Source organism: Salmo salar, chromosome ssa09 (genome assembly GCF_905237065.1).
Source record: "Salmo salar chromosome ssa09, Ssal_v3.1, whole genome shotgun sequence".
NCBI lineage: Eukaryota > Metazoa > Chordata > Actinopteri > Salmoniformes > Salmonidae > Salmo > Salmo salar.
In genome coordinates, this window is record NC_059450.1 from 93,906,745 (window position 1) to 94,050,923 (window position 144,179).

At 41.7% G+C, this 144,179-nt stretch overlaps 2 protein-coding genes and 1 long non-coding RNA gene across 6 annotated transcripts; 1 reads left to right on the plus strand and 2 right to left on the minus strand.

The window, feature by feature from the left end:
• Positions 1-5,081: 5,081 nt before the first annotated feature.
• LOC106612298 (E3 ubiquitin-protein ligase TRIM39) lies at positions 5,082-14,444 on the minus strand. Its single transcript, XM_014213340.2, has 6 exons — positions 13,229-14,444; positions 12,917-13,093; positions 12,236-12,331; positions 11,866-12,125; positions 11,368-11,486; positions 5,082-8,122 (listed from the first exon to the last, which is right to left on the minus strand). The coding sequence occupies exons 1-6, from the start codon at positions 13,457-13,459 to the stop codon at positions 7,536-7,538; spliced, it is 1,470 nt and encodes a 489-aa protein (XP_014068815.1). The 5' UTR covers positions 13,460-14,444; the 3' UTR covers positions 5,082-7,535.
• Positions 14,445-16,092: 1,648 nt separating this feature from the next.
• LOC123744681 (phosphoethanolamine N-methyltransferase 3) lies at positions 16,093-62,168 on the minus strand. Of its 4 annotated transcripts, none has more exons than XR_006771087.1 (9): positions 61,901-62,168; positions 53,637-53,794; positions 53,254-53,442; positions 52,274-52,363; positions 52,047-52,136; positions 25,531-25,653; positions 25,297-25,376; positions 25,003-25,119; positions 16,093-16,612 (listed from the first exon to the last, which is right to left on the minus strand). XR_006771087.1 is itself a non-coding variant. In XM_045724238.1 (9 exons), exons 1-9 carry the CDS (start codon positions 62,004-62,006, stop codon positions 16,502-16,504), a joined length of 1,116 nt encoding a protein of 371 aa, XP_045580194.1. In that variant the 5' UTR covers positions 62,007-62,168; the 3' UTR covers positions 16,093-16,501. The 4 variants fall into 4 exon arrangements, 2 of the variants coding, with proteins under 2 accessions (XP_045580194.1, XP_045580195.1); XM_045724238.1 differs by having other exon boundaries at positions 25,245-25,376; XR_006771088.1 differs by lacking the exon at positions 16,093-16,612 and adding an exon at positions 23,526-24,793.
• On the plus strand, positions 23,032-23,583 carry LOC123744682 (uncharacterized). Its single transcript, XR_006771089.1, has 2 exons — positions 23,032-23,155; positions 23,303-23,583. It is a non-coding gene; the product is annotated as an uncharacterized lncRNA (long non-coding RNA).
• Positions 62,169-144,179: the final 82,011 nt, after the last annotated feature.

Consider the following 144,179-nt stretch of genomic DNA (forward strand, 5'->3'; position numbering starts at 1 on the left):
GCCTGACAGCTTGAAAGACGTTTTGGACACTACAGTGAAAATGGTTAACTTTGTTAAAGCCAGGCCCCTGAACTCTCCTGTATTTTCTGCACCATGCAATGATATGGGCAGCGACCATGTAACGCTTTTACAACATACAGAAGCGCGCTGGTTATCAAGGGGCAAAGTGTTGACACATTTTTTTTAATTGAGAGACGAGTTTCAAGTTTTCTTTACTGACCATAAGTTTCACTTGTCTGACTGCTTGCATGATTTGTTTTGTGCAAATGAACTCAAGATTACAGACAATGTCAAATGTGATATAGCGAAGCTCCTGGATGAGTTGGGTGCGCAATTACGCAGGTACTTTCCCAAAACGGATGACACAATTCATTATCCCTTTCATGCCCTGCCTCCAGTCCACTTACCGATATCTGAACAAGAGAGGCTCATCGAAAATGCAACAAGCGGTTCTGTGAAAATGTAATTTAATCAGAAGCCACTGCCAGATTTCTGGATTGGGCTGCGCTCAGAGTATCCTACCTTGGCAAATCGCGCTGTTAAGACACTGATGCCCTTTGCAACCACGTACCTATGTGAGAGTGGATTCTCGGCCCTCACTAGCATGGAAACTAAATACAGACACAGACTGTCACACCCTGATCTGTTTCACCTGTCTTTGTGATTGTCTCCACCCCCCTCCAGGTGTCGCTCATCTTCCCCATCATCCCCTGTGTATTTATACCTGTGTTCTCTGTTTGCCAGTGTGTCTTGTTTGTTCAAGACAACCAGCCTTTTTTTGTGTCAGCTCCTGCTTTTCTCGTCCTCCTGGTTTTTGACCTTTGCCTGTCCTGATCCTGTACCCACCCACCTGACCACACTGCCTGCCTACCATCCTGTACCTTTGCCCCGTCTCTGGATTGCCGACCTCTGCCTGACCCTGACCCTGAGCTTGCCGTCCTGTACCTTTGCTTCTGTTGCTGTAATAAACATTGTTACTTCAACACAGTCTGCATCTGGGTCTTACCTTGATTCCTGATACAGACTGTGTGTGGAAAATGATTTAAGACTGAGACTCTCTCCAATACAACCCAACATTGCAGAGTTATGTGCATCCTTTCAAGCACACCCTTCTCATTAACCTGTGGTGAGTTATTATATGTAAGATGGCTAAATAAAGAGCAAAATTATTGATTATTATTATATTATTATTTGTGCCCTGGTCCTATAAGAGCTCTTTGTCACTTCCCACGAGCCGGGTTGTGACAAAAATTCACACTCATTCTTATGTTTAATAAATGTATTGTATAGTGTGTGTGTGGCTGGCTTACAATGGTGGCAAAAAAACAACATTTAAGAGTGTGCTGACCCTGGTGCTATAGGGGGTACACAGCTTGAGGTTGAATGTTTGAAGGGGTACGGGACTATGAAAAGTTTGGGAACCACTGAAGTAGATAATAAACAAAGTGAAATAAACAATAAAAAAAATAATAGTAAACATTACACTCACAAAAGTTCCAAAAGAATAAAGAATATTATGTGCAAACAGTTAAAGTACAGAAGGAAAAATAAATCAACATAAATATGGGTTGTATTTACAATGGTGTTTGTTCTTCACTGGTTGCCCTTTTCTTGTGGCAACAGGTCACATATCTTGCTGCTGTGGTATTTCACCCAATAGATATGGGATTTGTTTTATAATTCTTTGTGGGTCTGTGTGTCTCTCTCCCTATATATATTTCTCTCTAGCTCTACCTCTATCTTTCTCTTTCTATCTCTCTCTCCCTCTCTCCCTCGCTTCCTCCCTCTATCTGCCTTTCTGTCTTCCTCTCTCTCTGCCTCTCTCTCTCCCTCTCTACTTCTCCCTCTCTCTCTGCCTCTCTACTTCTCCCTCCCTCTCTCTCCCTCTCCCTCTACTTCTCCCTCTCTCTCCCTGCTTCTCTCTCTATCCCCCTCTCCCTCTCTCTTTCTCTTTCTCTCTTCCATTCTCTTTTGCTCACAGTAGAGGAATGTGTGTGATTTGCCTGAACAGCTGACCACTCACTTCGCAGTCACGCACCCAACCTCCTTCTCCTTCCTTCCCTCTCCCTCTCTCCTTCTCTCTCCCTCCCTCCCTCTCCCAACCTCTACCTCCCTCTCCCTCTCTCCTGCTCTCTCTACCCCCTTCTTTCACTCCTTGTTGCGTTCCCTGTGGTACTGCGGTTGTGAACCTTGTTGAACTGTTAATCCTGCGGTCAGTCAGTCGGTGGGTTCATTGATCTGTACACCACAGGAGCCATGGGCTCAGGGGAGAAGTGGAGGCTGGTGTTATTGGGGGCTCTCCTCATCTGTGGGTTAAACCTGGAGTTTGGTAAGTGACTTTATATCCTCTGTGTGTGGCTGTGGATAATGTGCATTCCTGAATGTACAGTGGACTAGTGAGGTGCAGGAGTAGATTAGTAGATGGTTGTGTTACTCTGACTTGAACTTTGATGGCATTTCTTGTGTTAGTTACATTACATTTCATTTGGTTTCACCTCATGCTGTCTGTCTGTATAGTTAATTCCTTGCAAGGTATTCTTATTATTGCCAAAGTATGATTACCATTAGCAAATCAACATTAGACTCTTCATGCTTTTATTTGTTGCATTAACCTGAAGCATAATGTGCTTGTGACTATGGTTATGTGTATTTGAAAGAATAGCCCACCAGGCCGTAAGCCTAAACCCAGTAACGATAAGCCAGTGAGGGGAACAGGAGGGACGGACCAGCCCACCAGGCCGTAAGCCCAAACCCAGTAACGGTAAGCCAGTGAGGGGAACAGGAGGGACGGACCAGCCCACCAGGCCGTAAGCCCAAACCCAGTGAGGGGAACAGGAGGGACGGACCAGCCCACCAGGCCGTAAGCCCAAACCCAGTAACGGTAAGCCAGTGAGGGGAACAGGAGGGACGGACCAGCCCACCAGGCCGTAAGCCCAAACCCAGTAAGGGTAAGCCAGTGAGGGGAACAGGAGGGACGGACCAGCCCACCAGGCCGTATGCCCAAACCCAGTAACGGTAAGCCAGTGAGGGGAACAGGTAAACCCAAAGCAACCCCGGCTCCCCAGCAGCAGCCAACCAGGGACCTGTTCACCTGACACAGGTAGGGTTGAAAACATTTCAAGTTATTCACATGAAAGAAATCCTTGTTTTGCATTTTCATAATCGTAAAACTGCCATGACAGATTGGGATCTTCGTCAAATCTGTACATATACGTAGTATACGTAGTATACAACAGGTAGACCTTACAGTGAAATGCTATGATGCTAAATGTTCTGTATTTTGAAAGTTGAAAAAGTCTTGAAAACTTGATTGCTGACATGCAAAACATTTTGGGACTAACAAAAGGCTCCTTAACAGCTTCTTCCCCCAAGCCATCAGACTGCTGAACAATTAATCAAATGGCCCCCCAGACTATTTACATTGACCCCCCACCCCTTTGTTTTTACACTGCTGCTACTACAATATCTATTATCTATTCATAGTCACTTTACCCCTACCTACATGCACAAATGACCTCGACTAACCTGTACCCCCAGCACATTGACTTGATACCAGTACCCCCTGCACATTGACTTGATACCAGTACCCCTACGGCACCCTGACCCTGTCCAACTCTACAGGAGAAAAAACCTTCCCCATGTACTGTGAAGACAGGGGCTGCAGGAAGGAGTAAAACAAGGCTGTCAAAGTCTTTGTCTTTTTCCCTGGTACTAAATCCCACCTCCTGACATACATTTACATTCCATTTTAGTCATTTAGCAGACACTCTTACAGATCAACTTACAGTAGTGAATGCATACATTTCATTTCATGCATTTGTTTTTGTACTGGCCCCCCGTGGGAATCGAACCCAGAACCCTGACGTTGCAAACACCAAGCTCTACCAACTGAGCCACAGGGAAGGCCGTTTTTTTTTTACTTTATAATGAATTATACACTGAGTGTACAAAACATTAAGAACACCTTCCTAATATTGAGTTGAATCCCTTTATGCCCTCAGAACAGCCTCAATTCGTCTGGACATGGACTCTACAAGGTGCTGAAAGCATTACACAGGGATGCTGGCCCATGTTGACTCTAATGCTTCCCATAGTTGTGGCAAGTTGGCTGGATGTCCTTTGGTATACTCAGTGTAGACTACACACAAACACAGCCTTCACCTTGATGGGAACTAACATTCTTACATTTAAAAAAAAAAAGTATTTATCCCTTAAACTATTTTCACCAGGATGAGCGACAATTTTTTTTGTAATGTGTCTGAGATATGTTGTATTGTAAATAAATTATTCTAATTCAAAAAATAAAAATACGAAAATGCTAAGATTGCTTACAAACAATGGAGTAAAACAATGTAATTGCGAACACACTTTATGCTAGGAGTTGTTACCATGGCTATGTCCCAAAAGTCACCCTAGTTTCTACGTAGTGCACTACATTTGACCAGGGCCCATAGGCCCCTTCTTTGATCAAAGAAGTGCATTACATAGGGGTTTGGGAATAGGATGAATTTTGAGACACAAGCCCACCTACAGCTCCTGGGTCCCAAATAGCACCCTTTTCCCTATTCCCATAGGGCTCTGTTCAAAAGTAGTATATTATGTAGGGAATAGGGCACCATATAAGCTGCACAGGATAACAGTTGTCTGCCCCCCCCCAGCAGCTGTTTGTACCCTCCTACTATGAGGTACCCTCCTCCCCTGTCTGTTGACATCACCTGATGTCAAGGTGAGTTCAGAACACATCTGGAGGGATTAGATTAGATAATACAGAATTACCCATTTTGAATCAGACATTTTTGCTTAGAAAAACTTTACTTAACAGCTATAGAGGTCTATAATGCATTGGGACACAGTTATAATGCATTATAAGACTTGTCATAAGCACATTTGACCGTGCTTTATAATAATTTCATAATATGCTACAATACAGTACAATTTATTTAACGTGGGGGGGAAATACACCAAACCCTATTCCTGTAGCCATTCTACATCACCTTGTATATATGCCAGGTGAGGCCCTCGGGACTAAGCTAAACATAACACAGGTTCTTTACAACATGGACTGGAGTCAGACAACAATAGCAGGATGCAGCAGTTATTTATTTACATTTTTCAGCGTCATAAATCTCCATATATCTCTAGCTCCAAGGAGATGTGTACAACTCTCCTACAAGACAGACTCCAACTGGTAGAAATAGCAGATTTCTCACAGACAAATATCACTAGGTTGATACGTTTAGTTCACATACTCAAATAGACTAAATATCACTAGGTTGATACGTTTCATTCACATACTCAAACAGACTAAATATCATTAGGTTGATACGTTTAGTTCACATACTCAAACAGACTAAATATCACTAGGTTGATACGTTTAGTTCACAAACTCAAACAGACTAAATATCACTAGGTTGATACGTTTAGTTCACATACTCAAACAGACTAAATATCACTAGGTTGATACGTTTAGTTCACATACTCAAACAGACTAAATATCATTAGGTTGATACGTTTAGTTCACATACTCAAACAGACTAAATATCACTAGGTTGATACGTTTAGTTCACATACTCAAACAGACTAAATATCACTAGGTTGATACGTTTCATTCACATACTCAAACAGACTAAATATCACTAGGTTGATACGTTTAGTTCACATACTCAAACAGACTAAATATCACTAGGTTGATACGTTTAGTTCACATACTCAAACAGACTAAATATCATTAGGTTGATACGTTTAGTTCACATACTCAAACAGACTAAATATCACTAGGTTGATACGTTTCATTCACATACTCAAACAGACTAAATATCACTAGGTTGATACGTTTCATTCACATACTCAAACAGACTAAATATCACTAGGTTGATACGTTTAGTTCACATACTCAAACAGACTAAATATCACTAGGTTGATACGTTTAGTTCACATACTCAAACAGACTAAATATCACTAGGTTGATACGTTTAGTTCACATACTCAAACAGACTAAATATCACTAGGTTGATACGTTTAGTTCACATACTCAAACAGACTAAATATCACTAGGTTGATACGTTTCATTTACATACTCAAACAGACTAAATATCACTAGGTTGATACGTTTAGTTCACATACTCAAACAGACTAAATATCACTACGTTGATACGTTTAGTTCACATACTCAAACAGACTAAATATCACTAGGTTGATACGTTTAGTTCACATACTCAAACAGACTAAATATCACTAGGTTGATACGTTTAGTTCACATACTCAAACAGACTAAATATCACTAGGTTGATACGTTTAGTTCACATACTCAAACAGACTAAATATCACTAGGTTGATACGTTTAGTTCACATACTCAAACAGACTAAATATCACTAGGTTGATACGTTTAGTTCACATACTCAAACAGACTAAATATCGCTAGGTTGATACGTTTAGTTCACATACTCAAACAGACCATAATAATGTGTTGCAACACTCACGGAGGGCTTGCCCAGGGAGAAGGTGAGCTGGTCTAGGTAGAATATGGGCGCCTAAAAACACTACATTTACAATCATTCCTATTTCTCATACTTTGTTAAAAAACAGCATCACTGCTCCTGTTCTCCCAGGGCACGACGACCAGCACATAGTAACGGGATCCCCTTAATGACACAAACAGGAAGGCTTCACAAACACATGGGCTCCCGAGTGGCGCAGTGGTCCCTCAGTGCTAGAGGTGTCACTGCAGTACCCGGTTCAAATCCAGGCTGCCTCACATCCGGCTGTGATTGGGAGTCCCATAGGGCGGTGCACAATTGGCCAAGCGTTGTGTGGGTTTGGCTGGACAGGCTGTTATTGTAAGTAAGAATTTGTTCTTAACTGACTTGCCTAGTTAAATTATACAAAAGGCCACACCCCCAGCCATTTCCTGCAGTCAAATTACCTCGTGGCCTCATGAGTGAGATGTTTTTCATAATTAATCAACATTATTTTTAAAAACCTGCAGAAAATGTGATGTTTCTATGTCAACGGTTTTGTTAAATTTCTGTCTTCTGTGATGTATATAAAGTGTACTATTGAGATGAAAACTCAAAATGTAAAAATTTTGAACTCCATATCTGACATGGTCCAGGTGTCTTATTTTTTAAGCCCATAACCACGTGTGTGAGGTGTGTACTTTTGTTTAAAAGTAGATTTATTTAAGACTACCGGAGGGGGGAGAAACAGAGAGGGGGGAGAAATAGAGAGGGGAGAGATATAGAGAGGGGGGAGAAATAGAGAGGGGAGAGAGAAATAGAGAGGGGGGAGATATAGAGAGGGGGGAGAAATAGAGAGGGGAGAGAGAAATAGAGAGGGTCTTACCATAGTGTATTTTTGTTTGGTTCAGGTGTATCAGGATCAAATAAAAAGTCCAGGAATCTTTAACAATCAATAGTTTTGTTCACTTAAATTCTGTGGTAAAAGTGGGTTTGCATGAAACTCTCCAAAATGAAATTTAAAAAAAAATGTTTCATGATATTTTAATCTGTTAAAGTGGAATACAGAGGTGGCCGCTCTAACTGGGCTGTTCAGCTGCTGCATGGACCTTCACTGGTAAAATCCTCAAAGTAAAGGTTTTACACCCATTGCTCAGATACGGAAAGACTTTCTCTGTGAAGGTGTGTGTGAACGTGTGGAGATGTTCCTTGTAATGCGGATCAGAGAAGGTCAGCATTCCTCCGTCCCAGTCCAATGTCACTCTGATCCTCGAGGGCTCCTGTCTCAGCTTTAATGAGAGGGTGATGGGAGATTCGGGGCCAGAGCGTACGGTGTAAACTCCTCCATGTTGTTCTAATCTCCAGCCTCCCTTCTCTATCACGCCCTTCCTGGACACAGACTCCTCTACCACCCCCAGGGCCCAGTCACTGCTGTAGCCGTATCTCTGGAGATATTCATTCCTGACTTCTACGTCCCAGGTGTGTGTCCCCGAATCGAAGCCCTCAGAGCCCAGGATTCCTTCATAGAGGTTGAACCTCTCTGGGGTGTCAGGAACCGGCGTCTCCATCTCTTCTCTCTCCCTGGAGTTTCTGGCTCTGAATGTGACCATATCGGGGTACACCAGCACGTCTGGATGGGCCGTGTTGGGGTCCAGAGTCACCGGATCTGAACACAGAGAAACAGACAGTGTGTTATTGTACTGTCTAATAATGACAGTGTGTTATTGTAATGTATAATAATGACAGTGTGTTATTGTAATGTATAATAATGACAGTGTGTTATTGTACTGTCTAATAATGACAATGTATATGTTTTTGCACATAAATACGGTAACTCTACCACATGAATACAGTAACTACCACATACACAGTACCTCTACCACATAAATACAGTAACTCCACCACATACACAGTACCTCTACCACATAAATACAGTAACACTACCACATACACAGTAACTCTACCACATAAATACAGTAACTCCACCACATACACAGTACCTCTACCACATAAATACAGTAACACTACCACATACACAGTAACTCTACCACATAAATACAGTACCTCTACCACATAAATACAGTAACTCTACCATATACACAGTAACTCTACCACATACACAGTAACTCTACCACATAAATACAGTAACTCTACCACATACACAGTAACTCTACCACCTACACAGTACCTCTACCACATAAATACAGTAACTCTACCACATACATACAGTAACTCTACCACATACACAGTAACTCTACTACCTACACAGTAACTCTGCTATATAAATACAGTAACTCTACTACATGCACAGTACCTCTACCACATAAATACAGTACCTCTACCACATAAATACAGTAACTATACCACATACACAGTAAATCTACTACCTACATACAGTACCTCTACCACATGCATACAATAATTCTACTACATAAAAAAAATAACTCTACCACATAAATAGTAGCTCTACCACATACATACAGTAACTCTACCACATAAATACAGTACCTCTACCACATGCATACAGTAATTCTACTACATACATACAGTACCTCTACCACATAAATACAGTAACTCTACCACATAGACAGTAAATCCACTACAGACATACAGTACCTCTACCACATGCATACAGTAATTAAGAGCTGCATTACATTTTAATTGCTTATTTTACCACGTAAGTTGACTCATTTACAGCAACAACCTGGGGAATAGTTACAGGGGAGAGGAGGGAGGGATGAATGAGCCAATAGGAAGCTGGGGATGATTAGGTGACCGTGATGGTATGATTGGGTATTTAGCCAGGACACCAGGGTTAACACCCCTACTCTTACAATAAGTGCCAAATGATATTTAGTGACCACAGAGAGTCAGGACACCCAATTAACGTCCCATCCATTAGACGGCACCCTACACAGGGCAATGACCCCAAACAATGTCCTGGGGCCATGGGATATATATATATTTATTTTTTTATACCAGAGGAAAGAGTGCCTCCTACTTCCAGCAGCATCTGGTCTCCCATTCAGGGATCGGCCAGGCCCAACTCTGCTTAGCTTCAGAGGCAAGCCATTCAGGGTGGTGATATCAATCTGTAGGCCTATCTATCTATCTATCTATCTATCTATCTATCTATCTATCTATCTATCTATCTATCTATCTATCTATCTATCTATCTATCTATCTATCTATCTATCTATCTATCTATCTATCTATCTATCTATCTATCTATCTATCTATCTATCTATCTATCTATCTATCTATCTATCTATCTATCTATCTATCTATCTATCTATCTATCTATCTATCTATCTATCTATCTATCTATCTATCTATCTATCTATCTATCTATCTATCTATCTATCTATCTATCTCTGAAGCGTTACAGATTGACCAACAGAAATGCAAAGGTAACAGTGACTTTAAATTAGGTCATCTCTGTGATGTCAGCTTGTGATTAGGTCATCTCTGTGATGTCACTTTGTGATTATGTCATCTCTGTGATGTCAGTTTGTGATTATGTAATCTCTGTGACGTCAGTTTGTGGTTATGTGATCTCTGTGATGTCAGTTTTGTGATTATGTAATCTCTGTGATGTCAGTTTGTGGTTATGTCATCTCTGTGATTCTTCTTTACAGATAACAAACTAGATTGATCCAGGACCACTAAAACTTGACTTTTTCCTTCCTTACTAACTTTGACGTTGCTAATGCTGGAGGGGCAGTGCATCCACCAACAAAGTGCTCGGAGCAGCTTCAATTTGCAGTTCAAGAACAAGCAAATGTATAACACCTGGCTTGTCATGCAAAATTCAAAGCTGGGCTGTACAACATGCAGAAAGGTAAAGAGCTTGGGTCTAGAAACGACTGGAGGGATTAAACTAGCTAGTAAAAGTGTGGATGGAATGTACTGTAACATCCTCTGCCTCAGACGTTAAAAAAACCAAAGAGCCATCATAAAAAGGGTTTTTCTACACGCCGAACCAAGGTGCATTTGGTGGCAGCAAGCCTTGTAGACGAGGCTAGAGAGGACACCCAGGTTATAGCTAACACTCAAAATGAAAAGAAATCAGCCTCAGAAGGAGACTAAACATCACTGCCACCGGTCCGTTCATGGCTTTGAGCCAGAAGTTGACCGTCAGGAGTTAAATGGACTTGACATGGGGAGAGTCATTACGGGATGTTTGAAAACTAAGGTAGATAGAAAATGTTTTCCTTGACAAACTTGTTCTGTACTGTGAAGTTAATGTGAATATGTGCTTCATATTATGACATAGGCAGGGGGCCTATATATTGTCATGTGTGTTCTGCTGTAGCCTACATTGATTTATTTTATTTTAAGTTATGTTTCGATATTGTGATATTTGTTCTACTGCTACATTGATGGCGGTAGGTAGCCTAGTGGTTAGAGCGTTGGGCCAGTAACTGAAAGGTTGCTGGATCAAATTCCTGAGCTGACAAGGTAAAAATCTGTTGTTCTACCACTGAACAAGGCAGTTAACCCACTGTTCCCCAGTAGGCTGTCATTGTAAATAAGAACTGACTTGCCTAGTTAAAATAAAAAATGTCATGAAATGTGTCTTGTTAGCCCTACAGCTGAGTATGTGGGCATATGCATATGGTGGGTGTTCTGAAGTGACATCTGAAATTGTTGCTGTACACTGATGTCTGGAAATGCTTTGATTTAATCACCACCTTGGAGAGTGCTGTCCATTTCACCACCATAGACAGTGATAGTAGTTGTGTTTGACACTTTTTTTCTCAATGTGTTCTGGTACCTCAGATCTCCCCCTCTCACGCTCACTATGTGTTCCTGGACCTCCCGATTTACAAATTAACCACTGAATGTAGACTTATGGACATGGTTACGAATGGTTGAGTGCTCCATGTCATTCAACAGAACAATACTCACAGTATTTCATATCTTCCTGCATCTTCTCCCAGACTCTGAACTGCAGGTTTCCCAGGTGTTTGGCCACCACTATCAGCGCTCCTGAGACCAGCTGTGTATCAGGCACCGTGTCCTGGTCCCTGGAAGACATTTCAGGAGTCAATGCTGCTGTGAGGTTGGGAGTACAGAACCACAGAGAAGAAGTAAGAAGATAAGAGGAGAGAAGAAGAGGAGAGAAGAAGAGAAGATAAGAGAAGAGAGGAGACGAGAGAAGAAGAGAAGGCAAGAGGAGAGAAGACGAGAGAAGAAGAGAGGAGACGAGAGGAGAAGACAAGAGGAGAGAAGAAGAGAGGAGACGAGAGAAGAGAGACGAGAGAAGAAGAGAAAACATGAAGAGAGGAGACGAAACAAGAGGAGACAAGAGGAGAGAAGAAGAGAGGAGACGAGAGAAGAGAGGAGACGAGAGAAGAAGAGAGGAGACGAGAGAAGAAGAGAGGAGACAGGAGGCAGCTCATTTACCTGGCCTTGTGTAGAATGGCCTTGTATCTTTGCAGAAAGGTAACATGGTCACCCTCTAGATTCTCCTCTACAGCTTGGATCTTGTCTGAAAGAGTTGAAATTATGGTGCTTATCTCTTTAGTCTTCTCCTTTACCATCCTAGTCTTCTCCTTCTCTTCCTCCATCAGAGCGTTTATCCTGGCCTCCTCTTCCTTTACGAGAAGCTGATGAAGATGTTGAAACTCTTTCTTGATTTCCCTGTGTGTCTCTGCGGCCTGTGTCTGGAAACCCACCCACCAAATATCTATGAGTATTAAGTATTAACCTCCAAATGAACAGAAAGACTGTTTAAAGAGTAACACTGCATCCCGATGTCATCCTGTATAATTACCATGATATATTTTTCTGTTTGACCACAGGTTAGTTTGGATTCAGTGTAAAGTCTCAGCTTCTCCTTCAGGGGCTCCAGTTCAGCCTTTACTCTCTCCTGGAATCAGACAAACACATGAATGGCTCTTCCTACACAGTAAAACATAACTGTCTAACTCACTAAATTAATTGAGTAATGTCAACTCAAACAATTGCAAAGTTATACTATATTAATGTTATAAGCAATATAGATTTTAATAAGTCAAAGCAACTCAATCTCATGTATTTTTAAGGTAGACTCAGTAATATGACATCATTGTACATAAAGAGGCGACTTCCTGGTTACAGACATTAAGACACGCCCATATTTGGAAGAGCCATTAGGGGCATACTTTGGCTGATTTGAATGATGTTGTTGTTGGTTTCTGTAGCCAGGAAGTAACTCACCCCTCTGTGTATAATGATGGCATATTACCGATTCTACCTTCAAATATCTCAGATAGGCTCTGGGCTGATTCTATCCGTATCGCCGAAGTATCACGTAAGATCTGCGTTAAAATGTGAAAATAATTTCAAATTGCTCCGTCATATTATATGCTGCGTTTACCGTGACTGTGGGAACATTGGCTTTAATTGTCAATCTCACTATAGAGTGGATCATCAGAGCTACGGATTGAATAGAGCCCTGTATGTTTTGTCATACCTGCTGGTTTTGGATAACTTCATCTATGGGACAGAACTTGTGTCCTGTGTGTCGTCTTGAGTCGCGACACACCAAACAGACAGGCTGTTCATCCTCCAGACAGAAGAGCTTGAGTTTCTCTTTATGTTGACCACAGAGCCTCTCAGACCCAGGCTCGGTATCTCTGGAGCTTCTCTCCTGTAGGATTGATTGATTTGACAATTTAAAAAAACATACCTACACAGCCCTATGGGCTCTGGTCAAATGTAGTGCACTAAATAGGGAATAAGGTCCCATTTGGGGCACATTAATTGTCATAGGTAGAGCTTCCACCTGTAGGAATCCCTCACACAGCCTCTTCAGAGTGAGGCTGACCGCTGGGAAAGGCATGGAGGATCTCTTCCTGCAGACTGGACACTCCTGATAGTCTTTATGCTTCCAGTATTCCTCCATGCAGGTCTTACAGGCACTGTGGCTGCAAGGGACAACCACAGGATCCCTGAAGATATCAAAACACACAGGACAGAGGAAATCCTCTTCTTGGAAGAAGGAACCGGAGGTCATTTTGTCAGTTTCTCTGTAATGGCCTCTGGAACAAGAGAGACACAAGTTCAAAGGTCAAAAAGTGAGGTACACTTTTACAGTTGTTGAGTTACACTTTTTTTTATTTACAGTGTCTCCATTCTGTGAACAACACGTTTTGAATCATTATTTGTGGCTGTATCCCAGACCCACATTAAACATATAGAGATTCTCCATTGAGGATGTGTTTTAGTTTAGGACTAACATGTTTACATCAGCCATTGATCATGTACAGTTTTTTAAAATATGTTTTATTTATTTCACCTTTATTTAACCAGGTAGGCCAGTTGAGAACAAGTTCTCATTTACAACTGCGACCTGGCCAAGATAAAGCAAAGCAGTTCGACACAAACAACAACACAGAGTTACACATGGAATAAACAAGCGTACAGTCGATAACACAATAGATAAAAGATACACAGTAAGATACATGTTTTACTAGCTTCAACACAGATCTAGGGAGAAGAACAACAACCAAACAAATGACAAAAGCACTTACCATCAAACAGAAGCAATAAGAAGAATCCTCCTCACTGGAAAGTCCAGCAGCAGGACCCACAAGTCTATTGGTTTCAGTGTCTGGAGTGGCTTAAATACTACAATGTAAAAGTCTCAAGTTCTGCTATGTCATTTATCATAGATGTCTGTATAGGTGGGGGGTCTTGGTTGACTGAGGATAGAGTGGGGTTGGGGAGGTGTTTCCCCAGCCAGTGATTGGGGGTTACATTGGGGGTTACATGGCCAATGAGACCTCAGGAGTTACCAGGGGTGGGAGAAGGTGAGAATGGCCCTGTGAAGGAGATAGGGTAGGAAGGGGGTGTATGAATGAACCTAATCAAGACATATTAGCAAACTGATTATCTGACCATTACCTGTTCCCTATAGGACTCTGGTCAGAGGGACCCTATTCCCTATAGGACTCTGGTCAGAGGGACCATATTCCCTATAGGGTTCTGGTCAGAGGGACCCTATTCCCTATAGGGTTATGGTCAGAGGGACCCTATTCCCTATAGGACTCTGGTCAGAGGGACCCTATTCCCTATAGGACTCTGGTCAGAGGGAGCCTATTCCCTATAGGACTCTGGTCAGAGGGACCCTATTCCCTATAGGACTCTGGTCAGAGGGACCCTATTCCCTATAGGACTCTGGTCAGAGGAACCCTATTCCCTATAGGACTCTGGTCAGAGGGACCCTATTCCCTATAGGACTCTGGTCAGAGGGACCCTATTCCCTATAGGACTCTGGTCAGAGGGAGCCTATTCCCTATAGGACTCTGGTCAGAGGGACCCTATTCCCTATAGGACTCTGGTCAGAGGGACCCTATTCCCTATAGGACTCTGGTCAGAGGGACCCTATTCCCTATAGGACTCTGGTCAGAGGGACCCTATTCCCTATAGGACTCTGGTCAGAGGGAGCGTACTTCATAGTCAGGGTTGGGTAGGTTATTTTTCCCAGTTAAAGGAGAACTCCACCCAAAAACGGTATTTTGGTATTTGTTTCATTCGTCCATTGTTCATCCAAATCAAATCACATTTTTATTTGTCACATGAGCCGGTGTAGACCTTACCATGAAATGCTTAGTTACAAGCCCTTAACCAACAAAACTGTTCAAGAAATAGAGTTTAGAAAATATTTACTAAATAAACAAAAAAAATTATAAAAAGTAACACAATAAAATAACAATAACGAGGCTACATACAGGGGGTACACGTTAGTCGAGGTCATTTGTGCATGTAGGTAGGGGTAAAGTGACTATGAATAGATAATAGATACTGTAGTAGCAGCAGTGTAAAAACAAAGGGGTGGGGGGGTCAATGTAAATAGTCTGGGGGGCCATTTGATTAATTGTTCAGTCTGATGGCTTGGGGGAAGAAGCTGTTAAGGAGCCTTTTGTTAGTCCCAAAATGTTTTGCATATCAGCAATCAAGTTTACAAGACTTTTTCAACTTTCAAAATACAGAACATTTAGCATCATAGCATTTCACTGTAAGGTCTACACCTGTTGTATTCAGCATTTCACTGTAAGGTCTACACCTGTTGTATTCAGCATTTCACTGTGAGGTCTACACCTGTTGTATTCAGCATTTCACTGTGAGGTCTACACCTGTTGTATTCAGCATTTCACTGTAAGTTCTACACCTGTTGTATTCAGCATTTCACTGTAAGTTCTACAGCTGTTGTATTCAGCATTTCACTGTGAGGTCTACACCTGTTGTATTCAGCATTTCACTGTAAGGTCTACACCTGCACCTATTTGGTGCATGTGACAAATAAACATTTGATTTGATATGATACAAAATGCAGCATCATATTATGGATGGTGATAATGGTGACATGTGACAATGGTGACCATGGTGATAATGGTGACCATGGTGATACCTTTAGAAGTTGGGAACACAATGTAACGTAGCAGGCTTAATAATTCACAATAGAATCCTGCTATTAAATAAACTGCATATTACATTTGAATCTTAGCCTACCTCTTTTACTACTGCCTAGTGGCAGACCTAGTAAATACAAGTAAATACAGAGGTATTTTTGCCATGTAGGCAGAACAATAAGGCAGAGACAGCAACAAGGACAGACAGAAACTAATTCAAGCCAGGGCAACAGAGTGTTTTCAACATTTTATTTGTAAAACTTATCAAACTATGGTATGTTGATAGTACAGACTGGGAAATGATGCACATTCACATTTGATAATAAAACAATAGTTTGGTCAAATTTACACAAAGTTAAAACGTCTAGTAATATTTAGTTTGGTAAATAGATCATTTTCACCTTTCAAACCAAAGACACCAGTTAAGACTGCTCCCTGGATAACAACCATTTATCAAATACTTCACAATCTGTACGTGCCACAAGGTATGTCATCTCAGATTAGAGGGTACTGATGTCTAGTAAGGTCCTCTAGTTGATCTGTTAGCAGTGGAGCTGGGACCAGGCACTAAACCCTCCCCCCTGAAGGGATACTTCTCTCTCTGTTCTCCTCTCTTTCTCTCCTCTCCTCTCTCTCCATCTCTCTCAGTTCCTTGTTGCATGGAATAGGCCCCAGCGTTGGTCCCCAGTATTGCAGCGTTTTAGTTTGTCGCTCCAGCCATTGACTATTGCCAGGTAGTCTTCCTCTGAGAACTCCTAGGAATGATCCAAGATACAGGATAACATGGGTTTAACAGTCTAACAAAGTATCAACATTAATCAAAATCAAATCAAATTGTATTTGTCACTTGCGCCGAATACAAACAGGTGTAGACCTTACAGTGAAATGCAGAATACAACCTTATAGTGAAAAGCTGACTTACAAGCCCTTAACCAACAATGCAGTTTTTAGAAAAATTAGTTTGAAGAAAGTATTTACTGGGGCCTCCTGTGTGGGGCAGCGGTCTAAGGCACTGCATCGCAGTGCTAGAGGCGTCACTACAGACCCTGGTTAGATCCCAGGCTGTGGCACAGCCGGACGCGACCGAGAGACCCATGAGGCGGTACACAATTGGCCCAGCGTCGTCTGGGTTAGGGGAGGGTTTGGCCGGCTGGGATGTTCTTGTCCCGTCGCGCTCTAGCGACTCCTTGTGGCGGGCCGGGTGCATGCACGCTGACTACGGTCGCCAGCTGTACGGTGTTTCCTCAGACACATTGGTGGGGCTGGACTCCGGGTTAAGCGAGCAGTGTGTCAAGAAGCAGTGCGGCTTGACGGGGTCGTGTTTCAGAGGAAGCATGGCTCTCGACATTCACCTCTCCCGTGTCCATACTGGAGTTGCAGCAATGGGAGAAGACTGTAACTGCCAATTGGATATCACGAAATTGGGAAGAGAAAAGGGCTAACAAGTCAACAATAGCGAGGCTATATACAGGGGGTACCGGTACAGAGTCAATTTGGAGGCTATATACAGGGGGTACCGGTACAGAGTCAATGTGGAGGCTATATACAGGGGGTACCGGTACAGAGTCAATGTGGAGGCTATATACAGGGGGTACCGGTACAGAGTCAATGTGGAGGCTATATACAGGGGGTACCGGTACAGAGTCAATGTGGAGGCTATATACAGGGGGATACCGGTACAGAGTCAATGTGGAGGCTATATACAGGGGGTACCGGTACAGAGTCAATGTGGAGGCTATATACAGGGGATACCGGTACAGAGTCAATGTGGAGGCTATATACAGGGGGTACCGGTACAGAGTCAATGTGGAGGCTATATACAGGGGATACCGGTACAGAGTCAATGTGGAGGCTATATACAGGGGGTACCGGTACAGAGTCAATGTGGAGGCTATATACAGGGGGTACCGGTACAGAGTCAATGTGGAGGCTATATACAGGGGGTACCGGTACAGAGTCAATGTGGAGGCTATATACAGGGGGTACCGGTACAGAGTCAATGTGGAGGCTATATACAGGGGGTACCGGTACAGAGTCAATGTGGAGGCTATATACAGGGGATACCGGTACAGAGTCAATGTGGAGGCTATATACAGGGGGTACCGGTACAGAGTCAATGTGGAGGCTATATACAGGGGGTACCGGTACAGAGTCAATGTGGAGGCTATATACAGGGGGTACCGGTACAGAATCAATGTGGAGGCTATATACAGGGGGTACCGGTACAGAGTCAATGTGGAGGCTATATACAGGGGGTACCGATACAGAGTCAATGTGGAGGCTATATACAGGGGGGACCGGTACAGAGTCAATGTGGAGGCTATATACAGGGGGTACCGGTACAGAGTCAATGTGGAGGCTATATACAGGGGGTACCGGTACAGAGTCAATGTGGAGGCTATATACAGGGGGTACCGGTACCGAATCAATGTGGAGGCTATATACAGGGGGTACCGGTACAGAGTCAATGTGGAGGCTATATACAGGGGGTACCGGTACAGAATCAATGTGGAGGCTATATACAGGGGGGTACCGGTACAGAGTCAATGTGGAGGCTATATACAGGGGGTACCGATACAGAGTCAATGTGGAGGCTATATACAGGGGGGACCGGTACAGAGTCAATGTGGAGGCTATATACAGGGGGTACCGGTACAGAGTCAATGTGGAGGCTATATACAGGGGGTACCGGTACAGAGTCAATGTGGAGGCTATATACAGGGGGTACCGGTACAGAGTCAATGTGGAGGCTATATACAGGGGGGTACCGGTACAGAGTCAATGTGGAGGCTGTATACAGGGGGTACCGGTACAGAGTCAATGTGGAGGCTATATACAGGGGTACCGGTACAGAGTCAATGTGGAGGCTATATACAGGGGGTACCGGTACAGAATCAATGTGGAGGCTATATACAGGGGGTACCGGTACAGAGTCAATGTGGAGGCTATATACAGGGGGTACCGGTACAGAGTCAATGTGGAGGCTATATACAGGGGGTACCGGTACAGAGTCAATGTGGAGGCTATATACAGGGGATACCGGTACAGAGTCAATGTGGAGGCTATATACAGGGGGTACCGGTACAGAGTCAATGTGGAGGCTATATACAGGGGGTACCGGTACAGAGTCAATGTGGAGGCTATATACAGGGGGTACCGGTACAGAATCAATGTGGAGGCTATATACAGGGGGTACCGGTACAGAGTCAATGTGGAGGCTATATACAGGGGGTACCGATACAGAGTCAATGTGGAGGCTATATACAGGGGGGACCGGTACAGAGTCAATGTGGAGGCTATATACAGGGGGTACCGGTACAGAGTCAATGTGGAGGCTATATACAGGGGGTACCGGTACAGAGTCAATGTGGAGGCTATATACAGGGGGTACCGGTACCGAATCAATGTGGAGGCTATATACAGGGGGTACCGGTACAGAGTCAATGTGGAGGCTATATACAGGGGGTACCGGTACAGAATCAATGTGGAGGCTATATACAGGGGGTACCGGTACAGAGTCAATGTGGAGGCTATATACAGGGGGTACCGATACAGAGTCAATGTGGAGGCTATATACAGGGGGGACCGGTACAGAGTCAATGTGGAGGCTATATACAGGGGGTACCGGTACAGAGTCAATGTGGAGGCTATATACAGGGGGTACCGGTACAGAGTCAATGTGGAGGCTATATACAGGGGGTACCGGTACAGAGTCAATGTGGAGGCTATATACAGGGGGTACCGGTACAGAGTCAATGTGGAGGCTGTATACAGGGGGTACCGGTACAGAGTCAATGTGGAGGCTATATACAGGGGTACCGGTACAGAGTCAATGTGGAGGCTATATACAGGGGGTACCGGTACAGAATCAATGTGGAGGCTATATACAGGGGGTACCGGTACAGAGTCAATGTGCAGGGACACCAGTTAGTCGAGGTAATTAACCTCTATGGGCTAGGTGGGACGCTTGCGTAACAGCCACTTGCAGCCTGTGGCGCGATTTTCAAAACCTTAAAAATCCTATTACTTCAATTTCTCAAACATATGACTATTTTACAGCTATTTAAAGACAAGACTCTCGTTAATCTAACCACACTGTCCGATTTCAAAAAGGCTTTACAACGAAAGCAAAACATTAGATTATGTCAGCAGAGTACCAAGCCAGAAATAATCAGACACCCATTTTTCAAGCCAGCATATAATGTCACCAAAACCCAGAAGACAGCTAAATGCAGCACTCACCTTTGATGATCTTCATCAGATGACAACCCTAGGACATTATATTATACAATACATGCATGTTTTGTTCAATCAAGTTCATATTTATATCAAAAACCAGCTTTTTACATTAGCATGTGACGTTCAGAACTAGCATACTTCCGGGGAATTCGCTAACATTTGACTAAATTACTCACGATAAACGTTCACAAAAAGCATAACAATTATTTTAAGAATTATAGATACAGACCTCCTCTATGCACTCGATATGTCCGATTTTAAAAGAGCTTTTTGGTGAAAGCACATTTTGCAATATTCTAAGTACATAGCCCAGGCATCACGGGCTCGCTATTTAGACACCCGGCAAGTTTAGCTCTCACCATAATCATATTTACTATTATAAAAGTTTGATTACCTTTTGTTGTCTTCGTCAGAATGCACACCCAGGACTGCTACTTCAATAACAAATGTTGGTTTGGTCCAAAATAATCCATCGTTATATCCGAATAGCGGCGTTTTGTTTGTGCGTTCCAGACACTATCCGAAATGGTAAAGAAGTGTCGCGCGCATGGTGCAATTCGTGACAATAAAATTCTAAATATTCCATTACCGTACTTCGAAGCATGTCAACCGCTGTTTAAAATCATTTTTTACGCCATTTTTCTCGTAGAAAAGCGATAATATTCCGACAGGGAATCTCCTTTTCGGCAAACAGAGGAAAAAATCACAAAGGCGGGGGCGGTCGGGTCACGCGCATAAGCCCAGAGTCCCTTGATTGGCCACTTGAGAAAGGCGATAATGTGTTTCAGCCTGGGGCTGGAATGACGACATTCTGTTTTTTCCCGGGCTCTGAGCGCCTATGGAAGACGTGGGAAGTGTCACGTTAGAGCAGAGATCCTTAGTAAAAGATAGAGATGGAAAAGAAGTTCAAGAAATGGTCAGACAGGCCACTTCCTGTAAAGGAATCTCTCAGGTTTTCTCCTGCCATTTGAGTTCTGTTATACTCACAGACACCATTCAAACAGTTTTAGAAACTTTAGGGTGTTTTCTATCCATATGTAATAAGTATATGCATATTCTAGTTACTGGGTAGGAGTGGTAACCAGATTAAATCGGGTATGTTTTTTATCCAGCCGTGTCAATACTGCCCCCTAGCCCTAACAGGTTTTAAGGTAATATGTACATGTAGTAGAGGTAAAGTGACTATGCATACGGTGGTTCTTCCTTTAAAAGTTGCGGTGTACTGCAGCACAGCTTGCTGGGTGCCACAGAATTCTATGGCACATTATTTAAGTGTTAGCCATTGTTGCTATGGTAGTTAGTGCTAGTTAGCCCACCAGAGCGCATCTTTGATAAGCCAAGTTATTAAATCTCTCATTAATTTGTGCTTGTCATCATACAGCATACAAGTCATTCATGTCTTTAAATACAGTCAAGCTTTTTAGTTCTAAAACTAAATAGCAAAGGGAGCCTTGATTCATTTTACAATCACGGCTAAGGCGATTTAATTCATGAATTCATTTGACTGTTTTTTAATATTGGCTGTACTAGAGACTTTAAAACCTTTTTTGTAGTTAGAACAGACTGTATGTGATAGATTGTTAGAAATGGAGCTTCATTAATACTGTTTACATTTAAAGTCCCTAAACTCGGCAAGAGTCTATTGTCCTGCTGATAGCCGATCAAGGGTGAATGGCAACTGTGTTACGGGTGGAGTTTGTGGCGGGGTGAGGAGTACTGGAAAGGCGTGACTCCAGGTTTCAACAGACCATAAGTACACAGCAGATCGCCGATTGTCCTCACTTTGATTATGCTGTAACAACATACTATAGGACCAGGATCTCAGTGAACAGATTAGGACTTTCAGGAGGAATGGAAAATCTACTGGAGACATTTTAAAAATACTGGTATACTTGAGGATTTTGGTCACGGACAGTGCTATTCGCAAACACTATCATCTGATGTCTGTGCTACGCCGAACACGAAAGCCCAGGAAAATGAACAGGTACAGTAGGCTACAAATCTGTAAAGTAGGCATAATAATGCTTCAATAAATCTACTGCTGGTCTTTACTATCGGCTGCACATTTTTTACATTGTATTCCATTTCCAGCAAGACTATTCAAGCAATCGATCCACTGATGGACGAAGATGATAAGCAATCGACAACGGCCCTCTGGAATCTGCTGGAAACACAGTACGGCAAAAACAACGCTCTAAACGTAGTCAGGAGACAGTTGAAGAAACTTGAGTGGGCTTATGGAACGGATCGGTAAGACATGTTATATATATATATATTATAATAGATTTTTTTCATAACATTAACCGCGTGTTCTCTTGTTTTGTACTGTTCTGTAGTTTCAACACAAGGATTCATCTGACAAACAAAGAACTTCGCATGGTGCAGGCCTATGCATGGATCACTGCTGGCGAGACATTCAATGACGCCATCTTCACAGACGAATCAACTGTGACCCTTGAGCAATTTGCTCAAAATTGCTCCAGAAAAAAAGGAAGAAGATCAAGCAAGCCGAGTCCCAAGAATCCTCTCAAACTCCATGTGTGGGGAGCAATTTCTCGCCAGGGACCAGTCCCATATTTGATTTATGATGATAAGTTGAACTATTCACAAAGCAAAGGGTAAATCAAATATTGTAGCCTACACCTCACGGACTGCTACGTGTTCCACAATAAATCACTGTTGCCTCCTTTTTCAGGTATCGTTGCTCCAGATTTCTTTGAGGAAGAAATCATCAAGAGATATGCTGGACCCCATGTCAGAGAGGTGTTTCTGGGAGATATTCTGGACCCTATGTCAGAGAGGTGTTTCTGGGAGATATGCTGGACCCTATGTCAGAGAGGTGTTTCTGGGACCACATCGTTTCTTTCAAGGTAGGATTATAGCAATATTTTGTTATGTTTAAGCCTATTTACATGTATATTTCTAGTGTTGTACCTAATGTTGGCTGTTCTGCTAAATGTATTTTTTTCTTCTCCAAATGCAAACAATGGCCCAACACACACTGCCGCACGGGTTTGCATTGCAAATGAGGGAATAAACTGGTTCGAGACACCAGCAGAGTAAGTAGACCTTTATGTAGTTAAATAAAGGTTAAATAAAAATAAATAAAAGACCTACAACACTTTTAACAGCACATTACTCAACACTACTGAGACTCATGTCGCCTACAGTATATCAATTTTTTATTTTTAAATCTCTATATGCAGGTCTCCTGATTTAAACCCAATCAAACTTGTTTGGCATCAAATGAAAACATTCATCCGTAACTCTGCCAAGCCTACAAGCAAAGATGAACTGGTGAAGGCTATCAAGACGTTTTGGATTGAGAAACTGACGATACAACAATGCAACAAAAACATTGATCATCTCAGCAAGGTTTTACCTGTGGTCGTGGAGCTGCGGGGAAGTGCAACTAAAATGTAGCTGAGATGTACACTAATAGAAATAAACATCTGCATTTTAAAAGTCTTCTTTTATCTTTATTTTATTAACGAAAGCATTAAGATGTTGACAAAAACTGTACCGTATATCCTTTATCCGACATTTTGCGGTTGCGTGAGGTTTTGAGTTAGAAATGTAAGACTTTAGAGTAATTAAACATCGAATACATAGCAAGTTGGGGGGATTTTCACACCTACAGTAGCCGGGCTATTAAACGACCATTTTCTAAATAAATGGAGGTATGAAGAGTCTATTGTCCTGCTAATAGTCCATCATGGAAACATTGTCTGCAGAGTTCACAACCTGCTACACTTGTGAAAAAACAAGTGTTTTGAAAACATGTTTTCTAAATGCCTCCAGCTGTCAATCAACATCAGCATTACATCATCACCACTGTAAATAAAACACAGCATCTAAAGTGGTACAAATATATTATTGAATTCGCTCAAAATCAAACAATGCACATAATACCTGATGCATTTTTCTTTTGGGGCAAATCTGGTCTGTGATATTGAGTTAGCAATGTTGTTCATTGTTACCACAATGTAAAAAATAATTGAACACACACAACATGAGCAGATTAACTTGGTCAAAACAGTAAAAGCATTAGGTTATAATAATCCATGCTATGGGTGGAGTTACAAATTTGTCCGTAGTATTAAAATCAACAAAATGTCAGCCTTTAAATGCTTTATTATTGTCAGCATCGGTTTGTGGTGGTAAACAGACAACTACGAAAAATATAGATGAAAACTCTGTTGGTAAATAGTGTGGTCTACAGCTTATCATGAGGTACTCTACCTCAGGTCGTGCAAAACCTCAAGACTTCCTTAATATTCGATTTTGTGCACCAGCTGTTATTGACAAATAGACACAGACCGCCACCCCTTGTCTTACCAGACGTAGCTGTTCTGTCCAGCCGATGCACGGAGAAGCCAGCCAGCTGTAATTTATCAATTTCGTCATTCAGCCATGACTCAGTGAAACATAAGATATTACTGTTTTTAATGTCCTGTTGGTAGGATAGTCTTGATCGGAGCTCATCCCGTTTATTATCCAATGATTGCACGTTGGCTAATAGTACGGAAGGTAGAGGCGGGTTACTCACTCGCCGTCGGATTCTTACAATGTATCCCGACCTACATCCCCGATATCTCCGTCTCCTCTTCATGAGAATAACAGGGATTTGGGCCTTGTCCGGTATCTGAAGTAAATCCTTCGTGTCCGACTCGTTAAAGAAAACACCACTATTACAACTGTTTGTGTGTGTGAGAGAGAGAGGGAGGGAGGGAGAGAGAGAGAGTTAGACAGAGAGAGAGAGCGAGAGAGAGAGTTAGACAGAGAGAGAGGGAGAGAGAGAGAGTTAGACAGAGAGAGAGAGTTAGACAGAGAGAGAGAGAGAGAGAGAGAGAGAGAGAGAGAGAGAGAGAGAGAGAGAGAGAATGAAAGCGAGTACATGATTTACCTTAATGAACTCGTCTTTCATGGCTGCTGCTCTCTCCAGCTCTGTCTGGATCACCTGCATGAACTGAGCTGTCCTGTCCTCGGCACGTACGTTAGAGAAACCTGCCTGCTGTAGGAACTGCAGACAGACAGTTACAGTATATGGAGTTACATAGGCGAATTCTAAGATATTATAACGTATGTGGTAAAAGTCAGGTCAGGGTGACATTATCAGGGTATTATAAGGTTTATGATTGGACCTACCTTGCCGTACTGTGGTGGGGTGTAGAGAATGTAACCTCTCTGTTTGACATACCCGTGGAACTGAGGAGTCCAGGGCTTCTCTCCACAGCAGTAGTCAGTGATCAGGACCTGGCCACCGGGCTTCAGCCACGACTGAAGATGAAGATACATAGTGTTTTGGATGGTAAAAACCAACAGCAAAATATAATACAGTCTGGAATTGATGTTAAGGTGTGTGCGGTTGTGCGGTTGTGCAGTTGTGCAGTTGTGTAGTTGTGTGTGTGTGTGTGTGTGTACACACACTCACATGGAAGCGTTTGAACAGTGCCAATTTGTCGTCGATGTGCAGGATGGTGTCTCGACTGTAGACAACATCAAACGACCCTTCTGGGAACTCTCTCTTAGTGGCGTCAGCCACCTCGAAATGGACCTGCAGGAATAGGCATGCAAAACCTGTCACTAAAACACCTTGAACTCAGACTGTTAACGCATTTCAATATAATTCAATTAACATGACCATTATCTATGTAGCATTAAAAGACATGTAGAACGTAACATTTCCATGACAACAGAACTATTGATATAAATAAAATAGACAGCTTGAACTTCATGCCCTTTCTCATTGTAAACCTAGTAACCCTAACCTAGTATGTTTCTCACTGTAGACCTAGTAACTCTAACGTAGTATGTTTCTCATTGTAGACCTAGTAACTCTAACCTAGTATGTTTCTCATTGTAGACCTAGTAACTCTAACCTAGTATGTTTCTCATTGTAGACCTAGTAACTCTAACCTAGTATGTTTCTCATTGATTACCTAGTAACCCTAACCTAGTATGTTTCTCATTGTAGACCTAGTAACTCTAACCTAGTATGTTTCTCATTGTAGACCTAGTAACTCTAACCTAGTATGTTTCTCATTGTAGACCTAGTAACTCTAACCTAGTATGTTTCTCATTGTAGACCTAGTAACTCTAACCTAGTATGTTTCTCATTGTAGACCTAGTAACTCTAACCTAGTATGTTTCTCATTGTAGACCTAGTAACTCTAACCTAGTGTGTTTCTCATTGTAAACCTAGTAACCCTAACCTAGTATGTTTCTCATTGTAGACCTAGTAACTGTAACCTAGTATGTTTCTCATTGTAAACCTAGTAACTCTAGCCTAGTGTGTTTCTCATTGTAAACCTAGTAACTCTAACCTAGTATGTTTCTCATTGTAAATCTAGTAACCCTAACCTAGTATGTTTCTCATTGTATACCTAGTAACCCTAACTCTAACCTAGTATGTTTCTCATTGTAGACCTAGTAACTCTAACCTAGTATGTTTCTCATTGTAGACCTAGTAACTCTAACCTAGTATGTTTCTCATTGTAGACCTAGTAACTCTAACCTAGTGTGTTTCTCATTGTAAACCTAGTAACTCTAACCTAGTATGTTTCTCATTGTAGACCTAGTAACTCTAACCTAGTATGTTTCTCATTGTAAACCTAGTAACCCTAACCCTAACCTAGTATGTTTCTCATTGTAGACCTAGTAACTGTAACCTAGTATGTTTCTCATTGTAGACCTAGTAACTATAACCTAGTGTGTTTCTCATTGTAAACCTAGTAACTCTAACCTAGTATGTTTCTCATTGTAGACCTAGTAACTCTAACCTAGTATGTTTCTCATTGTAGACCTAGTAACTCTAACCTAGTGTGTTTCTCATTGTAAACCTAGTAACTCTAACCTTGTATGTTTCTCATTGTAGACCTAGTAACCCTAACCTAGTATGTTTCTCATTGTAGACCTAGTAACTGTAACCTAGTATGTTTCTCATTGTAAACCTAGTAACTCTAGCATAGTGTGTTTATCATTGTAAACCTAGTAACTCTAACCTAGTATGTTTCTCATTGTAAACCTAGTAACCCTAACCTAGTATGTTTCTCATTGTATACCTAGTAACCCTAACTCTAACCTAGTATGTTTCTCATTGTAGACCTAGTAACTCTAACCTAGTATGTTTCTCATTGTAGACCTAGTAACTCTAACCTAGTATGTTTCTCATTGTAGACCTAGTAACTCTAACCTAGTATGTTTCTCATTGTAGACCTAGTAATTCTAACCAAGTATATTTCTCATTGTAGACCCACTAACCCTAACCCTAACCTAGTATGTTTCTCATTGTAGACCTAGTAACCCTAACCTAGTATGTTTCTCATTGTAAACCTAGTAAATCTAACCTAGTATGTTTCTCATTGTAAACCCACTAACCCTAACCCTAACCTAGTATGTTTCTCATTGTAGACCTAGTAACTGTAACCTAGTATGTTTCTCATTGTAAACCTAGTAAGTCTAACCTAGTATGTTTCTCATTGTAGACCTAGTAACTCTAACCTAGTATGTTTCTCATTGTAGACCTAGTAACTGTAACCTAGTATGTTTCTCATTGTAGACCTAGTAACTCTAACCTAGTATATTTCTCATTGTAGACCCACTAACCCTAACCCTAACCTAGTATGTTTCTCATTGTAGACCTAGTAACTCTAACCTAGTATGTTTCTCATTGTAGACCTAGTAACTCTAACCTAGTATGTTTCTCATTGTAGACCTAGTAACTCTAACCTAGTATGTTTCTCATTGCAGACCTAGTAACTCTAACCTAGTATGTTTCTCATTGCAGACCTAGTAACTCTAACCTAGTATGTTTCTCATTGTAGACCTAGTAACCCTAACCTAGTATGTTTCTCATTGTAAACCTAGTAACTCTAACCTAGTATGTTTCTCATTGTAGACCTAGTAACTCTAACCTAGTATGTTTCTCATTGTAGACCAAGTAACCCTAACCTAGTATGTTTCTCATTGTAGACCCACTAACCCTAACCCTAACCTAGTGTGTTTCTCATTGTAAACCTAGTAACTCTAACCTTGTATGTTTCTCATTGTAGACCTAGTAACCCTAACCTAGTATGTTTCTCATTGTAGACCTAGTAACTGTAACCTAGTATGTTTCTCATTGTAAACCTAGTAACCCTAACCTAGTATGTTTCTCATTGTAAACCTAGTAACCCTAACCTAGTATGTTTCTCATTGTATACCTAGTAACCCTAACTCTAACCTAGTATGTTTCTCATTGTAGACCTAGTAACTCTAACCTAGTATGTTTCTCATTGTAGACCTAGTAACTCTAACCTAGTATGTTTCTCATTGTAGACCTAGTAAATCTAACCTAGTATGTTTCTCATTGTAGACCTAGTAATGCTAACCAAGTATATTTCTCATTGTAGACCCACTAACCCTAACCCTAACCTAGTATGTTTCTCATTGTAGACCTAGTAACCCTAACCTAGTATGTTTCTCATTGTAAACCTAGTAAATCTAACCTAGTATGTTTCTCATTGTAAACCCACTAACCCTAACCCTAACCTAGTATGTTTCTCATTGTAGACCTAGTAACTGTAACCTAGTATGTTTCTCATTGTAAACCTAGTAAGTCTAACCTAGTATGTTTCTCATTGTAGACCTAGTAACTCTAACCTAGTATGTTTCTCATTGTAGACCTAGTAACTGTAACCTAGTATGTTTCTCATTGTAGACCTAGTAACTCTAACCTAGTATATTTCTCATTGTAGACCTAGTAACTCTAACCTAGTATGTTTCTCATTGTAAACCTAGTAACTCTAACCTAGTATGTTTCTCATTGTAGACCTAGTAACTCTAACCTAGTATGTTTCTCATTGCAGACCTAGTAACTCTAACCTAGTATGTTTCTCATTGCAGACCTAGTAACTCTAACCTAGTATGTTTCTCATTGTAGACCTAGTAACCCTAACCTAGTATGTTTCTCATTGTAAACCTAGTAACTCTAACCTAGTATGTTTCTCATTGTAGACTTAGTAACTCTAACCTAGTATGTTTCTCATTGTAGACCAAGTAACCCTAACCTAGTATGTTTCTCATTGTAGACCCACTAACCTAACCCTAACCTAGTATGTCTCTCATTGTAGACCTAGTAACCCTAACCTAGTGTGTTTCTCATTGTAGACCTAGTAACTCTAACCTAGTATGTTTCTCATTGTAGACCTAGTAACTCTAACCTAGTATGTTTCTCATTGTAGACCTAGTAACTCTAACCTAGTATGTTTCTCATTGTAGACCTAGTAATTCTAACCAAGTATATTTCTCATTGTAAACCCACTAACCCTAACCCTAACCTAGTATGTTTCTCATTGTAGACCTAGTAACCGTAACCTAGTATGTTTCTCATTGTAAACCTAGTAAGTCTAACCTAGTATGTTTCTCATTGTAAACCCACTAACCCTAACCCTAACCTAGTATGTTTCTCATTGTAGACCTAGTAACTGTAACCTAGTATGTTTCTCATTGTAAACCTAGTAAGTCTAACCTAGTATGTTTCTCATTGTAGACCTAGTAACTCTAACCTAGTATGTTTCTCATTGTAGACCTAGTAACTGTAACCTAGTATGTTTCTCATTGTAGACCTAGTAACTCTAACCTAGTATATTTCTCATTGTAGACCCACTAACCCTAACCCTAACCTAGTATGTTTCTCATTGTAGACCTAGTAACTCTAACCTAGTATGTTTCTCATTGTAGACCTAGTAACTCTAACCTAGTATGTTTCTCATTGTAGACCTAGTAACTCTAACCTAGTATGTTTCTCATTGCAGACCTAGTAACTCTAACCTAGTATGTTTCTCATTGCAGACCTAGTAACTCTAACCTAGTATGTTTCTCATTGTAGACCTAGTAACCCTAACCTAGTATGTTTCTCATTGTAAACCTAGTAACTCTAACCTAGTATGTTTCTCATTGTAGACCTAGTAACTCTAACCTAGTATGTTTCTCATTGTAGACCAAGTAACCCTAACCTAGTATGTTTCTCATTGTAGACCCACTAACCCTAACCCTAACCTAGTGTGTTTCTCATTGTAAACCTAGTAACTCTAACCTTGTATGTTTCTCATTGTAGACCTAGTAACCCTAACCTAGTATGTTTCTCATTGTAGACCTAGTAACTGTAACCTAGTATGTTTCTCATTGTAAACCTAGTAACCCTAACCTAGTATGTTTCTCATTGTAAACCTAGTAACCCTAACCTAGTATGTTTCTCATTGTATACCTAGTAACCCTAACTCTAACCTAGTATGTTTCTCATTGTAGACCTAGTAACTCTAACCTAGTATGTTTCTCATTGTAGACCTAGTAACTCTAACCTAGTATGTTTCTCATTGTAGACCTAGTAAATCTAACCTAGTATGTTTCTCATTGTAGACCTAGTAATGCTAACCAAGTATATTTCTCATTGTAGACCCACTAACCCTAACCCTAACCTAGTATGTTTCTCATTGTAGACCTAGTAACCCTAACCTAGTATGTTTCTCATTGTAAACCTAGTAAATCTAACCTAGTATGTTTCTCATTGTAAACCCACTAACCCTAACCCTAACCTAGTATGTTTCTCATTGTAGACCTAGTAACTGTAACCTAGTATGTTTCTCATTGTAAACCTAGTAAGTCTAACCTAGTATGTTTCTCATTGTAGACCTAGTAACTCTAACCTAGTATGTTTCTCATTGTAGACCTAGTAACTGTAACCTAGTATGTTTCTCATTGTAGACCTAGTAACTCTAACCTAGTATATTTCTCATTGTAGACCTAGTAACTCTAACCTAGTATGTTTCTCATTGTAAACCTAGTAACTCTAACCTAGTATGTTTCTCATTGTAGACCTAGTAACTCTAACCTAGTATGTTTCTCATTGCAGACCTAGTAACTCTAACCTAGTATGTTTCTCATTGCAGACCTAGTAACTCTAACCTAGTATGTTTCTCATTGTAGACCTAGTAACCCTAACCTAGTATGTTTCTCATTGTAAACCTAGTAACTCTAACCTAGTATGTTTCTCATTGTAGACTTAGTAACTCTAACCTAGTATGTTTCTCATTGTAGACCAAGTAACCCTAACCTAGTATGTTTCTCATTGTAGACCCACTAACCCTAACCCTAACCTAGTATGTCTCTCATTGTAGACCTAGTAACCCTAACCTAGTGTGTTTCTCATTGTAGACCTAGTAACTCTAACCTAGTATGTTTCTCATTGTAGACCTAATAACACTAACCTAGTATGTTTCTCATTGTAAACCCACTAACCCTAACCCTAACCTAGTAGGTTTCTCATTGTAAACCCACTAACCCTAACCCTAACCTAGTATGTTTCTCATTGTAGACCTAGTAACTCTAACCTAGTATGTTTCTCATTGTAGACCTAGTAACTGTAACCTAGTATGTTTCTCATTGTAGACCTAGTAACTCTAACCTAGTATATTTCTCATTGTAGACCTAGTAACTCTAACCTAGTATGTTTCTCATTGTAAACCTAGTAACTCTAACCTAGTATGTTTCTCATTGTAGACCTAGTAACTCTAACCTAGTATGTTTCTCATTGCAGACCTAGTAACTCTAACCTAGTATGTTTCTCATTGCAGACCTAGTAACTCTAACCTAGTATGTTTCTCATTGTAGACCTAGTAACCCTAACCTAGTATGTTTCTCATTGTAAACCTAGTAACTCTAACCTAGTATGTTTCTCATTGTAGACCTAGTAACTCTAACCTAGTATGTTTCTCATTGTAGACCAAGTAACCCTAACCTAGTATGTTTCTCATTGTAGACCCACTAACCCTAACCCTAACCTAGTGTGTTTCTCATTGTAAACCTAGTAACTCTAACCTTGTATGTTTCTCATTGTAGACCTAGTAACCCTAACCTAGTATGTTTCTCATTGTAGACCTAGTAACTGTAACCTAGTATGTTTCTCATTGTAAACCTAGTAACCCTAACCTAGTATGTTTCTCATTGTAAACCTAGTAACCCTAACCTAGTATGTTTCTCATTGTATACCTAGTAACCCTAACTCTAACCTAGTATGTTTCTCATTGTAGACCTAGTAACTCTAACCTAGTATGTTTCTCATTGTAGACCTAGTAACTCTAACCTAGTATGTTTCTCATTGTAGACCTAGTAACTCTAACCTAGTATGTTTCTCATTGTAGACCTAGTAATTCTAACCAAGTATATTTCTCATTGTAGACCCACTAACCCTAACCCTAACCTAGTATGTTTCTCATTGTAGACCTAGTAACCCTAACCTAGTATGTTTCTCATTGTAAACCTAGTAAATCTAACCTAGTATGTTTCTCATTGTAAACCCACTAACCCTAACCCTAACCTAGTATGTTTCTCATTGTAGACCTAGTAACTGTAACCTAGTATGTTTCTCATTGTAAACCTAGTAAGTCTAACCTAGTATGTTTCTCATTGTAGACCTAGTAACTCTAACCTAGTATGTTTCTCATTGTAGACCTAGTAACTGTAACCTAGTATGTTTCTCATTGTAGACCTAGTAACTCTAACCTAGTATATTTCTCATTGTAGACCTAGTAACTCTAACCTAGTATGTTTCTCATTGTAAACCTAGTAACTCTAACCTAGTATGTTTCTCATTGTAGACCTAGTAACTCTAACCTAGTATGTTTCTCATTGCAGACCTAGTAACTCTAACCTAGTATGTTTCTCATTGCAGACCTAGTAACTCTAACCTAGTATGTTTCTCATTGTAGACCTAGTAACCCCTAACCTAGTATGTTTCTCATTGTAAACCTAGTAACTCTAACCTAGTGTAGACCTAGTAACTCTAACCTAGTATGTTTCTCATTGTAGACCAAGTAACCCTAACCTAGTATGTTTCTCATTGTAGACCCACTAACCCTAACCCTAACCTAGTATGTCTCTCATTGTAGACCTAGTAACCCTAACCTAGTGTGTTTCTCATTGTAGACCTAGTAACTCTAACCTAGTATGTTTCTCATTGTAGACCTAATAACACTAACCTAGTATGTTTCTCATTGTAAACCCACTAACCCTAACCCTAACCTAGTAGGTTTCTCATTGTAAACCCACTAACCCTAACCCTAACCTAGTATGTTTCTCATTGTAAACCCACCAATTCTAAACCTAACCTAGTATGTTTCTCATTGTAAACCCACCAACCCTAACCCTAACCTAGTATGTTTCTCATTGTAGACCTAGTAACTCTAACCTAGTATGTTTCTCATTGTAAACCCACCAACCCTAACCCTAACCTAGTATGTTTCTCATTGTAGACCTAGTAACTCTAACCTAGTATGTTTCTCAATGTAAACCTCGTAACCCTAACCTAGTATGTTTCTCATTGTAGACCTAGTAACTCTAACCTAGTATGTTTCTCATTGTAAACCTAGTAACCCTAACCCTAACCTAGTATGTTTCTCATTGTAGACCTAGTAACTCTAACCTAGTATGTTTCTCATTGTCAAGTTGTGTATGGTTCACACTGCAGCTCTTTGCCCAAACTTGAAAAAGGCCTCTAAGGACTGAAGGACGCAAGGGACAACTCAATTTTCTTCTGACTTCTTTTATTTCTTTAGTCAGTTAGTTAGTTAGTTAATTAGTGAATTAGTTAGTTAGTTAGGTTGATAACCTTTAAAGGCAAAACACAAAAAGAAATATACATTACTTCAAGTAAGGTCATTTCAAATTAAATATATAATCTTAATGTAGTCATATTATCTAAATTATACTATATACTAAATTAGACAATTGGTCTCAATTCTCAACACAAATAAACACCTAACTGGCAACAATTTTACACAACAATGTCCATGTGCCTACCGGTTGAGTCTCCAGAATCCTAAATGAGCTGAATGTGTATGGATGAGAGTCTCCTCTTCCGTGAAGGACTTCCAGTGAAATGCTTTTCCACCAAACATTTCACCACCTGCTATCACAAAGGTGCACCAGTATATATGTTCCCCAGGGAAACACAAGCTAATGATGGGTTCCACAATGCATACACTCTTTCGCCCCCTGCTGGTGTTTTATCTTTGAAATCAGTTGAAAATCTGAACGCCTTGAATATGAATACCTGTCTTTTGACGCAACACCTCCCACTTGATCTCCTGGTTCTTGAACCCAAGGAGGTCACATCGGCTCCATCTTCGATGGCTTTACTTCTGCTCTTCTACAGGTAATAACACAACCAAACGCCTGACGTCCCTGTGAAGAATTGTAGCAGGGATTTTGGTTGAACGTTTCTTTGCTTTGTCTCCACAAACATGCTTCAAAGTTGAGATGGGATAACTTGGGAAGGTTCGTATATTTGCATCTCTCACAATGCCCTCCTTGTCAGCGTTGACATTGACGACCCTACCAAGCTTATACTGACTCCTCAAAGCGTTCTGGTCTGCAAGCCAGACGACGTCTCCAACGGCCACGTTTCGCTGCTTTGTGTGCCACTTACTCCTCACAAACAGGTTAGGTCCAGCCAACTGACTCCACTTCCTCCAGAACCAGTTAACTTCTGCTTGAATGACTCTTAACCTTTTGTAGGAGTAGTCTTCAAACTCAAAGCTTCCTAAGTCTCCCCTAGGTCCAGTCCTTCCAAGCAGAAGAGAATTAGGGCTGATGTATTCTATGCAGTCCTCCCGGCTCTGAGTCCTGGCATCTATGGGCCTTTCATTGGCAAGGTTAGCAGCCATGAACATAAATGTTTGAAACTCACTCCATGTGAAGAGTCCTTCGCCTCTCATATTGTGCAAGGCCCGCTTCACAGTGCGAACAGCTGCTTCTGCAGCACCATTCCTGTGAGGGGAGTCTGCTGGGTGGATCTTCCAGCTCCACTCTGTTCCATGCTTTGAAGCTTCATTTTCAAGCTCAGATGTAATTTGTTGATCCAGGAAGTGGTAGAGCTCTTTGAGGGCAGGTCTGGCACCCACAAAGTTCTTTCCAGGATCTGACCACGGTTTCTTTGGATGCCCTCTCAGTGCCGTGAATCTTTGGTAGGCCAGTAAGAAGCCTTCAGTTGACTGGTCACTGACAACATCTGTGTGTATAGCTCTGGATGCCATACAGCAGAAGACAATTCCCCACACCTTGAGCTTGACTTTCTTTCTCACCTCGTCCTTGACTTCATATGGTCCAAATAAGTCCACTGTTGTGTACTCAAATGGTCTGGCTGGTGTTATACGCTCGGGTGGAAGGTCACTCATGATTTGTTGGCACTTTCTGGCCCTAGCCTTTCTGCACACCACACAGTTGTCAACTCTCTTTTTAGCCAGCTTCCGGCCTTTTATCACCCAGGCCTTCTTCCTCATCCGGAGGAGTGTACCTGCTATTTCTTCATGGTTTGCATCATGGGCCTCTTGGGCTAGGAGAGTGGATATCCATGCCTCATATGGTAGAATTGGTACAGCAGTCTCGTCCTCATCAAAGATCTTGAACCTCCCTCCACAAACCAAGAGCCCAGTCTCTTCATCTCTGTAAACAGCGAGTCTGTTGAGAGTGGTGCCTTGAAAGGTTATACCTTCTTGTGCTGCAAGGAACAGGTCTCTTAGTGCATCTTCACACTCCCCAACAGTGAGTACAGCTTGTTTGCCTCTGGACTTCCAGTTTGTTGAAAGAATTTCCTCCCACTTTGGTTTATCTGAGGCTGAATTCCTGGTCAACACTTCTTTCCATTTCGTTGCAGCTCTCCAAACCCAGGCAATGACTCGGATCAGCCTGGTCAGGCTGCTGAATTTCCTGATGTCAATCAGTTTTGTTACCGCAGAGCCAGCTGGTGGTCTTCGGATCTTAGTCTTAGGTTCATCTGGGTTATTTTGCCTGCTTTGCTGTGCATCACTCTGACTTTCCTTCTGAACTCCCACTTCAGGAAGTACATCATTCTTGTTTCTCTTGGCCTGCGCTCTGGTCAGTGCTGCAGAGAAATATTTCCTTTGAAGTTTGTTTATGCCTTCCTTGGCATAAGCTGCAATTTCTTTGGCTGACTTCTGTGGCCACTCTTCCATGGGTTGCCGCAGGAACGCTGGTCCATTTTGCCACATGGAATCTTCTTGGAGGTCTTCCGGGGCTGCCCCTCTTGTTATGATGTCAGCACTGTTCAGGCCTCCCGGGACCCACCACCAGTCTTCGACGGATGTGGATTTCTGGATCTCTCCGACTCTGTTCGCGAAGAAAGATTGATACCCATAACTGTCTCTCTGGATAGCTCCCACCACAGTTTGACTGTCCAGCAGATGGAGCCATCGTTCAATTTCTATATGACTGTGTTTTTCAATGTACTTTCGAAGTCGTGCTGCGCAGACAGCACCGCAGATTTCAGCTTTCACTGCCTCCCCCTTTTGGTCCAAAGGTGTGAGTTTTGCTTTGGACTCAACCAACCTGACTTGGATGCCTTGCTCGGTTTCCCATCTGAAGTACACTACAGCTCCATAGCTCTTCTCACTTCCGTCAGAGAATGTTATTCCCCAAAGTTTACCAAGCCAGTTGACTGGTGTGAGGCTTCTGTGGAAGGTGATTTGGCTAAGACGTGTGTACTCCTCAAACAGTTTGATGGCTTCTTCTCTCAATTGTTCAGATAGAGGTTTGTCCCACGTGTTTCGGGTCAGAGTTTTGCCTCCAGCTTCTTGAAACGCCTTTCTGACAAGAATGGCGCCCTTTTGTTTGGCAGGTGTGACAAGGCCTATTGGGTCATACAGGCTAGCTACTTGGCTTAGCAGTTCTCTTCTCGTCAGTGGGTTTGGAGTTTTCCCTCTCACCTCTTCTTCAAGGAGATTTTGTCCGACTCTCATCTTCTTTTTCCTCTTTGAGAAATTGATTGAAGTCATAAGGTACAGTTCGTCCTCTTCAACAAGGTATCCAACTCCAAGGGCTTTATTGTCTCCTTTCCTCATCTGGTTTGGGAGAATAAGTACTGTGCCTGACACCGCTCCTTGTTCTCCTGGTACGACCTCCTGCCTCCCACTTTGGCCTGACCGGACCCAGGGTTTGACGAAAAATCCGCCTGTCCTCAGGATCTCTTCAACTCCTTTGGTGTCCTTGTCCAGCTTTTGTAAGTCATTATGGGAAGTCAGGATGTCATCGACATAGGCATCCTCTTCAAGGATCCTACGTTCCTCCTCCAGGTGAGCGAACATGGGCAGTTTTGCTGTCTCTCTCATGGCCAGTTGTGCAATGCACCCTGCTGGTCGATCGCCAATGTTGACTCTGGTGATGGCATACTCTTCAATCTCTTCCTCCTCAGTGTTTCTCCAGAGAAATCTGTGGAGATGCATCTCCAGGTTTTCTAACCACACCGAATTGTACATCTTCCTGATGTCGCCAAGAGCAGCATGGACACCTCTTCTGAACCTGAGTAGTACTGCTCGGATGGGATTGAGGACATCAGGCCCTTTCAGCAGCAGGTCATTCATGCTGACCCCTTTAAACTTCTGGCTGCTGTTCCATACCAGTAGCACAGGTGTTGTGACAGAGTGTGGGTTTGGCGCCACCAAGTGGCTGACATACCATACTGGTCCTTTCCAGCTGGCGATCATCTCTTTGGTGAGTTTCTTTGCTGCTCTTCTCTCCACCATTTCATGCACTTGAGCTGTGTATGCCTTTTTCCACTCTGGCTCTTTCTTGAGTTGTTTTTCTGTTCTTAAGAAGGTGGCTTCAACCCCACTCCTGTTGTAGGGAAGGGAACTTGGATCTTGAATCCAGGGGTATTTTGTGTCCCAGTGCGGTTCATCGCTGTGAGCATCTGCTTTGATGTACGTGAGGCCTTTCCTTATGATCTCCAGCTCCCTTTCCTCACTCAGAGTAATTTCCTTGCCTCCTGGTTGACAATTGCCGCACCGGCATCCTCCACACTTCGGTTCGCAAGCTGCTCCAATGCTATCCCATTTCCACCAATCCAAGAACTCTCTGCGAGCAACTGTGCTTTTGGTTTCAGCTGTGAACTCTTGTGTTTTAATTATCTCTTGATACTTGACAGCGGTTGCTCTCATGGATCGAGAAAAGTGCGTTCCAGACCTGTGCGCGGCCATATCGACTTCTTCAAACAGATCTGGATGTGCTCCACCAACAATCTTTCCTAGCGGGCTCTCCCATAAGACAAGGTCTCCAATCACCTTCACTCTTTGCGGAGCAAGTCTTCCTTCGCGGTGGCTTATCAGTAGCTCAATGCTCTCCGGTCTCCTCAGATCTCCTAGACTGACTTCTGGGAAGAACTTCTTGAGTTGCTCAGGTTTGATGACTCTGTGGATGTTGGCAATTTCATTCAAACCATAGCAGACAAGCTCATGGGCTCTTTCTGTGCCTCTAGGCATTTTGACCCTCACTCTGAGGAGATATCTTCTGGTTTTAACCTTCATGGCCATCCCCCCAACTCCATGGACGACTAAAGTGATGTTTTCACTTCGAAGATTTAATCTCCTGGCAGCTCTGTGGGTGATATCATTTGTGTCTGATGCCAAGTCGATCAGGGTTCCAATTTTTTGTCCTGCATTGGCAGTTACCTCGAGCAGCATTAGGATAACTGGCAATTCTTCTACTGCACCTGACACAATCTCTCCAAGCTGGATCTTTTCACCACAGTTTGTCTTTGCGGTGATGGTGAACGCTCTCTTGAATTTGTTCGCCATCTCTGGGGAGAGTTTAGATACAAATTCTTCCTGCTCCTCAGTCCGCGTATGCCTTCTCACATTGAATTGTCTTCTTTCTGAGTCACTCATCCTGAAGTCTCCCTTCAGGCATAGAAAGAAATGGTGGTCTTTTTTACAGTTTCTGTTCCTGCACAGGTATGTCTCTTTGCATTCATCATCTTCTCCATGACAGACCAAGCACCTCTTGCAGGCCCCCAGCTTTTCTACAGCAGCCAACTTTTCCACCGGCTTCAGTTCCTTGAAACGCTTGCAAAAGAATATATTTTCTCTGTGCTTTTCATCACCACACACAACACAGCCTCCTTTCGTTGTGGACCGCGTGGACGCATATTTCCTCTCCATGCAAGCATTTCTCTTTTCTGGCCTTTCACTCACTCCCAGCTGCTCCAGTTTTTCAAGAATTTCCTCTTGTGTTTTCAGGAATTTAAGAAGGTTCTCAAAGTGATTATCTGGTGTGACATTATTCCTCGGATTAACTATGAAGACAAGCCACTCTCTCTTGATGTCGTGAGGTAACTTGCTTTCTATGGATCTGATCACTAGAGGGTTGTTGATGGCTCCTGTGTTTCCAATCTCCGTGAGGTCATCCAGGGCCTTCTCTATAGTTTGGATCATGTCGATAACTTTTCTAGGCTGATTTGCCCTTAACCTGTTAGGGCTAGGGGGCAGTATTGACACGGCTGGATAAAAAACATACCCGATTTAATCTGGTTACCACTCCTACCCAGTAACTAGAATATGCATATACTTATTACATATGGATAGAAAACACCCTAAATTTTCTAAAACTGTTTGAATGGTGTCTGTGAGTATAACAGAACTCAAATGGCAGGTCAAAACCTGAGAGATTCCTTTACAGGAAGTGGCCTGTCTGACCATTTCTTGAACTTCTTTTCCATCTCTATCATTTACTAAGGATCTCTGCTCTAACGTGACACTTCCCACGTCGTCCATAGGCGCTCAGAGCCCGGGAAAAAACAGATTGTCGTCATTCCAGCCCCAGGCTGAAACACATTATCGCCTTTCTCAAGTGGCCGATCAAGGGACACTGGGCTTAGGCGCGTGACCCGACCGCCCCCGCCTTTGGGATTTTTTCCTCTGTTTGCCGAAAAGGAGATTCCCTGTCGGAATATTATCGCTTTTCTACGAGAAAAATGTCGTAAAAATTGATTTTAAACAGCGGTTGACATGCTTCGAAGTACGGTAATGGAATATTTAGAATTTTATTGTCACGAATTGCGCCATGCGCACGACACTTCTTTACTATTTCGGATAGTGTCTGGAACGCATACGAACAAAACGCCGCTATTCGGATATAACGATGGATTATTTTGGACCAAACCAACATTTGTTATTGAAGTAGCAGTCCTGGGTGTGCATTCTGACGAAGACAACAAAAGGTAATCAAACTTTTATAATAGTAAATATGATTATGGTGAGTGCTAAACTTGCCGGGTGTCTAAATAGCGAGCCCGTGATGCCTGGGCTATGTACTTAGAATATTGCAAAATGTGCTTTCACCAAAAAGCTATTTTAAAATCGGACATATCGAGTGTATAGAGGAGGTCTGTATCTATAATTCTTAAAATAATTGTTATGCTTTTTGTGAACGTTTATCGTGAGTAATTTAGTAAAATGTTAGCGAATTCCCCGGAAGTTTGCGGGGGTATGCTAGTTCTGAACGTCACATGCTAATGTAAAAAGCTGTTTTTTGATATAAATATGAACTTGATTGAACAAAACATGCATGTATTGTATAACATAATGTCCTAGGGTTGTCATCTGATGAAGATCATCAAAGGTGAGTGCTGCATTTAGCTGTCTTCTGGGTTTTGGTGACATTATATGCTGGCTTGAAAAATGGGTGTCTGATTATTTCTGGCTTGGTACTCTGCTGACATAATCTAATGTTTTGCTTTCGTTGTAAAGCCTTTTTGAAATCGGACAGTGTGGTTAGATTAACGAGAGTCTTGTCTTTAAATAGCTGTAAAATAGTCATATGTTTGAGAAATTGAAGTAATAGGATTTTTAACGTTTTGAAAATCGCGCCACAGGCTGCCAGTGGCTGTTACGTAGGTGGGACGCAAGCGTCCGGACGCAACCTCTAGCCCATAGAGGTTAAAGCAGGAATTTTCTCCAGATCCTCCATTATCTCCAAGGCAATTGTAGACTTGTTTCCATATCTGTTCTCCAGCAGCCTGAACATGTCCTCAGCAGTGTTGTAAGAAGACAAATGGAGGCCTCTGCATATCCTCTCATCTGTACTGTCAATGAGTTGGATCCTCTTTACCTCGACTGAGCCTGTTGGTTCCCCCTGCTTTTGCAGACTCTCCCAGTCTCTTCTCCATCGATGGAAGTTCCTTTTATACCCACTGAACTTGGGAAGACAGATTGGCTTTATCCTCAGTGTCGGTTGTGGAGCTGGCATGGGCACCTGCGGCACTCTCCCTCTGTCTCTCTCGTCTCCTGCAATTCTTTGTGCTGTGAGAAATCCTGCCCTCCTTGCTTCAAGGTTGTTGCCGAATGCCTTCAGATCCTTCACTCTCCCTCCGAGCCTTTCCTTTTCTGCCACCGGAATCCACATCTCTCACTCTGCTAAGCTTGCGATTGCATTTTGGACTTGTGTTTTCACACTATCCCACCGTAGCTCAAAGCCATCTCTGTTTACAGCGGTAACAGGTATCTGAGCAACTCCATCACAGGCTGTCTCGGCTTCATGGATTGCAGACTTCACCTAATTTTCGCCATATCTAGGCCATAGATTGGACTGGACCATCTCCTTGACCTCATCCAATTGTGCCTCGCATTCTTGGAACGTCTTCTCAAGTTCAGCCTGCTTCTCCTTGCTCAGTTCAGCTTCTTCACCCTCATCGGTTCCAGCTTCAATGTCTGCCAGAAGGCCAGCCCTGTACTCGTCATTTGTCTCACTGACCGTCCTCGCCTCCGACTTGAGCTTCTTGAACTCCTCTTGTAGTTCTCTTTTAGTCATGTGCTCTGCTGAGGAAGTTTGCCTGCTTGGTAAAAGTGCTTTTAGCTAAAGTTCTTTTTTGCTTCAGCTCCTTCACTGTTATTCCAAGAGCTTCCTCCGCCATGTTGAGATGTCAGTCAATATTCCTCTCTGCGACGACAGCTTTCCTGACTTCAGGCCGTTAATCCTTTTGTCTTCACTGCCACGCGGTTATCAACTGTCAAGTTGTGTATGGTTCACACTGCAGCTCTTTGCCCAAACTTGAAAAAGGCCTCTAAGGACTGAAGGACGCAAGGGACAACTCAATTTTCTTCTGACTTCTTTTATTTCTTTAGTCAGTTAGTTAGTTAGTTAATTAGTTAATTAGTTAGTTAGTTAGGTTGATAACCTTTAAAGGCAAAACACAAAAAGAAATATACATTACTTCAAGTAAGGTCATTTCAAATTAAATATATAATCTTAATGTAGTCATATTATCTAAATTATACTATATACTAAATTAGACAATTGGTCTCAATTCTCAACACAAATAAACACCTAACTGGCAACAATTTTACACAACAATGTCCATGTGCCTACCGGTTGAGTCTCCAGAACCCTAAATGAGCTGAATGTGTATGGATGAGAGTCTCCTCTTCCGTGAAGGACTTCCAGTGAAATGCTTTTCCACCAAACATTTCACCACCTGCTATCACAAAGGTGCACCAGTATATATGTTCCCCAGGGAAACACAAGCTAATGATGGGTTCCACAATGCATACACTCTTTCGCCCCCTGCTGGTGTTTTATCTTTGAAATCAGTTGAAAATCTGAACGCCTTGAATATGAATACCTGTCTTTTGACGCAACACTCATTGTAGACCTAGTAACCCTAACCTAGTATGTTTCTCATTGTAGACCTAGTAACCCTAACCTAGTATGTTTCTCATTGTAGACGTAGCAACTCTAACCTAGTATGTTTCTCATTGTAGACCTAGTAACCCTAACCTAGTATGTTTCTCATTGTAAACCCACCAACCCTAACTCTAACCTAGTATGTTTCTCATTGTAGACCTAGTAACTCTAACCTAGTATGTTTCTCATTGTAAACCCACCAACCCTAACCCTAACCTAGTATGTTTCTCATTGTAGACCTAGTAACTCTAACCTAGTATGTTTCTCATTGTAGACCTAGTAACTCTAACCTTGTATGTTTCTCATTGTAGACCTAGTAACTCTAACCTAGTATGTTTCTCATTGTAAACCCACTAACCCTAACCTAGTATGTTTCTCATTGTAAACCCACCAACCCTAACCCTAACCTAGTATGTTTCTCATTGTAAACCCACCAACCCTAACCCTAACCTAGTATGTTTCTCATTGTAGACCTAGTAACTCTAACCTAGTATGTTTCTCATTGTAAACCTAGTAACCCTAACCTAGTATGTTTCTCATTGTAGACGTAGTAACTCTAACCTAGTATGTTTCTCATTGTAAACCTAGTAACCCTAACCCTAACCTAGTATGTTTCTCATTGTAGACCTAGTAACTCTAACCTAGTATGTTTCTCATTGTAAACCCACCAACCCTAACCCTAACCTAGTATGTTTCTCATTGTAGACCTAGTAACTCTAACCTAGTATGTTTCTCATTGTAGACCTAGTAACCCTAACCTAGTATGTTTCTCATTGTAGACCTAGTAACTCTAACCTAGTATGTTTCTCATTGTAGACCTAGTAACTCTAACCTAGTATGTTTCTCATTGTAAACCCACCAACCCTAACCCTAACCTAGTATGTTTCTCATTGTGGACCTAGTAACTCTAACCTAGTATGTTTCTCATTGTAAACCTAGTAACCCTAACCTAGTATGTTTCTCATTGTAGACCTAGTAACTCTAACCTAGTATGTTTCTCATTGTAAACCTAGTAACCCTAACCCTAACCTAGTATGTTTCTCATTGTAGACCTAGTAACTCTAACCTAGTATGTTTCTCATTGTAGACCTAGTAACCCTAACCTAGTATGTTTGTCATTGTAGACCTAGTAACCCTAACCTAGTATGTTTCTCATTGTAGACGTAGCAACTCTAACCTAGTATGTTTCTCATTGTAGACCTAGTAACCCTAACCTAGTATGTTTCTCATTGTAAACCCACCAACCCTAACCCTAACCTAGTATGTTTCTCATTGTAAACCCACCAACCCTAATCCTAACCTAGTATGTTTCTCATTGTAGACCTAGTAACCCTAACCTAGTATGTTTCTCATTGTAAACCCACCAACCCTAACTCTAACCTAGTATGTTTCTCATTGTAGACCTAGTAACTCTAACCTAGTATGTTTCTCATTGTAAACCCACCAACCCTAACCCTAACCTAGTATGTTTCTCATTGTAGACCTAGTAACTCTAACCTAGTATGTTTCTCATTGTAGACCTAGTAACTCTAACCTTGTATGTTTCTCATTGTAGACCTAGTAACTCTAACCTAGTATGTTTCTCATTGTAAACCCACTAACCCTAACCTAGTATGTTTCTCATTGTAAACCCACCAACCCTAACCCTAACCTTGTATGTTTCTCATTGTAAACCCACCAACCCTAACCCTAACCTAGTATGTTTCTCATTGTAGACCTAGTAACTCTAACCTAGTATGTTTCTCATTGTAAACCTAGTAACCCTAACCTAGTATGTTTCTCATTGTAGACGTAGTAACTCTAACCTAGTATGTTTCTCATTGTAAACCTAGTAACCCTAACCCTAACCTAGTATGTTTCTCATTGTAGACCTAGTAACTCTAACCTAGTATGTTTCTCATTGTAAACCCACCAACCCTAACCCTAACCTAGTATGTTTCTCATTGTAGACCTAGTAACTCTAACCTAGTATGTTTCTCATTGTAGACCTAGTAACCCTAACCTAGTATGTTTCTCATTGTAGACCTAGTAACTCTAACCTAGTATGTTTCTCATTGTAGACCTAGTAACTCTAACCTAGTATGTTTCTCATTGTAAACCCACCAACCCTAACCCTAACCTAGTATGTTTCTCATTGTAGACCTAGTAACTCTAACCTAGTATGTTTCTCATTGTAAACCTAGTAACCCTAACCTAGTATGTTTCTCATTGTAGACCTAGTAACTCTAACCTAGTATGTTTCTCATTGTAAACCTAGTAACACTAACCCTAACCTAGTATGTTTCTCATTGTAGACCTAGTAACTCTAACCTAGTATGTTTCTCATTGTAGACCTAGTAACCCTAACCTAGTATGTTTGTCATTGTAGACCTAGTAACCCTAACCTAGTATGTTTCTCATTGTAGACGTAGCAACTCTAACCTAGTATGTTTCTCATTGTAGACCTAGTAACCCTAACCTAGTATGTTTCTCATTGTAAACCCACCAACCCTAACCCTAACCTAGTATGTTTCTCATTGTAAACCCACCAACCCTAATCCTAACCTAGTATGTTTCTCATTGTAGACCTAGTAACTCTAACCTAGTATGTTTCTCATTGTAGACCAAGTAACTCTAACCTTGTATGTTTCTCATTGTAGACCTAGTAACTCTAACCTAGTATGTTTCTCATTGTAAACCCACTAACCCTAACCTAGTATGTTTCTCATTGTAAACCCACCAACCCTAACCCTAACCTAGTATGTTTCTCATTGTAAACCCACCAACCCTAACCCTAACCTAGTATGTTTCTCATTGTAGACCTAGTAACTCTAACCTAGTGTCATGACGTTGGCCTCTTTTGGTACAGGGAGGACAGTTGACCCCCTCCCCTTTTGCACCATCCCCAACCTACCTTCCCCCACCCAGTGCCTGTGTGAAGGAGTGGTAAAATTCCAGGAGAGTCTCTGGCCACATGGCCCATAGAGAGACACAGGAAATTCTTCCAACTCACAGAATTGGGGAACCGAATGACATTTGTGTTCTGGAGAAGGTATGGAAGATTGTTGAAGAATCCAGCTACGAACTGGTCCGCTTGGTACCATTTTGTGATACTCAGAAGAGACAATATAGCCATATTACCATAAAACTGTTTATATAATAGCCTCAGCTTGAGACTTGCATCATAATGGTTGTATAAAATGTATTAATAAGGATAAAGCTATTTGTAATACATTGAGATGCTATGTACTGATGTTAATGTGATAGAATTGGATTTCTGTACCAAGCTTCACTCAGCCATCGGCACGCCCCCAAGGGACACAGACAGGACCAGGCGTCATTTGACAAGCCTGTTCAAGGGTCACTATAAAACTATACCCTGAGCTACATTTCTCGAGACCAGGCCTCCACTCCATGGCCAATAGGTTTTACCATCCAATTCCTCTACTGAAAGTGAACCATACCACGTGGTTAACTTTTAGACTATTGATACCGACAGAATAAGAACAAGTCTTTGATATTAATTATTAGTCTGCAGCTAAGTAAATTATATCATTGAACGCGAAGACCAACGAAACATCCATTCTATAACGACATTAATGAATGTCGCTTTGAAAGATCCATCCTAACCGAGAGAGAGAGAGAGAGAGAGAGAGAACTCTCCATCAGAACGACGCTCGAACAAGGATCCCGACGACACACTGAGCGTAAATATATATTGATTGCAATTGTTCCCGAATGAGTGAGCGTTCAATTGTCAATTGTTAATATTAATGAACTCTGTGTACCTTCTCAGCTGACCGTTTATGACCCATTGTCTAACAGACCAGCCATGCCTGTTAGCCATTAGGGCACATTACTATACCAATCCTTTGTGACGATAATTACTGTTTGTATGTTTTCTGTTAATGACTTAGTGTAGTAAATAAATGATTTTAAGACAATTGATGTATGGATGATTTTAGTAAAGACTGGGTTCGTGCAGATGCAACAATTTACGACGTTTGGAATGAGACTGGACTCGAGGTAAAATACACCATTTAAACCAGAAGATAATCGGCCTATACTATAATAGAATATAATATTATAATATAGGAAAGTTATATTAGGAAAATTATAGCTTTGCAATCTGAATATTCTCCTTGGTGCCCCGATCTCCTAGTTAATTACAATTAAACGATTAATCAGTTTAATCGCGTGATAATAATTACAGGGAGTTAATTGATAAACATGTCTTCAGTTTAATGGTACCCCAAAGACACGACACTAGTATGTTTCTCATTGTAAACCCACTAACCCTAACCTAGTATGTTTCTCATTGTAAACCCACTAACCCTAACCTTAACCTAGTATGTTTCTCATTGTAAACCCACCAACCCTAACCCTAACCTAGTATGTTTCTCATTGTAAACCCACCAACCCTAACCCTAACCTAGTATGTTTCTCATTGTAGACCTAGTAACTCTAACCTAGTATGTTTCTCATTGCAGACCTAGTAACTCTAACCTGGTATGTTTCTCATTGTAAACCCACCAACCCTAACCCTAACCTAGTATGTTTCTCATTGTAAACCCACCAATCCTAACCCTAACCTAGTATGTTTCTCATTGTAAACCCACCAACCCTAACCCTAACCTAGTATGTTTCTCATTGTAGACCTAGTAACTCTAACCTAGTATGTTTCTCATTGTAGACCTAGTAACCCTAACCTAGTATGTTTCTCATTGTAGACCTAGTAACTCTAACCTAGTATGTTTCTCATTGTAGACCTAGTAACTCTAACCTAGTATGTTTCTCATTGTAAACCCACCAACCCTAACCCTAACCTAGTATGTTTCTCATTGTAGACCTAGTAACTCTAACCTAGTATGTTTCTCATTGTAAACCTAGTAACCCTAACCTAGTATGTTTCTCATTGTAGACCTAGTAACTCTAACCTAGTATGTTTCTCATTGTAAACCTAGTAACCCTAACCCTAACCTAGTATGTTTCTCATTGTAGACCTAGTAACTCTAACCTAGTATGTTTGTCATTGTAGACCTAGTAACCCTAACCTAGTATGTTTGTCATTGTAGACCTAGTAACCCTAACCTAGTATGTTTCTCATTGTAGACGTAGCAACTCTAACCTAGTATGTTTCTCATTGTAGACCTAGTAACCCTAACCTAGTATGTTTCTCATTGTAAACCCACCAACCCTAACCCTAACCTAGTATGTTTCTCATTGTAAACCCACCAACCCTAATCCTAACCTAGTATGTTTCTCATTGTAGACCTAGTAACTCTAACCTAGTATGTTTCTCATTGTAGACCTAGTAACTCTAACCTTGTATGCTTCTCATTGTAGACCTAGTAACTCTAACCTAGTATGTTTCTCATTGTAAACCCACTAACCCTAACCTAGTATGTTTCTCATTGTAAACCCACCAACCCTAACCCTAACCTAGTATGTTTCTCATTGTAAACCCACCAACCCTAACCCTAACCTAGTATGTTTCTCATTGTAGACCTAGTAACTCTAACCTAGTGTCATGACGTTGGCCTCTTTTGGTACAGGGAGGACAGTTGACCCCCTCCCCTTTTGCACCATCCCCAACCTACCTTCCCCCACCCAGTGCCTGTGTGAAGGAGTGGTAAAATTCCAGGAGAGTCTCTGGCCACATGGCCCATAGAGAGACACAGGAAATTCTTCCAACTCACAGAATTGGGGAACCGAATGACATTTGTGTTCTGGAGAAGGTATGGAAGATTGGTGAAGAATCCAGCTACGAACTGGTCCGCTTGGTACCATTTTGTGATACTCAGAAGAGACAATATAGCCATATTACCATAAAACTGTTTATATAATAGCCTCAGCTTGAGACTTGCATCATAATGGTTGTATAAAATGTATTAATAAGGATAAAGCTATTTGTAATACATTGAGATGCTATGTACTGATGTTAATGTGATAGAATTGGATTTCTGTACCAAGCTTCACTCAGCCATCGGCACGCCCCCAAGGGACACAGACAGGACCAGGCGTCATTTGACAAGCCTGTTCAAGGGTCACTATAAAACTATACCCTGAGCTACATTTCTCGAGACCAGGCCTCCACTCCATGGCCAATAGGTTTTACCATCCAATTCCTCTACTGAAAATGAACCATACCACGTGGTTAACTTTTAGACTATTGATACCGACAGAATAAGAACAAGTCTTTGATATTAATTATTAGTCTGCAGCTAAGGAAATTATATCATTGAACGCGAAGACCAACGAAACATCCATTCTATAACGACATTAATGAATGTCGCTTTGAAAGATCCATCCTAACCGAGAGAGAGAGAGAGAGAGAACTCTCCATCAGAACGACGCTCGAACAAGGATCCCGACGACACACTGAGCGTAAATATATATTGATTGCAATTGTTCCCGAATGAGTGAGCGTTCAATTGTCAATTGTTAATATTAATGAACTCTGTGTACCTTCTCAGCTGACCGTTTATGACCCATTGTCTAACAGACCAGCCATGCCTGTTAGCCATTAGGGCACATTACTATACCAATCCTTTGTGACGATAATTACTGTTTGTATGTTTTCTGTTAATGACTTAGTGTAGTAAATAAATGATTTTAAGACAATTGATGTATGGATGATTTTAGTAAAGACTGGGTTCGTGCAGATGCAACAATTTACGACGTTTGGAATGAGACTGGACTCGAGGTAAAATACACCATTTAAACCAGAAGATAATCGGCCTATACTATAATAGAATATAATATTATAATATAGGAAAGTTATATTAGGAAAATTATAGCTTTGTAATCTGAATATTCTCCTTGGTGCCCCGATCTCCTAGTTAATTACAATTAAACGATTAATCAGTTTAATCGCGTGATAATAATTACAGGGAGTTAATTGATAAACATGTCTTCAGTTTAATGGTACCCCAAAGACACGACACTAGTATGTTTCTCATTGTAGACCTAGTAACTCTAACCTAGTATGTTTCTCATTGTAGACCTAGTAACCCTAACCTAGTATGTTTCTCATTGTAAACCCACTAACACTAACCTAGTATGTTTCTCATTGTAAACCCACTAACCCTAACCTTAACCTAGTATGTTTCTCATTGTAAACCCACCAACCCTAACCCTAACCTAGTATGTTTCTCATTGTAGACCTAGTAACCCTAACCTAGTATGTTTCTCATTGTAAACCCACTAACCCTAACCTAGTATGTTTCTCATTGTAAACCCACTAACCCTAACCTTAACCTAGTATGTTTCTCATTGTAAACCCACCAACCCTAACCCTAACCTAGTATGTTTCTCATTGTAAACCCACCAACCCTAACCCTAACCTAGTATGTTTCTCATTGTAGACCTAGTAACTCTAACCTAGTATGTTTCTCATTGCAGACCTAGTAACTCTAACCTGGTATGTTTCTCATTGTAAACCCACCAACCCTAACCCTAACCTGGTATGTTTCTCATTGTAGACCTAGTAACTCTAACCTAGTATATTTCTTATTGTAAACCTAGTAACCCTAACCTAGTATGTTTCTCATTGTAGACCTAGTAACTCTAACCTAGTATGTTTCTCATTGTAAACCTAGTAACCCTAACCTAGTATGTTTCTCATTGTAAACCCACTAACCCTAACCCTAACCTAATATGTTTCTCATTGTAAACCCAACAACCCTAACCCTAACCTAGAATGTTTCTCATTGTAAACCCACCAACCCTAACCCTAACCTAGTATGTTTCCAATTGTAGACCTAGTAACTCTAACCTAGTATGTTTCTCATTGTAGACCTAGTAACTCTAACCTTGTATGTTTCTCATTATAGACCTAGTAACTCTAACCTGGTATGTTTCTCATTGTAAACCCACCATCCCTAACCCTAACCTAGTATGTTTCTCATTGTAGACCTAGTAACTCTAACCTAGTTTGTTTCTCATTGTAAACCTAGTAACCCTAACCTAGTATGTTTCTCATTGTAGACCTAGTAACTCTAACCTAGTATGTTTCCCATTGTAAACCTAGTAACCCTAACCTAGTATGTTTCTCATTGTAAACCCACCAACCCTAACCCTAACCTAGTATGTTTCTCATTGTAAACCCACCAACCCTAACTCTAACCTAGTATGTTTCTCATTTTAGACCTAGTAACTCTAACCTAGTATGTTTCTCATTGTAAACCTAGTAACCCTAACCTAGTATGTTTCTCATTGTAGACCTAGTAACTCTAACCTAGTATGTTTCTCATTGTAAACCTAGTAACCCTAACCCTAACCTAGTATGTTTCTCATTGTAGACCTAGTAACTCTAACCTAGTATGTTTCTCATTGTAGACCTAGTAACCCTAACCTAGTATGTTTCTCATTGTAGACCTAGTAACCCTTACCTAGTATGTTTCTCATTGTAGACCTAGCAACTCTAACCTAGTATGTTTCTCATTGTAAACCCACTAACCCTAACCCTAACCTAGTATGTTTCTCATTGTAGACCTAGTAACCCTAACCTAGTATGTTTCTCATTGTAAACCCACTAACCCTAACCCTAACCTAGTATGTTTCTCATTGTAGACCCACTAACTCTAACCCTAACCTAGTATGTTTCTCATTGTAGACCTAGTAACCCTAACCTTAACCTAGTATGTTTCTCATTGTAAACATAGTAACCCTAACCTAGTATGTTTCTCATTGTAGACCTAGTAACTCTAACCTTGTATGTTTCTCATTGTAGACCTAGTAACCCTAACCTAGTATGTTTCTCATTGTAGACCTAGTAACTCTAACCTAGTATGTTTCTCATTGCAGACCTAGTAACCCTAACCTAGTATGTTTCTCACTGTAGACCTAGTAACCCTAACCTAGTATGTTTCTCATTGTAAACCCACCAACCCTAACCCTAACGTAGTATGTTTCTCATTGTAGACCCACCAACCCTAACCCTAACCTAGTATGTTTCTCATTGTAGACCTAGTAACCCTAACCTAGTATGTTTTTCATTGTAGACCTAGTAACCCTAACCTAGTATGTTTCTCATTGTAGACCCACCAACCCTAACCCTAACCTAGTATGTTTCTCATTGTAGACCTAGTAACCCTAACCTAGTATGTTTCTCATTGTAGACCTAGTAACTCTAACCTAGTATGTTTCTCATTGTAGACCCACTAACCCTAACCTAGTATGTTTCTCATTGTAGACCCACCAACCCTAACCTAGTATTTTTCTCATTGTAGACCTAGTAACCCTAACCTAGTATGTTTCTCATTGTAGACCCACCAACCCTAACCCTAACCTGGTATGTTTCTCATTGTAGACCCACCAACCCTAACCTAGTATGTGAAACACACAGAAATAACTTGAAGGAATGGGACAACTGTTTCATCATCAAACACTTCAAGGTCCAGATGAGAGCAGCAACATGATCTTATTCAACTGATGACGGGGACCAATCAGACTCACCGATGGAAGCTTCTCCTCCATGGCCCTCTCTATGGCGATATCCACCATGTTGGCTGACAGGTCCAGGCCCAACACCTCCACGCCGAAGGCCTGCAGAACATCATTGTCATCACGATCATAATCATCATTGGGATATATGACCTAACCCGATCCTATTGTTTATAATGTGAATGTGCATATAGTGGACTGGACCATTTCTCCTATATACTAATGTCACTTGGGCTGACCTTTGCCATGTAGAAGTTTCCGCCACCGATGCCACACCCCACATCCAGCACCTTCATCCCAGGCTTCAAGTTCAGCAGGTCCACAAACTCCTTTTTTACCACAAAGTTAAAAAACAGAAAGTGTCAAGCCCATTCCAATAATAACTACACACACATGTCTGGTATTTGTATATAGAGAAGGCCAAAAGAGCACAGTACCGTGGCAGTCTGTGTAACCCAGTCTAAACAGTAACTACACAGCCTCTACAGTGTGTTGTCCTTCCATATTTCAGCAGTCTGTGTAACCCAGTCTAAACAATAACTACACAGCCTCTCCAGTGTGTTGTCCTTCCATGTTTCAGCAGTCTGTGTAACCCTGTCTAAACAGTAACTACAGCCTCTCCAGTGTGTTGTCCTTCCATGTTTCAGCAGTCTGTGTAACCCAGTCTAAACAGTAACTACACAGCCTCTCCAGTGTGTTGTCCTTCCATGTTTCAGCAGTCTGTGTAACCCTGTCTAAACAGTAACTACAGCCTCTCCAGTGTGTTGTCCTTCCATGTTTCAGCAGTCTGTGTAACCCTGTCTAAACAGTAACTACGGCCTCTCCAGTGTGTTGTCCTTCCATGTTTCAGCAGTCTGTGTAACCCAGTCTAAACAGTAACTACAGCCTCTCCAGTGTGTTGTCCTTCCATGTTTCAGCAGTCTGTGTAACCCAGTCTAAACAGTAACTACACAGCCTCTCCAGTGTGTTGTCCTTCCATGTTTCAGCAGTCTGTGTAACCCTGTCTAAACAGTAACTACACAGCCTCTCCAGTGTGTTGTCCTTCCATGTTTCAGTGATTTTTATTCAACTTTGTCATGGTTCACATATCCATCTGTCCATAGGAAAAAAACAACCTTTCTACTATGGGTCTTGATGTCCCAAACCTATGTTGGCTATGTGTGTGTGCATGCGTGACTGTGTGTATGCCCGTGTGAGTGTGTGCAGGACTCCCCCCTACCTTGGTAGTGCTGGGTCCGCCAGTGCTGACGTATCCTGCCCCAAACATCTTCTCGTAACGCAGGATGCCGTTGCGTGTGTACTGCTGGTTGTCGAGGAACTGCTGGAAGGTTCTGAAGCCCTCTTGACAGGAGGTGTCCCGACCCACCTTCTCCAACAACCAACACACCTGGTTCTGGTTGTTCTTCATCTGAAGAGGGGAAGAAACAGGAAGATATGGGGAGAGTAATATGCCACACACACACGCACGCACGCACGCACGCACGCACACACACACACACACACACACACACACACACACACACACACACACACACACACACACACACACACACACACACACACACACACACACACACACACACACACAGTAAAGCAACCTACCTTGATGTATGTCTGCACGATTTTATTGAGCACGATGTCAAAGCCAAACACCTGCTTCTCCGCCCCCTCTGACTCCTCCCACAGTGTTGTTGTCATCAGGTGACTGTAGTTGGCCGACGATCTGTAGTGGGTGGGGTTAAATGTCCTCTTACAGTCACCTTGAGAGAGAGACAGAGAGAGAGAGAGAGAGAGAGAGAGAGAGAGAGAGAGAGAGAGAGAGAGAGAGAGAGAGAGAGAGAGAGAGAGAGAGAGAGAGAGAGAGAGAGAGAGAGACAGAGAGAGAGAGAGATAGAGAGAGACAGACAGACAGAGAGACAGAGACAGAGAGACAGAGAGAGACAGGTATAAAGGAGATGGACCCACTGGTTGCCCTCTAGGTTACAGAGAGCTGGTAGTCCCATCCACTAAACTACCAGGTGTGAAACAGGGAAGAGACTCAGGGGGTATGCTAATTTGGTATAGAGCAGACCTAACCCACTCTATTAATGTTTTGGCACTTCCTATTGCTTCCACTAGATGTCACCAGCCTTTACAAAGTGTTTTGAGTCTTTTACTGTGAGATCTGACCGAACAAGAGCCATGGAACGGTGATGGCCGATTAGACTCTGGCGCGCGAGTTCATGTTGGGTACCCTCGTTCCAATACGTTATAAAAGAGAATGCATTCGTCCACCTTGAATATTATTCATGTTCTGGTTAAAAAAGGCACTAATGATTTATGCTATACAACGTTTGACATGTTTGAACGAACGTAAATATATTTTTTCCCCTCGTTCATGACGAGAAGTCCGGCTGGCTTAGATCATGTGCTAACAACACAGATCTTTTTGGATATAAATGATGAGCTTTTTTGAACAAAACTACATTCGTTATGGACCTGGGATATCGGGAAGTGACATCTGATGAAGAGAATCAAAGGTAATGGATTATTTACATAGTATTTTCGATTTTAGATCTCTCCAACATGGCCGTTTGTCTGTATAGCAAAGCATATTTTTCTGGGCGCAGTGCTCAGATTATTGAAAAGTGTGATTTCCCAGTAAGGTTATTTTTAAATCTGGCAAGTTGATTGCGTTCAAGAGATGTAAATCTATAATTCTTTAAATGACAATATAATATTTTACCAATGTTTTCTAATTTTAATTATTTAATTTGTGGTGCTGACTTGACTGCCGGTTATTGGAGGGAAACGATTTCCTCAACATCAATGCCATAGTAAAACGCTGTTTTTGGATATAAATATGAACTTGATAGAACTAAAAATGCATGCATTGTCTAACATAATGTCCTAGGAGTGTCATCTGATGGAGATTGTAAAAGGTTAGTGCATCATTTTAGCTGGTTTTATGGTTTTGGTGACCCTGTCTTTGAATTGACAAAACATTACACACAGCTATTGTCAATGTACTCTCCTAACATAATCTAACTTTATGCTTTCGCCGTAAAACCTTTTTGAAATCGGACAACGTGGTTAGATTAAGGAGATGTTTATCTTTCAAAGGGTGTAAGATAGTTGTATGTTTGAAAAATTTGAATTTTGACATTTATTTGGTTTCAAATTTGCCGCTCTTGAAATGCACCTGCTGTTGATGGAGTGCACCACGGGGGGGACGCTAGCGTCCCACCTAGCCCATAGAGGTTAAATTAGTCAAAACAGGAACATTTTACATCTGGCTAGAAATGAATAAGGAAATGATCTCAACAGAGAAACATGTCCTCATGTGTGCTACCTATATCCCCCCAGTAGAATTCCCATACTTTAACGATGACAGCTTCTACATCCTAGAGGGGGAGATCAACAATTTCCAGGCCCAGGGACATGTACTAGTCCGTGGCGACCTAAATGCCAGAACTGGACAAGAACCTGACAGCCTCAGCACACAGGAGGACAAACACCTACCTGGAGGTGACAGCATTCCCTCCCCCATATTCCCCTCCAGACACAACTATGAAAACATAACCAACAAAAACGGGTCACAAGTCGTGCAGCTCTGTTGGACGCTGGTTATGTATATAGCCAATGGTAGGCGTCGAGGGGACTCCTATGGTATTCCTGGACAAAATGTTTCACTGTAATAGTGAAGGTGTAAACATGGCAGTAGAAAACCTAAACACTATATCTGACCTCAGCTTCCATATCAAATCAAAAAATGTCAAGCAGACAACCTAAGAAAATTAACAACAATGACAAATGGTTTGATGAAGAATGCAAAAACCTAAGAAAGAAATAGAGAAACCTGTCCAACCAAAAACATAGAGACCCAGAAAACCTGAGTCTACGTCTTCACTATGGTGAATCACTAAAACAATACAGAAATACACAACGGAAAGAGAAGGAACAGCACATCAGAAATCAGCTCAATGTAATTGAAGAATCCATAGAATCAAACCACTTCTGAGAAAATTGGAAAACACTAAACAAACAACACGGGAAGTTATCTATCCAAAACTGAGATGTTTGGATGAACCACCTTTCCAATCGTTTTGTCTCAATAACAAACAACAAACAACAAACAGCAAAAACATATAAATGATCAAATACACATCTTAGAATCAACTATTAAAGACTACCAGAACCCACTGGATTCTCCAATTACATTGAAGAACTACAGGACAAAATACAAACCCAACAACCCAAAAAGGTCTGTGGGGTTGATGTTATCCTAAATGAAATTATAACATATACAGACCACAAATTCCAATATTTGGCTATATTTAAACTCTTTAACATCATCCTCAGCTCTGGCATCAACAAATTGGCGAGGGCACTAGAACAGTCTGCAGCACCTGGCCTCACCCTACTAGAATCTGAAGTCAAATGTCTACTGTTTGCTGATGATCTGGTGCTTCTGTCCCCAACCAAGTAGAGCCTACAGCAGCACCTAGATATTCTGCACAGATTCTGCCAGACCTGGGCCCTGACAGTAAATCTCAGTAAGACAAAAATAATGGTGTTCCAAATAAGGTCCAGTTGCCAGGACCACGAATACAAATTCAATCTAGACACCGTTGCCCTAGAGCACACAAAAAACTATACATACCTCGTCCTAAACATCAGCGCCACAGGTAACTTCCACAAAGCTATGAACGATCTGAGAGAGGAAGAAGGGCCTTCTGTGCCATCAAAAGGGACATAAAATTCAACATACCAATTAGGATCTGTCTGAAAATACTTGAATCAGTTATAGAACCCATTGCATCAGTTACAGAACCCAGTTATAGAACCCATTGCATCAGTTACAGAACCCAGTTATAGAACCCATTGCCCTTCATGGCCTGGGGTCTGCTCACCAACTAAGAATTCACAAAATGGGACAAACACAAAATTGAGAATTCTGCAAAAATATCCTCTGTGTACAATGTAAAACACCAAATAATGCATGCAGAGCAGAATTAGGCTGATACCCGCTAATTATCAAAATCCAGAAAAGAGATGTTAAATTCTACAACCACCTAAAAAGAAGTGATTCCCAAACCTTCCATAACAAAGCCATCAACTACAGAAAAATAAACCTGGAGAAGAGTCCCCTAAGCAAGCTGGTCCTGGGGCTCTGTTCACAAACACAAACAGAACCCACAGAGCCCCAAGACATCAACACAATTAGACCCAACCAAATTATGAGAAAACAAAAACATAATTACTTGACACATTGGAAATAATTTTCAAAAAAACAGAACAAACTAGAATGATATTTGGCCCGAAACAGGGAGTACACAGTGGCAGAATACCTGACCACTGTGACTAACCCAAAATTAAGGAAGTCTTTGACTATGTATAGACTCAGTGAGCATAGCCTTGTAATTAAGAAAGGTCGCCGTAGGCAGACCTGGCTCTCAAGAGAAGACAGGCTATGTGCACACTGCCCACAAAACCTCATGCCAAATGTATGACCATATTAGAGACACATATTTCCCTCAGATTACACAGACCTACAAATACTTCGAAAAACAAATCCAATTTTGATAAACTCCAATATCTATTGAGTGAAATAACCAGTAGGTGGAAAACTACCCAATTGTCATACTTGAGTAAAAGTATAGATACCTTAATAGAAAGTGACTCAAGTAAAAGTAAAAATCACCCAGTAAAATCCTACTTGAGTAAAAGTCTAAAAGTATTTGGTTTTAAATATACTTAATTATCAAAATTAAAGTATAAATAATTAAGAATTCCTTATATTAAGCAAAGCAGACAGCACCATTTTTTTGCTTTTAAAATGTACAGATAGCCAGAGGTACACTACAACACTCAGACATTATTTATGCAACATGCATTTGTGTTTAGTGAATCCGCCAGGCCAGAGGCAGTAGGGATGACTACTTGTTCTTTTGATAGGTGCTTGAATTTGAACCATTTTCCTGTTCTGCTAAGCATTCAAAATGTAACAAGTATTTTTGGTTGTCAGGGAAAATGTAAGTAAAAAGTACAGATACCCCACCTATGTATGGAGGTATGGCAATACCTCCACCTCTACCCACTCTGTCTGCTCTGTAGACATTATACCCAGCTAACAGAACATCTGAGTCTGAAACAGAGATACAGAGCCAGGATTCAGATATAATCAATATGTCAGCATGTGATTGTGAGACAAGTATTTCAATAAAATCTAACTTCTGGATCAAGCTTCTAGCATTCAAATGAATAAATCCAAGGCCACTATTTCGTGTAGCCACTGACAGGCCTGAGTTGGATGGAGACGAGATTACTTCTAACAATATCCCTCTGCCTGTACGAGGAAGTGGCAACACGGTACCTTGACAGTAGTGTAACAATAACATAAAGTCCATCCACAGTTTCATCCATGTTCGCAGCACCTGTAGAACTATTTAAAGCTATGGGGGGAGCAGTGAGTATAGCCTGATGGGGAATCGACCAATTCCGAGTATCAACCCCCATGGCTATATATTGTCAATTCTCACATGCCCTGTTTGAGGCTATAGTGAGAGCCAGGTTTGAGGAGAGAATGCTTGTACCATACCTATTCAGATGTAATCCATCCCGGAGAAATACATTTGGTCGATGTAGAAAAGCTGTAAAATTGTCCACATATTGTATGCTTATTGAACCACAATAACCTTTAAGCCAGATGTGTAGCTGGCGTATACAACTGAAATGATTATCCGTAGAGCGTGGAGACGGGAATGGACCTGAAAAAATGCGTTGTTTACCTGATTTAAGTAGAGTATGAATCAGTGACTTAAAGTCCTTTTTAAGTTGCTCAGATTCCTGTAGTTTAATAACATTTGACCCTACATGGACAGTGATAGCTGAAGCAGTTGGGTGTTCACTAATGAGTAGCGGGATCATACAGTCCATGTCCTGGATCCAGGAACCCGGGTAACAGATGATCTCTGCTTTCCTAATAGAAACATTTTGGATCATAGATGAGCCCACAATAAGGACAGTGGGACTACTGCTTGGTCAATTTTTTAAGTTGCGTCTCTCTTGAGTTAGTAGAGCTGTTGTAGAGCTGTTTCGTTGTAAATTGTTTAGATGGCAGGGGTATCACTTGCTTTCGGGCAAAGTTGTTTGTTCTTTTGGGGCCAGAGGCAGAAATCTCAGACTCTTCCAATACCCGGTATCTGTTTCCCAGTTCCAAGGCATCACTTTGCCTTGGCGATTTTCCGTACAGTAATCCATGGCGTTTTTCCATACAGTAATCCATGGCAATTTTCCGTACAGTAATCCATGGCGATTTTCCGTACAGTAATCCATGGCGATTTTCCGTACAGTAATCCATGGCGTTTTTCCGTACAGTAATCCATGGCTCCTGAGGTGGAGCAGAGGGATTGGAGCAGACCGGGTGCTTGAGTATAGGTCCCGGTAATGGCCAAGGCTCTTCTAGCGGGATCAAAGCATTTCTTACAGCTGCAGGCTCTTCTGAGGCCGTGGCGACAAGCCATGGGCAAGCGGCTTCGTTCACCACATTTTTGGCAGACTCAAGCAAAGAGTCAATCAGCTGTTCATCTTCTTTAATCTGATGAAGAATAGACACTCTACCCTCCAATTCAGCGATTTTCTGGGTTAGTTGTTGGCAATTGACACATCCAGGGGTGAGTTTGGTCATTATTCTGATTAGTTAGCTAGCAACGCTAACTAGCTTTGGTGTGGGGGTAGGCCCAAATTGAGCTAATACGCTAGCTAGCATTACGCCGCTACCGCGAGTCCAATACGATTTTCATTGCAGATAGTCTGTTTGTAACCCCACTCACTGCTTATATAGTCTGTTTGTAATCATAAAAGTGACCATGTAGGAAGCTACCACGAGTCCAATACCATTTTCTTTGCGATTTTCTATGAATGTGTGGGATGTGAATGACTTTAGCTTCCCTCCAGGCCTGAGTGCACATGCTCTCTAGTAGGCTTAAATTCACGTCAGATAGTAGACTATCTGATGTGAATTTATGTAACTCATGAAGGTGAAAGTGGACTGAATAGTGATCTGTTAACTTCTTTGGGATAGGGGGCAGTATTTTTACGGCCGGATAAAAAAACGTACCCGATTTAATCTGGTCACGACTCCTGCCCAGAAACTAGAATATGCATAATTAGTAGATTTGGATAGAAAACACTCTAAAGTTTCTAAAACTGTTTGAATGGTGTCTGTGAGTATAACAGAACTCATATGGCAGGCCAAAACCTGAGAAGATTCCATACAGGAAGTGCCCTGTTTGACAATTAGTGCTGTAACGTGACACTTTCTAAGGCTTCCATTGGCTCTCTAAAGCCGCCAGAAAGTGGAATGGGGTGTCTGCTGGGCAAAGTACAGCAGCTCTGTTTGTGAGTGGTCAGCCTGGGGACAGTGAGACTGTAGATGCGCGGTCACGAGACTTCTCCATTTTTTTCTTTCAGCCTTTGAATGAACACAACGTTGCCCGGTTGGAATATTATCGCTATTTTAACGAGAAAAATAGCATAAAAATTGATTTTAAACAGCGTTTGACATGCTTCTAAGTACGGTAATGGAATATTTTGAATTTTTTTGTCATGAAATGCGCTCGCGCGTCACCCTTCGGATAGTGACCTGAACGCACGAACAAAACGGAGGTATATGGATATAACTATGGATTATTTGGAACCAAAACATCATTTGTTGTTGAAGTAGAAGTCCTGGGAGTGCATTCTGACGAAGAACGGCAAAGGTAATCCAATTTTTCTAATAGTAATTCTGAGTTTAGGTTGTCCCAAACTTGGTGGGTGTCAAATTAGCTAGCCGTGATGGCCGAGCTATGTACTCAGAATATTGCAAAATATGCTTTCGCCGAAAAGCTATTTTATAATCGGACATAGCGATTGCATAAAGGAGTCCTGTATCTATAATTCTTAAAATAATTGTTATGTATTTTGTCAACGTTTATCATGAGTAATTTAGTAAATTCACCGGAAGTTTTCGGTGGGTATTCTAGTTCTGAACATCACATGCTAATGTAAAAAGCTGGTTTTTGATATAAATATGAACTTGATTGAACAAAACATGCATGTATTGTATAACATAATGTCCTAGGAGTGTCATCTGATGAAGATTATCAAAGGTTAGTGCTGCATTTAGCTGTGGTTTGGGTTTATGTGACATATATGCTTGCTTGGAAAATTGCTTGCTGTTGAGGACAGGCGGAACGTCTGTCCTCAACAGGTTAAGTAAGGTATTAAATTATGAGAGGACGACAGGATGAGAAGAGTATCTGGGTAGATATATCACCATGTTGCTTCCACCTATCCAAACCTCTCATCTCTACAGGAGGGTCTAGGGATTCATCAGACTGGAACCTCTCAGCTTTACAGGAGGGTCTAGGGATTCATCAGACTGGAACCTCTCAGCTCTACAGGAGGGTCTAGGGATTCATCAGACTGGAACCTCTCAGCTTTACAGGAGGGTCTAGGGATTCATCAGACTGGAACCTCTCAGCTCTACAGGAGGGTCTAGGGATTCATCAAACTGGAACCTCTCGGCTCTACAGGAGCCTCTAGGGATTCATCAGACTGGAACCTCTCAGCTCTACAGCAGGGTCTAGGGATTCATCAGACTCAAACCTCTCAGCTCTACAGTACGGTCTAGGGATTCATCAGACTGGAACCTCTCAGCTCTACAGGAGGGCTCTAGGGATTCATCAGAAAGAACCTCTCAGCTCTACAGGAGGCTTTAGGGATTCATCAGACTCAAACCTCTCAGCTCTACAGAAGGCTTTAGGGATTCATCAGACTCGAACCTCTCAGCTCGACTGTAAGACTCACAATAGATATTCAGGTGATATTAAAGCTCGTACCTGATTGGTGGTTGCAGGACTCCCTGAAAAACAGGTATCCTCCGGGGCGGAGCCATCCCAGCATCTTCTCTGTTAGTGACCTCAGCTCCTCGTCACTCAGATACATCAGCAGCCAGTTGGAGAAGATGATGTCATAACTGATGGGGGGGGGTTACAAATCAGAATAGCTTCACAACTGATGGGGGGGTACACATCAGAATAACATCACAACTGATGGGGGGTACACATCAGAATAAATTCACAACTGATGGGGGGGTACACATCAGAATAACATCACAACTGATGGGGGGTACACATCAGAATAACATCATAACTGATGGGGGGGTACACATCAGAATAACATCATAACTGATGGGGGGTACACATCAGAATAACACCACAACTGATGGGGGGTACACATCAGAATAACATCATAACTGATGGGGGGGTGTACACATCAGAATAACATCATAACTGATGGGGGGTTACACATCAGAATAACATCATAACTGATGGGGGTACACATCAGAATAAAATCACAACTGATGGGGGTACACATCAGAATAACACCACAACTGATGGGGGGGTACACATCAGAATAACATCATAACTGATGGGGGGTACACATCAGAATAACATCATAACTGATGGGGGGTACACATCAGAATAACACCACAACTGATGGGGGGTACACATCAGAATAACATCATAACTGATGGGGGGGGGGTACACATCAGAATAACATCATAACTGATGGGGGGTACACATCAGAATAACATCATAACTGATGGGGGTACACATCAGAATAACATCATAACTGATGGGGGTACACATCAGAATAACATCATAACTGATGGGGGGTACACATTAGAATAACACCATAACTGATGGGGGTACACATCAGAATAACATCATAACTGATGGGGGTACACATCAGAATAACACCACAACTGATGGGGGGGTAAACATCAGAATAACATCATAACTGATGGGGGGGGTACACATCAGAATAACATCATAACTGATGGGGGTACACATTAGAATAACACCATAACTAATGGGGGTACACGTCAGAATAACATAATAACTGATGGGGGGTACACATCAGAATAACATCATAACTGATGGGGGTACACATCAGAATAACATCATAACTGATGGGGGGGTACACATCAGAATAACATCATAACTGATGGGGGTACCCATCAGAATAGGTCTGGATGTTATAGAGGCTCACAAAGTTTATAACAAGTACCAATGCATTATACCCATCGGCTTTATGCAACGCGTTTATAGTGCACTACTTTAGAGCCATATTGGCCCTGGTAAACAGTAGTACACATTAGAATAACATCACAACTGATGGGGGGGTACACATCAGAATAACATCATAACTGATGGGGGGGTACACATCAGAATAACATCATAACTGATGGGGGGTACACATCAGAATAACATCATAACTGATGGGGGGTACACATCAGAATAACATCATAACTGATGGGGGGGTACACATTAGAATAACACCATAACTGATGGGGGGGTACACATCAGAATAACATCATAACTGATGGGGGTACACATCAGAATAACATCACAACTGATGGGGGGTAAACATCAGAATAACATCATAACTGATGGGGGGGTACACATCAGAATAACATCATAACTGATGGGGGTACACATTAGAATAACATCATAACTAATGGGGGTACACATCAGAATAACATCATAACTGATGGGGGGTACACATCAGAATAACATCATAACTGATGGGGGGTACCCATCAGAATAGGTCTGGATGTTATAGAGGCTCACAAAGTTTATAACAAGTACCAATGCATTATACCCATCGGCTTTATGCAACGCGTTTATAGTGCACTACTTTAGAGCCATATTGGCCCTGGTAAACAGTAGTACACATTAGAATAACACCATAACTGATGGGGGTTTACAAATCAGAATAGCTTCACAACTGATGGGGGGTACACATCAGAATAACATCACAACTGATGGGGGGTACAAATCAGAATAGCTTCACAACTGATGGGGGGTACACATCAGAATAACATCACAACTGATGGGGGGTACACATCAGAATAAAATCACAACTGATGGGGGGTACACATCAGAATAACACCACAACTGATGGGGGGTACACATCAGAATAACATCATAACTGATGGGGGGTACACATCAGAATAACATCATAACTGATGGGGGGTACACATCAGAATAACACCACAAATGATGGGGGTACACATCAGAATAACATCATAACTGATGGGGGGGGTACACATCAGAATAACATCATAACTGATGGGGGGTACACATCAGAATAACATCATAACTGATGGGGGTACACATCAGAATAACATCATAACTGATGGGGGGTACACATCAGAATAACATCATAACTGATGGGGGTACACATTAGAATAACACCATAACTGATGGGGGGTACACATCAGAATAACATCATAACTGATGGGGGGTACACATCAGAATAACATCATAACTGATGGGGGTACACATCAGAATAACACCACAACTGATGGGGGGTACACATCAGAATAACATCATAACTGATGGGGGGGGTACACATCAGAATAACATCATAACTGATGGGGGGTACACATCAGAATAACATAATAACTGATGGGGGTACACATCATAATAACATCATAACTGATGGGGGGTACACATCAGAATAACATCATAACTGATGGGGGGTACACATCAGAATAACATCATAACTGATGGGGGGTACACATCAGAATAACATCATAACTGATGGGGGGGTACACATCAGAATAACATCATAACTGATGGGGGGGTACACATCAGAATAACATCATAACTGATGGGGGGGTACCCATCAGAATAACATCATAACTGATGGGGGGGGGGTACACATCAGAATAACATCATAACTGATGGGGGGGTACACATCAGAATAACATCATAACTGATGGGGGGTACCCATCAGAATAGGTCTGGATGTTATAGAGGCTCACAAAGTTTATAACAAGTACCAATGCATTATACCCATCGGCTTTATGCAACGCCTTTATAGTGCACTACTTTAGAGCCATATTGGCCCTGGTAAACAGTAGTACACATTAGAATAACACCATAACTGATGGGGGGTTTACAAATCAGAATAGCTTCACAACTGATGGGGGGTACACATCAGAATAACATCACAACTGATGGGGGGGTACACATCAGAATAAAATCACAACTGATGGGGGGTACACATCAGAATAACACCACAACTGATGGGGGGGTACACATCAGAATAACATCATAACTGATGGGGGGTACACATCAGAATAACATCATAACTGATGGGGGGTACACATCAGAATAACATCATAACTGATGGGGGTACACATCAGAATAACATCATAACTGATGGGGGTACACATCAGAATAACATCATAACTGATGGGGGGGTACACATTAGAATAACACCATAACTGATGGGGGGGTACACATCAGAATAACATCATAACTGATGGGGGGGGTACACATCAGAATAACATCATAACTGATGGGGGTACACATCAGAATAGCATCATAACTGATGGGGGTACACATCAGAATAACATCATAACTGATGGGGGGTACACATCAGAATAACATCATAACTGATGGGGGGTACACATTGGAATAACATCATAACTGATGGGGGGTACACATCAGAATAACATCACAACTGATGGGGGGGTACACATCAGAATAACATCATAACTGATGGGGGGGTACACATCAGAATAACATCATAACTGATGGGGGGTACCCATCAGAATAACATCATAACTGATGGGGGGGTACACATCAGAATAACATCATAACTGATGGGTGGTACACATCAGAATAACATCATAACTGATGGGGGAGTACACATCAGAATAACATCATAACTGATGGGGGGTACACATCAGAATAACATCACAACTGATGGGGGTACACATCAGAATAACATCACAACTGATGGGGGGTACACATCAGAATAACATCATAACTGATGGGGGTACACATCAGAATAACATCATAACTGATGGGGGTACCCATCAGAATAACATCATAACTGATGGGGGGTACACATCAGAATAACATCATAACTGATGGGGGTACACATCAGAATAACATCATAACTGATGGGGGTACACATCAGAATAACATCATCACTGATGGGGGGTACCCATCAGAATAACATCATAACTGATGGGGGGGTACACATCAGAATAACATCATAACTGATGGGGGTACACATTGGAATAACATCATAACTGATGGGGGGTACACATCAGAATAACATCACAACTGATGGGGGGTACACATCAGAATAACATCATAACTGATGGGGGGTACACATCAGAATAACACCACAACTGATGGGGGGTACACATCAGAATAACATCATAACTGATGGGGGGGTACACATCAGAATAACATCATAACTGATGGGGGTTACACATCAGAATAACATCATAACTGATGGGGGTACACATCAGAATAAAATCACAACTGAAGGGGGGTACACATCAGAATAACACCACAACTGATGGGGGGGTACACATCAGAATAACATCATAACTGATGGGGGGTACACATCAGAATAACATCATAACTGATGGGGGGTACACATCAGAATAACACCATAACTGATGGGGGGTACACATCAGAATAACATCATAACTGATGGGGGGTACACATCAGAATAACATCATAACTGATGGGGGGTACACATCAGAATAACATCATAACTGATGGGGGGTACCCATCAGAATAGCTGGATGTTATAGACTCACAAAGTTTATAACAAGTACCAATGCATTAACCACGGCTTTATGCAACCTTAGTGCACTACTTTAGAGCCATATTGGCCCTGGTAAACAGTAGTACACATTAGAATAACACCATAACTGATGGGGGGTTTACAAATCAGAATAGCTTCACAACTGATGGGGGGTACACATCAGAATAACATCACAACTGATGGGGGTACACATCAGAATAAAATCACAACTGATGGGGGGTACACATCAGAATAACACCACAACTGATGGGGGGTACACATCAGAATAACATCATAACTGATGGGGGGGTACACATCAGAATAACATCATAACTGATGGGGGGTACACATCAGAATAACACCACAACTGATGGGGGGTACACATCAGAATAACATCATAACTGATGGGGGGGTACACATCAGAATAACATCATAACTGATGGGGGGGTACACATCAGAATAACACCATAACTGATGGGGGGGTACACATCAGAATAACATCATAACTGATGGGGGGGGTACACATCAGAATAACATCATAACTGATGGGGGGTACACGTCAGAATAACATCATAACTGATGGGGGGGTACACATCAGAATAACACCATAACTGATGGGGGGTAAACATCAGAATAACATCATAACTGATGGGGGGGGTACACATCAGAATAACATCATAACTGATGGGGGGTACACATTAGAATAACACCATAACTAATGGGGGGTACACATCAGAATAACATCATAACTGATGGGGGGGTACACATCAGAATAACATCATAACTGATGGGGGGTACCCATCAGAATAGGTCTGGATGTTATAGAGGCTCACAAAGTTTATAACAAGTACCAATGCATTATACCCATCGGCTTTATGCAACGCGTTTATAGTGCACTACTTTAGAGCCATATTGGCCCTGGTAAACAGTAGTACACATTAGAATAACACCATAACTGATGGGGGTTTACAAATCAGAATAGCTTCACAACTGATGGGGGGGTACACATCAGAATAACATCACAACTGATGGGGGGGTACAAATCAGAATAGCTTCACAACTGATGGGGGGTACACATCAGAATAACATCACAACTGATGGGGGGGTACACATCAGAATAAAATCACAACTGATGGGGGTACACATCAGAATAACACCACAACTGATGGGGGGTACACATCAGAATAACATCATAACTGATGGGGGGGTACACATCAGAATAACACCATAACTGATGGGGGGTACACATCAGAATAACATCACAAATGATGGGGGGTACACATCAGAATAACATCATAACTGATGGGGGGTACACATCAGAATAACATCATAACTGATGGGGGGTACACATCAGAATAACATCATAACTGATGGGGGGTACACATCAGAATAACATCATAACTGATGGGGGTACACATCAGAATAACATCATAACTGATGGGGGGGTACACATTAGAATAACACCATAACTGATGGGGGGTACACATCAGAATAACATCATAACTGATGGGGGGGTACACATCAGAATAACATCATAACTGATGGGGGGGTACACATCAGAATAACATCACAACTGATGGGGGGGTACACATCAGAATAACATCATAACTGATGGGGGGGTACACATCAGAATAACATCATAACTGATGGGGGGTACACATCAGAATAACATAATAACTGATGGGGGTACACATCATAATAACATCATAACTGATGGGGGGTACACATCAGAATAACATCACAACTGATGGGGGTACACATCAGAATAACATCATAACTGATGGGGGTACACATCAGAATAACATCATAACTGATGGGGGGGTACACATCAGAATAACATCATAACTGATGGGGGGTACACATCAGAATAACATCATAACTGATGGGGGGTACCCATCAGAATAACATCATAACTGATGGGGGGGTACACATCAGAATAACATCATAACTGATGGGGGGTACACATCAGAATAACATCATAACTGATGGGGGGTACCCATCAGAATAGGTCTGGATGTTATAGAGGCTCACAAAGTTTATAACAAGTACCAATGCATTATACCCATCGGCTTTATGCAACGCTTTATAGTGCACTACTTTAGAGCCATATTGGCCCTGGTAAACAGTAGTACACATCAGAATAACACCATAACTGATGGGGGGTTTACAAATCAGAATAGCTTCACAACTGATGGGGGGTACACATCAGAATAACATCACAACTGATGGGGGGGTACACATCAGAATAAAATCACAACTGATGGGGGTACACATCAGAATAACACCACAACTGATGGGGGGTACACATCAGAATAACATCATAACTGATGGGGGGGGGTACACATCAGAATAACATCATAACTGATGGGGGGTACACATCAGAATAACATCATAACTGATGGGGGTACACATCAGAATAACATCATAACTGATGGGGGGGTACACATCAGAATAACATCATAACTGATGGGGGGTACACATTAGAATAACACCATAACTGATGGGGGGGTACACATCAGAATAACATCATAACTGATGGGGGGGTACACATCAGAATAACATCATAACTGATGGGGGTACACATCAGAATAGCATCATAACTGATGGGGGGTACACATCAGAATAACATCATAACTGATGGGGGGTACACATCAGAATAACATCATAACTGATGGGGGGTACACATTGGAATAACATCATAACTGATGGGGGGTACACATCAGAATAACATCACAACTGATGGGGGTACACATCAGAATAACATCATAACTGATGGGGGGTACACATCAGAATAACATCATAACTGATGGGGGTACCCATCAGAATAACATCATAACTGATGGGGGGTACACATCAGAATAACATCATAACTGATGGGTGGTACACATCAGAATAACATCATAACTGATGGGGGGAGTACACATCAGAATAACATCATAACTGATGGGGGGGTACACATCAGAATAACATCACAACTGATGGGGGTACACATCAGAATAACATCACAACTGATGGGGGGGTACACATCAGACTAACATCATAACTGATGGGGGGTACACATCAGAATAACATCATAACTGATGGGGGTACCCATCAGAATAACATCATAACTGATGGGGGTACACATCAGAATAACATCATAACTGATGGGGGTACACATCAGAATAACATCATAACTGATGGGGGTACACATCAGAATAACATCATCAACTGATGGGGGGTACCCATCAGAATAACATCATAACTGATGGGGGGTACACATCAGAATAACATCATAACTGATGGGGGGTACACATTGGAATAACATCATAACTGATGGGGGTACACATCAGAATAACATCACAACTGATGGGGGGTACACATCAGAATAACATCATAACTGATGGGGGGTACACATCAGAATAACACCACAACTGATGGGGGGTACACATCAGAATAACATCATAACTGATGGGGGGTACACATCAGAATAACATCATAACTGATGGGGGTTACACATCAGAATAACATCATAACTGATGGGGGGTACACATCAGAATAAAATCACAACTGATGGGGGTACACATCAGAATAACATCACAACTGATGGGGGGTACACATCAGAATAACATCATAACTGATGGGGGTACACATCAGAATAACATCATAACTGATGGGGGGGTACACATCAGAATAACATCATAACTGATGGGGGGTACACATCAGAATAACATCATAACTGATGGGGGGTACACATCAGAATAACATCATAACTGATGGGGGGTACACATCAGAATAACATCATAACTGATGGGGGTACCCATCAGAATAGGTCTGGATGTTATAGAGGCTCACAAAGTTTATAACAAGTACCAATGCATTATACCCATCGGCTTTATGCAACGCCTTTATAGTGCACTACTTTAGAGCCATATTGGCCCTGGTAAACAGTAGTACACATTAGAATAACACCACAACTGATGGGGGGTTTACAAATCAGAATAGCTTCACAACTGATGGGGGGGTACACATCAGAATAACATCACAACTGATGGGGGGGTACACATCAGAATAAAATCACAACTGATGGGGGGTACACATCAGAATAACACCACAACTGATGGGGGGGTACACATCAGAATAACATCATAACTGATGGGGGGTACACATCAGAATAACATCATAACTGATGGGGGTACACATCAGAATAACATCATAACTGATGGGGGTACACATCAGAATAACATCACAACTGATGGGGGGTACACATCAGAATAACATCATAACTGATGGGGGGTACACATTAGAATAACACCATAACTGATGGGGGGGGTACACATCAGAATAACATCATAACTGATGGGGGGGGTACACATCAGAATAACATCATAACTGATGGGGGGTACACATCAGAATAGCATCATAACTGATGGGGGTACACATCAGAATAACATCATAACTGATGGGGGGTACACATCAGAATAACATCATAACTGATGGGGGGTACACATTGGAATAACATCATAACTGATGGGGGGTACACATCAGAATAACATCACAACTGATGGGGGGTACACATCAGAATAACATCATAACTGATGGGGGGTACACATCAGAATAACATCATAACTGATGGGGGTACACATCAGAATAACATCATAACTGATGGGGGTACACATCAGAATAGCATCATAACTGATGGGGGTACACATCAGAATAACATCATAACTGATGGGGGGTACACATCAGAATAACATCATAACTGATGGGGGGTACACATCAGAATAACACCACAACTGATGGGGGGTAAACATCAGAATAACATCATAACTGATGGGGGGGTACACATCAGAATAACATCATAACTGATGGGGGTACACATTAGAATAACACCATAACTAATGGGGGTACACATCAGAATAACATCATAACTGATGGGGGGGTACACATCAGAATAACATCATAACTGATGGGGGGGTACCCATCAGAATAGGTCTGGATGTTATAGAGGCTCACAAAGTTTATAACAAGTACCAATGCATTATACCCATCGGCTTTATGCAACGCGTTTATAGTGCACTACTTTAGAGCCATATTGGCCCTGGTAAACAGTAGTACACATTAGAATAACACCATAACTGATGGGGGGTTTACAAATCAGAATAGCTTCACAACTGATGGGGGGGTACACATCAGAATAACATCACAACTGATGGGGGGGTACAAATCAGAATAGCTTCACAACTGATGGGGGGTACACATCAGAATAACATCACAACTGATGGGGGGTACACATCAGAATAAAATCACAACTGATGGGGGTACACATCAGAATAACACCACAACTGATGGGGGGTACACATCAGAATAACATCATAACTGATGGGGGGTACACATCAGAATAACATCATAACTGATGGGGGGTACACATCAGAATAACACCACAAATGATGGGGGTACACATCAGAATAACATCATAACTGATGGGGGGTACACATCAGAATAACATCATAACTGATGGGGGGTACACATCAGAATAACATCATAACTGATGGGGGTACACATCAGAATAACATCATAACTGATGGGGGGTACACATCAGAATAACATCATAACTGAATGGGGGGTACACATTAGAATAACATCATAACTGATGGGGGGTACACATCAGAATAACATCATAACTGATGGGGGTACACATCAGAATAACATCACAACTGATGGGGGGTACACATCAGAATAACATCACAACTGATGGGGGGGGTACACATCAGAATAACATCATAACTGATGGGGGGGTACACATCAGAATAACATCATAACTGATGGGGGGGTACACATCAGAATAACATAATAACTGATGGGGGGTACACATCAGAATAACATCATAACTGATGGGGGGTACACATCAGAATAACATCAGAACTGATGGGGGGGTACACATCAGAATAACATCATAACTGATGGGGGTACACATCAGAATAACATCATAACTGATGGGGGTACACATCAGAATAACATCATAACTGATGGGGGGTACACATCAGAATAACATCATAACTGATGGGGGGGGTACACATCAGAATAACATCATAACTGATGGGGGGGGTACACATCAGAATAACATCATAACTGATGGGGGGGTACACATCAGAATAGGTCTGGATGTTATAGAGGCTCACAAAGTTTATAACAAGTACCAAGGCATTATACCCATCGGCTTTATGCAACGCCTTTATAGTGCACTACTTTAGAGCCATATTGGCCCTGGTAAACAGTAGTACACATTAGAATAACACCATAACTGATGGGGGTTTACAAATCAGAATAGCTTCACAACTGATGGGGGGGTACACATCAGAATAACATCACAACTGATGGGGGGTACACATCAGAATAAAATCACAACTGATGGGGGTACACATCAGAATAACACCACAACTGATGGGGGGTACACATCAGAATAACATCATAACTGATGGGGGGTACACATCAGAATAACATCATAACTGATGGGGGTACACATCAGAATAACATCATAACTGATGGGGGTACACATCAGAATAACATCATAACTGATGGGGGTACACATCAGAATAACATCATAACTGATGGGGGTACACATTAGAATAACACCATAACTGATGGGGGGGTACACATCAGAATAACATCATAACTGATGGGGGGGGTACACATCAGAATAACATCATAACTGATGGGGGTACACATCAGAATAGCATCATAACTGATGGGGGTACACATCAGAATAACATCATAACTGATGGGGGGTACACATCAGAATAACATCATAACTGATGGGGGGTACACATTGGAATAACATCATAACTGATGGGGGTACACATCAGAATAACATCACAACTGATGGGGGGTACACATCAGAATAACATCATAACTGATGGGGGTACACATCAGAATAACATCATAACTGATGGGGGGTACCCATCAGAATAACATCATAACTGATGGGGGGGTACACATCAGAATAACATCATAACTGATGGGTGGTACACATCAGAATAACATCATAACTGATGGGGGGAGTACACATCAGAATAACATCATAACTGATGGGGGGGTACACATCAGAATAACATCACAACTGATGGGGGGTACACATCAGAATAACATCACAACTGATGGGGGTACACATCAGCATAACATCATAACTGATGGGGGGTACACATCAGAATAACATCATAACTGATGGGGGGTACCCATCAGAATAACATCATAACTGATGGGGGGTACACATCAGAATAACATCATAACTGATGGGGGGTACACATCAGAATAACATCATAACTGATGGGGGTACACATCAGAATAACATCATCACTGATGGGGGTACCCATCAGAATAACATCATAACTGATGGGGGGTACACATCAGAATAACATCATAACTGATGGGGGGTACACATTGGAATAACATCATAACTGATGGGGGGGTACACATCAGAATAACATCACAACTGATGGGGGGGTACACATCAGAATAACATCATAACTGATGGGGGGGTACACATCAGAATAACACCACAACTGATGGGGGTACACATCAGAATAACATCATAACTGATGGGGGGGTACACATCAGAATAACATCATAACTGATGGGGGGTTACACATCAGAATAACATCATAACTGATGGGGGTACACATCAGAATAAAATCACAACTGATGGGGGGTACACATCAGAATAACATCACAACTGATGGGGGGTACACATCAGAATAACATCATAACTGATGGGGGGTACACATCATAATAACATCATAACTGATGGGGGGTACACATCAGAATAACATCATAACTGATGGGGGGGTACACATCAGAATAACATCATAACTGATGGGGGGTACACATCAGAATAACATCATAACTGATGGGGGGTACACATCAGAATAACATCATAACTGATGGGGGGTACCCATCAGAATAGGTCTGGATGTTATAGAGGCTCACAAAGTTTATAACAAGTACCAATGCATTATACCCATCGGCTTTATGCAACGCCTTTATAGTGCACTAGAGCCATTGGCCCTGGTAAACAGTAGTACACATTAGAATAACACCATAACTGATGGGGGTTTACAAATCAGAATAGCATCACAACTGATGGGGGGTACACATCAGAATAACATCACAACTGATGGGGGGTACACATCAGAATAAAATCACAACTGATGGGGGTACACATCAGAATAACACCACAACTGATGGGGGGTACACATCAGAATAACATCATAACTGATGGGGGGGGTACACATCAGAATAACATCATAACTGATGGGGGGTACACATCAGAATAACATCATAACTGATGGGGGTACACATCAGAATAACATCATAACTGATGGGGGGTACACATCAGAATAACATCATAACTGATGGGGGGTACACATTAGAATAACATCATAACTGATGGGGGGGTACACATCAGAATAACATCATAACTGATGGGGGGGGTACACATCAGAATAACATCATAACTGATGGGGGGTACACATCAGAATAGCATCATAACTGATGGGGGGTACACATCAGAATAACATCATAACTGATGGGGGGTACACATCAGAATAACATCATAACTGATGGGGGTACACATTGGAATAACATCATAACTGATGGGGGGTACACATCAGAATAACATCACAACTGATGGGGGGTACACATCAGAATAACATCATAACTGATGGGGGGGTACACATCAGAATAACATCATAACTGATGGGGGGTACCCATCAGAATAACATCATAACTGATGGGGGGTACACATCAGAATAACATCATAACTGATGGGGGGTACACATCAGAATAACATCATAACTGATGGGGGAGTACACATCAGAATAACATCATAACTGATGGGGGGTACACATCAGAATAACATCACAACTGATGGGGGTACACATCAGAATAACATCACAACTGATGGGGGGTACACATCAGAATAACATCATAACTGATGGGGGGTACACATCAGAATAACATCATAACTGATGGGGGGTACACATCAGAATAACATCATAACTGATGGGGGGTACACATCAGAATAACATCATAACTGATGGGGGGTACACATCAGAATAACATCATAACTGATGGGGGGTACACATCAGAATAACATCATCACTGATGGGGGGGTACACATCAGAATAACATCATAACTGATGGGGGGTACACATCAGAATAACATCATAACTGATGGGGGTACACATTGGAATAACATCATAACTGATGGGGGGGTACACATCAGAATAACATCACAACTGATGGGGGGTACACATCAGAATAACATCATAACTGATGGGGGGGTACACATCAGAATAACACCACAACTGATGGGGGGTACACATCAGAATAACATCATAACTGATGGGGGGTACACATCAGAATAACATCATAACTGATGGGGGTTACACATCAGAATAACATCATAACTGATGGGGGTACACATCAGAATAAAATCACAACTGATGGGGGTACACATCAGAATAACACCACAACTGATGGGGGGTACACATCAGAATAACATCATAACTGATGGGGGGTACACATCAGAATAACATCATAACTGATGGGGGGTACACATCAGAATAACACCACAACTGATGGGGGGTACACATCAGAATAACATCATAACTGATGGGGGGGGTACACATCAGAATAACATCATAACTGATGGGGGTACACATCAGAATAACATCATAACTGATGGGGGTACACATCAGAATAACATCATAACTGATGGGGGGTACACATCAGAATAACATCATAACTGATGGGGGGTACACATTAGAATAACACCATAACTGATGGGGGGTACACATCAGAATAACATCATAACTGATGGGGGGTACACATCAGAATAACACCACAACTGATGGGGGGTACACATCAGAATAACATCATAACTGATGGGGGGGTACACATCAGAATAACATCATAACTGATGGGGGGGTACACATCAGAATAACATCATAACTGATGGGGGGGTACACATCAGAATAACATCATAACTGATGGGGGGTACACATCAGAATAACACCATAACTGATGGGGGGGTACACGTCAGAATAACGTCATAACTGATGGGGGGTACACATAAAAATAACATCATAACTGATGGGGGTACACATCAGAATAACATCATAACTGATGGGGGGTACACATCAGAATAACATCATAACTGATGGGGGTACCCATCAGAATAACATCATAACTGATGGGGGGGTACACATCAGAATAACATCATAACTGATGGGGGGTACACATCAGAATAACATCATAACTGATGGGGGGTACCCATCAGAATAGGTCTGGATGTTATAGAGGCTCACAAAGTTTATAACAAGTACCAATGCATTATACCCATCGGCTTTATGCAACGCCTTTATAGTGCACTACTTTAGAGCCATATTGGCCCTGGTAAACAGTAGTACACATTAGAATAACACCATAACTGATGGGGGTTTACAAATCAGAATAGCTTCACAACTGATGGGGGTACACATCAGAATAACATCACAACTGATGGGGGGGTACAAATCAGAATAGCATCACAACTGATGGGGGTACACATCAGAATAACATCATAACTGATGGGGGGTACACATCAGAATAACATCATAACTGATGGGGGTACACATCAGAATAACATCATAACTGATGGGGGGTACACATCAGAATAACATCATAACTGATGGGGGGTACACATCAGAATAACACCATAACTGATGGGGGGTACACATCAGAATAACATCATAACTGATGGGGGGGTACACATCAGAATAACATCATAACTGATGGGGGGTACACATGAGAATAACATCATAACTGATGGGGGGTACACATCAGAATAACATCATAACTGATGGGGGTACACATCAGAATAACATCATAACTGATGGGGGGTACACATCGGAATAACATCATAACTGATGGGGGGTACACATCAGAATAACATCACAACTGATGGGGGGTACACATCAGAATAACATCATAACTGATGGGGGGTACACATCAGAATAACATCATAACTGATGGGGGGTACCCATCAGAATAACATCATAACTGATGGGGGGTACACATCAGAATAACATCATAACTGATGGGTGGTACACATCAGAATAACATCATAACTGATGGGGGGAGTACACATCAGAATAACATCATAACTGATGGGGGGGTACACATCAGAATAACATCATAACTGATGGGGGGTACACATCAGAATAACATCATAACTGATGGGGGGTACACATCAGAATAACATCATCACTGATGGGGGGGTAGCCATCAGAATAACATCATAACTGATGGGGGGTACACATCAGAATAACATCATAACTGATGGGGGGTACACATTGGAATAACATCATAACTGATGGGGGGGTACACATCAGAATAACATCACAACTGATGGGGGGGGTACACATCAGAATAACATCATAACTGATGGGGGTACACATCAGAATAACACCACAACTGATGGGGGGTACACATCAGAATAACATCATAACTGATGGGGGGGTACACATCAGAATAACATCATAACTGATGGGGGTTACACATCAGAATAACATCATAACTGATGGGGGTACACATCAGAATAAAATCACAACTGATGGGGGTACACATCAGAATAACACCACAACTGATGGGGGGTACACATCAGAATAACATCATAACTGATGGGGGTACACATCAGAATAACATCATAACTGATGGGGGGTACACATCAGAATAACACCACAACTGATGGGGGGTACACATCAGAATAACATCATAACTGATGGGGGGGTACACATCAGAATAACATCATAACTGATGGGGGGTACACATCAGAATAACATCATAACTGATGGGGGTACACATCAGAATAACATCATAACTGATGGGGGGTACACATCAGAATAACATCATAACTGATGGGGGGTACACATCAGAATAACACCATAACTGATGGGGGGTACACATCAGAATAACATCATAACTGATGGGGGGTACACATCAGAATAACACCACAACTGATGGGGGGTACACATCAGAATAACATCATAACTGATGGGGGGTACACATCAGAATAACATCATAACTGATGGGGGGTACACATCAGAATAACATCATAACTGATGGGGGGGTACACATCAGAATAACATCATAACTGATGGGGGGGTACACATTGGAATAACATCATAACTGATGGGGGGTACACATCAGAATAACATCACAACTGATGGGGGGTACACATCAGAATAACATCATAACTGATGGGGGGTACACATCAGAATAACATCATAACTGATGGGGGGTACCCATCAGAATAACATCATAACTGATGGGGGGTACACATCAGAATAACATCATAACTGATGGGTGGTACACATCAGAATAACATCATAACTGATGGGGGAGTACACATCAGAATAACATCATAACTGATGGGGGGTACACATCAGAATAACATCACAACTGATGGGGGTACACATCAGAATAACATCACAACTGATGGGGGGTACACATCAGAATAACATCATAACTGATGGGGGGTACACATCAGAATAACATCATAACTGATGGGGGTACCCATCAGAATAACATCATAACTGATGGGGGGGTACACATCAGAATAACATCATAACTGATGGGGGTACACATCAGAATAACATCATAACTGATGGGGGGTACACATCAGAATAACATCATCACTGATGGGGGGTACCCATCAGAATAACATCATAACTGATGGGGGGTACACATCAGAATAACATCATAACTGATGGGGGGTACACATTGGAATAACATCATAACTGATGGGGGGTACACATCAGAATAACATCACAACTGATGGGGGGGTACACATCAGAATAACATCATAACTGATGGGGGGGTACACATCAGAATAACACCACAACTGATGGGGGTACACATCAGAATAACATCATAACTGATGGGGGGTACACATCAGAATAACATCATAACTGATGGGGGGTACACATCAGAATAACATCATAACTGATGGGGGGTACACATCAGAATAAAATCACAACTGATGGGGGTACACATCAGAATAACACCACAACTGATGGGGGGTACACATCAGAATAACATCATAACTGATGGGGGGGTACACATCAGAATAACATCATAACTGATGGGGGGTACACATCAGAATAACATCACAACTGATGGGGGTACACATCAGAATAACATCATAACTGATGGGGGGGGTACACATCAGAATAACATCATAACTGATGGGGGGTACACATCAGAATAACATCATAACTGATGGGGGGTACACATCAGAATAACATCATAACTGATGGGGGGGTACACATCAGAATAACATCATAACTGATGGGGGGTACACATTAGAATAACACCATAACTGATGGGGGGTACACATCAGAATAACATCATAACTGATGGGGGGTACACATCAGAATAACACCACAACTGATGGGGGGTACACATCAGAATAACATCATAACTGATGGGGGTACACATCAGAATAACATCATAACTGATGGGGGGTACACATCAGAATAACATCATAACTGATGGGGGTACACATCAGAATAACATCATAACTGATGGGGGGGTACACATCAGAATAACACCATAACTGATGGGGGTACACGTCAGAATAACGTCATAACTGATGGGGGGTACACATAAGAATAACATCATAACTGATGGGGGTACACATCAGAATAACATCATAACTGATGGGGGGTACACATCAGAATAACATCATAACTGATGGGGGGGTACCCATCAGAATAACATCATAACTGATGGGGGGTACACATCAGAATAACATCATAACTGATGGGGGGGGGTACACATCAGAATAACATCATAACTGATGGGGGGTACCCATCAGAATAGGTCTGGATGTTATAGAGGCTCACAAAGTTTATAACAAGTACCAATGCATTATACCCATCGGCTTTATGCAACGCCTTTATAGTGCACTACTTTAGAGCCATATTGGCCCTGGTAAACAGTAGTACACATTAGAATAACAACATAACTGATGGGGGGTTTACAAATCAGAATAGCTTCACAACTGATGGGGGGGTACACATCAGAATAACATCACAACTGATGGGGGTACAAATCAGAATAGCTTCACAACTGATGGGGGTACACATCAGAATAACATCACAACTGATGGGGGGTACACATCAGAATAAAATCACAACTGATGGGGGGTACACATCAGAATAACATCACAACTGATGGGTGGTACACATCAGAATAACATCATAACTGATGGGGGGAGTACACATCAGAATAACATCATAACTGATGGGGGGGTACACATCAGAATAACATCACAACTGATGGGGGGTACACATCAGAATAACATCACAACTGATGGGGGTACACATCAGAATAACATCATAACTGATGGGGGGTACACATCAGAATAACATCATAACTGATGGGGGTACCCATCAGAATAACATCATAACTGATGGGGGGTACACATCAGAATAACATCATAACTGATGGGGGGTACACATCAGAATAACATCATAACTGATGGGGGGTACACATCAGAATAACATCATCACTGATGGGGGTACCCATCAGAATAACATCATAACTGATGGGGGGTACACATCAGAATAACATCATAACTGATGGGGGGTACACATTGGAATAACATCATAACTGATGGGGGGTACACATCAGAATAACATCACAACTGATGGGGGGTACACATCAGAATAACATCATAACTGATGGGGGTACACATCAGAATAACACCACAACTGATGGGGGGGTACACATCAGAATAACATCATAACTGATGGGGGGGGTACACATCAGAATAACATCATAACTGATGGGGGTTACACATCAGAATAACATCATAACTGATGGGGGGTACACATCAGAATAAAATCACAACTGATGGGGGTACACATCAGAATAACACCACAACTGATGGGGGTACACATCAGAATAACATCATAACTGATGGGGGGGTACACATCAGAATAACATCATAACTGATGGGGGTACACATCAGAATAACACCACAACTGATGGGGGGGTACACATCAGAATAACATCATAACTGATGGGGGGGTACACATCAGAATAACATCATAACTGATGGGGGGTACACATCAGAATAACATCATAACTGATGGGGGGTACACATCAGAATAACATCATAACTGATGGGGGTACACATCAGAATAACATCATAACTGATGGGGGGTACACATTAGAATAACACCATAACTGATGGGGGGGTACACATCAGAATAACATCATAACTGATGGGGGGTACACATCAGAATAACACCACAACTGATGGGGGGTACACATCAGAATAACATCATAACTGATGGGGGGTACACATCAGAATAACATCATAACTGATGGGGGGTACACATCAGAATAACATCATAACTGATGGGGGGTACACATCAGAATAACATCATAACTGATGGGGGGTACACATTAGAATAACACCATAACTGATGGGGGGGTACACGTCAGAATAACGTCATAACTGATGGGGGGTACACATAAAAATAACATCATAACTGATGGGGGGTACACATCAGAATAACATCATAACTGATGGGGGGGGTACACATCAGAATAACATCATAACTGATGGGGGGTACCCATCAGAATAACATCATAACTGATGGGGGGGTACACATCAGAATAACATCATAACTGATGGGGGGTACACATCAGAATAACATCATAACTGATGGGGGGTACCCATCAGAATAGGTCTGGATGTTATAGAGGCTCACAAAGTTTATAACAAGTACCAATGCATTATACCCATCGGCTTTATGCAACGCCTTTATAGTGCACTACTTTAGAGCCATATTGGCCCTGGTAAACAGTAGTACACATTAGAATAACAACATAACTGATGGGGGGTTTACAAATCAGAATAGCTTCACAACTGATGGGGGGTACACATCAGAATAACATCACAACTGATGGGGGTACAAATCAGAATAGCTTCACAACTGATGGGGGGTACACATCAGAATAACATCACAACTGATGGGGGGGTACACATCAGAATAAAATCACAACTGATGGGGGTACACATCAGAATAACACCACAACTGATGGGGGGTACACATCAGAATAACATCATAACTGATGGGGGTACACATCAGAATAACATCAAAACTGATGGGGGTACACATCAGAATAACACCAAAACTGATGGGGGGTACACATCAGAATAACATCATAACTGATGGGGGGTACACATCAGAATAACATCATAACTGATGGGGGGTACACATCAGAATAACATCATAACTGATGGGGGTACACATCAGAATAACATCATAACTGATGGGGGTACACATCAGAATAACATCATAACTGAATGGGGGATACACATCAGATTAACATCATAACTGATGGGGGTACACATCAGAATAACATCATAACTGATGGGGGGGTACACATCAGAATAACACCACAACTGATGGGGGGTACACATCAGAATAACATCATAACTGATGGGGGGGTACACATCAGAATAACATCATAACTGATGGGGGGTACACATCAGAATAACATAATAACTGATGGGGGTACACATCATAATAACATCATAACTGATGGGGGGTACACATCAGAATAACATCATAACTGATGGGGGGTACACATCAGAATAACATCAGAACTGATGGGGGGTACACATCAGAATAACATCATAACTGATGGGGGTACACATCAGAATAACATCATAACTGATGGGGGGGTACACATCAGAATAACATCATAACTGATGGGGGGGTACCCATCAGAATAACATCATAACTGATGGGGGGGGGTACACATCAGAATAACATCATAACTGATGGGGGGGTACACATCAGAATAACATCATAACTGATGGGGGGTACCCATCAGAATAGGTCTGGATGTTATAGAGGCTCACAAAGTTTATAACAAGTACCAAGGCATTATACCCATCGGCTTTATGCAACGCCTTTATAGTGCATTACTTTAGAGCCATATTGGCCCTGGTAAACAGTAGTACACATTAGAATAACACCATAACTGATGGGGGGTTTACAAATCAGAATAGCTTCACAACTGATGGGGGGGTACACATCAGAATAACATCACAACTGATGGGGGGGTACACATCAGAATAAAATCACAACTGATGGGGGGTACACATCAGAATAACACCACAACTGATGGGGGGGTACACATCAGAATAACATCATAACTGATGGGGGGTACACATCAGAATAACATCATAACTGATGGGGGGTACACATCAGAATAACATCATAACTGATGGGGGTACACATCAGAATAACATCATAACTGATGGGGGGTACACATCAGAATAACATCATAACTGATGGGGGTACACATTAGAATAACACCATAACTGATGGGGGGTACACATCAAAATAACATCATAACTGATGGGGGGGTACACATCAGAATAACATCATAACTGATGGGGGGTACACATCAGAATAACATCATAACTGATGGGGGTACACATCAGAATAACATCATAACTGATGGGGGGTACACATCAGAATAACATCATAACTGATGGGGGGTACACATTGGAATAACATCATAACTGATGGGGGGTACACATCAGAATAACATCACAACTGATGGGGGGGTACACATCAGAATAACATCATAACTGATGGGGGGTAAACATCAGAATAACATCATAACTGATGGGGGTACCCATCAGAATAACATCATAACTGATGGGGGGTACACATCAGAATAACATCATAACTGATGGGGGTACACATCAGAATAACATCATAACTGATGGGGGTACACATCAGAATAACATCATAACTGATGGGGGTACACATCAGAAAAACATCACAACTGATGGGGGTACACATCAGAATAACATCACAACTGATGGGGGGTACACATCAGAATAACATCATAACTGATGGGGGTACACAGAATAACATCATAACTGATGGGGGGTACCCATCAGAATAACATCATAACTGATGGGGGTACACATCAGAATAACATCATAACTGATGGGGGTACACATCGGAATAACATCATAACTGATGGTGGGGGGTACACATCAGAATAACATCATAACTGATGGGGGGTACACATCAGAATAACATCATAACTGATGGGGGGTACACATCAGAATAACATCATAACTGATGGGGGGTACACATCAGAATAACATCATAACTGATGGGGGGGTACCCATCAGAATAACATCATAACTGATGGGGGGTACACATCAGAATAACATCATAACTGATGGGGGTACACATTGGAATAACATCATAACTGATGGGGGGGTACACATCAGAATAACATCACAACTGATGGGGGGGTACACATCAGAATAACATCATAACTGATGGGGGGGTACACATCAGAATAACATCATAACTGATGGGGGGTACCCATCAGAATAACATCATAACTGATGGGGGTACACATCAGAATAACATCATAACTGATGGGGGTACACATCAGAATAACATCATAACTGATGGGGGGTACACATCAGAATAAAATCACAACTGATGGGGGTACACATCAGAATAAAATCACAACTGATGGGGGGGTACACATCAGAATAACACCACAACTGATGGGGGGTACACATCAGAATAACATCATAACTGATGGGGGGGTACACATCAGAATAACATCATAACTGATGGGGGGTACACATCAGAATAACATCACAACTGATGGGGGTACACATCAGAATAACACCACAACTGATGGGGGGGTACACATCAGAATAACATCATAACTGATGGGGGGGTACACATCAGAATAACATCATAACTGATGGGTGGTACACATCAGAATAACATCATAACTGATGGGGGGTACACATCAGAATAACATCTTAACTGATGGGGGGTACACATTAGAATAACACCATAACTGATGGGGGTACACATCAGAATAACATCATAACTGATGGGGGGTACACATCAGAATAACATCATAACTGATGGGGGTACACATTGGAATAACATCATAACTGATGGGGGGTACACATCAGAATAACATCACAACTGATGGGGGGTACACATCAGAATAACATCATAACTGATGGGGGGTACCCATCAGAATAACATCATAACTGATGGGGGGTACCCATCAGAATAACATCATAACTGATGGGGGTACACATCAGAATAACATCATAACAGATGGGGGGTACACATCAGAATAACATCATAACTGATGGGGGGTACACATCAGAATAACATCATAACTGATGGTGGGGGTACACATCAGAATAACATCATAACTGATGGGGGGTACACATCAGAATAACATCATAACTGATGGGGGGGGTACACATCAGAATAACATCATAACTGATGGGGGTACACATCAGAATAACATCATAACTGATGGGGGTACACATCAGAATAACATCATAACTGATGGGGGGTACACATTAGAATAACATCATAACTGATGGGGGGTACACATCAGAATAACATCATAACTGATGGGGGGGTACACATCAGAATAACATCATAACTGATGGGGGTACACATTAGAATAACACCATAACTGATGGGGGGTACACATTTGAATAACATCATAACTGATGGGGGGGTACACATCAGAATAACATCATAACTGATGGGGGGTACACATCAGAATAACATCATAACTGATGGGGGGTACACATCAGAATAACATCATAACTGATGGGGGGGTACCCATCAGAATAACATCATAACTGATGGGGGGGGGGTACACATCAGAATAACATCATAACTGAAGGGGGGGTACACATCAGAATAACATCATAACTGATGGGGGGTACCCATCAGAATAGGTCTGGATGTTATAGAGGCTCACAAAGTTTATAACAAGTACCAATGCATTATACCCATCGGCTATATGCAACGCCTTTATAGTGCACTACTTTAGAGCCATATTGTCCCTGGTAAACAGTAGTACACATTAGAATAACACCATAACTGATGGGGGGTTTACAAATCAGAATAGATTCACAACTGATGGGGGGGTACACATCAGAATAACATCACAACTGATGGGGGGTACACATCAGAATAAAATAACAACTGATGGGGGTACACATCAGAATGACACCACAACTGATGGGGGTACACATCAGAATAACGTCATAACTGATTGGGGGTACATATCAGAATAACATCATAACTGATGGGGGTACACATCAGAATAACATCATAGCTGATGGGGGGTACACATCAGAATAACATCATAACTGATGGGAGGGTACACATCAGAATAACATCATAACTGATGGGGGTACACATCAGAATAACATCATAACTGATGGGGGGTACACATCAGAATAACATCATAACTGATGGGGGTACACATCAGAATAACATCATAACTGATGGGGGGTACACATCAGAATAACACCATAACTGATGGGGGGTACACATCAGAATAACATCATAACTGATGGGGGTACACATCAGAATAACATCATAACTGATGGGGGGTACACATTGGAATAACATCATAACTGATGGGGGGGTACACATCAGAATAACATCACAACTGATGGGGGTACACATCAGAATAACATCATAACTGATGGGGGGTGGGTACACATCAGAATAACATCATAACTGATGGGGGTACCCATCAGAATAACATCATAACTGATGGGGGTACACATCAGAATAACATCATAACTGATGGGGGTACACATCAGAATAACATCATAACTGATGGGGGTACACATCAGAATAACATCATAACTGATGGTGGGGGTACACATCAGAATTACATCATAACTGATGGGGGTACACATCAGAATAACATCATAACTGATGGGGGGGTACACATCAGAATAACATCATAACTGATGGGGGGGTACCCATCAGAATAACATCATAACTGATGGGGGGGGGGGGTACACATCAGAATAACATCATAACTGAAGGGGGGGGGTACACATCAGAATAACATCATAACTGATGGGGGGTACCCATCAGAATAGGTCTGGATGTTATAGAGGCTCACAAAGTTTATAACAAGTACCAATGCATTATACCCATCGGCTATATGCAACGCCTTTATAGTGCACTACTTTAGAGCCATATTGTCCCTGGTAAACAGTAGTACACATTAGAATAACACCATAACTGATTGGGGGTTTACAAATCAGAATAGATTCACAACTGATGGGGGGGGTACACATCAGAATAACATCACAACTGATGGGGGGGTACACATCAGAATAAAATAACAACTGATGGGGGTACACATCAGAATGACACCACAACTGATGGGGGGGTACACTTCAGAATAACGTCATAACTGATTGGGGGGTACATATCAGAATAACATCATAACTGATGGGGGTACACATCAGAATAACATCATAGCTGATGGGGGTACACATCAGAATAACATCATAACTGATGGGAGGGTACACATCAGAATAACATCATAACTGATGGGGGGGTACACATCAGAATAACATCATAACTGATGGGGGGTACACATCAGAATAACATCATAACTGATGGGGGTACACATCAGAATAACATCATAACTGATGGGGGTACACATCAGAATAACACCATAACTGATGGGGGGTACACATCAGAATAACATCATAACTGATGGGGGTACACATCAGAATAACATCATAACTGATGGGGGGGTACACATTGGAATAACATCATAACTGATGGGGGGTACACATCAGAATAACATCACAACTGATGGGGGGTACACATCAGAATAACATCATAACTGATGGGGGGTGGGTACACATCAGAATAACATCATAACTGATGGGGGGTACCCATCAGAATAACATCATAACTGATGGGGGGTACACATCAGAATAACATCATAACTGATGGGGGTACACATCAGAATAACATCATAACTGATGGGGGGTACACATCAGAATAACATCATAACTGATGGTGGGGGTACACATCAGAATTACATCATAACTGATGGGGGTACACATCAGAATAACATCATAACTGATGGGGGGGTACACATCAGAATAACATCATAACTGATGGGGGGTACACATCAGAATAACATCATAACTGATGGGGGGTAAACATCAGAATAACATCATAACTGATGGGGGGGTACACATCAGAATAACATCATAACTGATGGGGGGTACCCATCAGAATAACATCATAACTGATGGGGGGGTACACATCAGAATAACATCATAACTGATGGGGGGTACCCATCAGAATAACATCATAACTGATGGGGGGTACACATCAGAATAACATCATAACTGATGGGGGGGTTCACATCAGAATAACATCATAACTGATGGGGGGTACACATTAGAATAACATCATAACTGATGGGGGTACACATCAGAATAACATCACAACTGATGGGGGGTACACATCAGAATAACACCATAACTGATGGGGGGTACACATCAGAATAACATCATAACTGATGGGGGTACACATCAGAATAACATCATAACTGATGGGGGGTACACATCAGAATAACATCATAACTGATGGGGGGTACACATCAGAATAACATCATAACTGATGGGGGGTACCCATCAGAATAACATCATAACTGATGGGGGGTACACATCAGAATAACATCATAACTGATGGGGGTACCCATCAGAATAACATCATAACTGATGGGGGGTACACATCAGAATAACATCATAACTGATGGGGGGTTCACATCAGAATAACATCATAACTGATGGGGGTACACATTAGAATAACATCATAACTGATGGGGGGTACACATCAGAATAACATCATAACTGATGGGGGGTACACATCAGAATAACATCATAACTGATGGGGGAGTACACATTAGAATAACACCATAACTGATGGGGGGGTACACATCAGAATAACATCATAACTGATGGGGGTACACATCAGAATAACATCATAACTGATGGGGGGTACACATCAGAATAACATCATAACTGATGGGGGGGTACACATCAGAATAACATCATAACTGATGGGGGGTACCCATCAGAATAACATCATAACTGATGGGGGGTACACATCAGAATAACATCATAACTGAAGGGGGGGTACACATCAGAATAACATCATAACTGATGGGGGTACCCATCAGAATAGGTCTGGATGTTATAGAGGCTCACAAAGTTTATAACAAGTACCAATGCATTATACCCATCGGCTATATGCAACGCCTTTATAGTGCACTACTTTAGAGCATATTGTCCCTGGTAAACAGTAGTACACATTAGAATAACACCACAACTGATGGGGGTTTACAAATCAGAATAGATTCCCAACTGATGGGGGGGTACACATCAGAATAACATCACAACTGATGGGGGGTACACATCAGAATAAAATCACAACTGATGGGGGTACACATCAGAATGACACCACAACTGATGGGGGGGTACACATCAGAATAACGTCATAACTGATTGGGGGTACATATCAGAATAACATCATAACTGATGGGGGTACACATCAGAATAACATCATAACTGATGGGGGGTACACATCAGAATAACATCATAACTGATGGGGGGTACACATCAGAATAACATCATAACTGATGGGGGGGTACACATCAGAATAACATCATAACTGATGGGGGTACACATCAGAATAACATCATAACTGATGGGGGTACACATCAGAATAACATCATAACTGATGGGGGGTACACATCAGAATAACATCATAACTGATGGGGGTACACATTGGAATAACATCATAACTGATGGGGGGGTACACATCAGAATAACATCACAACTGATGGGGGGTACACATCAGAATAACATCATAACTGATGGGGGGGTACACATCAGAATAACATCATAACTGATGGGGGTACCCATCAGAATAACATCATAACTGATGGGGGGTACACATCAGAATAACATCATAACTGATGGGGGGTATACATCAGAATAATATCATAACTGATGGGGGGTACACATCAGAATAACATCATAACTGATGGTGGGGGTACACATCAGAATAACATCATAACTGATGGGGGTACACATCAGAATAACATCATAACTGATGGGGGGGTACACATCAGAATAACATCATAACTGATGGGGGGTACACATCAGAATAACATCATAACTGATGGGGGTACACATCAGAATAACATCATAACTGATGGGGGGGTACACATCAGAATAACATCATAACTGATGGGGGTACCCATCAGAATAACATCATAACTGATGGGGGGTACACATCAGAATAACATCATAACTGATGGGGGGTACCCATCAGAATAACATCATAACTGATGGGGGTACACATCAGAATAACATCATAACTGATGGGGGGTACACATCAGAATAACATCATAACTGATGGGGGGTACACATCAGAATAAAATCACAACTGATGGGGGGTACACATCAGAATAAAATCACAACTGATGGGGGTACACATCAGAATAACACCACAACTGATGGGGGGTACACATCAGAATAACATCATAACTGATGGGGGGGTACACATCAGAATAACATCATAACTGATGGGGGGTACACATCAGAATAACATCACAACTGATGGGGGTACACATCAGAATAACACCACAACTGATGGGGGGTACACATCAGAATAACATCATAACTGATGGGGGGTACACATCAGAATAACATCATAACTGATGGGGGTACACATCAGAATAACATCATAACTGATGGGGGTACACATCAGAATAACATCATAACTGATGGGGGGTACACATTAGAATAACACCATAACTGATGGGGGGTACACATCAGAATAACATCATAACTGATGGGGGTACACATCAGAATAACATCATAACTGATGGGGGTACACATTGGAATAACATCATAACTGATGGGGGGTACACATCAGAATAACATCACCACTGATGGGGGGTACACATCAGAATAACATCATAACTGAAGGGGGGGTACACATCAGAATAACATCATAACTGATGGGGGGTACCCATCAGAATAACATCATAACTGATGGGGGGTACACATCAGAATAACATCATAACTGATGGGGGTACACATCAGAATAACATCATAACTGATGGGGGGGTACACATCAGAATAACATCATAACTGATGGTGGGGGTACACATCAGAATAACATCATAACTGATGGGGGGTACACATCAGAATAACATCATAACTGATGGGGGGGTACACATCAGAATAACATCATAACTGATGGGGGGTACACATCAGAATAACATCATAACTGATGGGGGGTAAACATCAGAATAACATCATAACTGATGGGGGGGTACACATCAGAATAACATCATAACTGATGGGGGTACACATCAGAATAACATCATAACTGATGGGGGGTACACATCAGAATAACATCATAACTGATGGGGGGTACACATCAGAATAACATCATAACTGATGGGGGGTACCCATCAGAATAACATCATAACTGATGGGGGGTACACATCAGAATAACATCATAACTGATGGGGGTACACATCAGAATAACATCATAACTGATGGGGGTACACATCAGAATAACATCATAACTGATGGGGGGTACACATCAGAATAACATCATAACTGATGGGGGGTACACATCAGAATAACATCATAACTGATGGGGGGTACACATCAGAATAACATCATAACTGATGGGGGGTACACATCAGAATAACATCATAACTGATGGGGGGTACACATTGGAATAACATCATAACTGATGGGGGGTACACATCAGAATAACATCACAACTGATGGGGGTACACATCAGAATAACATCATAACTGATGGGGGGGTACACATCAGAATAACATCATAACTGATGGGGGGTACCCATCAGAATAACATCATAACTGATGGGGGGTACACATCAGAATAACATCATAACTGATGGGGGTACACATCAGAATAACATCATAACTGATGGGGGGGTACACATCAGAATAACATCATAACTGATGGTGGGGGTACACATCAGAATAACATCATAACTGATGGGGGTACACATCAGAATAACATCATAACTGATGGGGGGTACACATCAGAATAACATCATAACTGATGGGGGGTACACATCAGAATAACATCATAACTGATGGGGGGTACACATCAGAATAACATCATAACTGATGGGGGGGGTACACATCAGAATAACATCATAACTGATGGGGGTACCCATCAGAATAACATCATAACTGATGGGGGGGGTACACATCAGAATAACATCATAACTGATGGGGGGTACACATCAGAATAACATCATAACTGATGGGGGGTACACATCAGAATAACATCATAACTGATGGGGGGGTACACATCAGAATAACATCATAACTGATGGGGGTACACATCAGAATAAAATCACAACTGATGGGGGGGTACACATCAGAATAAAATCACAACTGATGGGGGTTACACATCAGAATAACATCACAACTGATGGGGGGTACACATCAGAATAACATCATAACTGATGGGGGTACACATCAGAATAACATCATAACTGATGGGGGTACACATCAGAATAACATCACAACTGATGGGGGGTACACATCAGAATAACATCACAACTGATGGGGGTACACATCAGAATAACATCATAACTGATGGGGGGGTACACATCAGAATAACATCATAACTGATGGGGGTACACATCAGAATAACATCATAACTGATGGGGGGTACACATCAGAATAACATCATAACTGATGGGGGGTACACATCAGAATAACATCATAACTGATGGGGGGTACACATCAGAATAACATCATAACTGATGGGGGTACACATCAGAATAACATCATAACTGATGGGGGGTACACATCGGAATAACATCATAACTGATGGGGGGTACACATCAGAATAACATCACCACTGATGGGGGGGTACACATCAGAATAACATCATAACTGAAGGGGGGTACACATCAGAATAACATCATAACTGATGGGGGTACCCATCAGAATAACATCATAACTGATGGGGGGTACACATCAGAATAACATCATAACTGATGGGGGTACACATCAGAATAACATCATAACTGATGGGGGGGTACACATCAGAATAACATCATAACTGATGGTGGGGGTACACATCAGAATAACATCACAACTGATGGGGGTACACATCAGAATAACATCATAACTGATGGGGGGGTACACATCAGAATAACATCATAACTGATGGGGGGGTACACATCAGAATAACATCATAACTGATGGGGGGTAAACATCAGAATAACATCACAACTGATGGGGGGTACACATCAGAATAACATCATAACTGATGGGGGGGTACACATCAGAATAACATCATAACTGATGGGGGTACACATCAGAATAACATCATAACTGATGGGGGGGTACACATCAGAATAACATCATAACTGATGGGGGGGTACACATCAGAATAACATCATAACTGATGGGGGGTACACATCAGAATAACATCATAACTGATGGGGGGTACCCATCAGAATAACATCATAACTGATGGGGGTACACATCAGAATAACATCATAACTGATGGGGGTACACATCAGAATAACATCATAACTGATGGGGGGGTACACATCAGAATAAAATCACAACTGATGGGGGGGTACACATCAGAATAAAATCACAACTGATGGGGGGTACACATCAGAATAACACCACAACTGATGGGGGGGTACACATCAGAATAACATCATAACTGATGGGGGGTACACATCAGAATAACATCATAACTGATGGGGGGGTACACATCAGAATAACATCATAACTGATGGGGGGTACACATCAGAATAACACCACAACTGATGGGGGGTACACATCAGAATAACATCATAACTGATGGGGGTACACATCAGAATAACATCATAACTGATGGGGGGTACACATCAGAATAACATCATAACTGATGGGGGGTACACATCAGAATAACATCATAACTGATGGGGGGGGTACACATCAGAATAACACCATAACTGATGGGGGTACACATCAGAATAACATCATAACTGATGGGGGGTACACATCAGAATAACATCATAACTGATGGGGGGTACACATCAGAATAACATCATAACTGATGGGGGGTACACATCAGAATAACATCACAACTGATGGGGGGTACACATCAGAATAACATCATAACTGATGGGGGGTACACATCAGAATAACATCATAACTGATGGGGGTACACATCAGAATAACATCATAACTGATGGGGGTACACATCAGAATAACATCATAACTGATGGGGGTACACATCAGAATAACATCATAACTGATGGGGGGTACACATCAGAATAACATCATAACTGATGGTGGGGGTACACATCAGAATAACATCATAACTGATGGGGGGTACACATCAGAATAACATCATAACTGATGGGGGGTACACATCAGAATAACATCATAACTGATGGGGGGTACACATCAGAATAACATCATAACTGATGGGGGGGTACACATCAGAATAACATCATAACTGATGGGGGTACACATCAGAATAACATCATAACTGATGGGGGGGGTACACATCAGAATAACATCATAACTGATGGGGGGTACACATCAGAATAACATCATAACTGATGGGGGGTACACATCAGAATAACATCATAACTGATGGGGGGGGGTACACATCAGAATAACATCATAACTGATGGGGGTACACATCAGAATAACATCATAACTGATGGGGGGTACACATCAGAATAACATCATAACTGATGGGGGTACACATCAGAATAACATCATAACTGATGGGGGGTACACATCAGAATAACATCATAACTGATGGGGGTACACATCAGAATAACATCATAACTGATGGGGGGTACACATCAGAATAACATCATAACTGATGGGGGGGACACATCAGAATAACATCATAACTGATGGGGGTACACATCAGAATAACATCATAACTGATGGGGGGTACACATCAGAATAACATCATAACTGATGGGGGGGTACACATCAGAATAACATCGAGTTCGTTCTCCTGCGCCTGACTTCCCTGCCACCAACACGCACCCATTACAAAATCTCCGACCACAACTATGGAGTCAGCAGGAGAAGGTACCCTGGCCATTGAGGTGGAGGAGTGCGTCCAAGAGCATGCAGTTATGCTTCACCATCTTGGCGTCGCCATGGATCGCGTTGTCCAGACAATGGACCGCTGGGAGAGACAGGGAGTTCTTCCAGCACCTCCACCCGCACAGCCGGGGTCTCTCTTGAGCACCCCTTTCCCGCAGGAACCCAGTGGGATCCGTCTCTCCTTGCCCCAGGAGTACGACGGGAGGGCTGCAAACTGCCAGGGGTTCTTGTTACAGTTAAACCTTTATCTGGCCACCGTCCACCCGGCTCCATCGGACCGTGAGAGGGTGTCCGCCCTCGTCTCGTGCCTCACCAGGAGAGCCCTGGAGTGGGCCAACGCCATGTGGAGAGAGGGAGATGCGGTGTTGGACCAGTTTGAGGAGTTCACCCGCCGTTTCCGGGCAGTCTTCGACCACCCGCCAGAGGGTAGAGCGGCGGGTGAGCACCTCTACCATCTGAGGCAGGAGATGAGGAGCGTCCAGGAGTTTGCCCTGGAGTTTAGGACCCTGGCTGCCGGCGCGGGATGGAACAACAGGGCCCTGATCGACCATTATCGTTGCAGTCTGCACGAGGACGTCTGTCGGCGGCTGGCCTGCAGAGACACCACCCTCACATTTGACCAGCTGGTGGACCTGTCCATCCGGCTGGACAACCTGCTGGCTACTCGCGGACGTTCAGATCGGGGTCTGGTGGTTCCATCCTCCCGCACCCGCACCCCCTCTCCAATACCCATGGAGCTGGGAGGGGCAGTGCGCAGGGAGACCGGAGGGGGTCCCCGCTCATGCACCATCTGTGGCCGCAGAGGTCACACTGCTGGTTGTTGCTGGGTTGGTTCCTCTGAGAATCAAGGCAGCAGGCAGGGCGCTCTGGCATCATCCCAGGTGAGCCAGCACCATTCTCACCCAGAGCACTCTGTTGTACATATGTTTGTGTCTGTTACGTTCCCTGAATTTTCCCCGCATTCCCAGCATAAGGCGCTCGTCGATTCAGGCCTGGCTGGGAATTTTATTGATAGTGCTTTAGCCTATAGTTTAGGGATCCCTATTGTTCCCGTGGATGTGCCCTTCCCCATTCACGCCTTAGATAGTTGACCATTAGGTTCAGGGTTAATTAGGGAGGTCACCGCGTCGTTTGGCATGGTGACGCAGGGGGGTCATACGGAGAGAATTAGTCTCTTCCTTATTGACTCTCCTGCGTTTCCCGTGGTGCTGGGCCTACCCTGGTTAGCTTGTCATAACCCCACTGTTTCATGGCAACAGAGGGCTCTCACGGGGTGGTCGCGAGAGTGCTCAGGTAGGTGTTTAGGGGTTCCATTGGTGCTACTACGGTGGAAAGTCCAGACCAGGTCTCCACCGTGTGCATTCCCCGTGAATATGCCGATTTGAAGGCGACTCAATTACCACCTCATCGACGGGGCGATTGTGCGATAGATCTCCTGGTAGATGCTGCACTTCCCAGGAGTCACGTGTATCCCCTCTCACAGGCGGAGACGGAGGCTATGGAAACATATGTCTCCGAATCCCTGCGTCAGGGGTACATTCGGTCCTCCACTTCACCCGCCTCCTTGAGTTTCTTTTTTGTGAAGGAGGGAGGTATTGACTATCGGGGTCTGAATCAGATCACTGTGAGGTATAGCTACCCGCTACCGCTCAAAGCCACAGCGATAGAGTCAATGCACGCTTCTTCACTAAACTAGATCTCAGGAGCGCTTACAACCTGGTGCGTATCCGAGAGGGAGACGAGTGGACGACAGCTTTCAGTACCACCTCTGGGCACTATGAGTACCTCGTCATGCCGTACTGGTTGATGAATGCGCCATCAGTCTTCCAAGCCTTTGTAGACGAGATTTTCAGGGACCTGCACGGGCAGGTTGTAGTGGTGTATATTGATGACATTTTGATATACTCTGCTACACGCGCTGAGCATGTGTCCCTGGTGCGCAGAGTGCTTGGTCGCCTGTTGGAGCATGACCTGTACGTCAAGGCTGAGACGTACTGTGAGAAATGGCTGTTCTTCCAGCAGTCCGTCTCCTTCCTAGGGTATCGCATTTCCACTTCAGGGGTGGAGATGGAGAGTGACCGCATTGCAGCCGTGCGTAATTGGCCGACTCCCACCACGGTAAAGGAGGAGCAGTGGTTCTTAGGGTTTTCCAACTACTACCGAAGGTTTATCCGGGGTTTTGGTCAGGTGGCGGCTCCCATTACCTCACTGCTGAAGGGGGGCCCGGTTCGCTTGCAGTGGTCAGCTGAGGCGGACAGGGCTTTTAGTCACCTGAGGGCTCTGTTTACCTCGGCTCCCGTGTTGGCCCATCTGGATCCCTCTTTGGCATTCATAGTGGAGGTGGACGCATCCAAGGCTGGGATAGGAGCGGTGGTCTCTCAGCGCTCGGGTACGCCACCTAAGCACAGCCCCTGTGCCTTCTTCTCGAAGAAGCTCAGCCTGGCGGAGTAAAACTATGATGTGGGGGACCGGGAGCTGTTGGCTGTCGTCAAGGCCTTGAAGGCGCGGAGACATTGGCTTGAGGGGGCTAAACACCCTTTTCTCATCTGGACTGACCACCACAATCTGGAGTACATCCGGGCGGCGAGGAGACTGAACCCTCGCCAGGCAAGGTGGGCCATGTTTTTCACCCGTTTTGTGTTTACCCTTTCCTACAGACCAGGCTCTCAGAACATTAAGGCAGACGCATTGTCCCGGCTGTATGACACAGAGGAGTGGCCCATGGATCCCACTCCCATACTCCTGGCCTCTTGCCTGGTGGCACGATCCTGGTCATTGTGGATCGTTTTTCTAAGTCCTGCCATCTCCTCCCGTTGCCCGGTCTCCCTACGGCCCTACAGACTGCGGAGGCCTTGTTTACATACGTCTTCCGGCACTACGGGGTGCCTGAGGATATAGTGTCTGATCGGGGTCCCCAGTTCACGTCGAGGGTCTGGAAGGCGTTCATGGAACGTCTGGGGGTCTCGGTCAGCCTTACCTCAGGTTTTCACCCCGAGAGTAACGGGCAGGTGGAGAGAGTTAACCAGGATGTGGGTAGGTTTCTGAGGTCTTCTTGTCAGGACCGGCCGGGGGAGTGGGCAGCATTTGTGCCCTGGGCAGAGATGGCCCAGAACTCGCTCCGCCACTCCTCCACTAACCTTTCTCCCTTCCAGTGTGTATTGGGGTATCAGCCGGTTCTGGCTCCTTGGCATCAGAGTCAGACCGAGGCTCCTGCGGTGGACGAGTGGTTCCGGCACGCGGAGGAAACATGGGAGGCTGCCCATGTCCACCTTCAGCGCACCGTACTGCGCCAGAAAGTGGGCGCAGACCATCACCGCAGTGAGGCCCCGGTGTTCGCACCGGGGGACCGGGTCTGGCTCTCGACCTGAAACCTGCCCTCCGCCTGCCCTGCCGGAAGCTGGGTCCGCGGTTTGTGGGGCCATTTAAAGTCCTGAGGAGATTGAACGAGGTTTGTTACAGGTTACAGCTTCCCCCCGATTACCGCATTAACCCCTCGTTCCATGTGTCTCTCCTCAGGCCGGTGGTGGCTGGCCCGCTCCAGGAGTCTGAGGTACGGGAGGTTCCTCCGCCCCCTCCGCCCCCTCCGCCCCCTCCGCTCCCTTTGGACATCGAGGGGGCCCCGGCGTACTCCGTTCGTTCCATACTGGATTCGAGACGTCGGGTTAGGGGCCTTCAGTACCTCGTGTTCTGGGAGGGGTATGGTCCGGAGGAGAGATGCTGGCTTCCAAATCTTACAACGCCTGGATAGGTATTTTACCTATCAGTTAACCACATCATATGTTATAGCAATCTGTCAGTCGTTTACACATCCAATGACGTGACACGCAACCTTTGATTCATGCAAAGTCTGAGTAGGGGACCTGTGTGTGTGAAAGACAGAGAGAGATAGAGAGAGAGAAAGAGAGAAAGAGAGAAAGAGAGATGGCTAGCCCGCTCGTGGCTGGCCTTGGTGACACACACAATGTCAATATGTAGCCTGCTGAGTGTAGTTGATAACTGGTTTGACATTTAACTCGGTTACAACACAACTTCCAAAGTTCAATGCTCGTGGTCAGATGGCATGGCCACGGAGATGGGGCTTTTTGTTTTTTGGAAACCTTTACCCATCCTCAGGAGAGCTCATACTCAAATCAAATCAAAGTTTATTTGTCACAACAGGTGTAAATCTTACCGTGAAATGCTTACTTACCAGCCCTTAATTAAGAAGTTAAGGAAAAAAATTATATATAAAAAAAGTAACACAAGAAAATTAAATAGCAAAAAGTACAGAGTACAGAGTCAATGTGGAGGCTATATACAGGGGGTACCGGTACCGAGTCAATGTGTGGGGCTACAGGTTAGTCCAGGTAATTTGTGAAGTGACTATGCGTAGATAATAAACAGCGAGTAGCAGCAGTGTACAAACTACTGATGGGTGTCAATGTAAATAGTCTGGGTGGCCATTTGATTAATAATGATTAATACTGGGCCATCATATACAGTATATAGGCTATACAGCTGCTGAACCAGTGGAATTGTTGTATCTACTTCCCCCGCAGAGGATGTAGGGTCTAGAGACGAACAATAGGGGGGATATGAGACATTCTACTTAATTAGGTCCCGTGTGGCTCAGTTGGTAGAGCATGGTGTTTGCAACGCCAGGGTTGTGGGTTCGATCACCATGGGGGACCAGTACAGAGAAAAAAAAATGCATGAAATGTATGCATTCACTACTGTAAGTCGCTCTGGATAAGAGCATCTGCCAAATGACTAAAATGTAAATTATGCTTTTGATGATTTTATTCCCTTGTGTTAAATAAAAAGGTGCAACGTTTACACTGGCACTGTGTATGAATGGTCTGGTCAATAGATACTTTGGTTGTAATGTTTGATTTGAGGGCTAGACACAATATCAAGTTTTAGGTGAAAGTTCAGGATGACATCCTGGAGTGAATCAAAGCAGAGTTGTGTTCATAGTTACCATTGTCATATCAAATTGTTATATTCTCACATTGTCATGTTGTCTCTTGTCTCACATTCTCTCACAGTGACTTTTGGCAGGCAAGGGGCTTTATACTAGAGTATCCTTACTTATCATAGCCTTACCTAGTTAAATAAAGGTTAAATAAAATAAATATATATACACTACGGTTCAAAAGTTTGGGGTCACTTAGAAATGTCCTTGTTTTCCATGAAAACATACATGAAATGAGATGCAAAATGAATAGGAAATATAGTCAAGACGTTGACAAGGTTATAAATAATGATTTTTAATTGAAATAATAATTGTGTCTTTCAAACTTGGCTTTCGTCAAATAATCCTCCATTTGCAGCAATTACAGCGTTGCAGACCTTAGGCATTCTAGTTGTCAATTTGTTGAGGTAATCTGAAGAGATTTCACCCCATGCTTCCTGAAGCACCTCCCACAAGTTGGATTGGCTTGATGGTCACTTCTTACGTACCATACGGTCAAGCTGCTCCCACAACAGTTCAATAGGGTTGAGATCCTGTGACTGTGCTGGACACTCCATTATAGACAGAATACCAGCTGACTGCTTCTTCCCTAAATACTTATTGCATAGTTTGGAGCTGTGCTTTGGGTCATTGTCCTGTTGTAGGAGGAAATTGGCTCCAATTAAGCGCCGTCCACAGGATATGGCATGGCGTTGCAAAATGGAGTGATAGCCTTCCTTCTTCAAGATCCGTTTTACAAATCTCCCACTTTACATTCACCAAAGCACCCCCAGACCATCACATTCAATCAATCAAATGTATTTATAAACCCCTTTTTACATCAGCAGATATCACAAAGTGCTATACAGATACCCAGCTTAAAACCCCAAACAGCAAGCAAAGCAGATGTAGAAGCACGGTGGCTAGGAAAAACTCCCTAGAAAGGCCAGAACCTAGGAAGAAACCTAGAGAGGAACCAGGCTCTGAGGGGTGGCCAGTCCTCTTCTGGCTGTGCCGGGTGGAGATTATAACAGTACATGGCCAAGATGTTCAAACATTCATAGATGACCAGCAGGGTCAGATAATAATAATCACAGTGGTTATAGAGGGTGCAACAGGTCGGCACCTCAGGAGTTAATGTCAGGTCAGGTCAGGGTTCCATAGCCGCAGGCAGAACAGTTGAAACTGGAGCAGCAGCATGACCAGGTGGACTGGGGACAGCAAGGAGTCATCAGGCCAGGTAGTCCTGAAGCATGGTCCTAGGGCTCAGGTCCTCCGAGAGAAGAGAGAAGAGAGAGAGAGAAAGAGAGAGAGAAAAAGAGAGAAAAAGAGAGAATTAGAGGGAGCATACTTACCCACACCACTAGAGGGATATCTTCAACCACCAGACAAGGCCGAGCATAGGTCACAAAGAGACAAGGCCGAGCATAGGTCACAAAGATCTCCCCCACGGCACCAACCCGGACAGGAAGATCCCGTCAGTGACTCAACCCACTTAAGTGACGCACCCCTCCTAGGGACGGCATGGAAGAGCACCAGTAAGCCAGTGACTCAGCCCCCGTAATAGGGTTAGAGGGTGAAAATCCCAGTGGAGAGAGGGGAGCCGGCCAGGCAGAAGTCCAATGCGTCTCACGAATGTTCTTCTTTGTGATCTGAACACATCAAACTTAGTGTGTGACTGAGGCACCACATTCACTGTTTCACAGTGGGGTTTCAGGCTGTGTTTGATTGTGTGGTTATAAAAGATTAAATTTGAGAACAGGAAGAAGAGAAGAGGAGAAGGAGAAGTGGAAGGCCCCACAACAAATATCAGTGGACATGTTCAACCCAAAAAAACGAATATAATCTGATCACTGTTACAGTTCCACCAACCAAACCAATCATATCTAACCTTAGCTGGAAGGAGTCAATTATAGCTCAGTTGTAGGAGGATGTGTACATTATGTTCCTGGCCTGTTAAAGATGTGATGTTGTTCCGTACACATCCACTAGATGGTACCAATGCTACTTGAGAGAGTTCCAAATCTGATTCCTACCAGAATGTTGGTAAAATACCATCTTTGGAATGCTGTCCATTTATGGTCACTAGATGTCAGTCTATAGCCAAATATGTTTTATTGACGCTTGTCAGACACAAATACAGTATTTAACCTGTTAGGGCTAGGGGGCAGCATTTGCATGTCTGGATAAAAAAAATGTACCCGATTTAATCTGGTTACTAATCCTACCCAGTAACTAGAATATGCATATACTTATTATATATGGATAGAAAACACTCTAAAGTTTCTAAAACTGTTTGAATGGTGTCTGTGAGTATAACAGAACTCATTTGGCAGGCAAAACCCTGAGACATTTTCTGACAGGAAGTGGATACCTGATGTGTTGTATTGACTTTAAACCTATCCCATTGAAAAACACAGGGGTTTAGGAATATTTTGGCACTTCCTATTGCTTCCACTAGATGTCACCAGCCTTTACAAAGTGTTTTGAGTCTTCTGGAGGGAGATCTGACCGAACAAGAGCCATGGAACGATGATGTCCCATTAGACACCTGGCGCGCGAGTTCATGTTGGGTACCCTCGTTCCAATACGTTATAAAAGAGTATGCATTCGTCCACCTTGAATATTATTCATGTTCTGGTTAAAAAAGGCCCTAATGATTTATGCTATACAACGTTTGACATGTTTGAACGAACGGAAATATATTTTTTCCCCTCGTTCATGACGAGAAGTCCGGCTGGCTTAGATCATGTGCGAACAAGACGGAGATTTTTGGACATAAATGATGAGCTTTTTTGAACAAAACTACATTCGTTAAGGACCTGTGATACCTGGAAGTGACATCTGATGAAGAGAATCAAAGGTAATGGATTATTTACATAGTATTTTCGATTTTAGATCTCCCCAACATGACGTCTAGTCTGTATCGCAACGCGTATTTTTCTGGGCGCAGTGCTCAGATTATTGCAAAGTGTGATTTCCCAGTAAGGTTATTTTTAAATCTGGCAAGTTGATTGCGTTCAAGAGATGTAAATCTATAATTCTTTAAATGACAATATAATATTTTACCAATGTTTTCTAATTTTAATTATTTAATTTGTGACGCTGACTTGACTGCCGGTTATTGGAGGAAACGATTTCCTCAACATCAATGCCATAGTAAAACGCTGTTTTTGGATATAAATATGAACTTGATAGAACTAAAAATGCATGCATTGTCTAACATAATGTCCTAGGAGTGTCATCTGATGGAGATTGTAAAAGGTTAGTGCATCATTTTAGCTGGTTTTATGGTTTTGGTGACCCTGTCTTTGACTTGACAAAACATTACACACAACTCTTGTAAATGTACTGTCCTAACATACTCTAAATTTATGCTTTCGCCGTAAAACCTTTTTGAAATAGTAAAACGTGGTTAGATTAAGGAGATGTTTATCTTTCAAAGGGTGTAAAATAGTTGTATGTTTGAAAAATTTGAATTTTGACATTTATTTGGATTCAAATTTGCCGCTCTTGAAATGCACCTGCTGTTGATGGAGTGCACCACGGGTGGCACGCTAGCGTCCCACCTAGCCCATAGAGGTTAACCTCTATGGGCTAGGTGGGACGCAAGCGTTAGTTAGTTACCTACAAATAGTACAGCTGTGTCTATCGCCTGTATGTTACTGTATGTTTGTAAAAAGGTATATTTCGGTAGATTCAATGTAATGACCTGTTATGAATATTCAGTGGGTCTTTCATGTTTTGTTTAGTTGTTTTTTATTGCCGCACCAGAATTAAGACAAATAAGAACTTTTCAGAAGGATACTGCTGTCAGAGTTCCCCAGAGAAACCAGGAGATAGAGTCTGTAGAAGCCCTGGTGGTAACTAGCTGAGATACTGCTGCTATGCACCAAACCAGTAGCGTGTCTGTGTAAACTAGCTGAAGGGAATACATAGATGTACATTGGCCTTGAAATCCCATGGAGGAAATAAAGAAATTGCACTTCACTTGAACTCCAGTAAGGGTGGGTCATCACAGCAGGGGGGAAAACAACTTTTGTCATAAAAGATTCAGCACACTGTGTTCTTCAAGGTTATGTTCCCAGGGGGAAAGGGTTGAAACATGAGACGTTTCAGGTTATGTTCCCAGGGGATGTGTGTGTGTGTGTGTGTGTGTGTGTGTGTGTGTGTGTGTGTGTGTGTGTGTGTGTGTGTGTGTGTGTGTGTGTGTGTGTGTGTGTGTGTGTGTGTGTGTGTGTGTGTGTGGATGCACATTGTGTTTATTTATTTCCCACTGTGCATCACTGTAAGTGCCGTTGTGTACTGACTGCAGAATAGTCAGTAGAGAACAATAACCAGGGCTGCGGTACAAACACTTAAAAGACACACCCTCGTCCACTTACCCTCGCCTTATGCCCTTGGGGGAATCCCCGTCGCCATCTTGGAGGGTGGTCCAATTGATTAGCCAAGCAAGGGAAGTTTGCAACGTAAGCTGCTCAGCCCTCGTTTTTAGTCGGCTTTGCGAGTGTTCAATTATGTTCACAGCGAAAACTTAAAAACAACATCAATGGAGAAGTCAACATACAAGTGTAAAAACAAATGCAAATAAGATAGAAATGGTGCTACTAATGAACATGACGGCACAAACACGTCTCGTAAAAGGTAAATATGTTTTTGTTTGGTTATCTTTTGGAAATTGTTGAAATAAAACATTTTCCTTCTTCTTCAGAAGTTCCAGCTAGGCAGGCTAACGTTAGTTAGCTAATCCATTTACTAGCTATCATACCATAGGCGTATATTAGTAATTAGATATTTAAAATATGTAGACATGCACTCATAATTGACTGTAGCGCATATAAAGCACCCACAAGCTACCGGTGGCTGAAAACACAATCGTCGCGGGATGAACGAGTGACGAATTTCCGGTCCCACGGTGTTCCATTTAAAAATCATTCCTTCCTCCCTCGCCCCCTCGCCCTGCAAGTGTACACTCGTCAGACGTCATGACACGTCATCAGAAGTGTCCACTTAATTTGAGGACTGAGGGGATAGGGTGTGTCTTTTAAGTGTTTGGACCGCACCCTCTTCTCCACCTCTTCTCCTCTCCTCGACTCCTTCTCTCCTCTCCTCCTGTCCACTCCTCCTCCTATACTTCTCCTCCTCTCCTCTTCTCCTATACTCCTCTTCTCCTCCTCTCCTCCTCTTCTCCTCTACTCCTCCTCCCCTCTTCTCCTCCTCTCCTCTCCTCCTCTCCTCCTGTCCACTCCTCATCTCCTCTCCCCCTCTTCTCCACTCCTCCTCCTATACTCCTCTCTTCTCCTCCTCTCCTCTCCTCTTCTCCTCCTCCTCCTCTTTCCTATACTCCTCTTCTCTTCTCCTCCTCCCCTCTTCTCCTTCTCTCCTCTCCTCTCCTCTCCTCTCCTCTCCTCTCCTCTCCTCTCCTCTCCTCTCTCCTCTCCTCTCCTCTCCTCTCCTCTCCTCTCCTCTCCTCTCCTCTCCTCTCCTCTTCTCCTCTCCTCCTCTCCTCTCCTTGTCTCCTCCTCTCCTCCTCGACTCCTCAACTCCTTGTCTCCTCCTCTCCTCCTCTCTTCTCACCAACAATCCCTTCACTATATCTCTGTCTGCCCAATGACACTTAAGAATTGACTGAATAACAGATGGTTGAGTTGCGTGATTTTCACTATCTGCTGGTTGGCCATATGACAAAAGCTCTAGGCTGTTTTTAACAACTTCCGGTTGTCACAGGAAGCTCTTGCTCCACACACGTTGTCTTTGGGGTAGACATAAACAGAATCCTGAATATGAAGTCTCTACCTTAAGAATTGACTGAATGACAGATGGTTGAGTTGCGTGATTTTCACTATGTGCGTTTTATATGACAATAGCTCTAGGCTGTTTTTAACCACTTCCGGTTGTCACAGGAAGCTCTTGCTCCACACACGTTGTCTTTGGGGTAGACATAAACAGAATCCTGAATATGAAGCCTCTACCTTAAGAATTGACTGAATAACAGATGTTTGAGTTGTGTGATTTTCACTATCTGCTGGTTGGCCATATGACAATAGCTCTAGGCTGTTTTTAGCAACTTTCGGTTCGCACAGGAAGCTCTTGCTCCACACACGTTGTCTTTGGGGTAGACATAAACAGAATCCTGAATATGAAGTCTCTACCTTAAGAATTGACTGAATGACAGATGGTTGAGTTGCGTGATTTTCACTATCTGCTGGTTGGCCATATGACAATAGCTCTTGGGTGTTTTTAACAACTTCCGGTTGTCACAGGAAGTTCTTACTCAACACACGTTGTCTTTCGGGTAGACATAAAAAGAATCCTGAATATGAAGTCTCTACCTTAAGAATTGACTGAATGACAGATGGTTGAGTTGCGTGATTTTCACTATGTGCGTTTTATATGACAATAGCTCTAGGCTGTTTTTAACCACTTCCGGTTGTCACAGGAAGCTCTTGCTCCACACACGTTGTCTTTGGGGTAGACATAAACAGAATCCTGAATATGAAGTCTCTACCTTAAGAATTGACTGAATAACAGATGGTTGAGTTGCGTGATTTTCACTATCTGCTGGTTGGCCATATGACAATAGCTCTAGGCTGTTTTTAACAACTTCCGGTTGTCACAGGAAGCGCTTGCTCCACACACGTTGTCTTTGGGGTAGACATAAACAGAATCCTGAATATGAAGTCTCTACCTTAAGAATTGACTGAATAACAGATGTTTGAGTTGTGTGATTTTCACCATCTGCTGGTTGGCCATATGACAATAGCTCTTGGGTGTTTTTAACAACTTCCGGTTGTCACAGGAAGTTATTTCTCAACACACGTTGTCTTTGGGGTAGACATAAACAGAATCCTGAATATGAAGTCTCTACCTTAAGAATTGACTGAATGACAGATGGTTGAGTTGCGTGATTTTCACTATGTGCGTTTTATATGACAATAGCTCTAGGCTGTTTTTAACCACTTCCGGTTGTCACAGGAAGTTATTTCTCAACACACGTTGTCTTTGGGGCAGACATAAACAGAATCCAGAATATGAAGTCTCTACCTTAAGAATTGACTGAATGACAGATGGCTGAGTTGCGTGATTTTCACTATGTGCGTTTTATATGACAATAGCTCTAGGCTGTTTTTAACCACTTCCGGTTGTCACAGGAAGCTCTTGCTCCACACACGTTGTCTTTGGGGTAGACATAAACAGAATCCTGAATATGAAGTCTCTACCTTAAGAATTGACTGAATAACAGATGGTTGAGTTGCGTGATTTTCACTATCTGCTGGTTGGCCATATGACAATAGCTCTAGGCTGTTTTTAACAACTTCCGGTTGTCACAGGAAGCTCTTGCTCCACACACGTTGTCTTTGGGGTAGACATAAACAGAATCCTGAATATGAAGTCTCTACCTTAAGAATTGACTGAATAACAGATGTTTGAGTTGTGTGATTTTCACCATCTGCTGGTTGGCCATATGACAATAGCTCTTGGGTGTTTTTAACAACTTCCGGTTGTCACAGGAAGTTCTTACTCAACACACGTTGTCTTTCGGGTAGACATAAAAAGAATCCTGAATATGAAGTCTCTACCTTAAGAATTGACTGAATGACAGATGGTTGAGTTGCGTGATTTTCACTATGTGCGTTTTATATGACAATAGCTCTAGGCTGTTTTTAACCACTTCCGGTTGTCACAGGAAGCTCTTGCTCCACACACGTTGTCTTTGGGGTAGACATAAACAGAATCCTGAATATGAAGTCTCTACCTTAAGAATTGACTGAATGACAGATGGTTGAGTTGCGTGATTTTCACTATCTGCTGGTTGGCCATATGACAATAGCTCTTGGGTGTTTTTAACAACTTCCGGTTGTCACAGGAAGTTCTTACTCAACACACGTTGTCTTTCGGGTAGACATAAAAAGAATCCTGAATATGAAGTCTCTACCTTAAGAATTGACTGAATGACAGATGGTTGAGTTGCGTGATTTTCACTATGTGCGTTTTATATGACAATAGCTCTAGGCTGTTTTTAACCACTTCCGGTTGTCACAGGAAGCTCTTGCTCCACACACGTTGTCTTTGGGGTAGACATAAACAGAATCCTGAATATGAAGTCTCTACCTTAAGAATTGACTGAATAACAGATGGTTGAGTTGCGTGATTTTCACTATCTGCTGGTTGGCCATATGACAATAGCTCTAGGCTGTTTTTAACAACTTCCGGTTGTCACAGGAAGCGCTTGCTCCACACACGTTGTCTTTGGGGTAGACATAAACAGAATCCTGAATATGAAGTCTCTACCTTAAGAATTGACTGAATAACAGATGTTTGAGTTGTGTGATTTTCACCATCTGCTGGTTGGCCATATGACAATAGCTCTTGGGTGTTTTTAACAACTTCCGGTTGTCACAGGAAGTTATTTCTCAACACACGTTGTCTTTGGGGTAGACATAAACAGAATCCTGAATATGAAGTCTCTACCTTAAGAATTGACTGAATGACAGATGGTTGAGTTGCGTGATTTTCACTATGTGCGTTTTATATGACAATAGCTCTAGGCTGTTTTTAACCACTTCCGGTTGTCACAGGAAGTTATTGCTCAACACACGTTGTCTTTGGGGCAGACATAAACAGAATCCAGAATATGAAGTCTCTACCTTAAGAATTGACTGAATGACAGATGGTTGAGTTGCGTGATTTTCACTATGTGCTGGTTTTATATGACAATAGCTCTAGGCTGTTTTTAACCACTTCCGGTTGTCACAGGAAGCTCTTGCTCCACACACGTTGTCTTTGGGGTAGACATAAACAGAATCCTGAATATGAAGTCTCTACCTTAAGAATTGACTGAATAACAGATGGTTGAGTTGCGTGATTTTCACTATCTGCTGGTTGGCCATATGACAATAGCTCTAGGCTGTTTTTAACAACTTCCTGTTGTCACAGGAAGCTCTTGCTCCACACACGTTGTCTTTGGGGTAGACATAAACAGAATCCTGAATATGAAGTCTCTACCTTAAGAATTGACTGAATAACAGATGTTTGAGTTGTGTGATTTTCACCATCTGCTGGTTGGCCATATGACAATAGCTCTTGGGTGTTTTTAACAACTTCCGGTTGTCACAGGAAGTTCTTACTCAACACACGTTGTCTTTCGGGTAGACATAAAAAGAATCCTGAATATGAAGTCTCTACCTTAAGAATTGACTGAATGACAGATGGTTGAGTTGCGTGATTTTCACTATGTGCGTTTTATATGACAATAGCTCTAGGCTGTTTTTAACCACTTCCGGTTGTCACAGGAAGCTCTTGCTCCACACACGTTGTCTTTGGGGTAGACATAAACAGAATCCTGAATATGAAGTCTCTACCTTAAGAATTGACTGAATAACAGATGGTTGAGTGGCGTGATTTTCACTATCTGCTGGTTGGCCATATGACAATAGCTCTAGGCTGTTTTTAACAACTTCCGGTTGTCACAGGAAGCTCTTGCTCCACACACGTTGTCTTTGGGGTAGACATAAACAGAATCCTGAATATGAAGTCTCTACCTTAAGAATTGACTGAATAACAGATGTTTGAGTTGTGTGATTTTCACCATCTGCTGGTTGGCCATATGACAATAGCTCTTGGGTGTTTTTAACAACTTCCGGTTGTCACAGGAAGTTATTTCTCAACACACGTTGTCTTTGGGGTAGACATAAACAGAATCCTGAATATGAAGTCTCTACCTTAAGAATTGACTGAATGACAGATGGTTGAGTTGCGTGATTTTCACTATGTGCGTTTTATATGACAATAGCTCTAGGCTGTTTTTAACCACTTCCGGTTGTCACAGGAAGTTATTTCTCAACACACGTTGTCTTTGGGGCAGACATAAACAGAATCCTGAATATGAAGTCTCTACCTTAAGAATTGACTGAATGACAGATGGTTGAGTTGCGTGATTTTCACTATGTGCGTTTTATATGACAATAGCTCTAGGCTGTTTTTAACCACTTCCGGTTGTCACAGGAAGCTCTTGCTCCACACACGTTGTCTTTGGGGTAGACATAAACAGAATCCTGAATATGAAGCCTCTACCTTAAGAATTGACTGAATAACAGATGTTTGAGTTGTGTGATTTTCACTATCTGCTGGTTGGCCATATGACAATAGCTCTAGGCTGTTTTTAACAACTTCCGGTTCGCACAGGAAGCTCTTGCTCCACACACGTTGTCTTTGGGGTAGACATAAACAGAATCCTGAATATGAAGTCTCTACCTTAAGAATTGACTGAATGACAGATGGTTGAGTTGCGTGATTTTCACTATCTGCTGGTTGGCCATATGACAATAGCTCTTGGGTGTTTTTAACAACTTCCGGTTGTCACAGGAAGTTCTTACTCAACACACGTTGTCTTTCGGGTAGACATAAAAAGAATCCTGAATATGAAGTCTCTACCTTAAGAATTGACTGAATGACAGATGGTTGAGTTGCGTGATTTTCACTATGTGCGTTTTATATGACAATAGCTCTAGGCTGTTTTTAACCACTTCCGGTTGTCACAGGAAGCTCTTGCTCCACACACGTTGTCTTTGGGGTAGACATAAACAGAATCCTGAATATGAAGTCTCTACCTTAAGAATTGACTGAATAACAGATGTTTGAGTTGTGTGATTTTCACCATCTGCTGGTTGGCCATATGACAATAGCTCTTGGGTGTTTTTAACAACTTCCGGTTGTCACAGGAAGTTATTTCTCAACACACGTTGTCTTTGGGGTAGACATAAACAGAATCCTGAATATGAAGTCTCTACCTTAAGAATTGACTGAATGACAGATGGTTGAGTTGCGTGATTTTCAATATGTGCGTTTTATATGACAATAGCTCTAGGCTGTTTTTAACCACTTCCGGTTGTCACAGGAAGCTCTTGCTCCACACACGTTGTCTTTGGGTTAGACATAAACAGAATCCTGAATATGAAGTCTCTACCTTAAGAATTGACTGAATAACAGATGGTTGAGTTGCGTGATTTTCACTATCTGCTGGTTGGCCATATGACAATAGCTCTAGGCTGTTTTTGACAACTTCCGGTTGTCACAGGAAGCTCTTACTCAACACACGTTGTCTTTCGGGTAGACGTAAAAAGAATCCTGAATATGAAGTCTCTACCTTAAGAATTGACTGAATGACAGATGGTTGAGTTGCGTGATTTTCACTATGTGCGTTTTATATGACAATAGCTCTAGGCTGTTTTTAACCACTTCCGGTTGTCACAGGAAGCTCTTGCTCTACACACGTTGTCTTTGGGGTAGACATAAACAGAATCCTGAATATGAAGTCTCTACCTTAAGAATTGACTGAATAACAGATGGTTGAGTTGCGTGATTTTCACTATCTGCTGGTTGGCCATATGACAAAAGCTCTAGGCTGTTTTTAACAACTTCCGGTTGTCACAGGAAGTTCTTGCTCCACACACGTTGTCTTTGGGGTAGACATAAACAGAATCCTGAATATGAAGTCTCTACCTTAAGAATTGACTGAATGACAGATGGTTGAGTTGAGTGATTTTCACTATGTGCTTTTTATATGACAATAGCTCTAGGCTTTTTTTAACCACTTCCGGTTGTCACAGGAAGCTCTTGCTCCACACACGTTGTCTTTGGGGTAGACATAAACAGAATCCAGAATATGAAGTCTCTACCTTAAGAATTGACTGAATGACAGATGGTTGAGTTGCGTGATTTTCACTATCTGCATGTTGGCCATATGACAATAGCTCTTGGGTGTTTTTAACAACTTCCTGTTGTCACAGGAATATCTTACTCAACACACGTTGTCTTTGGGGTAGACATAAACAGAATCCTGAATATGAAGTCTCTACCTTAAGAATTGACTGAATGACAGATGGTTGAGTTGTGTGATTTTCACTATGTGCGTTTTATATGACAATAGCTCTAGGCTGTTTCTAACCACTTCCGGTTGTCACAGGAAGCCCTTGCTCCACACACGTTGTCTTTGGGGTAGACATAAACATAATCCTGAATATGAAGTCTCTACCTTAAGAATTGACTGAATGACAGATGGTTGAGTTGCTTGATTTTCACTATCTGCTGGTTGGCCATATGACAATAGCTCTAGGCTGTTTTTAACAACTTCCGGTTGTCACAGGAAGTTCTTGCCCCACACACGTTGTCTTTGGGGTAGACATAAACAGAATCCTGAATGTGAAGTCTCTACCTTAAGAATTGACTGAATGACAGATGGTTGAGTTGCGTGATTTTCACTATGTGCGATTTATTTGACAATAGCTCTAGGCTGTTTTTAACCACTTCCGGTTGTCACAGGAAGCTCTTGCTCCACACACGTTGTCTTTGTGGTAGACATAAACAGAATCCTGAATATGAAGTCTCTACCTTAAGAATTGACTGAATGACAGATGGTTGAGTTGCTTGATTTTCACTATCTGCATGTTGGCCATATGACAATAGCTCTTGGGTGTTTTTAACAACTTCCGGTTGTCACAGGAAGTTCTTACTCAACACACGTTGTCTTTGCGGTAGACATAAACAGAATCCTGAATATGAAGTCTCTACCTAAAGAATTGACTGAATGACAGATGGTTGAGTTGCGTGATTTTCACTATGTGCGTTTTATATGACAATAGCTCTAGGCTGTTTTTAACCACTTCCGGTTGTCACAGGAAGCTCTTGCTCCACACACGTTGTCTTTGGGGTATACATAAACAGAATCCTGAATATGAAGTCTCTACCTTAAGAATTGACTGAATAACAGATGTTTGAGTTGTGTGATTTTCACTATCTGCTGGTTGGCCATATGACAATAGCTCTAGGCTGTTTTTAACAACTTCCGGTTCGCACAGGAAGCTCTTGCTCCACACACGTTGTCTTTGGGGTAGACATAAACAGAATCCTGAATATGAAGTCTCTACCTGAAGAATTGACTGAATGACAGATGGTTGAGTTGCTTGATTTTCACTATCTGCGTTTTATATGACAATAGCTCTAGGCTGTTTTTAACCACTTCCGGTTGTCACAGGAAGTTCTTGCTCCACACACGTTGTCTTTGGGGTAGACATAAACCGAATCCTGAATATGAAGTCTCTACCTTAAGAATTGACTGAATGATAGATGGTTGAGTTGCGTGATTTTCACTATGTGCTTTTTATATGACAATAGCTCTAGGCTGTTTTTAACCACTTCCGGTTGTCACAGGAAGCTCTTGCTCCACACACGTTGTCTTTGTGGTAGACATAAACAGAATCCTGAATATGAAGTCTCTACCTTAAGAATTGACTGAATGACAGATGGTTGAGTTGTGTGATTTTCACTATCTGCATGTTGGCCATATGACAATAGCTCTTGGGTGTTTTTAACAACTTCCTGTTGTCACAGGAAGATCTTACTCGACACACGTTGTCTTTGGGGTAGACATAAACAGAATCCTGAATATGAAGTCTCTACCTTAAGAATTGACTGAATGACAGATGGTTGAGTTGCGTGATTTTCACTATGTGCGTTTTATATGACAATAGCTCTAGGCTGTTTTTAACCACTTCCGGTTGTCACAGGAAGTTATTTCTCAACACACGTTGTCTTTGGGGTAGACATAAACAGAATCCTGAATATGAAGTCTCTACCTTAAGAATTGACTGAATGACAGATGGTTGAGTTGCGTGATTTTCACTATGTGCGTTTTATATGACAATAGCTCTAGGCTGTTTTTAACCACTTCCGGTTGTCACAGGAAGTTATTTCTCAACACACGTTGTCTTTGGGGCAGACATAAACAGAATCCTGAATATGAAGTCTCTACCTTAAGAATTGACTGAATGACAGATGGTTGAGTTGCGTGATTTTCACTATGTGCGTTTTATATGACAATAGCTCTAGGCTGTTTTTAACCACTTCCGGTTGTCACAGGAAGCTCTTGCTCCACACACGTTGTCTTTGGGGTAGACATAAACAGAATCCTGAATATGAAGCCTCTACCTTAAGAATTGACTGAATAACAGATGTTTGAGTTGTGTGATTTTCACTATCTGCTGGTTGGCCATATGACAATAGCTCTAGGCTGTTTTTAACAACTTCCGGTTCGCACAGGAAGCTCTTGCTCCACACACGTTGTCTTTGGGGTAGACATAAACAGAATCCTGAATATGAAGTCTCTACCTTAAGAATTGACTGAATGACAGATGGTTGAGTTGCGTGATTTTCACTATCTGCTGGTTGGCCATATGACAATAGCTCTTGGGTGTTTTTAACAACTTCCGGTTGTCACAGGAAGTTCTTACTCAACACACGTTGTCTTTCGGGTAGACATAAAAAGAATCCTGAATATGAAGTCTCTACCTTAAGAATTGACTGAATGACAGATGGTTGAGTTGCGTGATTTTCACTATGTGCGTTTTATATGACAATAGCTCTAGGCTGTTTTTAACCACTTCCGGTTGTCACAGGAAGCTCTTGCTCCACACACGTTATCTTTGGGGTAGACATAAACATAATCCTGAATATGAAGTCTCTACCTTAAGAATTGACTGAATAACAGATGTTTGAGTTGTGTGATTTTCACCATCTGCTGGTTGGCCATATGACAATAGCTCTTGGGTGTTTTTAACAACTTCCGGTTGTCACAGGAAGTTATTTCTCAACACACGTTGTCTTTGGGGTAGACATAAACAGAATCCTGAATATGAAGTCTCTACCTTAAGAATTGACTGAATGACAGATGGTTGAGTTGCGTGATTTTCAATATGTGCGTTTTATATGACAATAGCTCTAGGCTGTTTTTAACCACTTCCGGTTGTCACAGGAAGCTCTTGCTCCACACACGTTGTCTTTGGGTTAGACATAAACAGAATCCTGAATATGAAGTCTCTACCTTAAGAATTGACTGAATAACAGATGGTTGAGTTGCGTGATTTTCACTATCTGCTGGTTGGCCATATGACAATAGCTCTAGGCTGTTTTTGACAACTTCCGGTTGTCACAGGAAGCTCTTACTCAACACACGTTGTCTTTCGGGTAGACGTAAAAAGAATCCTGAATATGAAGTCTCTACCTTAAGAATTGACTGAATGACAGATGGTTGAGTTGCGTGATTTTCACTATGTGCGTTTTATATGACAATAGCTCTAGGCTGTTTTTAACCACTTCCGGTTGTCACAGGAAGCTCTTGCTCTACACACGTTGTCTTTGGGGTAGACATAAACAGAATCCTGAATATGAAGTCTCTACCTTAAGAATTGACTGAATAACAGATGGTTGAGTTGCGTGATTTTCACTATCTGCTGGTTGGCCATATGACAAAAGCTCTAGGCTGTTTTTAACAATTTCCGGTTGTCACAGGAAGTTCTTGCTCCACACACGTTGTCTTTGGGGTAGACATAAACAGAATCCTGAATATGAAGTCTCTACCTTAAGAATTGACTGAATGACAGATGGTTGAGTTGAGTGATTTTCACTATGTGCTTTTTATATGACAATAGCTCTAGGCTTTTTTTAACCACTTCCGGTTGTCACAGGAAGCTCTTGCTCCACACACGTTGTCTTTGGGGTAGACATAAACAGAATCCAGAATATGAAGTCTCTACCTTAAGAATTGACTGAATGACAGATGGTTGAGTTGCGTGATTTTCACTATCTGCATGTTGGCCATATGACAATAGCTCTTGGGTGTTTTTAACAACTTCCTGTTGTCACAGGAATATCTTACTCAACACACGTTGTCTTTGGGGTAGACATAAACAGAATCCTGAATATGAAGTCTCTACCTTAAGAATTGACTGAATGACAGATGGTTGAGTTGTGTGATTTTCACTATGTGCGTTTTATATGACAATAGCTCTAGGCTGTTTCTAACCACTTCCGGTTGTCACAGGAAGCCCTTGCTCCACACACGTTGTCTTTGGGGTAGACATAAACATAATCCTGAATATGAAGTCTCTACCTTAAGAATTGACTGAATGACAGATGGTTGAGTTGCTTGATTTTCACTATCTGCTGGTTGGCCATATGACAATAGCTCTAGGCTGTTTTTAACAACTTCCGGTTGTCACAGGAAGTTCTTGCCCCACACACGTTGTCTTTGGGGTAGACATAAACAGAATCCTGAATGTGAAGTCTCTACCTTAAGAATTGACTGAATGACAGATGGTTGAGTTGCGTGATTTTCACTATGTGCGATTTATTTGACAATAGCTCTAGGCTGTTTTTAACCACTTCCGGTTGTCACAGGAAGCTCTTGCTCCACACACGTTGTCTTTGTGGTAGAAATAAACAGAATCCTGAATATGAAGTCTCTACCTTAAGAATTGACTGAATGACAGATGGTTGAGTTGCTTGATTTTCACTATCTGCATGTTGGCCATATGACAATAGCTCTTGGGTGTTTTTAACAACTTCCGGTTGTCACAGGAAGTTCTTACTCAACACACGTTGTCTTTGCGGTAGACATAAACAGAATCCTGAATATGAAGTCTCTACCTAAAGAATTGACTGAATGACAGATGGTTGAGTTGCGTGATTTTCACTATGTGCGTTTTATATGACAATAGCTCTAGGCTGTTTTTAACCACTTCCGGTTGTCACAGGAAGCTCTTGCTCCACACACGTTGTCTTTGGGGTATACATAAACAGAATCCTGAATATGAAGTCTCTACCTTAAGAATTGACTGAATAACAGATGTTTGAGTTGTGTGATTTTCACTATCTGCTGGTTGGCCATATGACAATAGCTCTAGGCTGTTTTTAACAACTTCCGGTTCGCACAGGAAGCTCTTGCTCCACACACGTTGTCTTTGGGGTAGACATAAACAGAATCCTGAATATGAAGTCTCTACCTGAAGAATTGACTGAATGACAGATGGTTGAGTTGCTTGATTTTCACTATCTGCGTTTTATATGACAATAGCTCTAGGCTGTTTTTAACCACTTCCGGTTGTCACAGGAAGTTCTTGCTCCACACACGTTGTCTTTGGGGTAGACATAAACCGAATCCTGAATATGAAGTCTCTACCTTAAGAATTGACTGAATGATAGATGGTTGAGTTGCGTGATTTTCACTATGTGCTTTTTATATGACAATAGCTCTAGGCTGTTTTTAACCACTTCCGGTTGTCACAGGAAGCTCTTGCTCCACACACGTTGTCTTTGTGGTAGACATAAACAGAATCCTGAATATGAAGTCTCTACCTTAAGAATTGACTGAATGACAGATGGTTGAGTTGTGTGATTTTCACTATCTGCATGTTGGCCATATGACAATAGCTCTTGGGTGGTTTTAACAACTTCCTGTTGTCACAGGAAGATCTTACTCGACACACGTTGTCTTTGGGGTAGACATAAACAGAATCCTGAATATGAAGTCTCTACCTTAAGAATTGACTGAATGACAGATGGTTGAGTTGCGTGATTTTCACTATGTGCGTTTTATATGACAATAGCTCTAGGCTGTTTTTAACCACTTCCGGTTGTCACAGGAAGCTCTTGCTCCACACACGTTGTCTTTGGGGTAGACATAAACAGAATCCTGAATATGAAGTCTCTACCTTAAGAATTGACTGAATAACAGATGGTTGAGTTGCGTGATTTTCACTATCTGCTGGTTGGCCATATGACAATAGCTCTAGGCTGTTTTTAACAGCTTCCGGTTGTCACAGGAAGCTCTTGCTCCACACACGTTGTCTTTGGGGTAGACATAAACAGAATCCTGAATATGAAGTCTCTACCTTAAGAATTGACTGAATGACAGATGGTTGAGTTGCGTGATTTTCACTATCTGCGTTTTATATGACAATAGCTCTAGGCTGTTTTTAACCACTTCCGGTTGTCACAGGAAGTTCTTGCTCCACACACGTTGTCTTTGGGGTAGACATAAACCGAATCCTGAATATGAAGTCTCTACCTTAAGAATTGACTGAATGACAGATGGTTGAGTTGCGTGATTAACCCTATCTGCATGTTGGCCATATGACAATAGCTCTTGGGTGTTTTTAACAACTTCCTGTTGTCACAGGAAGATCTTACTCAACACACGTTGTCTTTGGGGTAGACATAAACAGAATCCTGAATATGAAGTCTCTACCTTAAGAATTGACTGAATGACAGATGGTTGAGTTGCGTGATTTTCACTATGTGCGTTTTATATGACAATAGCTCTAGGCTGTTTCTAACCACTTCCGGTTGTCACAGGAAGCCCTTGCTCCACACACGTTGTCTTTGGGGTAGACATAAACATAATCCTGAATATGAAGTCTCTACCTTAAGAATTGACTGAATGACAGATGGTTGAGTTGCTTGATTTTCACTATCTGCATGTTGGCCATATGACAATAGCTCTTGGGTGTTTTTAACAACTTCCGGTTGTCACAGGAAGTTCTTACTCAACACACGTTGTCTTTGCGGTAGACATAAACAGAATCCTGAATATGAAGTCTCTACCTTAAGAATTGACTGAATGACAGATAGTTGAGTTGAGTGATTTTCACTATGTGCGTTTTATATGACAATAGCTCTAGGCTGTTTTTAACCACTTCCGGTTGTCACAGGAAGCTCTTGCTCCACACACGTTGTCTTTGGGGTAGACATAAACAGAATCCTGAATATGAAGTCTCTACCTTAAGAATTGACTGAATAACAGATGTTTGAGTTGTGTGATTTTCACTATCTGCTGGTTGGCCATATGACAATAGCTCTAGGCTGTTTTTAACAACTTCCGGTTCGCACAGGAAGCTCTTGCTCCACACACGTTGTCTTTGGGGTAGACATAAACAGAATCCTGAATATGAAGTCTCTACCTTAAGAATTGACTGAATGACTGATGGTTGAGTTGCGTGATTTTCACTATCTGCGTTTTATATGACAATAGCTCTAGGCTGTTTTTAACCACTTCCGGTTGTCACAGGAAGTTCTTGCTCCACACACGTTGTCTTTGGGGTAGACATAAACCGAATCCTGAATATGAAGTCTCTACCTTAAGAATTGACTGAATGACAGATGGTTGAGTTGCGTGATTTTCACTATGTGCTTTTTATATGACAATAGCTCTAGGCTGTTTTTAACCACTTCCGGTTGTCACAGGAAGCTCTTGCTCCACACACGTTGTCTTTGTGGTAGACATAAACAGAATCCTGAATATGAAGTCTCTACCTTAAGAATTGACTGAATGACAGATGGTTGAGTTGCGTGATTTTCACTATCTGCATGTTGGCCATATGACAATAGCTCTTGGGTGTTTTTAACAACTTCCTGTTGTCACAGGAAGATCTTACTCAACACACGTTGTCTTTGGGGTAGACATAAACAGAATCCTGAATATGAAGTCTCTACCTTAAAAATTGACTGAATGACAGATGGTTCAGTTGCGTGATTTTCACTATGTGCGTTTTATATGACAATAGCTCTAGGCTGTTTTTAACCACTTCCGGTTGTCACAGGAAGCTCTTGCTCCACACACGTTGTCTTTGGGGTAGACATAAACAGAATCCTGAATATGAAGTCTCTACCTTAAGAATTGACTGAATAACAGATGGTTGAGTTGCGTGATTTTCACTATCTGCTGGTTGGCCATATGACAATAGCTCTAGGCTGTTTTTAACCACTTCCGGTTGTCACAGGAAGTTCTTGCTCCACACACGTTGTCTTTGGGGTAGACATAAACCGAATCCTGAATATGAAGTCTCTACCTTAAGAATTGACTGAATGATAGATGGTTGAGTTGCGTGATTTTCACTATGTGCTTTTTATATGACAATAGCTCTAGGCTGTTTTTAACCACTTCCGGTTGTCACAGGAAGCTCTTGCTCCACACACGTTGTCTTTGGGGTAGACATAAACAGAATCCTGAATATGAAGTCTCTACCTTAAGAATTGACTGAATAACAGATGTTTGAGTTGTGTGATTTTCACTATCTGCTGGTTGGCCATATGACAATAGCTCTAGGCTGTTTTTAACAACTTCCGGTTCGCACAGGAAGCTCTTGCTCCACACACGTTGTCTTTGGGGTAGACATAAACAGAATCCTGAATATGAAGTCTCTACCTGAAGAATTGACTGAATGACAGATGGTTGAGTTGCTTGATTTTCACTATCTGCGTTTTATATGACAATAGCTCTAGGCTGTTTTTAACCACTTCCGGTTGTCACAGGAAGTTCTTGCTCCACACACGTTGTCTTTGGGGTAGACATAAACCGAATCCTGAATATGAAGTCTCTACCTTAAGAATTGACTGAATGATAGATGGTTGAGTTGCGTGATTTTCACTATGTGCTTTTTATATGACAATAGCTCTAGGCTGTTTTTAACCACTTCCGGTTGTCACAGGAAGCTCTTGCTCCACACACGTTGTCTTTGTGGTAGACATAAACAGAATCCTGAATATGAAGTCTCTACCTTAAGAATTGACTGAATGACAGATGGTTGAGTTGTGTGATTTTCACTATCTGCATGTTGGCCATATGACAATAGCTCTTGGGTGTTTTTAACAACTTCCTGTTGTCACAGGAAGATCTTACTCGACACACGTTGTCTTTGGGGTAGACATAAACAGAATCCTGAATATGAAGTCTCTACCTTAAGAATTGACTGAATGACAGATGGTTGAGTTGCGTGATTTTCACTATGTGCGTTTTATATGACAATAGCTCTAGGCTGTTTTTAACCACTTCCGGTTGTCACAGGAAGCTCTTGCTCCACACACGTTGTCTTTGGGGTAGACATAAACAGAATCCTGAATATGAAGTCTCTACCTTAAGAATTGACTGAATAACAGATGGTTGAGTTGCGTGATTTTCACTATCTGCTGGTTGGCCATATGACAATAGCTCTAGGCTGTTTTTAACAGCTTCCGGTTGTCACAGGAAGCTCTTGCTCCACACACGTTGTCTTTGGGGTAGACATAAACAGAATCCTGAATATGAAGTCTCTACCTTAAAACCTCTTGGGGCTAGGTGGGACGCTAGCGTGCCACCTGTGGTGCACTCCATCAACAGCAGGTGCATTTCAAGAGCGGCAAATTTGAATCCAAATAAATGTCAAAATTCAAATTTTTCAAAAATACAACTATGTTACACCATTTGAAAGATAAACATCTCCTTAATCTAACCACGTTTTACGATTTCAAAAAGGTTTTACGGCGAAAGCATAAATTTAGAGTATGTTAGGACAGTACATTTACAAGAGTTGTGTGTAATGTTTTGTCAAGTCAAAGACAGGGTCACCAAAACCATAAAACCAGCTAAAATGATACACTAACCTTTTACAATCTCCATCAGATGACACTCCTAGGACATTATGTTAGACAATGCATGCATTTTTAGTTCTATCAAGTTCATATTTATATACAAAAACATCGTTTTACTATGGCATTGATGTTGAGGAAATCGTTTCCCTCCAATAACCGGCAGTCAAGTCAGCGTCACAAATTAAATAATTAAAATTAGAAAACATTGGTAAAATATTATATTGTCATTTAAAGAATTATAGATTTACATCTTTTGAACGCAATCAACTTGCCAGATTTAAAAATAACCTTACTGGGAAATCACACTTTGCAATAATCTGAGCACTGTGCCCAGAAAAATACGGCGTTGCGATACAGACTAGACGTCATGTTGGGGAGATCTAAAATCGAAAATACTATGTAAATAATCCATTACCTTTGATTCTCTTCATCAGATGTCACTTCCAGGTATCACAGGTCCATAACGAATGTAGTTTTGTTCAAAAAAGCTCATCATTTATGTCCAAAAATCTCCGTCTCGTTAGCACATGATGTAAGCCAGCCGGACTTCTCGTCATGAACGAGGGGAAAAAATATATTTCCGTTCGTTCAAACATGTCAAACGTTGTATAGCATAAATCATTAGGGCCTTTTTAACCAGAACATGAATAATATTCAAGGTGGACGAATGCATAGCCTTTTATAACGTATTGGAACGAGGGTACCCAACATGAAGTAGCGCGCCAGGTGTCTAATGGGACATCACCGTTCCATGGCTCTTGTTCGGTCAGATCTCCCTCCAGAAGACTCAAAACACTTTGTAAAGGCTGGTGACATCTAGTGGAAGCAATAGGAAGTGCCAAAATATTCCTAAACCCCTGTGTTTTTCAATGGGATAGGTTTAAAATCAATACAACACATCAGGTATCCACTTCCTGTCAGAAAATGTCTCAGGGTTTTGCCTGCCAAATGAGTTCTGTTATACTCACAGACACCATTCAAACAGTTTTGGAAACTTTAGAGTGTTTTCTATCCATATATAATAAGTATATGCATATTCTAGTTACTGGGTAGGATTAGTAACCAGATTAAATCGGGTACATTTTTTTTATCCAGACGTGCAAATGCTGCCCCCTAGACCCAACAGGTTAAGAATTGACTGAATGACAGATGGTTGAGTTGCGTGATTTTCACTATCTGCGTTTTATATGACAATAGCTCTAGGCTGTTTTTAACCACTTCCGGTTGTCACAGGAAGTTCTTGCTCCACACACGTTGTCTTTGGGGTAGACATAAACCGAATCCTGAATATGAAGTCTCTACCTTAAGAATTGACTGAATGACAGATGGTTGAGTTGCGTGATTTTCCCTATCTGCATGTTGGCCATATGACAATAGCTCTTGGGTGTTTTTAACAACTTCCTGTTGTCACAGGAAGATCTTACTCAACACACGTTGTCTTTGGGGTAGACATAAACAGAATCCTGAATATGAAGTCTCTACCTTAAGAATTGACTGAATAACAGATGGTTGAGTTGCGTGATTTTCACTATCTGCTGGTTGGCCATATGACAATAGCTCTAGGCTGTTTTTAACAACTTCCGGTTGTCACAGGAAGCTCTTGCTCCACACACGTTGTCTTTAGGGTAGACATAAACAGAATCCTGAATATGAAGTCTCTACCTTAAGAATTGACTGAATAACAGATGTTTGAGTTGTGTGATTTTCACCATCTGCTGGTTGGCCATATGACAATAGCTCTTGGGTGTTTTTAACAACTTCCGGTTGTCACAGGAAGTTCTTACTCAACACACGTTGTCTTTCGGGTAGACATAAAAAGAATCCTGAATATGAAGTCTCTACCTTAAGAATTGACTGAATGACAGATGGTTGAGTTGCGTGATTTTCACTATGGGCGTTTTATATGACAATAGCTCTAGGCTGTTTTTAACCACTTCCGGTTGTCACAGGAAGCTCTTGCTCCACACACGTTGTCTTTGGGGTAGACATAAACAGAATCCTGAATATGAAGTCTCTACCTTAAGAATTGACTGAATAACAGATGTTTGAGTTGTGTGATTTTCACTATCTGCTGGTTGGCCATATGACAATAGCTCTAGGCTGTTTTTAACAACTTCCGGTTCGCACAGGAAGCTCTTGCTCCACACACGTTGTCTTTGGGGTAGACATAAACAGAATCCTGAATATGAAGTCTCTACCTTAAGAATTGACTGAATGACTGATGGTTGAGTTGCGTGATTTTCACTATCTGCGTTTTATATGACAATAGCTCTAGGCTGTTTTTAACCACTTCCGGTTGTCACAGGAAGTTCTTGCTCCACACACGTTGTCTTTGGGGTAGACATAAACCGAATCCTGAATATGAAGTCTCTACCTTAAGAATTGACTGAATGACAGATGGTTGAGTTGCGTGATTTTCACTATGTGCTTTTTATATGACAATAGCTCTAGGCTGTTTTTAACCACTTCCGGTTGTCACAGGAAGCTCTTGCTCCACACACGTTGTCTTTGTGGTAGACATAAACAGAATCCTGAATATGAAGTCTCTACCTTAAGAATTGACTGAATGACAGATGGTTGAGTTGCGTGATTTTCACTATCTGCATGTTGGCCATATGACAATAGCTCTTGGGTGTTTTTAACAACTTCCTGTTGTCACAGGAAGATCTTACTCAACACACGTTGTCTTTGGGGTAGACATAAACAGAATCCTGAATATGAAGTCTCTACCTTAAAAATTGACTGAATGACAGATGGTTCAGTTGCGTGATTTTCACTATGTGCGTTTTATATGACAATAGCTCTAGGCTGTTTTTAACCACTTCCGGTTGTCACAGGAAGCTCTTGCTCCACACACGTTGTCTTTGGGGTAGACATAAACAGAATCCTGAATATGAAGTCTCTACCTTAAGAATTGACTGAATAACAGATGGTTGAGTTGCGTGATTTTCACTATCTGCTGGTTGGCCATATGACAATAGCTCTAGACTGTTTTTAACAACTTCCGGTTGTCACAGGAAGCTCTTGCTCCACACACGTTGTCTTTGGGGTAGACATAAACAGAATCCTGAATATGAAGTCTCTACCTTAAGAATTGACTGAATAACAGATGTTTGAGTTGTGTGATTTTCACCATCTGCTGGTTGGCCATATGACAATAGCTCTTGGGTGTTTTTAACAACTTCCGGTTGTCACAGGAAGTTATTTCTCAACACACGTTGTCTTTGGGGTAGACATAAACAGAATCCTGAATATGAAGTCTCTACCTTAAGAATTGACTGAATGACAGATGGTTGAGTTGCGTGATTTTCACTATGTGCGTTTTATATGACAATAGCTCTAGGCTGTTTTTAACCACTTCCGGTTGTCACAGGAAGTTATTTCTCAACACACGTTGTCTTTGGGGCAGACATAAACAGAATCCTGAATATGAAGTCTCTACCTTAAGAATTGACTGAATGACAGATGGTTGAGTTGCGTGATTTTCACTATGTGCGTTTTATATGACAATAGCTCTAGGCTGTTTTTAACCACTTCCGGTTGTCACAGGAAGCTCTTGCTCCACACACGTTGTCTTTGGGGTAGACATAAACAGAATCCTGAATATGAAGTCTCTACCTTAAGAATTGACTGAATAACAGATGGTTGAGTTGCGTGATTTTCACTATCTGCTGGTTGGCCATATGACAATAGCTCTAGGCTGTTTTTAACAACTTCCGGTTGTCACAGGAAGCTCTTGCTCCACACACGTTGTCTTTAGGGTAGACATAAACAGAATCCTGAATATGAAGTCTCTACCTTAAGAATTGACTGAATAACAGATGTTTGAGTTGTGTGATTTTCACCATCTGCTGGTTGGCCATATGACAATAGCTCTTGGGTGTTTTTAACAACTTCCGGTTGTCACAGGAAGTTCTTACTCAACACACGTTGTCTTTCGGGTAGACATAAAAAGAATCCTGAATATGAAGTCTCTACCTTAAGAATTGACTGAATGACAGATGGTTGAGTTGCGTGATTTTCACTATGGGCGTTTTATATGACAATAGCTCTAGGCTGTTTTTAACCACTTCCGGTTGTCACAGGAAGCTCTTGCTCCACACACGTTGTCTTTGGGGTAGACATAAACAGAATCCTGAATATGAAGTCTCTACCTTAAGAATTGACTGAATAACAGATGTTTGAGTTGTGTGATTTTCACTATCTGCTGGTTGGCCATATGACAATAGCTCTAGGCTGTTTTTAACAACTTCCGGTTCGCACAGGAAGCTCTTGCTCCACACACGTTGTCTTTGGGGTAGACATAAACAGAATCCTGAATATGAAGTCTCTACCTTAAGAATTGACTGAATGACTGATGGTTGAGTTGCGTGATTTTCACTATCTGCGTTTTATATGACAATAGCTCTAGGCTGTTTTTAACCACTTCCGGTTGTCACAGGAAGTTCTTGCTCCACACACGTTGTCTTTGGGGTAGACATAAACCGAATCCTGAATATGAAGTCTCTACCTTAAGAATTGACTGAATGACAGATGGTTGAGTTGCGTGATTTTCACTATGTGCTTTTTATATGACAATAGCTCTAGGCTGTTTTTAACCACTTCCGGTTGTCACAGGAAGCTCTTGCTCCACACACGTTGTCTTTGTGGTAGACATAAACAGAATCCTGAATATGAAGTCTCTACCTTAAGAATTGACTGAATGACAGATGGTTGAGTTGCGTGATTTTCACTATGTGCTTTTTATATGACAATAGCTCTAGGCTGTTTTTAACCACTTCCGGTTGTCACAGGAAGCTCTTGCTCCACACACGTTGTCTTTGTGGTAGACATAAACAGAATCCTGAATATGAAGTCTCTACCTTAAGAATTGACTGAATGACAGATGGTTGAGTTGCGTGATTTTCACTATCTGCATGTTGGCCATATGACAATAGCTCTTGGGTGTTTTTAACAACTTCCTGTTGTCACAGGAAGATCTTACTCAACACACGTTGTCTTTGGGGTAGACATAAACAGAATCCTGAATATGAAGTCTCTACCTTAAAAATTGACTGAATGACAGATGGTTCAGTTGCGTGATTTTCACTATGTGCGTTTTATATGACAATAGCTCTAGGCTGTTTTTAACCACTTCCGGTTGTCACAGGAAGCTCTTGCTCCACACACGTTGTCTTTGGGGTAGACATAAACAGAATCCTGAATATGAAGTCTCTACCTTAAGAATTGACTGAATAACAGATGGTTGAGTTGCGTGATTTTCACTATCTGCTGGTTGGCCATATGACAATAGCTCTAGACTGTTTTTAACAACTTCCGGTTGTCACAGGAAGCTCTTGCTCCACACACGTTGTCTTTGGGGTAGACATAAACAGAATCCTGAATATGAAGTCTCTACCTTAAGAATTGACTGAATAACAGATGTTTGAGTTGTGTGATTTTCACCATCTGCTGGTTGGCCATATGACAATAGCTCTTGGGTGTTTTTAACAACTTCCGGTTGTCACAGGAAGTTATTTCTCAACACACGTTGTCTTTGGGGTAGACATAAACAGAATCCTGAATATGAAGTCTCTACCTTAAGAATTGACTGAATGACAGATGGTTGAGTTGCGTGATTTTCACTATGTGCGTTTTATATGACAATAGCTCTAGGCTGTTTTTAACCACTTCCGGTTGTCACAGGAAGTTATTTCTCAACACACGTTGTCTTTGGGGCAGACATAAACAGAATCCTGAATATGAAGTCTCTACCTTAAGAATTGACTGAATGACAGATGGTTGAGTTGCGTGATTTTCACTATGTGCGTTTTATATGACAATAGCTCTAGGCTGTTTTTAACCACTTCCGGTTGTCACAGGAAGCTCTTGCTCCACACACGTTGTCTTTGGGGTAGACATAAACAGAATCCTGAATATGAAGTCTCTACCTTAAGAATTGACTGAATAACAGATGGTTGAGTTGCGTGATTTTCACTATCTGCTGGTTGGCCATATGACAAAAGCTCTAGGCTGTTTTTAACAACTTCCGGTTGTCACAGGAAGCTCTTGCTCCACACACGTTGTCTTTGGGGTAGACATAAACAGAATCCTGAATATGAAGTCTCTACCTTAAGAATTGACTGAATAACAGATGTTTGAGTTTTGTGATTTTCACCATCTGCTGGTTGGCCATATGACAATAGCTCTTGGGTGTTTTTAACAACTTCCGGTTGTCACAGGAAGTTCTTACTCAACACACGTTGTCTTTCGGGTAGACATAAAAAGAATCCTGAATATGAAGTCTCTACCTTAAGAATTGACTGAATGACAGATGGTTGAGTTGCGTGATTTTCACTATGGGCGTTTTATATGACAATAGCTCTAGGCTGTTTTTAACCACTTCCGGTTGTCACAGGAAGCTCTTGCTCCACACACGTTGTCTTTGTGGTAGACATAAACAGAATCCTGAATATGAAGTCTCTACCTTAAGAATTGACTGAATGACAGATGGTTGAGTTGCGTGATTTTCACTATCTGCATGTTGGCCATATGACAATAGCTCTTGGGTGTTTTTAACAACTTCCTGTTGTCACAGGAAGATCTTACTCAACACACGTTGTCTTTGGGGTAGACATAAACAGAATCCTGAATATGAAGTCTCTACCTTAAAAATTGACTGAATGACAGATGGTTCAGTTGCGTGATTTTCACTATGTGCGTTTTATATGACAATAGCTCTAGGCTGTTTTTAACCACTTCCGGTTGTCACAGGAAGCTCTTGCTCCACACACGTTGTCTTTGGGGTAGACATAAACAGAATCCTGAATATGAAGTCTCTACCTTAAGAATTGACTGAATAACAGATGGTTGAGTTGCGTGATTTTCACTATCTGCTGGTTGGCCATATGACAATAGCTCTAGACTGTTTTTAACAACTTCCGGTTGTCACAGGAAGCTCTTGCTCCACACACGTTGTCTTTGGGGTAGACATAAACAGAATCCTGAATATGAAGTCTCTACCTTAAGAATTGACTGAATAACAGATGTTTGAGTTGTGTGATTTTCACCATCTGCTGGTTGGCCATATGACAATAGCTCTTGGGTGTTTTTAACAACTTCCGGTTGTCACAGGAAGTTATTTCTCAACACACGTTGTCTTTGGGGTAGACATAAACAGAATCCTGAATATGAAGTCTCTACCTTAAGAATTGACTGAATGACAGATGGTTGAGTTGCGTGATTTTCACTATGTGCGTTTTTATATGACAATAGCTCTAGGCTGTTTTTAACCACTTCCGGTTGTCACAGGAAGTTATTTCTCAACACACGTTGTCTTTGGGGCAGACATAAACAGAATCCTGAATATGAAGTCTCTACCTTAAGAATTGACTGAATGACAGATGGTTGAGTTGCGTGATTTTCACTATGTGCGTTTTATATGACAATAGCTCTAGGCTGTTTTTAACCACTTCCGGTTGTCACAGGAAGCTCTTGCTCCACACACGTTGTCTTTGGGGTAGACATAAACAGAATCCTGAATATGAAGTCTCTACCTTAAGAATTGACTGAATAACAGATGGTTGAGTTGCGTGATTTTCACTATCTGCTGGTTGGCCATATGACAATAGCTCTAGGCTGTTTTTAACAACTTCCGGTTGTCACAGGAAGCTCTTGCTCCACACACGTTGTCTTTGGGGTAGACATAAACAGAATCCTGAATATGAAGTCTCTACCTTAAGAATTGACTGAATAACAGATGTTTGAGTTGTGTGATTTTCACCATCTGCTGGTTGGCCATATGACAATAGCTCTTGGGTGTTTTTAACAACTTCCGGTTGTCACAGGAAGTTCTTACTCAACACACGTTGTCTTTCGGGTAGACATAAAAAGAATCCTGAATATGAAGTCTCTACCTTAAGAATTGACTGAATGACAGATGGTTGAGTTGCGTGATTTTCACTATGGGCGTTTTATATGACAATAGCTCTAGGCTGTTTTTAACCACTTCCGGTTGTCACAGGAAGCTCTTGCTCCACACACGTTGTCTTTGGGGTAGACATAAACAGAATCCTGAATATGAAGTCTCTACCTTAAGAATTGACTGAATAACAGATGGTTGAGTTGCGTGATTTTCACTATCTGCTGGTTGGCCATATGACAATAGCTCTAGGCTGTTTTTAACAACTTCCGGTTGTCACAGGAAGCTCTTGCTCCACACACGTTGTCTTTGGGGTAGACATAAACAGAATCCTGAATATGAAGTCTCTACCTTAAGAATTGACTGAATAACAGATGTTTGAGTTGTGTGATTTTCACCATCTGCTGGTTGGCCATATGACAATAGCTCTTGGGTGTTTTTAACAACTTCCGGTTGTCACAGGAAGTTCTTACTCAACACACGTTGTCTTTCGGGTAGACATAAAAAGAATCCTGAATATGAAGTCTCTACCTTAAGAATTGACTGAATGACAGATGGTTGAGTTGCGTGATTTTCACTATGGGCGTTTTATATGACAATAGCTCTAGGCTGTTTTTAACCACTTCCGGTTGTCACAGGAAGCTCTTGCTCCACACACGTTGTCTTTGTGGTAGACATAAACAGAATCCTGAATATGAAGTCTCTACCTTAAGAATTGACTGAATGACAGATGGTTGAGTTGCGTGATTTTCACTATCTGCATGTTGGCCATATGACAATAGCTCTTGGGTGTTTTTAACCTGTTGGGTCTAGGGGGCAGCATTTGCACGTCTGGATAAAAAAAATGTACCCGATTTAATCTGGTTACTAATCCTACCCAGTAACTAGAATATGCATATACTTATTATATATGGATAGAAAACACTCTAAAGTTTCCAAAACTGTTTGAATGGTGTCTGTGAGTATAACAGAACTCATTTGGCAGGCAAAACCCTGAGACATTTTCTGACAGGAAGTGGATACCTGATGTGTTGTATTGACTTTAAACCTCTCCCATTGAAAAACACAGGGGTTTAGGAATATTTTGGCACTTCCTATTGCTTCCACTAGATGTCACCAGCCTTTACAAAGTGTTTTGAGTCTTCTGGAGGGAGATCTGACCGAACAAGAGCCATGGAACGGTGATGTCCCATTAGACACCTGGCGCGCTACTTCATGTTGGGTACCCTCGTTCCAATACGTTATAAAAGGCTATGCATTCGTCCACCTTGAATATTATTCATGTTCTGGTTAAAAAAGGCCCTAATGATTTATGCTATACAACGTTTGACATGTTTGAACGAACGGAAATATATTTTTTCCCCTCGTTCATGACGAGAAGTCCGGCTGGCTTACATCATGTGCTAACGAGACGGAGATTTTTGGACATAAATGATGAGCTTTTTTGAACAAAACTACATTCGTTATGGACCTGTGATACCTGGAAGTGACATCTGATGAAGAGAATCAAAGGTAATGGATTATTTACATAGTATTTTCGATTTTAGATCTCCCCAACATGACGTCTAGTCTGTATCGCAACGCGTATTTTTCTGGGCACAGTGCTCAGATTATTGCAAAGTGTGATTTCCCAGTAAGGTTATTTTTAAATCTGGCAAGTTGATTGCGTTCAAAAGATGTAAATCTATAATTCTTTAAATGACAATATAATATTTTACCAATGTTTTCTAATTTTAATTATTTAATTTGTGACGCTGACTTGACTGCCGGTTATTGGAGGGAAACGATTTCCTCAACATCAATGCCATAGTAAAACGCTGTTTTTGTATATAAATATGAACTTGATAGAACTAAAAATGCATGCATTGTCTAACATAATGTCCTAGGAGTGTCATCTGATGGAGATTGTAAAAGGTTAGTGTATCATTTTAGCTGGTTTTATGGTTTTGGTGACCCTGTCTTTGACTTGACAAAACATTACACACAACTCTTGTAAATGTACTGTCCTAACATACTCTAAATTTATGCTTTCGCCGTAAAACCTTTTTGAAATCGTAAAACGTGGTTAGATTAAGGAGATGTTTATCTTTCAAATGGTGTAACATAGTTGTATTTTTGAAAAATTTGAATTTTGCCATTTATTTGGATTCAAATTTGCCGCTCTTGAAATGCACCTGCTGTTGATGGAGTGCACCACAGGTGGCACGCTAGCGTCCCACCTAGCCCCAAGAGGTTAACAACTTCCTGTTGTCACAGGAAGATCTTACTCAACACACGTTGTCTTTGGGGTAGACATAAACAGAATCCTGAATATGAAGTCTCTACCTTAAAAATTGACTGAATGACAGATGGTTCAGTTGCGTGATTTTCACTATGTGCGTTTTATATGACAATAGCTCTAGGCTGTTTTTAACCACTTCCGGTTGTCACAGGAAGCTCTTGCTCCACACACGTTGTCTTTGGGGTAGACATAAACAGAATCCTGAATATGAAGTCTCTACCTTAAGAATTGACTGAATAACAGATGGTTGAGTTGCGTGATTTTCACTATCTGCTGGTTGGCCATATGACAATAGCTCTAGACTGTTTTTAACAACTTCCGGTTGTCACAGGAAGCTCTTGCTCCACACACGTTGTCTTTGGGGTAGACATAAACAGAATCCTGAATATGAAGTCTCTACCTTAAGAATTGACTGAATAACAGATGTTTGAGTTGTGTGATTTTCACCATCTGCTGGTTGGCCATATGACAATAGCTCTTGGGTGTTTTTAACAACTTCCGGTTGTCACAGGAAGTTATTTCTCAACACACTTTGTCTTTGGGGTAGACATAAACAGAATCCTGAATATGAAGTCTCTACCTTAAGAATTGACTGAATGACAGATGGTTGAGTTGCGTGATTTTCACTATGTGCGTTTTATATGACAATAGCTCTAGGCTGTTTTTAACCACTTCCGGTTGTCACAGGAAGCTCTTGCTCCACACACGTTGTCTTTGTGGTAGACATAAACAGAATCCTGAATATGAAGTCTCTACCTTAAGAATTGACTGAATAACAGATGGTTGAGTTGCGTGATTTTCACTATGTGCGTTTTATATGACAATAGCTCTAGGCTGTTTTTAACCACTTCCGGTTGTCACAGGAAGCTCTTGCTCCACACACGTTGTCTTTGGGGTAGACATAAACAGAATCCTGAATATGAAGTCTCTACCTTAAGAATTGACTGAATAACAGATGGTTGAGTTGCGTGATTTTCACTATCTGCTGGTTGGCCATATGACAATAGCTCTAAGCTGTTTTTAACAACTTCCGGTTGTCACAGGAAGCTCTTGCTCCACACACGTTGTCTTTGGGGTAGACATAAACAGAATCCTGAATATGAAGTCTCTACCTTAAGAATTGACTGAATAACAGATGTTTGAGTTGTGTGATTTTCACCATCTGCTGGTTGGCCATATGACAATAGCTCTTGGGTGTTTTTAACAACTTCCGGTTGTCACAGGAAGTTCTTACTCAACACACGTTGTCTTTCGGGTAGACATAAAAGAATCCTGAATATGAAGTCTCTACCTTAAGAATTGACTGAATGACAGATGGTTGAGTTGCGTGATTTTCACTATGGGCGTTTTATATGACAATAGCTCTAGGCTGTTTTTAACCACTTCCGGTTGTCACAGGAAGCTCTTGCTCCACACACGTTGTCTTTGGGGTAGACATAAACAGAATCCTGAATATGAAGTCTCTACCTTAAGAATTGACTGAATAACAGATGTTTGAGTTGTGTGATTTTCACCATCTGCTGGTTGGCCATATGACAATAGCTCTTGGGTGTTTTTAACAACTTCCGGTTGTCACAGGAAGTTATTTCTCAACACACGTTGTCTTTGGGGTAGACATAAACAGAATCCTGAATATGAAGTCTCTACCTTAAGAATTGACTGAATGACAGATGGTTGAGTTGCGTGATTTTCACTATGTGCGTTTTATATGACAATAGCTCTAGGCTGTTTTTAACCACTTCCGGTTGTCACAGGAAGTTCTTGCTCCACACACGTTGTCTTTGGGGTAGACATAAACCGAATCCTGAATATGAAGTCTCTACCTTAAGAATTGACTGAATGACAGATGGTTGAGTTGCGTGATTTTCACTATGTGCTTTTTATATGACAATAGCTCTAGGCTGTTTTTAACCACTTCCGGTTGTCACAGGAAGCTCTTGCTCCACACACGTTGTCTTTGGGGTAGACATAAACAGAATCCTGAATATGAAGTCTCTACCTTAAGAATTGACTGAATAACAGATGGTTGAGTTGCGTGATTTTCACTATCTGCTGGTTGGCCATATGACAATAGCTCTAAGCTGTTTTTAACAACTTCCGGTTGTCACAGGAAGCTCTTGCTCCACACACGTTGTCTTTGGGGTAGACATAAACAGAATCCTGAATATGAAGTCTCTACCTTAAGAATTGACTGAATAACAGATGTTTGAGTTGTGTGATTTTCACCATCTGATGGTTGGCCATATGACAATAGCTCTTGGGTGTTTTTAACAACTTCCGGTTGTCACAGGAAGTTCTTACTCAACACACGTTGTCTTTCGGGTAGACATAAAAAGAATCCTGAATATGAAGTCTCTACCTTAAGAATTGACTGAATGACAGATGGTTGAGTTGCGTGATTTTCACTATGGGCGTTTTATATGACAATAGCTCTAGGCTGTTTTTAACCACTTCCGGTTGTCACAGGAAGCTCTTGCTCCACACACGTTGTCTTTGGGGTAGACATAAACAGAATCCTGAATATGAAGTCTCTACCTTAAGAATTGACTGAATAACAGATGTTTGAGTTGTGTGATTTTCACTATCTGCTGGTTGGCCATATGACAATAGCTCTAGGCTGTTTTTAACAACTTCCGGTTCGCACAGGAAGCTCTTGCTCCACACACGTTGTCTTTGGGGTAGACATAAACAGAATCCTGAATATGAAGTCTCTACCTTAAGAATTGACTGAATGACTGATGGTTGAGTTGCGTGATTTTCACTATCTGCGTTTTATATGACAATAGCTCTAGGCTGTTTTTAACCACTTCCGGTTGTCACAGGAAGTTCTTGCTCCACACACGTTGTCTTTGGGGTAGACATAAACCGAATCCTGAATATGAAGTCTCTACCTTAAGAATTGACTGAATGACAGATGGTTGAGTTGCGTGATTTTCACTATGTGCTTTTTATATGACAATAGCTCTAGGCTGTTTTTAACCACTTCCGGTTGTCACAGGAAGCTCTTGCTCCACACACGTTGTCTTTGGGGTAGACATAAACAGAATCCTGAATATGAAGTCTCTACCTTAAGAATTGACTGAATAACAGATGGTTGAGTTGCGTGATTTTCACTATCTGCTGGTTGGCCATATGACAATAGCTCTAAGCTGTTTTTAACAACTTCCGGTTGTCACAGGAAGCTCTTGCTCCACACACGTTGTCTTTGGGGTAGACATAAACAGAATCCTGAATATGAAGTCTCTACCTTAAGAATTGACTGAATAACAGATGTTTGAGTTGTGTGATTTTCACCATCTGCTGGTTGGCCATATGACAATAGCTCTTGGGTGTTTTTAACAACTTCCGGTTGTCACAGGAAGTTCTTACTCAACACACGTTGTCTTTCGGGTAGACATAAAAAGAATCCTGAATATGAAGTCTCTACCTTAAGAATTGACTGAATGACAGATGGTTGAGTTGCGTGATTTTCACTATGGGCGTTTTATATGACAATAGCTCTAGGCTGTTTTTAACCACTTCCGGTTGTCACAGGAAGCTCTTGCTCCACACACGTTGTCTTTGGGGTAGACATAAACAGAATCCTGAATATGAAGTCTCTACCTTAAGAATTGACTGAATAACAGATGTTTGAGTTGTGTGATTTTCACTATCTGCTGGTTGGCCATATGACAATAGCTCTAGGCTGTTTTTAACAACTTCCGGTTCGCACAGGAAGCTCTTGCTCCACACACGTTGTCTTTGGGGTAGACATAAACAGAATCCTGAATATGAAGTCTCTACCTTAAGAATTGACTGAATGACAGATGGTTGAGTTGCGTGATTTTCACTATGTGCGTTTTATATGACAATAGCTCTAGGCTGTTTTTAACCACTTCCGGTTGTCACAGGAAGTTATTTCTCAACACACGTTGTCTTTGGGGCAGACATAAACAGAATCCTGAATATGAAGTCTCTACCTTAAGAATTGACTGAATGACAGATGGTTGAGTTGCGTGATTTTCACTATGTGCGTTTTATATGACAATAGCTCTAGGCTGTTTTTAACCACTTCCGGTTGTCACAGGAAGCTCTTGCTCCACACACGTTGTCTTTGGGGTAGACATAAACAGAATCCTGAATATGAAGTCTCTACCTTAAGAATTGACTGAATAACAGATGGTTGAGTTGCGTGATTTTCACTATCTGCTGGTTGGCCATATGACAAAAGCTCTAGGCTGTTTTTAACAACTTCCGGTTGTCACAGGAAGCTCTTGCTCCACACACGTTGTCTTTGGGGTAGACATAAACAGAATCCTGAATATGAAGTCTCTACCTTAAGAATTGACTGAATAACAGATGGTTGAGTTGTGGGATTTTCACCATCTGCTGGTTGGCCATATGACAATAGCTCTTGGGTGTTTTTAACAACTTCCGGTTGTCACAGGAAGTTCTTACTCAACACACGTTGTCTTTCGGGTAGACATAAAAAGAATCCTGAATATGAAGTCTCTACCTTAACCTCTTGGGGCTAGGTGGGACGCTAGCGTGCCACCTGTGGTGCACTCCATCAACAGCAGGTGCATTTCAAGAGCGGCAAATTTGAATCCAAATAAATGTCAAAATTCAAATTTTTCAAAAATACAACTATGTTACACCATTTGAAAGATAAACATCTCCTTAATCTAACCACGTTTTACGATTTCAAAAAGGTTTTACGGCGAAAGCATAAATTTAGAGTATGTTAGGACAGTACATTTACAAGAGTTGTGTGTAATGTTTTGTCAAGTCAAAGACAGGGTCACCAAAACCATAAAACCAGCTAAAATGATACACTAACCTTTTACAATCTCCATCAGATGACACTCCTAGGACATTATGTTAGACAATGCATGCATTTTTAGTTCTATCAAGTTCATATTTATATACAAAAACAGCGTTTTACTATGGCATTGATGTTGAGGAAATCGTTTCCCTCCAATAACCGGCAGTCAAGTCAGCGTCACAAATTAAATAATTAAAATTAGAAAACATTGGTAAAATATTATATTGTCATTTAAAGAATTATAGATTTACATCTTTTGAACGCAATCAACTTGCCAGATTTAAAAATAACCTTACTGGGAAATCACACTTTGCAATAATCTGAGCACTGTGCCCAGAAAAATACGCGTTGCGATACAGACTAGACGTCATGTTGGGGAGATCTAAAATCGAAAATACTATGTAAATAATCCATTACCTTTGATTCTCTTCATCAGATGTCACTTCCAGGTATCACAGTTCCATAACGAATGTAGTTTTGTTCAAAAAAGCTCATCATTTATGTCCAAAAATCTCCGTCTCGTTAGCACATGATGTAAGCCAGCCGGACTTCTCGTCATGAACGAGGGGAAAAATATATTTCCGTTCGTTCAAACATGTCAAACGTTGTATAGCATAAATCATTAGGGCCTTTTTAACCAGAACATGAATAATATTCAAGGTGGACGAATGCATAGCCTTTTATAACGTATTGGAACGAGGGTACCCAACATGAAGTAGCGCGCCAGGTGTCTAATGGGACATCACCGTTCCATGGCTCTTGTTCGGTCAGATCTCCCTCCAGAAGACTCAAAACACTTTGTAAAGGCTGGTGACATCTAGTGGAAGCAATAGGAAGTGCCAAAATATTCCTAAACCCCTGTGTTTTTCAATGGGATAGGTTTAAAGTCAATACAACACATCAGGTATCCACTTCCTGTCAGAAAATGTCTCAGGGTTTTGCCTGCCAAATGAGTTCTGTTATACTCACAGACACCATTCAAACAGTTTTGGAAACTTTAGAGTGTTTTCTATCCATATATAATAAGTATATGCATATTCTAGTTACTGGGTAGGATTAGTAACCAGATTAAATCGGGTACATTTTTTTTATCCAGACGTGCAAATGCTGCCCCCTAGACCCAACAGGTTAAGAATTGACTGAATGACAGATGGTTGAGTTGCGTGATTTTCACTATGGGCGTTTTATATGACAATAGCTCTAGGCTGTTTTTAACCACTTCCGGTTGTCACAGGAAGCTCTTGCTCCACACACGTTGTCTTTGGGGTAGACATAAACAGAATCCTGAATATGAAGTCTCTACCTTAAGAATTGACTGAATAACAGATGGTTGAGTTGCGTGATTTTCACTATCTGCTGGTTGGCCATATGACAATAGCTCTAGGCTGTTTTTAACAACTTCCGGTTGTCACAGGAAGCTCTTGCTCCACACACGTTGTCTTTGGGGTAGACATAAACAGAATCCTGAATATGAAGTCTCTACCTTAAGAATTGACTGAATAACAGATGTTTGAGTTGTGTGATTTTCACCATCTGCTGGTTGGCCATATGACAATAGCTCTTGGGTGTTTTTAACAACTTCCGGTTGTCACAGGAAGTTATTTCTCAACACACGTTGTCTTTGGGGTAGACATAAACAGAATCCTGAATATGAAGTCTCTACCTTAAGAATTGACTGAATGACAGATGGTTGAGTTGCGTGATATTCACTATGTGCGTTTTATATGACAATAGCTCTAGGCTGTTTTTAACCACTTCCGGTTGTCACAGGAAGTTATTTCTCAACACACGTTGTCTTTGGGGCAGACATAAACAGAATCCTGAATATGAAGTCTCTACCTTAAGAATTGACTGAATGACAGATGGTTGAGTTGCGTGATTTTCACTATGTGCGTTTTATATGACAATAGCTCTTGGGTGTTTTTAACAAATTCCGGTTGTCACAGGAAGTTCTTACTCAACACACGTTGTCTTTCGGGTAGACATGAAAAGAATCCTGAATATGAAGTCTCTACCTTAAGAATTGACTGAATGACAGATGGTTGAGTTGCGTGATTTTCACTATGTGCGTTTTATATGACAATAGCTCTAGGCTGTTTTTAACCACTTCCGGTTGTCACAGGAAGCTCTTGCTCCACACACGTTGTCTTTGGGGTAGACATAAACAGAATCCTGAATATGAAGTCTCTACCTTAAGAATTGACTGAATAACAGATGGTTGAGTTGCGTGATTTTCACTATCTGCTGGTTGGCCATATGACAATAGCTCTAGGCTGTTTTTGACAACTTCCGGTTGTCACAGGAAGCTCTTACTCAACACACGTTGTCTTTCGGGTAGACATAAAAAGAATCCTGAATATGAAGTCTCTACCTTAAGAATTGACTGAATGACAGATGGTTGAGTTGCATGATTTTCACTATGTGCGTTTTATATGACAATAGCTCTAGGCTGTTTTTAACCACTTCCGGTTGTCACAGGAAGCTCTTGCTCTACACACGTTGTCTTTGGGGTAGACATAAACAGAATCCTGAATATGAAGTCTCTACCTTAAGAATTTACTGAATAACAGATGGTTGAGTTGCGTGATTTTCACTATCTGCTGGTTGGCCATATGACAAATGCTCTAGGCTGTTTTTAACAATTTCCGGTTGTCACAGGAAGTTCTTGCTCCACACACGTTGTCTTTGGGGTAGACATAAACAGAATCCTGAATATGAAGTCTCTACCTTAAGAATTGACTGAATGACAGATGGTTGAGTTGAGTGATTTTCACTATGTGCTTTTTATATGACAATAGCTCTAGGCTTTTTTTAACCACTTCCGGTTGTCACAGGAAGCTCTTGCTCCACACACGTTGTCTTTGGGGTAGACATAAACAGAATCCAGAATATGAAGTCTCTAGCTTAAGAATTGACTGAATGACAGATGGTTGAGTTGCGTGATTTTCACTATCTGCATGTTGGCCATATGACAATAGCTCTTGGGTGTTTTTAACAACTTCCTGTTGTCACAGGAAGATCTTACTCAACACACGTTGTCTTTGGGGTAGACATAAACAGAATCCTGAATATGAAGTCTCTACCTTAAGAATTGACTGAATGACAGATGGTTGAGTTGCGTGATTTTCACTATGTGCGTTTTATATGACAATAGCTCTAGGCTGTTTCTAACCACTTCCGGTTGTCACAGGAAGCCCTTGCTCCACACACGTTGTCTTTGGGGTAGACATAAACAGAATCCTGAATATGAAGTCTCTACCTTAAGAATTGACTGAATAACAGATGGTTGAGTTGCGTGATTTTCACTATCTGCTGGTTGGCCATATGACAATAGCTCTAGGCTGTTTTTAACAACTTCCGGTTGTCACAGGAAGCTCTTGCTCCACACACGTTGTCTTTGGGGTGGACATAAACAGAATCCTGAATATGAAGTCTCTACCTTAAGAATTGACTGAATAACAGATGTTTGAGTTGTGTGATTTTCACCATCTGCTGGTTGGCCATATGACAATAGCTCTTGGGTGTTTTTAACAACTTCCGGTTGTCACAGGAAGTTATTTCTCAACACACGTTGTCTTTGGGGTAGACATAAACAGAATCCTGAATATGAAGTCTCTACCTTAAGAATTGACTGAATGACAGATGGTTGAGTTGCGTGATATTCACTATGTGCGTTTTATATGACAATAGCTCTAGGCTGTTTTTAACCACTTCCGGTTGTCACAGGAAGTTATTTCTCAACACACGTTGTCTTTGGGGCAGACATAAACAGAATCGTGAATATGAAGTCTCTACCTTAAGAATTGACTGAATGTCAGATGGTTGAGTTGCGTGATTTTCACTATGTGCGTTTTATATGACAATAGCTCTAGGCTGTTTTTAACCACTTCCGGTTGTCACAGGAAGCTCTTGCTCCACACACGTTGTCTTTGGGGTAGACATAAACAGAATCCTGAATATGAAGTCTCTACCTTAAGAATTGACTGAATAACAGATGGTTGAGTTGCGTGATTTTCACTATCTGCTGGTTGGCCATATGACAATAGCTCTAGGCTGTTTTTGACAACTTCCGGTTGTCACAGGAAGCTCTTACTCAACACACGTTGTCTTTCGGGTAGACATAAAAAGAATCCTGAATATGAAGTCTCTACCTTAAGAATTGACTGAATGACAGATGGTTGAGTTGCATGATTTTCACTATGTGCGTTTTATATGACAATAGCTCTAGGCTGTTTTTAACCACTTCCGGTTGTCACAGGAAGCTCTTGCTCTACACACGTTGTCTTTGGGGTAGACATAAACAGAATCCTGAATATGAAGTCTCTACCTTAAGAATTTACTGAATAACAGATGGTTGAGTTGCGTGATTTTCACTATCTGCTGGTTGGCCATATGACAAATGCTCTAGGCTGTTTTTAACAATTTCCGGTTGTCACAGGAAGTTCTTGCTCCACACACGTTGTCTTTGGGGTAGACATAAACAGAATCCTGAATATGAAGTCTCTACCTTAAGAATTGACTGAATGACAGATGGTTGAGTTGAGTGATTTTCACTATGTGCTTTTTATATGACAATAGCTCTAGGCTTTTTTTAACCACTTCCGGTTGTCACAGGAAGCTCTTGCTCCACACACGTTGTCTTTGGGGTAGACATAAACAGAATCCAGAATATGAAGTCTCTAGCTTAAGAATTGACTGAATGACAGATGGTTGAGTTGCGTGATTTTCACTATCTGCATGTTGGCCATATGACAATAGCTCTTGGGTGTTTTTAACAACTTCCTGTTGTCACAGGAAGATCTTACTCAACACACGTTGTCTTTGGGGTAGACATAAACAGAATCCTGAATATGAAGTCTCTACCTTAAGAATTGACTGAATGACAGATGGTTGAGTTGCGTGATTTTCACTATGTGCGTTTTATATGACAATAGCTCTAGGCTGTTTCTAACCACTTCCGGTTGTCACAGGAAGCCCTTGCTCCACACACGTTGTCTTTGGGGTAGACATAAACAGAATCCTGAATATGAAGTCTCTACCTTAAGAATTGACTGAATAACAGATGGTTGAGTTGCGTGATTTTCACTATCTGCTGGTTGGCCATATGACAATAGCTCTAGGCTGTTTTTAACAACTTCCGGTTGTCACAGGAAGCTCTTGCTCCACACACGTTGTCTTTGGGGTGGACATAAACAGAATCCTGAATATGAAGTCTCTACCTTAAGAATTGACTGAATAACAGATGTTTGAGTTGTGTGATTTTCACCATCTGCTGCTTGGCCATATGACAATAGCTCTTGGGTGTTTTTAACAACTTCCGGTTGTCACAGGAAGTTATTTCTCAACACACGTTGTCTTTGGGGTAGACATAAACAGAATCCTGAATATGAAGTCTCTACCTTAAGAATTGACTGAATGACAGATGGTTGAGTTGCGTGATATTCACTATGTGCGTTTTATATGACAATAGCTCTAGGCTGTTTTTAACCACTTCCGGTTGTCACAGGAAGTTATTTCTCAACACACGTTGTCTTTGGGGCAGACATAAACAGAATCGTGAATATGAAGTCTCTACCTTAAGAATTGACTGAATGTCAGATGGTTGAGTTGCGTGATTTTCACTATGTGCGTTTTATATGACAATAGCTCTAGGCTGTTTTTAACCACTTCCGGTTGTCACAGGAAGCTCTTGCTCCACACACGTTGTCTCTGGGGTAGACATAAACAGAATCCTGAATATGAAGCCTCTACCTTAAGAATTGACTGAATAACAGATGTTTGAGTTGTGTGATTTTCACTATCTGCTGGTTGGCCATATGACAATAGCTCTAGGCTGTTTTTAACAACTTCCGGTTCGCACAGGAAGCTCTTGCTCCACACACGTTGTCTTTGGGGTAGACATAAACAGAATCCTGAATATGAAGTCTCTACCTTAAGAATTGACTGAATGACAGATGGTTGAGTTGCGTGATTTTCACTATCTGCTGGTTGGCCATATGACAATAGCTCTTGGGTGTTTTTAACAAATTCCGGTTGTCACAGGAAGTTCTTACTCAACACACGTTGTCTTTCGGGTAGACATAAAAAGAATCCTGAATATGAAATCTCTACCTTAAGAATTAACTGAATGACAGATGGTTGAGTTGCGTGATTTTCACTATGTGCGTTTTATATGACAATAGCTCTAGGCTGTTTTTAACCACTTCCGGTTGTCACAGGAAGCTCTTGCTCCACACACGTTGTCTTTGGGGTAGACATAAACAGAATCCTGAATATGAAGTCTCTACCTTAAGAATTGACTGAATAACAGATGGTTGAGTTGCGTGATTTTCACTATCTGCTGGTTGGCCGTATGACAATAGCTCTAGGCTGTTTTTGACAACTTCCGGTTGTCACAGGAAGCTCTTACTCAAAACACGTTGTCTTTCGGGTAGACATAAAAAGAATCCTGAATATGAAGTCTCTACCTTAAGAATTGACTGAATGACAGATGGTTGAGTTGCGTGATTTTCACTATGTGCGTTTTATATGACAATAGCTCTAGGCTGTTTTTAACCACTTCCGGTTGTCACAGGAAGCTCTTGCTCTACACACGTTGTCTTTGGGGTAGACATAAACAGAATCCTGAATATGAAGTCTCTACCTTAAGAATTTACTGAATAACAAATGGTTGAGTTGCGTGATTTTCACTATCTGCTGTTTGGCCATATGACAAATGCTCTAGGCTGTTTTTAACAATTTCCGGTTGTCACAGGAAGTTCTTGCTCCACACACGTTGTCTTTGGGGTAGACATAAACAGAATCCTGAATATGAAGTCTCTACCTTAAGAATTGACTGAATGACAGATGGTTGAGTTGCGTGATTTTCACTATCTGCATGTTGGCCATATGACAATAGCTCTTGGGTGTTTTTAACAACTTCCTGTTGTCACAGGAAGATCTTACTCAACACACGTTGTCTTTGGGGTAGACATAAACAGAATCCTGAATATGAAGTCTCTACCTTAAGAATTGACTGAATGACAGATGGTTGAGTTGTGTGATTTTCACTATGTGCGTTTTATATGACAATAGCTCTAGGCTGTTTCTAACCACTTCCGGTTGTCACAGGAAGCCCTTGCTCCACACACGTTGTCTTTGGGGTAGACATAAACATAATCCTGAATATGAAGTCTCTACCTTAAGAATTGACTGAATGACAGATGGTTGAGTTG

Bases quoted from the DNA above. Each gene is read 5' to 3' on its own strand.
- LOC106612298 (XM_014213340.2), bottom strand. From the start codon at position 13,459: ATGACCTCCGGTTCCTTCTTCCAAGAAGAGGATTTCCTCTGTCCTGTG. The intron at 13,094-13,228 runs GTGGAAGCTCTA...TCAATCCTACAG, and splicing joins TGTGTGAGGGATTCCTACAG to GAGAGAAGCTCCAGAGATAC. The intron at 11,487-11,865 runs GTAAATGAGCTG...AATGTCTTCCAG, and splicing joins GCCATTCTACACAAGGCCAG to GGACCAGGACACGGTGCCTG.
- LOC123744681 (XM_045724238.1), bottom strand. From the start codon at position 62,006: ATGTATCTGAGTGACGAGGAGCTGAGGTCACTAACAGAGAAGATGCTG. The intron at 53,795-61,900 runs GTACGAGCTTTA...CTCTCTCTCAAG, and splicing joins GTCCTGCAACCACCAATCAG to GTGACTGTAAGAGGACATTT. The intron at 52,137-52,273 runs GTCAGCCCAAGT...GATGTTCTGCAG, and splicing joins GAAACTTCTACATGGCAAAG to GCCTTCGGCGTGGAGGTGTT.